The sequence below is a fragment of the Chionomys nivalis genome, chromosome 9 (genome assembly GCF_950005125.1).
Source record: "Chionomys nivalis chromosome 9, mChiNiv1.1, whole genome shotgun sequence".
Lineage (NCBI taxonomy): Eukaryota > Metazoa > Chordata > Mammalia > Rodentia > Cricetidae > Chionomys > Chionomys nivalis.
In genome coordinates this window covers 20549563-20669466 of record NC_080094.1, presented here as the reverse complement: position 1 = coordinate 20669466, position 119904 = coordinate 20549563, and the positions used below count along the sequence as shown (strand labels likewise).

At 50.8% G+C, this 119904-nt stretch overlaps 1 protein-coding gene and 1 long non-coding RNA gene across 9 annotated transcripts; both read left to right on the top strand.

Annotated features, from left to right (window-relative positions):
* The first annotated feature begins 26123 nt into the window (after positions 1–26123).
* On the top strand, positions 26124–72333 carry Src (SRC proto-oncogene, non-receptor tyrosine kinase). Of its 8 annotated transcripts, XM_057780583.1 has the most exons (17): positions 26124–26430; positions 42431–42507; positions 43679–43780; positions 57581–57737; positions 58685–58942; positions 60213–60312; positions 60523–60540; positions 62609–62641; positions 63415–63513; positions 63601–63704; positions 64990–65139; positions 66164–66319; positions 67693–67872; positions 68772–68848; positions 69636–69789; positions 69879–70010; positions 70252–72333. In XM_057780583.1, the coding sequence occupies exons 5-17, from the start codon at positions 58693–58695 to the stop codon at positions 70458–70460; spliced, it is 1662 nt and encodes a 553-aa protein (XP_057636566.1). In that variant the 5' UTR covers positions 26124–26430; positions 42431–42507; positions 43679–43780; positions 57581–57737; positions 58685–58692; the 3' UTR covers positions 70461–72333. The 8 variants fall into 8 exon arrangements, with proteins under 8 accessions (XP_057636566.1, XP_057636568.1, XP_057636565.1 ...); XM_057780585.1 differs by lacking the exon at positions 43679–43780 and having other exon boundaries at positions 42436–42507; XM_057780582.1 differs by lacking the exon at positions 43679–43780.
* A 15378-nt stretch (positions 72334–87711) lies between these two features.
* LOC130881037 (uncharacterized) lies at positions 87712–104876 on the top strand. The gene is made up of 3 exons (XR_009057695.1): positions 87712–87837; positions 101277–101343; positions 104751–104876. It is a non-coding gene; the product is annotated as an uncharacterized LOC130881037 (long non-coding RNA).
* Positions 104877–119904: the final 15028 nt, after the last annotated feature.

Genomic DNA, 119904 nt, shown 5'->3' with positions numbered 1-119904 from the left:
AGTCATGCACCACAATGCCCAACTTTTTGTTGTTAAAATGAGATATATGCTATTGTTTACATTACCCCAGCACCACACACACACACATACACACACACACACACACACACACACACACACACACACATAGGGTCTCCATGTGCGGCACTGGCTGTCCTGGAACTCATTCAGTATAGATCAGACTGGCCTCAGACTCACAGAGATCTGCCTGCCTCTGACTTCTGAGTGTTGGAATTAAAGATGTTTGCCACCTTGCCTAGCCTGTTTTTAACTTTCTGAGCCTTTTTAAATGTTTAACTTACACTCCTGATGACGGACACCAGGGTTCTAACTCTTCCATGTCCTTGCCAACACTTATCTTTCTCTTGAGCCATTCTATCAAGTGCAAGGTGACAGCTCCTGGTCTTGTTTGTACTTCCCCAAGGATGGGAGTGAGGACTTTCAACATGCCAGTTTGCCATGTGGAGACCATCTTAGGACACGTGTCTGTCTGTTCAGGTCTTTTGGCTGTTATTAGGTCAGGCAAATTGGCTTTTTTGCTACCAGATTGCATGCATGCTATTTTAGACATTAGCCCTTTATTAAACGTGACTTGCAACTCTTCCCTTCTGTAGGGTGACTTTTTGTCTTGTTTCCTTTCTCATGAATCTTTACTTCGATGAGGTTGCACCTGTTTAATTTGTCTTTGGTCTTTGCACAAGGTGCTTTTAGTGTCATTTCCAAAAAGGAAGAGAGAAGGAAAAGCAGGTGTGGCAGTGCACATCTTTAACTCAGGAACTGGAGGCAGGCAAAGAAATCTCTGTGAATGTGGGGCCAGCCTGGTCTAACACAGAGAGGTCTAGGCCACCCGAAGCTACATAATGAGACCCTGTATCAACAAACCCCCTCTTCCTCGAAGTGTCCCTTTGTCAGGCCGTATGTTTCAATCTACTTTCATGGGCTTGAAAGACGGACTTAGTGACTGGAGTTCAGTTCCCAACACCATGTCAGACAACTGTCAACTCCAGCTGCAGGGAATCCTTTGGCCCCTGCGGGCCCCCCCACAGACACACGTGCATAGACCCCCACAGACACACATGCATACATGTAACTAAAACGAATCTGCTTGAGATCAGGTTTGCATATCATGTAAGATGAGGGGCCAGTTCACTGCTTTGCGTGTTGCTGTCTCGGCGCCATGGACTGAAGAGAGACTCACTTCTCTGCTGTGCATTTTGGTCTCTTGTTGAAGATTAATCGACAACATGTGCTTGGGTTTATTTCTGGGCTCACATTCTGTTCCCCGCTCATGTGCTTGTTTTAATACCAGTATCATCCCATTCTGCTTATTATAACCTTGTAGGACAGTTTGAAATGGGGTGCATCTGGCTCCATTTGAGCATCTGGCTTCGTTTGCGCATCTGGCTTTGTTCTTTCCGAAGACACTTCAGACTATCCAAGGTCCTTGGCACCATATGAATTTTAGGGTAATTTTTTTTCTATTTCTGTGAAAAAAATGAATTCTGGAAGGAATTACACTAAATCTCTAGGTCACATAGGCTAGTATGTGACATTTTAACAGTATTGCTAGTTCTTCCAGTCCATGAACATGGGAAATCTCTCTTCAAGGCTTGAAGGGTCCTGTGACTTGCACGTGGCTTGTCTCCTAAGGTCTCCTGTAGTAGAAGCCTGGCACACAGTGTGGTGGTATGGGATGTGACAGAAACCCCCTTCAACACATGGGCTTAATGGGAGCTTGCTCTGGCCTTGGGGGGAGTCACCCTCTTATGATGCCCCCCATAATGTTGTTCGCATGAACTGTCATGAGAACTAGTTAGGAAAATGTGAGTCACCTCCCTGAAGCCTTTTCAGCCCCATTTCCCTTTAAATACGATACCCCAAAGATATCTATGTTCTAATCCCCAAGCCTGGGTGTGTGTGTGGGGTGGGGGGAGATGCAGGTATAATCAAATGAAGGATTGGAGCAGGGAGAATTATTCTAGAAGATCCAAGTGGCCCGGTTTTATCAGAGGAGCCTTTATAAGAAAAAGAGGGAGAAAGGAAGTTGAAGTCAGAGAGTGTGTGACCCAGAAGCGGAAGTTGGAGCCATGAGCAAGGAATGCGGGCAGACTGTGGAAGTCATAAGATGCGGTAGAGAATTCCCGGCACCCCATAGAGGAAGTTCCTTCATGGTGACAGCCAGCATCTTCATTTTCATCCAGAGGGAACCATTTTGGACCTGTAATCTTTTTTTTTTTTTTTTTTTTTTTTTTTTGGTTTTTTCGAGACAGGGTTTCTCTGTGGCTTTGGAGCCTGTCCTGGAACTAGCTCTGTAGACCAGGCTGGTCTCGAACTCACAGAGATCCGCCTGCCTCTGCCTCCCAAGTGCTGGGATTAAAGGCCTGCGCCACCACCGCCCGGCTGGACCTGTAATCTTAAGGACTAGGAAACACTAGATTTTGGTTGCTTGTTGCCTAAAGGAAGTGAGGTGTGTTCCTTTCTTAATATTAATTGTCAGCCTGACAGGATCTAGAGCAGTGTTTCTCAACCTGTGGGCTGTGACCCCTTTGGTGATCAAATGACCCTTCCACAGGCACCACGTAGCAGATATCCTACAGTTCAGATACTCAGATTATGATTCATAACAGTAGCAAAATTACAGTTATGGAGTAACAATGAAAATAATTGTATGGTTGAGGTCAGCACAATGTGAGGAACTGTATTAAAGGGTCACGGTGTTAGGAAGGTTGAGAACCATTGCTCGAGAGTCACCTGGGAGATGTGTTTCTGGGCAATGTCCTGGATTGCAGTGAGTGAGGAGGGAACACCCGCCCACTGTGGGTGGCACCATTCCCTGCTGGGGTTTGATTGGCAGCATTTAGTCATCCTTCTCTGCTTCCTGATTCTGGATGTGACATGAACAGAGGCTTCAAGCTTCCTCTGCCATGATACCTCCATCGCGATGGGCCGTACCTTTGAACGTGAGAGCCAAAATAAACTGTCCTTTCCTTGAGACGTTAGGCAGAGGCAGGGGCTATAAACAGTATGTACCAGGTTGTACACTTTAAGATGCTTAATTCTGGGCCAGGCGGTGGTGTCTCAAAAAACCAAAAAAAAAAAAAAAAAAAAATGCTTAATTTTATGGTTTATGGTATGTGAATTTGACCTTAATAAAGGTAAGAAGTGAAAAATAATAAATAAATAAATAAATAAATAAATAAATAAATAAATAAATAAAACCTCAAACCAGGCATGGTTTGGTGTCCCAGGACTCCATCTCAGCACCTTGGAGATGGAGGCAGGAACAAAAGCCCAAGGCCATCCTTGGCCACACAGTGAGTCCAAGACCTGCCTGGGCTTTTCTGAGCTTTTCTTCTCCCCCAGCAGAAGCGCTCCTGGAGAATTCCAGAAGGGAAGAGAACAGCAGCATGGCAAGAGTTGGGACCAGGGTCTTGGAACCTCAGCTCAATTACAGGCACCTCCATGTCCTTATCTGATATAGGTGGGTCTTCTATCTATCTGTTGATTTCATTGGTTAATAAAGAAATTGCTCTTGCCTGGACTGCTGCATAAACTGGACACAAAGAACCCTCAGAAAGAGGACTGCTGAACTTGCCTAAAGGTGAGATGGTCTTTCGGGGTTCCTGATTCATGAAAGAGTCTGCGAGACATTCTGCAGGACACAGCAGAAAGTGACTGAGCTGCCTTTGAAATTTCCTGCTTCCAAACAAAAAATTTACAGAGCATAGTAAAGACTTTATAAGTGAGGGCAGTAAAAAAGACTGGAAAATCAGGAACAATATTATTCTAAAAGTGGTCCATCCTCAGACCAGCATGATCTTGGCTGCCATGGAAGTCGCACATGGAGATGATCTGGGCTGATGTCATGCTTGCTCTTGTTTTTACAGATCACTGAATACTCTAGTAGATTTTGCCATCAGTTTTTCCTTTCCTCATCCATTCAATGATCAAATCATGGAGGGTAAAAATAGCAAGGAAGTGCCTGCCGTGTATGCATGTTTAATAATAAAACTGAAAGTCAGGCGGTGGTGGCGCACGCCTTTAATCCCAGCACTTGGGAGGCAGAGGAAAGTGGATCTCAGTGAGTTCGAGGCCAACCTTGTAGCACAATTAAGAAAAACTCCAAGACAGATATTGGGGTCACTTGCTCTTACCTCCACCTCAGTCTGAAATGGCGATCCTGCCTCCAGGAATCTCAGAATGGGACTGAGACTGAGAACTGTCTCCTCCTGTCTTTAGTGTTTCTATTTCAGTTTTCAAGTCCTGAATGGTTTCTTTTATATGTTTCGTTTCTTTTTCTTGGTTTTCTTTAAGTGATTTGCTGATATCTTCCAATTTTTTTGTTTTTCTTTTCCTCAATTTCTTTAAGGGAATTTCTCATTTCATCTTTAAAAATTTCAAACATTCTCTTGAAGTTATTTTTAGGTCATTTTCTTCTGGTTCATCCATATTTGGTTGTTCAGGTCTTGCTGTTGTAGGGTCTTTAGGTTTTACTGGTGTTGTGTTGCTCTTTGAGGTATAGCGTGTGATCTTACCTTTTCTATTCATCTTTTCCTCTAATAGGTGTGGTTGGGGCTGTCTGAAATTTTATTTTATTTTATTTTATTTTATTTATTTTTTTGGTTTTTCGAGACAGGGTTTCTCTGTGGCTTTGGAGCCTGTCCTGGAACTAGCTCTGTAGACCAGGCTGGTCTCGAACTCACAGAGATCCACCTGCCTCTGCCTCCCGAGTGCTGGGATTAAAGGCGTGCGCCACCATCGCCCGGCCTGAAATTTTATTGAATAATCTTCTAGGTGCCAGTGAATCCAAAGCTCAGATGGTTGTTCCTTGTGGTACAGTCAGTGCCACAGTTCTAGTTACCCTGTTGGTTACTCCTGTTCCTGGAGATAGCTCAGTGCTCCTGGACTCTGCTCTGCTCCCTTGCAGTTTGTCTCAGGTCTACTTTGGCCTAGGACACTGGCTTTGATCTGCTTCTGTAAATCCTGGTCTGGATCCCCTCCTGCAGAAGTCCTTGGCTTGGAGTTGAACCTGTTCCAGTGGAGATCGCTGCTGACTCTGGATCTGGTTGCTGGCTCAATCCTGATCCACCAGTGTCCTGGGACTGGATTGGCTCCTGGTTTCTGCTCCCGGTGGAGATTGTTTGTTCTCTGTCCTAGGTAGCTGGTTCTGTCCCACTCCGGTTCTGGTGGAGATTGCTGACTCTGAGTCAGATCGCTAGCTCAATCCTGGTCCACCAGTGTCCCGGGATTGGGTTGGCTTCTGGGACTCTCCTCCTGTTTTATATTTCTCTCTAGGGCTGAGATTAAAGGCATGTACCACTGGGATTAATAGACATGTAAGGCTGACCAGTAGGGCTGTTTTACTCTCTGATCTTCAGGCAAGCTTTATTTATTAAAGTACAAATGAAATATTATTACACAGCCTGGTCTACAAAGAGAGTATCAGGACAGTTAGGACTGTTACACAGAAAAACCCTGTCTCAAAAAACCAAGAGAGAGAGAGAGAGAGAGAGAGAGAGAGAGAGAGAGAGAGAGAGAGAGAGAGAGATAGAGAGAGAGAGAGAGAGAGAGTCTCAAAAACTAAAGTGGAGGCCGGCCGGTGGTGGCGCACGCCTTTAATCCCAGCACTTGGGAGGCAGAGGCAGGTGGATCTCTGGGAGTTCGAGGCCTACAAGAGCTAGTTCCGGGACAGGCACCAAAGCTACAGAGAAACCCTGTCTCGAAAAACCAAAAAAAATAAAATAAAATAAAATAAAACCAAGTAAAACAACTAGAAATAACCCCGGTGTCACCAATAACAGAATTGGCAAAGTGTGCCAGGCATGGTGGCACACATCTATGTCATCTCGGTACTCAGGAAGCTGAGGTAGAATCGTAAGTTTCAGGCCAGCCTGGCAATACATAGTGAGACCTTGTCTCCTCGTCCCATCACCCGTTCCCCAAAAGAGAAGAAGAAAATTTCCTGAAAGAGGTAAAATGTGGTATATTTAAAACCAGTGTTAAAGTATCTAAATAAATCTAAAAAGTATTTTGGTGAATGTAGCAGGCCAAGCAGACCCATGCAACACACACTTTCTGTTTCTCGTCCAATGGGATAAGAAAAAAGACAGATACGCTGCATGCCTCTGGGAGAAGGACTGAGTACAAAGGCTTTCTGGAGGGAACCGGATGTTCTAGGGTGCATAAGCCTGGCAGCCTAACCTCTATTCTGGGAACCCACAGAGGAAGGGAGAACCAACTCGACAGAGTTGTCCTGTGCCTGTCAGTGTGTGCCGTGGCATGCATGAGCTTGCGTTCACACACACGCATCCTGCGCTTACACAGCAGTAGTGAATCCACTTTTAAGGTTCTCTGTGTTGATATGCTGTCACCAGAATGGACTGAATGCCAAGAAAGAGCTGGCCTCCCCACTCCATGTAAACTGCACTAAACAAACCTCCATCCAGAGGGCCGGATTATCAAGTCAAACGCTTTGCTGTCTGCCTCCTCCACAGATCTCTTCAGCTGGTTTGCTTGCTTCTGCCTCACAGATGAGGAAACGGAGGCTCAGTTTACATTAAGGAACTTGCCTTGAGGAACTTGCTAGAACAGTGAGATCAGAGCTCAGGTGGAGGTGACTTCATGACTCTGGGCCGCCCTGTCTCCTCCCTGAGGGTTTACTGTGTTGGCAGCTGACTGGAGACAAGTTCATCAGCCCCTGAAGTCATCGGTGTCAGGATTGTGCCGGGAGTCTGCCTAGTTTGGGGTAGGGAGCTGAAAGTGTAACTTTGTCTATTTTTGATGAAACTCAAGATCTCTTGTATGCTAGACAAGCACTCTTTTCTGAGTTATAGACCTAGTCCTAAATTTTCTATTATTTATTTATTTATTTAGAGTGTATGGGTGCTGTGGGATAATTCTCTTGTACACTGTAAAGATTTGTCACTTGTATTAGTTTAATAAAATGCTGATTGGCCAGTAGCCAGGTGGGAAGATCAGACTAGGAGAATTCTGGGAAGAGGAAAGGCAGAGAGATGCTGTCACCAGCCTGATGCAGAGAAAGCAAGATGAGAATGCCTTACTGAGAAAAGGTACCAAGCCAAATGGCTAGACATAGACAAGAATTATGGGTTAAGTTGTGAGAGCTAGTTAATAATAAGCCTGAGAAGAAACCCTGTCTCGAAAAACCAAAAAAATAATAATAATAATAATAATAATAAGCCTGAGAAAACAGGCCAAATAGCTTATAATTAATATAAGCCTCTGTGTGTTTCTTTGAGACTGAACAACTGCAGGACCAGGAGGGACAGAAATTTCTTTTTTTTTTGTTTTTGTTTTTGTTTTTCGAGACAGGGTTTCTCTGTGGTTTGGGAGCCTGTCCTGGAACTAGCTCTTGTAGACCAGGCTGGTCTCGAACTCACAGAGATCCGCCTGCCTCTGCCTCCGAGTGCTGGGATTAAAGGCATGCGCCACCACCGCCCGGCTCAGGGACAGAAATTTCTGTAACAGTATGGGTGTTTTGCCTATATATATGCATGTGTACCAAACACAGAGATGCAGTTCCCTTAAAGGCCAGAAGAGGGCGTAAGATCCCCCTGGCACAGATGGCTGTGTATTTTAGATGCTGGGAATCAAACCTTGGTCCTCTGGAAGAACAGCCAGTGCTCTTGACCCCTGAGTCATCTCTCCAGCCCTTTTGCTACCTTTTTGAGATAGCGTCTCATTCTGTAGCCTAGAATGGCTCTGAGCTCATGAAGTGAGCTATCTCTTGAGTGCAAGGATTATTGGGATAAACCATCACATCTGGTTCCCAAAAGTATACGTTTTAATTTTTGTATGTAGCTGAAGATGACCTTGAACGTTCTGCTCCTCTTGCCTCTGCCACCCGCATTCATTGATCAGCCGTGGCAGCCCATCCTTTTTAAAGGAGAAGGCATGGAGAGCCCATAAACTTGAGCATCATTGCCCTATAGTTCAAAATCAGCTCCTATAGTTCAAAATCAGCTCTTTACAGCTGTCTCAGTTTGTTTGCTGACCTTGAGCCCATCAATCTGCCTGCTGGGCCTGACCTTGTATGCCACCACACCTGGTTCTCCATCTGCTTTTAAAAGGCTGTGAAGCCTGGTTGTCTGTGAAGCCTGGACACTGTGAAGCCTGGTTGTATGTGAAGCCTGGAGCTGTGAAGCCTGGTTGTCTGTGAAGCCTGGAGCTGTGAAGCCTGGTTGTATGTGAAGCCTGGAGCTGTGAAGCCTGGTTGTCTGTGAAGTCATCAACCTCCCAGCTATTGCATGTTGTCCATCTTACCTGAGAGACCCACCCGAGACTTACCACCTCCCTTCTTGTCAATGCGGAGCAAACAGTGTCCAACTCCAACGGTGAGCAAGCTGTTTCATGTTAGAGGAACACACACAATAGCTGAATTCTGACTGGATTAGCTCCCTGAACAACTAAAGCAGTCACTCTATAGTTTTGTGGTCGAGGGTAGCCTGGAACCCTCCCTCTTCCTGCCTCAGTTCCTCCACGTGTTGGGATTCTAGGCATGTACCACCATGAAGGACTTCTAAACTATTTGGGTTTTTGTTTTGTTTGTTTAGTTTTTTTCTGCGAGTGGTGGTGGTTTTTTCCTTTCTTTCTTTTTTCTTTTTTTGAGATAGGGTTTCTTTCTTTCTTTCTTTCTTTCTTTCTTTCTTTTTTTCTTTCTTTTTTTTTTTGTACCTGGAGGGACAGCCGTGGGTGCTGGGAACCAAACTGTTATATTTTTGGTTGTGAGCCTTTAACAGCTGAGCCATCCCTCCAGGCCGACAGGGTTTCTCTGTGTAGCTTTGGAACCTGTCCCAGAACTTGCTCTGTAGACCAGCCCTGCACCTGCCTCCCGAATGCCAGGATTAAAGGCGTGCACCACGATCGTCCGGCCTCTATTTGGTTTTAGTGCGCACAGTGGCTCACCTGTCTCAGTGGCCGTGGCCATGCTCAGCCATCCCTGTTTAAAGAGCAGTGTCAACTCCTAGTGTTGTTGGACAACACTCCTGTGCTTTGAGAGGACTCAGATGAAACCTCGGTTCTCTCAGAAAGCTGGTCTCTTGGGGGGGGGGGAACTATACACATGTCCAGTGTCCGCAGCTGCTGTCCACCACGGAGAGGCACCATCTGGGAATCCCCTTCTGCCCTTAGAAGTCCCAGGATGGGTTTCATGATCTGTGTTTTCCCAGGAACTGGCAAAGGATACTGCGAGTGAGTCATTCTTTTCTTGGCAAGCTTTACTCCAAAAGCTTGGGGTGCGGGGTGCGACAAGATGACCAATAACCTCTTGAGGGCCTCCCTGCCCCCACGGGCTGGAGCCTGTGAATTCCTGGAACCGAGCAGTGGCTGAAATTCTGGAGAGTGTTGGTGCTAGCACAGTTCTGAATGATGACCTCATGGATATTGCCTTAGTGGGAAAGGGCCATTTAACCAGGGGCCATGCCTTACAAACCCTTTGCTGGAGGGAGGTCTAATGTCCTTTTGTCTTTCTGCCACTCAGGGACCTTGAGACTTTGTACTGTAGTAACTCACTCTGCTTCCCCAGTCAGAGGATGATGGAAGCCATCTTAGCAAAGGAGAGAGGAGTTTGAGCACCCAGGACTGTCCAGCCACACACCAAAGCCCTTTCTCTGCCCAGACCTTGTTCTGACACTGAAGACTCCCAGTTTTCAGGGCCGGGAGGTCACAGTAGACTATGGCAGGGCTGGAGAGATGGCTCAGTGGTTAAGAGTTCATAGTCCTCCTGCAGAGAACCTGAGTTCTCTTCCTGGTACCACATCGGGTAGCTCACAACTGCCTATAAATCCAGCTCTAGGGGGTTCCATGCCTTGGGCATCGGCACTCACATGCACACACCCACACATAGACACATAATTTAAAATAAATCTTTTGGGTCAGGTTTGCCAGTGCACGCCTTTAATCTCAGCACCTGGGAGGCAGAGGCAGGGGGATCTCCATGAGTTCGAGGCCAGCCTGGTTTACATAATGAGTTCCAGGACAGCCAGAGCTATGTAGTAAGACCCTGTCTCAGTAAACAGAACAAAGCATCAGCAACGACAAGAGCAGCAGACTGTGGTGAGCCTGCTGACATTATGATTGAGAGGTCTCATGGAAAGCCTAGCTCCTTCTGGAGAGGAGGGCATGCTTCAGGGAAGTGGAGGGCTCGTATCCTGGCAGCAGTTACAGGAAGTGATGGTCACATCGAATAAGATCTTGGTCAAGCCACTTTCCAGTTGTGCTGGGTAGATTCTTGTCAGCTTCACACAGACTGAAGTTATCTGAGAGTATGAAACCTCAGCTGAGGAAATACCTCCCAGAGATGAACCTGTAGGCAGGCCTGTGGGCTGTTTTTCTGATTGATAAAGGATGTGGGTGGGCCCCGGCCCCACCCCCACCCACTGTAGGTGGTGTTACCCGTGGATAGATGGTCTTGAAGTATATAAGAAAATGAAATGACAAGCTGGAAAGATGGCTCTGCGGGTAAGAGTACTGACTATTCTTCCAAAGGACCAGAGTTCAATTCCCAGCACCCACATGACAGCTCACAACTGTCTATAACTCCAAGCTCTGACACCTCACAGACATACATGTAGGCAAAACACCAATGCACATAAAATAAAAAAATAAATTATTCTTTAAAAAGAAAGAAAATTAACCGAACAAGCCAATAAACCTGAGGTGGGGTCGTAATGCTGTTAACTGGTGAGCAGGAAGGCGACAGTGTAGTGGCCAGGAGACCCTGCTATTCTGGTACCTGTGCCTTTGGCTTTCCTCATCTCCAGTGCTCAAGGACACCAGGGCTCTTCCACAGAGACTCTGGGCCCTGATCAAGTCCTCCTTTGTTCCCAGAGAGCCTAGTACCTAGAAGGATGAAGCGCACTTATTCTCTCCACGTTTTGCAGCATCTCTCCAGCATCCCTAGGTCCTGCCAGTCTCGTGGACACTTGCTGGATGTATCTTTCCTGCCTTGGTCTTCCGGGAGACTGTTCCTGGGAGTCCCAGGCACTTTTTAACAGGTTCCTCCAGAGGCCAGTGAGACAGGAGAGCTCCCTGGATGTGTCTGGCTTTCTCACACTGCGCCCCTTTCTGAGCCTCGTTCCTCCGTAGTGGAATGGAGGTAACAGCAGCACCTTTCTCTAAAGGTAAATACCCACGAAGCGCTTGGCACCTGGTGCAGTGTGTTCAGTATTAATTGTTCTCAGCATCCCCGTGGGCAGCTAGAAAGTTTGACCTTTAGAATCGACTGATTCTTCTCTTACATGAAGAGGAAGTTCCTAACACTCCCACCTCCCCTCCCCCAGCAATCAGCAGCTTCCCCCACTCACTCTGAAGCCTGGGGATCAGTCTCCATCACTCTCTCTGACCGCCCACACTCCTGATCCACCAGCAAGCACCCGCGGTGCTTCCTCCGTGTAGACTCCAATCACTTGCTCTCCTGTCACCTCCTCTGCCCCTGATGAGCCACTGTCACCCACTCCTGAATGACTCCCCACCGTATGTATCTGCTGGCCCCCCTGCCTCTCTCCGCCCCTCTATCTGGCTGCCAATTGGGACCTTCCAGAAACAGACCCTGGCACATTGGGCCACAGACCACCTCTTCAGCTCCTTCCCCAGGTATTCCACACTTCGTCCCTTTCCACAGTTGAGGCCCTCAGTTCTGCTAAGGGCTCCAGGTTCACCTCTCACTGTTCTCCAGGGGATCCGCTCAAATCCACCTGTGCATGGCCTCTGCCTGAAGGCCTCTCCTCGGCTCATCAAACGGGCCCTTCTCAGCCTTCAAGCTTTCCAGAATTGCTCTCTTTTGTGTGTTCCCCCTGACCTCCTGTCGGCTGAGCACTCCCCCTCATCCCCACCCACCATCTCAAACACCAAGTTGTGACCTCCCCAGCCTTGTGTTTAACCAGTGTGCCCCCAGGCTGAACCCTGAATCTGCTCCCAAGGCCTTGGCCAGAGCTGGAAGTGCTTCAGCCATGCTGAGTTTCTGCTGTCTGGCAGACAGAGGGGCCAGGCTAGTAAGTACAGCAGCTGACCCTGGTCCTAGGTGGAGTTGCCCAGGCTAGCCCTCTCCTGCTGTCCTCTGGAGGCAAGATTCCTCCCTGTTGAGAGAGGGAGCTCCACAAGGTTTGAGGAGCTGGTTGAATCAAACAGCCCTGCCCTAAGGCCCAGCAGGTGCAGCTGCCTCAGCTTCATGGGGAGGCTGGGGTGAGCTAGCTCAAGGGCCAGGCAGTTAATTTAACTATTGGATGGTTAAATAATGTCTACTTGTTGAAGCTGCAATGGGAAGTTCAGCACAGACCACAATATGGCTCAAATATGGGGCGTGGAGAGGACCCTCCCTGCTGGTTCGGGGCACCCCCAACTCAGGCAACTGGACAGAAGTTTATGTCGGACCTGTGGTCCTACTTGGTTGTAGAAAGATCTGGGCTTAGTCCAGCCTCCTCAGGAATTCCCTCCCTGAGGCTCCTCCCTGAGCTGGCAGGGGCTGTGGAGAAGGTGAGGCATGATACAGGGTGTGACCCAGGATAGAGTAAGCTGGCTGAGTTCCCACTCTGGGAGCCAGAGCTGATAATATAGCCTCAGGCCAGGGCTGAGCTTGCCTGGCACGGCTCCTGCCATCCAGAGGAATCTAGGGTCAGATTCTTGTTCCAACAAGTCAGATGTGGTCTGAGCAGTCTGGGGCCCTAAGCTAACCGGGGCCCAACCTCTACCCTGTACTCCTGGCAAGCCGGGATAACACATAGGTCATCATTACTCATTCCTCGAGAGACAGGGATGGGGTCCATAGGGCTGGGATCCAGAGAGAGCTCAGAAGTGATCAGGAGCTAACCAGGGAGTAGAGGCCAGTGGAGAGGAAGCAGGGGGAAGCTCAAAGGTGAGGGAACAAGCTGACCAGGCCCCGTGTGGCATCTTAAATGTGGGCTTGTTTGATGCCATACAGGGACCCACTGGAGAAAATGGGCTTTGGGAGGGGACCTGGGGTGGTGTCTGGTTGAGTGTTCTGAAAGAGACCAGGGTGGCTGAAGAAGCAGAGGGCATCTTAAGCATGCCAAACCCGGGCTCCAGAAACGATGGGGTAGTCTTTCCTTCCTGGGACCAGTGTGAGGGAAAGGGTTGGAGGCTGACTGCACAGCGGTCTGTCCTGCGGAGCTTCAAAGGGGCAGTACCCCTGAGCGAGGGTGAGGTGTGAGAAGTGAAATCTGGGGCCCGGAAAGACAACCCAGCAGTTAAGAACACTCGCTGCCCTCAAATAAAACCCAGGTTTGGTTCCTAGCACCCACATGGTAGCTCACAGGCGTCCATAACTCCAATCCCAGGGCTCCTACATGATGCTCCCTTCTGGCTTCCCGAGGCACCGGGCACACACGTGGTACACCGACATACATGCAAACGAAACACACGCATCAAATAAATAAATCTAAAATTTTCCTTAAAATGAAATCTGAAGGTTCATTTTCAAAGGTACCTTGGACCAGCTCAGATCAAGCTATAAATGAACAGAAAACACTAGACCCTGCTAATGCCTGCTTATCCAGCTGCCCACCCCCACCTAAATTCTAGGACGCCCTCCCCTGCCCGGCCCCAAACTAGAACTAGACTTAATGTTTGCTTGCAAGGTCATGCATCTGATGAGCTTTAAAATCAACCCACGCACAGATTCTATTGAGAAAAAGACAACCGGGAGCTATGGAGGGGGAGACTGGACCTTGAGGACTCTGGATTGTGCCCCTGCCCATTCAATAGGAGAAAAGCGAGGAAGGGTCATAGGTCAGGGTTTATAACCCGTTCTCTGCATTCAGTCTGCAGCTTGCCTGCTGTTCTAAAGTCATAAAATAAGCTGTCTCCTCCTCTCTCTACTCTGAGACTAATGCTCTTATTATGAAGTGAGGATCACAGACTCTAGGGGCTGATTCTTCTTGAAGTGGAACCCTCTCTTCTGCTCCTTCTTCCTGGTTTCTCTTCTAGCATACTCTTCGCTTTTCTCTCCTTCTGGGACCATCTAAAACTACTAATCCCTGCCCTCCCTCTGGAGAAGGGGACTGAGATCCCATGAATCCACCGTGCAGGAGCTTCCCCAGGCCAACATTAGTCCCAACCCCCCAACCTGGGAACGTCAAGGATTCCACTACTCAGAACAGGGTCCTTCCCAGGGGGCTCATGGACAATGCCAGGGTGTCCAGGGACACACAGGGAAGGGGTTGAACGTCGCAGAAGAAAACTGAGTGCTCTTCAAACATTTCCTCTCCTCAGCAGGTGGAACCAGACCTGGAGCAAAATGAAGGGGTTGGGAGAAGCTGAGTTTGCCATATCAACCCTAACTTGGGGCTATGGAGCTATGAGCAGGTCATGTGCTTGAACATGCTGACCAATTGGGCCCAGATAATTTTTAATTTTTCTTCCTTCCTTCCTTCCTTCCTTCCTTCCTTCCTTCCTTCCTTCCTTCCTTCCTTCCTTCCTTTCTTCATTCATTCAGAAAGGGTCTCACTATGTAGACCAGCCTGCCACCACACTGGTAACAACTTTCTTCTTTTTCTTCTTCTTCTTCCTCCTCCTTCTCCTTCTTCCTCCTCCTCTTTCTCTTCTTCTTCCTCCTCTTCTTTCTTCCACCTTCCCCCTCCTCATTATTATGTGCAATTCTGGGGTTGCATTTAGGACCCTGCTCATACTAGACAAATGTTCTACCACTAAGCCATATCCTTGGGCCCCTAGCTGAAGCTTAACAAATAACATTCTTTTCTATGGCACACAAGTTCACTGTATAAAACTTAAATTTTATTGACTTATTTATTTTTTGTTTATTTATTTATTTTTATGTGCATTGGAGTTTTTGTCATGGGTCCTCTGAAACTGGAGTCACAGACATGTGGGTGTTAGGAATCGAACTCGGGTCCTCTGGAAGAGCAATCAGTGCTCTTAACCCTTGAGCCATCTCCCCAGCCCCTAGAAAACTAAAAAAAAAAAGAGCTTCACTTCTTCAAACAATCATGTCCTGTCTTTTAGTAAGGTGTTGGGGGCACAGCCTGTAACCCCAGAACTTGTAGGTAGAGTTGAGAGATCAGTAGTTCAAGGCTATCCTTGACCACATAATGAGTTTGAGACCAGCCTGGGATACACGAGACCCTGTCTCAAAGAAACAAATTCCAACACAGAGAGAAGCAGCAAAGGGGAGAATTATCAAGCTCCTCTCAGATGACTGCTCTGCCCCCAGACAGCAACTGAGGATATTGTATTTGTCCCTTCTATTTTCTCCATGCCCACAGTTTGAAAAATACATAAATGGGGTTATGTCATCAAGACTACAATATTTTAAATCCAGGTGTCATAGATTATGCCTTTTATCCCAGGACTCAGCGGCTTGGGAGATTGTCATGAGTTCTAGGCTAGCCTGAGGAACATGAGGCCCTGACTCAATCATCACCACAAAGGCCAGCAAGTTGGCTCAGTGGGTAGATGCACTTGCCACAAGCCCAACAACCTGGGCTCGGTAGTACAAGAAAACTGACACTATAAGGTGTCTTCTGTTTTGTTTTTTTTTTTGAATCAGAGTCTCTCTGTGTACCCCTGACTGGTCTGGGACTTCTTATGTGGACCAGGCTGGGCTCAAACTCACAGCGATCTGTCTGTCTCTGCTTCCAGAGTGCTGGGATTAAAGGTGTGCACCACCACGTTCTGTCAGCAAGCTCTCCTCTGAACTCCACACATGCATACACACAGACACACACCCACAAGTGGGCACGCGCGCGTGCACGCACACACACACACACTCACAGAAAGTAAATAAATGCAATAAATAATAATAAATAAAATAACAACTACTTATCCTCCACAAGCGAGAAGCAAGGTCAAGCAGGATTAACCCAGTCTCCAAAGCTGCTTTTAAACACACTGTTCATCCTCCTGCTGGCCCCCACTTCGGGGACCCCATATCAGAGCCTTGTGTGAGCCCCTTTATGGGTCTTCATGGAAGAACTTTGTTGAGATGGGGTTAAACTGGGGTGAGCTGGGATGGGGTTAAGCTGGGGTGAGTTAGAGTAGGGAAGAATGGTCTTCCTTACCTGGTCCACCAGTTACTGGATTAGTCATTGGTCACCCTGACTTTGGTCACCTGATTTAAGGAAGTATTGGCCAGGTGTGTCCACTGTCCAGTTAGCTGCCCTCCCTGTTCCTTTGCTCACTGTCCCCGTTGGTACACACAAGGAGCAGGACTTTGCTGCTCTCCCTCAAGGAGGACATGTAGCATTTTTCTGTTGAGCACTCAGGCAGACAGACTGCATTCCATCTCCTGGGGGAAAGTAAAATCTACAGAGGTGCAGACAGACCTGAGGGAGGGCTATCCTGGGCGGCGGGGAGTGGCGGCTAGTCCTTCAGGTGTGAAAGGCTCCCGGCAGGAGTCCTCTGCCGTGTTTGAGCCCGGATTAGGGACGCCTGACTCCAGCAGGCCTCACCCATCCGTCACCAGCCACCGTCTCCAGTAAGTTACCGCTCTGAGTCTCTTTCTCCTCTGTCCCAGGGAAAGACAGTTATCTCCACTTCCCTAGCGAAGAACAAAGGACTGTTCTGAGGCTACGCTCAGGCGCTATCAGTGAGGGCATTGTCTTTGTAATTATCCCCCAACCCCCACCCGGAATCCCCCATCCCGCTCCTCCACTGCACCCCCCCATCCCGAGGGCTCCTTTGCGCAGCAGGTTTCTAAACTGCTCTCACTGGAGGAAAATCTCTGCTCTTGTTGCAGACTTCCGGCCCTCTGCCCTCCAGTCAGGCCCCTGGGGGGTGGGGAGGGATCAAGGGCCTGACTTCTTTCAAGTTTCTTCACAGACAAGCTAGAGGAAGGAGGCCTGGGCTGGAGGTCCCCACCCTTCTGCTCTAGGTGGCCTTGGGAAGCTGTCTGACCCTCTCTGGGCCAGAAGGGAGCGAGTCGATGAGCAGCTGAGTTTATTGGCACTTGGCCTTCTTGAGGGACTGATGGGACTGGATATCTCCCTACTTTCCCACAAGCAAATTTAATCTTTTCCCCCTCCAGTGCTGGGGACCCTCCTGCATGCTATACGAGCATGCTTCCACTGAGTTGTATCCCCGGTCATTTGCTGCTTTTAATTCTGAGACAGGATGTCACTAAGCTGCCCCGGCTGGTGTTATCATCGTAGTCCAGGCAGAGACTGACTTCTGAGTCTTGGGCCTCAGTTTCCTTGAGTAGTAGATTGACAGATGAGACTCCCGTCTGCTCTTGATTCCATGCTCGCTCTCCTCTCTTCCCTGGTCAGTGGGTAGGTGGAGGAATGACCACACTTCCGGGTAGCTGGCCTCTGAAGAGATAGCACTCATGCCTCTGCCTATTTTCTGACTCACAGAAGGTTGAGCTGTCCAAGACACTTGACCTCATTCCTACAACACAGATCCGTGGTCGTGCTCACAGAAGTGCACGCATTCACACACAGCTCACTGTATTCTGGCCTAGAGTTGACCTCATTCCTACAACACAGATCCATGGTCGTGCTCACAGATGTGCACGCATTCACACACAGCTCACCTGTGTTCTGGTCCTCCGGGCCTGCCATCGGCATAAGGTCCTCTCTGCCCCCCTTCTACATTTCTCTACTCCTCTGCTCACCATCCTCTATGGGTTCCTGCTTCTATTGGGAGGAAAGCTAAGAGCCCCTTAGGCTTGCTGATCTTGGCTTCTCTTTGGGCCCCAGGAGAGGTCCTGGGAGCCTTGGTACTCACCCGAGGCTCACCTTAGCCAAACCCTTACCACAGCTAGCACACCCCTGTTCTGCGCCCCACTAGCACCGTCCCACTAACAGTTCCAGCTACGAGAGTGTGTGCAGCCTCAGTCCCCCACGCAGCCCCCTGCCCACAGAGTTACCGGATCCTACCGTCACCTGGTTACCAGCTGCACCTCCACACAAACTGGGCTGGCCCCACCACACCCCTTTAGTCCTCTGTGCTTGCCCTGCCCCTTGCTTTGGCCTCTTCCAACTCACACAGCAGCCTGGCTTATTCACCTCGGTGTCCTCAGCCCCAGGCCGGGACCTTGGTATCTACAAGAAGCTCAGTGAGTCCCAGTGGAAGACGGGGGGATGCAGGGGGATCTCTGGAGCAGAGATCAGGCCGTGCAGAGCCCCGGTGGGAGTGAAGCAGCAGAAAGCAGACTTGACATACAGGCAAGGGGGCCTGACTAACTGACAGAGGCCAATCAGGACAGCTGTATAAACTGTAAAGTTCTGAACCAAGCGAGGAAAGGTCAACCTCATCTAACAGCCTCTGGGTAGAGCCTGGAGCCTCCTCCACCCTACCCTCGGTTTCCAGTCTGGTGGCTCTAAGTAGGGGACTCACAGAGGCTATGCAGGGTATGGTGGGACTGGGCTGGAATTCGCCCGAAGACTGTGATGGGTCTGTTTTCTTAGTCATTGCTCAGAGGGAGATCTGGGCTCTGAGGATCAGACACCATAGACTAGGGCCACCAGGACTCCTAGTGAGGATGGGAATTGTCCCTGATCTCAGGACATAGGACAGCCTTGATCCATGGGCCCACTACCACAGGTGAAGGGCCAGGCCTCTACAGCACCTCCATCCTGTAGCCCATCCCTAGGCTTTTACCTCTGTAGGGGACGGGGTCTAGACACAGCACTGTGTGCAGCCACTGCTTTAGAGACTAATATGTAGCCGGGTGGTGGTGGTGCAAGCATTTAATACCAGCACTCAGGAGGCAGAGGCACGTGGATCTCTGTGAATTTGAGGCCAGCCTGGTCGACAGAGTTCCGGGACAGGCTCCAAAGATACAGAGAGAAACCCTGTCTCGAAGAAAAAATACAAACAACAACAACAACAAAAAAAAAATCAAACAACAAACAAAAATGACCAGACAACCCCCACACACAAAAAACAAAGCCCAATGTATATCGTGTACATACACGTGGAACCGGTTGTGTGAGGGTGGTGTACTGTGTGTGCACATGTGGATCCATGTGTGGGGGGTGGTGTACTGTGTGTGCACATGTGGAACTGCGTGTGTATTGGTGTACTGTGTGTGCACATGTGGAATGAAGGGACAAAACCAACTCCATCTTGTGCTAGGCCCCATGGTAGACACCAACAAAGCAGGAAGTCCCATAGTCTGTAGCCAATCAGAGAGTCACCAGGAGAGATTCTGGATCTCCTACAAGCATTATGGGGGCCCACGAAGTTGGCAATAACACGCTGCCCCGACACCAAAAAGGCTGCGGAACAATACAACTGGGAAACAACCTGGCCAATAACACAGCAAAAGAGGTGGCTTTGGTTCCAAGGGCTATGGTGACTTTAACTGACCCAGGAGCCAGGGCCTGCCACAAATCCTCAAGTCCACACCTGAAGATCTAGCCTGGACACACACTCTCCCTATGGTCCAGCGAATGGAGGAATGGTGGAAAACTGCCGACGGGCGAGTCGTCCTGCTCCATACGAGATACTTAAGAAAATACACCGTTCCTCACACCTGGGGACATGTAGAATGCAGGACCTGTCGCAAAGGCCTCAGGTCAAAATTCAAGATGGTAAGCAGACTGTTGAACAGATAGTGGCACAATGCCAGGCATGCCAGCTGAGAAATGCGGTGAGCACCCCCTCCAACCCAGGGGCCCACCAGCGGGGAACTCCACCACGTATGTCCTGCGAAGTAGACTTTACTGAAATCAAATCTGGAAAATTGGGATACAAATATCTCTTCGTGTTTATAAATATTTTTTCGGGATGGGTTGAAGCGTTCCCCACTAAGTATGAAGCAGCCATGGTGGTGGCAAAGAAGCTGATTGAAGAAATCCTGCCTAGGAGGGCTGGAGAGATGGCTCAGAGGTTAAGAGCATTGCTTGCTCATCCAAAGGTCCTGAGTTCAATTCCCAGCAACCACATGGTGGCTCACAACCATCTGTAATGAGGTCTGGTGCCCTCTTCTGTCCTGAAGTCATACACACAGACAGAATATTGTATACATTTTTTATATATATATATATATATATATATATATATTTTTTTTTTTTTTTTTTTTTTTAAAGTCCTGCTTAGGCATGGGTTCCCAGACAATGGCCCTGCCTTCATCTCTCAGGTAAGGACTCGCCGCTGCACTGGGGACTGATTGGAACCTTCATTGTGCATAGAGACCCCAGAGCTCAGGGCAGGTAGAAAGGATGAGTAGGACCCTAAAAGAAACCTTAACTAAATTGGCCTTGGAGATCGGTGCTGACTGGGTAAATCTTTTTCCCTTTGCCCTTCTTAGAGTCAGAAATACCCCCTATCAAATGGGTCTGACTCCTTTTGAAATTATGTATGGGCATCCTTCCCCCGTGATTCCCAGCTTACAAACTGACTTGATTGCTGACTTAGATGATCAGGACTTGTTCAATGCCATCCAGCGGCTCCAAGCGTTCATAAAACCATATGGCCTACGCTTAGGGCGATTTATAAAGCTGTCTCTGCTCTAACCCCTCACCGATTCAGGCCCGGAGACTGGGTTTTTATCTGGAAGCATCACCCAAAATCACTGGAGCCGAGATGGAAGGGGCCCTACATGGTTGTCCTGACAACACCAACCGCCGTCAAGGTGGATGACATCCTCTCTTGGGTTCATTATTCACATACCTGCCCCACGGATCCCTTCGCCCTACAAGAGGATTATCTCAGTGAGCCCTGGGAGACATCCAAACACCCCACCAACCCCTAAAGGTCTGGCTCAGGCTTGGCTCCTGATCCTGTTGATGTTGATACTGGTTCCCCCTGCTCCTGCTAAAGAAGTCAACCCTCACGTACCCTTTAAACTGACTTGGGTCCTTGAGGATGGAGAGTCATAGGAAACTCTGTACCAGACTACCGTGTGGCCCCATTGAACACCTGGTGGCCTGATCTATATTTCTGCTTTCGTTACCTGAACCACGTCTACAGAGCAACAGGCCAGGTGGAGGCCAGGAGGTATGGTTCTTACGTGTGCCCAGCTAACATCAGGAATAGGAAACAGTATGGAGGCCTGGAATCCTCTTTCTGTAAAAGCTGGGACTGTGTCACCTCTAATGATGGGGAATGGAGATGGGCTGTAAGCAGACCAGACTTAGTCACTTCTAAATATGTAATCTGGTATGGCACCCCCTTCCTCAACCTGACAAGGACAGGTGACCTAGACCAGATAAAAATTACTTTACTGATCAGGGAAAACAGGACACACGATGGTCATCAGGCCTACACTGGAGTATAATATACTATAGATGTGGGGGACATGCCCTGTCCACCTTTGTAATTTGACTTAAGATAGAGCCGATAAAACCAGCAATAATAGGCTCCAATAAGGCACTGGACCCAAATCCTACTCCCGCACCCACAGAGACCAGTGCCCCAGCACTAGCTCTAACCACACTTTCACCTAAAACACGGGCCCCAGATGCTTTAGCTATCACCAAGCCTTCAGTGCCAGAACAGCATCCCCTCCTGGCTTCTGACCAAGACTTATGTGGTTCTAAACTCCTCACGGCCGACCCTAATCAACTCTTGTTGGCTCTGTTATGGCGCAGCTCCCCCTTATTATGAGGGAATTGCTGTCCAGGGCCTTATTCAAGAAGAAGCTAAGTTTGATGAATGTCGCTGGCGTTCACCACTCTCTAACCCTGGAAGAAGTAACAGGACAGGGGCTTTGCATAGGTAAAGTTCCCGCTGCCAAGGCTTTTCTTTGCAATTCACCTTATCCTCCACAGCTGCTGCAGAGCACCCAATTCCCCAAAATGATACCTGGTGGGCATGCTCCTCGGGGTTAACTCCTTGTGCACATACTTCAGGTCTAAAGGAGTCTAATGGATACTGTGTCCTTATCAGACTGGTACCCGGCTCCTTTATCACGACTACCAAGGTTTCCTGGATAGAATGGAGCAGGATGCTGGTCTAACCAGAATAAACAGGGAGCCCGTAGCACCCTTACACTCAGTATCCTCTTGAGGGCAAGCCTCGCAGGGCTGGGGACAGGAACTACCTCTCTTCTGTCCCAAAGTGAATATTACTCTGCTTTGAGAGAAGCTATAGATGTTGACACAGAACGCCTAGAGACCTCAGCCTCCCACTTGCAGGACTCCCTCTCCTCCCTGGCTGAAACAGAAGGGGACTGGACCTAATCCTTTTACAACAGGGAGGATTGCGTGCAGCTCTGGGAGAAGAATGCTGTTTCTGTATAGACCATTCAGGATGTGTAAGGGATACCATGGCCAAGGTGCGGGACTTACAAAGAGAAAGAGAGAAAGGAAAGCCAACCGAGGATGGTTTGAATCCTGGTTTAATAGTTCTCCCTGGTTGATTACTCTCATCTCCACTCTGACAGGACCCCTGGTAATTTTGCTGATACTGCTGACTTTCGGACCATGTACACTCAATAGGCTAGTCCAATTTATGAAGGAAATATTGGGGACCATCCAACTTACAGTGCAGTGCTCTCAGAACTATAGACCCCTCAGGACAAAAGATACCTATGAACTAACTATAAGAGACCCAGGATTGGGTCGATCTACAAGAAAAGGGGGGAATGAAGGGACAAAACCAACTCCATTTTGTGCTAGGCCCCAAGGTGGATATCAGCAGAGAGGAAAATCCCCTAGACTGGAGTCAATCAGAGAGTCACCTGTACCCCTTATTCCCATAACTGTAGATTTGTGGGGTGTTTTTGTTTTTATAAACCCTGCTTGAGAACAGTGGGGCACCTTCTCTGGCCCCCACTGCATAGGTGTGTGAAACGAGGTCCCTACCACAGTTTGTACTGCACAATTAAACCTTGCTTTTGCATTTCGGTGAATCTGTGTCTCTGGTGGTCTAGGGGTCTCCGCAACTTGGGTGCAATAGAACCACGTGTGTGTGTGGTGTACTGTGTGTGCACACGTGGAACCGCGCGTGTGGTGGTGGTGTACTGTGTGTGCACACGTGGAACCACGTGTGTGTGGTGTACTGTGTGTGCACATGTGGAACCGCGCGTGTGGTGGTGGTGTACTGTGTGTGCACACGTGGAACCACGTGTGTGGTGTACTGTGTGCACACGTGGAACCGCATGTGTGGTGGTGGTGTACTGTGTGTGCACACGTGGAACCACGAGTGTGTGTGGTGTACTGTGTGTGCACACGTGGAACCGCGCGTGTGGTGGTGGTGTACTGTGTGTGCACATGTGGAAGCACGTGTGTGGTGGTGGTGTACTGTGTGTGCATATGTGGAACCGTGTGTGTATGTGGTGTACTGTGTGTGCACATGTGAAACCACATGTGTGTGGGTGGTGTACATCGTGCGCACACGTGGAATGGCGTGTGTGTGTGTGTGTGTGTGTGTAGTGTACTGTGTGCACATGTGGAAGCCAGGACAGGATGTCCAGTGTCTTTTTCCTTTGCTCTTCACCTTATTCCCTTAGGCAGGGCCTGACACTGAACACGAATCTCGCTTTTTGGGCTGGATCAGCTGACTAGGGAGCTCTCAGGATTCACCTGTCCCCGCCCTCCACCGCTGGGGTTTTCTGCACATGTGCCGGGCCTGGCTGAAGATTCAGACTCAGATCCCCGTGCTCGTACACTGGACAAGTGCTCTGACCCACTGACTCATCCTCCACGGCTGGGTGTGCAGTCCTTTTTGGACAATGTCTACACAAGCAGAGTCTGCCAGAGCTTGGCAAGATGGCTTCTGCCTGGGTCTCGGCTCCTGGGAGGATGAGACAGGAGGGCTGTTAAAAGTCTGAGTGAGGCCAGTGTGGCCTACAGAGAGAGACGGATCTGGGGGTGGGGGAGCGCCCACCATGTGTTAGCGATTGGTACTGGAAGGCAGCCCCTGTAGACGTTCCAAGCTTGGCCCCGTACATTTGATAACAATGATGTGCAGGCTCGAAGCAGTAAGTTGCCGTTTCATTAATACAAAGCAAAATAATGCCCACAATCATCTGTCTGCCAGGCCAACCAGCAACCAACCCTCCCACCATATTCTGCAAAGTTGTGGCATGGCCACTCTTGTGACTGACGAGTAAACTGAGGCCCACAGAAGGAAGCCCACAGCCAGTGACAGAAAGAGTTGCTTCTTGTACTGTTAGAGTCTGTGGATACCATGTCAGCGTGTTTTCCAAAGCCAGCTGGCCAGTGACCACTCGATGCTGGGCATAGACCAGGCCATGGTTCCTGCCCTCAGGATGGGAACAGACACACCCAGAATGGGCTTGGGTTGTGCCTCTGTCAAGGGCGTGTCTTCAAGCACGTCCTGGAGGACATGGCCCTTACCCAGGATCTTGAAGGCCTGGGAGGGTGGGGAGGCTGGTGATAGGGGTGGGCATTCCGGGTGGGGGTTACAGACTGAGCAAAGGCTTGGCAGGGATAGTTAAAAATAAAGAGCACTCTGAAAGCTCAACAATGAAACCATTGTGCTGGCCATTGTTTCTGAGAACCTCCAAGCTAGAGGTTGCTCCAGGTGTGGGCTGCAGAGCCAACACCGGTCTCCCTGTCTTCCTGGTCACGTTCAAACCCACCTCGCCTCTCTGTACCCTCATCCCAGCCTTCTGGGGCTGTGTTATCCTTCTCCAGTTTGCAGGATTTTTGCATTCTGAGCTCAGAAAGATAGCATGCTCTAGGCCATTTATAGATTTGCAAAGTGGTGGCGTTGAGGCCTCAACCCAAGCCTGCGGGTCCGAAGTTTGTGCTTTGGAGCTTTATCGTCTCAGCCCTAGAAACGCCCAGAACTTTCTGGGGGAACTTCTGGCAATGGTTTTAGTGATATGCTGGCAAATATTTAACAACCAACTCTCTGGAAGAAAAAGAAACTAAGGCATGGTTTGTCAAATTTCTCTACTTCCGAGTAGAACATACTTCCTTGGAGGCCGATGCCAGGTGACCAATCTGACATCACTAATTGTGATACTGGGAAGGACAACAGTCGCTAGGTTCTTGCAAGCCGCTGAGAACCAGCTTCAGCACCTCACCGGAGAGTATCCACCCTTCCCCCAGCCCACTGTGGCCAGTAAAGGCCCTTAGACAAGACTTGGGCAGGGAAAAGGGCGGAGAAACCTGCTCCTCCAGCTAGTGCTTGCCGAGGGGAGTCCTGGGAAACAGCCGTTAATCTTTAAGCAAGCCTTGCAAACGGGAGTGGCTAGTTTGCCTGTTGTTCCTGAGGAACCCTGAGTAGTCCCATGCCCTCTTCAGGCCTAGGTGGGCTACCCTGGCGGCGCAGCAGCGCAGCCTCCGGTTCTTTGGTCTCGTCCACTCCCGCTTCTTGACGGGAGGGGGCTGGAACAGGAAGCTGATGGACGGAAGGAGCCCTGAGGCACCTGGCCTAGATGTGAACTCAGATCAGCCTGACTCAAAGTTTTGCTTCTTCCTGGGCCTCCTGGGAGACAGATTGTACCCTGAGGCTGGAGCAACTTACCTTCATTCTAGAAGGTTGGGAACCTGCCCTTCATAGGGATTTCTGTTAGGAGAAGCCCAGGCCTGGTGCCACATCACCTGGTTGGGTCTCAGTTGCCCATCTGGGAGACAGAAGCACTTTCAAGCAAAGAGGATAGCTAGTCAGACCCATCCTAGGGGGAAAAGGAAAGGTGGACCCTCTCAATGCGCCTTTAGAACCTGGGCAGGGACTGTGGAGTGTGTGTGTGTGTGGGGGGGTGGTGGTGGTGGTGTTCGAGACCAACCTGAAGCCATTACCCCCCCCAGCACCCCCGTCCCATTTTCCTTCTCTACTTCCTGTCCAGTTGGTCCTGCTGTCCTTAGTGGCTGGCTACCTGCACACTGTCCCCCAGATGTACATGGTCTCCCGATGCACTAGAAATGAATTTAGGCTTGGCCTGATGCTTGCAGTTCTGTCCTACTGAGGCAGAGGCTGGAGGTGGTCACAAGTTCAAGGCCAAGCTGGGTCACGTAACGAGCCCCTGTTTCGCCTCTTGATACATTGGAATAATGCTGCCTCTTCTCCTTACTCCGTCCGTCTGGTCCCGGTCTCCAGTTAAAGACACTCAGGTCAAGGCTGGTGTAGCCAGTGCCTCAGTTTTCGTGTCTGGAAGGTAGTGCTAGCCATCGGTGCGTAGCTCAGGTAGCTAGGGTGGAACCCTAACGTGCTCCCCAGGCGGCCGAGCTGGGCGCGTGGCGTGGAGGGCGCTCCCGCCGACGGAGCTGCGGGGAGGGGGCTGGGTGCGGGAGGCGCGGGCCCGGCTCGCGCAGCAGGTCCCACGGGTCGCCGGCGGGGCCCGGGTCCGCGCTTCCTCCTTTCTCCGGCTCGCCGCGGCCGCGGCCCCTCCTCCCGCGCGCTCCCTCCCCCTCGCCGCTGCCGCCGCCGCCGCCTCCTCCCTTTCTCTAGGTCTGTCTTTCCCGGCCCGGAATCTACCCGGCCGCCCCGCCGGAGCGGCCAGGCCGCCGCCCGCCAGCGCCGCGCGCCCCGCTGGGGTCCGCCCGGGCGCGTCCGGAGCCCGCGGCCGCCGCGCAGGTGAGCGCCCCCGCCCCGCCGGCCCCGCGCCCCGCTGTGGGCTCCCGCCCTGCCCACTCCCCGCCGCGGCCCGCGACCTGCCCGCCGCGGCCTTTTGTTGGGATGCGCGGGGAAGCCGGGAGGGGCGCGGGGGGCACCGGCGCGTGGGGACCCTCGGTCGTGGAGTCCCCGGCCCGGCTAGGCCACATCTGAAAACCCGGCCGATGGGCGCCGCCCGCGATCGCGGCTGGCGGGGCCCAACGCCCCCGGCCCGGAGTGGGTGGTGGGGGTGGGGTGGGCGCTGGGGACTGGACGCCTTGCCGGTCACACGACCCAAGGAGGTCTCGGGGCCTCTGTTAGGGCCTGGTGCTCTGGCCTGGAAGAGACTGGGCCACTCTGCCCTCGGGGGCCCCCAGCCCCCAGCCTCGCCCCTGCTTAGGCCCAGCGACCGGCAGGCTCAGAAGTTGGCCAAAGTTTTGGGGTTTCATTACTACCGCTAGGTCCACTTGCCCCCCCCCCCCCCGGGCAGGTACTGGAGGTGAGTTTGTGTACCCTGCTAGGACCACCACTTGTCATGCTGTGTGTCTTGGGGACAACTACCTTCGCTCTCTGAGCCAAGGCCCTCCTTGGTGATGGGTGGTCCTAGCCAGGCTGAAGGGTGGAGTGCACAGAGGGGACTCACCCCTGGGTAACCCTTAAACCTCTAGGGTATTCAGAGGATGGAAAGTGGACAGAGGCGTGTGAGGCTTATGGGGTCCTGAACAAGGTCTTCCCAGCCCCACAAACTGCCCAATAAAGGCAATGGTGATGGGTTCACCTGGGTGGAGGTCGGGTTCAGTTTCCAAGGTGGGCATGGGGGCAGGACGCGCGTGGGGGTTGGGAGGCTCTTTCCTGACTTGTGACTCCAGGTATCTAAGTTTCTTGTTTTTCTGCATGATCTGAGCCGGGCTGCCCCTTGGACCCGTCCCATCAGCGACAGGGTCCTTAGGTGACTATTCCCTGCACTTCCGGAGCTAAGGCGTGGGGGTGGGGGTGCGTGTCAATAAATGATCTGGAGCCTACACGAGATGGCTGGGGTGCTTGTGACAGCCACCAGCTGAAGAGGGTAACCCTGCCTCAAAGGGTGCCCTAGAGCCCCTTCAGAAAGGAACAGCGGAACATCCTCCAGCCGCTCAAAGCTGGGTGAACATAGTCCGCTTTGGGTTCTCTTTGGCCTCAGCCCTGTCAGGGAGGAATGGTCAGGTGGGATGTGAGGGAGCTCAGTGGTAGAGCACAAGTTACATGCCCAAGGCCCTGGTGCTCGTCGCGGCACCACAGGACGGCGGGATAGATCAGATGGAGCCGTGATGACCAACCAGAGCTGCTGAAGTCCACTGAACTCCTGGGGCTAGCCCAGTCGGCAGCTGGAACCGGAGCCTAGACGGCAGAGGAGCTGGCTGGCTGCCCTTTAACCTGCAGTTGACAGTGAAGGCTGGGGGGGAGGTCAGGCACAAAGCACTGTTGGAAAAAGCTTCTCCCATATCACCCCCACCTGGCGGAGTCATAAGGCCCTACTGGAGACGGGGTGTGTCCCGGTGAGGCGGCCTTTCCACAAGGGGAAGTGACTTATAGCATGTCACCTCTCTCAGCTGGTTCCACACTGAGAGTGAGTGCCAGGAGCACCACTATCTCATGCTCCTCCTTGTCCTTTCAGCCTTAGGGCTGGCTACCCTATCTCTCCCACCCCATCCTCTTCTGTTCCCGGTTGTGTTCCTTTCTCCCAGCCCTCCACCAGTCTGGGTCCTCTAAGCTCCAGGATCTAGGGAGGACTCAGTTAAATGATTTTTGTCCCTGCTATCCATCTGGTCCTCGACGGTCTCTGATTGTACATTGAGCACTTACTATGCGCTAGGGCCGGTGAGCTTTGTTGAGCAGCTTTGTGGTTGGAGGACCAGACGGCTTCCTGGAGGAGGGAGGGGCTTGAGCTGGAGGAAGCAGTGGCCAGCTGGCCTAGAGTGCAAGTGGGCCAGCCTTCTTCCTCTCTGCGCAGAAGGTCATCTGCCTGGAGACTTACTGGAAAACTGTGAACAGGTCCTTGGCTCCTAGAAACTGGAGTATGGAGGACAAGCCAAGTGACCAGATAAATGAGTATCTATAATGGCTGTGATAAGGCCAAGGTCTGGGGAACAGAGGGATCTTGAAGGAAGAGTGTAGGAGGTACCTGGGCATGAAGCTAGGGACAGGTGTGTGCAGAGCCCTGAGGTGTTGGGGGGTGGGGTTGTATACCTGTTGTGGAGAAACAAGGGGAGAGCTCTGAGAGAGGACGGGCCAACAGGGCCTGTTATCAGTAGGGCTGGTCTCTGTGAGGGGCCCCTCGAAGCCTTGAGAAGGATCTTGACCTCCATTTTTACACAGGGAGTTGTGCGAAGCAGCTTAAGCTGGAAGCCAAGGCACAGAGCTAGTGGAATAGGTGTGGAGGCTGGCCTCCAGGATTCTGTGGGGGCCCGATCAGGTCTTAAGAAGCTGGGGCTTTGAAGGTACAATAGGAGTTCATTCTACCCACGAAGTCAGAGGCGGTCAGACCCAGGGATCAGGAAGCACAGTACAGTGTGGGGGGAAGCTTGGGAGAGAGCTGCAGGGCAGGGATAGTCAGCCAGGAAACTGGAGATCATGTGTGTTCGTCTGATAGGCCTGAGTTCAAGTTCTGGCTGCTGACTGTCCCATTTGCTGTGTGTCTTTGGGTCCTTCACTGTGTCTTCCTGAGACTTGGTTTCTTCACAGAAAATGAGGCCAACCATCTCTCCCTTTCCAGTTAGGGTTAAGAGAAGGTTCTGTGCCTGGCAATTAGTAAACACCTAGAAAAATGGGACCCGTGGGCTGTGTGTGGCATTGGGAAGTCCATTGGTATCTCCGGGCTCAGTCTGGCCATCCGTGTGGCCATGGCCTTGAGTGGGATGATGGCAATGGGTCTGAAGGTCGGTCCCAGTTTGGGCAGAGCTTGTCTAGAGGAGGATGTTGATAGGAAAAGACAGCAGTGCTGGGTGACCGTGAGCCCGCACTCTCTGAGCCAGAAAGCCGAGCTGGGGGTTATGCCCCTGAGATGGTCTAGTCTAGCTTTCTGGATGTACACTGTTAAGACCAAGAGAGCAAAGGCCACTTGCCTAGGGTTTCCCAGGTGACAGCCTGGGATGGGCTGTAGGATTCTGAATCCACATTCAGCACTGGTGCTGCTGGAGTCTCGGAACTCTGTAGAGGCCCCCTGTGAGCTACAGCCTGTCCCTCCTTGGTCCTCCTGTCCCCTCCGTGGTCCTCCTGTCCCTCTGTGGTCCTCCTGTCCCTTCTTGGTCCTCCTGTCCCCCCCGTGGTCCTCCTGTCCCCCCCGTGGTCCTTCAGACTTCACAGCCTTTTGTGCCTCCTATGTACATTAACTTCCTCGGGGGGGGCGGGGACCTCTCTGACTTTCTGGGGAGAAACCATCACCTTTGAGGGGGTCTCAGTTTCTTTATCCATAAAGTAGGGCTGATTCATGGCTCCCTGGATGTCCCAAGAGGATGGGCATGGAGTACCTAACGCGTTCAGGGCAGGTTAGAGACAGACATGGGCTAAAATCTTACCTCCTAGTAGCTGGTCCCAGTCCTGTGACTTAAGGCTGAAACTGTATAATGGGCTTGCAGCTGACAGGGACAAGGAGAGGCTGGGATCCCACAGACCCTCCCTGGAGCCGGCTCTGCCTCAGGAGACCTGTTGCTCAAGGCCTCGTTCTACTGGTAAGCCCAGAGTCAAATCACAGCCTCTTTGCTAAAGTAAGTGTAAGTAGCTTAATCTACTGATGTTTAGTGTATGTTCTATATATTTTCTCTTCTCTGGCTCAGACACGAAGCCCTGACTCCTGTTCCACAAGCCGAAGTGCTGTGCTGAGAAGCATTCTGATGTCCAATTTTGGCTTCATGGGAAGCAGTGCTGTGATAAATTAGTAATGTCTGCTCTGGGCAGAAGCTTAGCAAGCATGGTCTGTGTGCTATGAGTTTGTCATTCCTGATCTATCCAGACCACTGGGGGAGGGGTGGAGTGTAAAGGAGAAAGACCCAGGGCAAGTTAACCAAGATAGGAAGAAAATGCTAATGTCTTTTTTTTTTTTTTTTGATGTATGTCTGTCCTCGCTAGCCAGCCTGCTCATGACCTCAACACTGTCAGATGGCCTGACTAGAGAGAGGGCTAGGCATTTAGGGAGAATCCCAGAACAGGAAGCCAGAACCCCCATCTCTCCGACTCATTGCTGTGGGACTTGGGACGAGTGACTTCCCCTAGGACTACTCAAAGGATTTCTAGAAAGGAGAAGTGAGAAGAAATTAGAAGATTGTGGTGTTTCTCTTCCTGTTCTGCCCTCAGTGTCTTCCCGTGTTTGAGAACCCGAGACAGGGTTCTAGCTGGAGTTGAGTGGGGCAGGGGGTGTCTGCCAACTATTGGTGATGGTGGACATGGATGCTTAGGCGTCCTTGGGCCTGCTGGACTGTGCACTGTCAAATTTGACACTGGGGGTTGGAAACAGGGCTGGGGTGGCACAAGAGGCATGGCCGTCTTGCTGGAGTCTGATAGTGTCCCTCAGGTCACTCTGTCCACTTGTGGCCTCCACTTGACTTTATCTGATATCAGTATCCACGCACTACGTTCTCTAGAGCTGGAGCACAGCAGGGTGACCCACTATCTCTGTTCCTTATCCTGGAGTGGGTGGAACTTTATTCCTATTATGAGCAGGGGCTCTGAGAAGCAAAGGACAAGTGAGATGTGAGCGTGGACTTCTGGTGTCTCGGTGATTGTGGATGTCTGATTTCTGCTGGGTGTCCCCAGTGTGGCTGACATCTTTCTTAGGCAGATTATGGGTTCAGTGACTTCCTGGGCATTGAATTGTGGCTGGTGAGTATTGGATAGGCCAGGTACTTGATCTTTTGGCAGTAGTGAGGCCTAGGGAGGCAGTCGACTCTAGGTTTGAATCCTGGCATAGTGGCCTGCTTGTTATATCTGCTTGTGGGAAAAATGACTGCTCTGTGCCTCAGTTTCACCAATCTGTGTAGCTCTAGTATAGCTATGAGAAGGTGGCCCGACTGTAAGGCATGCTAGTGTTTGTCCAGTCTTTGGGCACAGGGCCCACTCAAGGTGTTTTGAGGCTGTGAGGGAAGTTGATTCTGTGGTGAGGCAGAAGGGCAAATTGCTCTGGGAGCCCTCAGGGTTGGCACCGGCCACCTTGGACTCTGGTTGTCCTGCCCTGTACATCTAGACGGGATTGCATTGATTGGAACCTGCCAGCTCCATCTAGCTACTCTGAGGCAACCTCCCACCTCTTCCTGCCGCTCCTAGGATCTGATCATATATCTGTCCCATGACCTCTAGTGCCCAAGATTCCCCTGACTTGTGGGCCCTCCCTAGGAGGTATCTGCCATCTGGCCAGCGGGTTCTTCGCATGCTGGTCCACATGGCCTGGGTACAGCTGCACTTTCCTTGTGGTGGCAAGCAGAGGCTCAGAGAAGGGTCCGAGCTCTGCAGAGCTCCTGGAGATGTTGCCTGTGGGGACAGAGTTCCTTCCTCAGCCTGAGCCTCCCTTCTTCCATGTGTCTCTGTTGTGGTTTACCCTGCAGGTGCTTTGAGCCACTGGCTGGTTTCATACTTACTACATAGTTGGGTGTCCATGTCTTTGCCTGTATAGTTCCTCCACTCCTGTGAAGGTCCCCTATTCTTTTATTGGGCAGGTGTGTGTGTGTGTGTGAGAGAGAGAGAGAGACAGAGACAGAGAGAGTCTTGCTATATGGCCCAGGCTGTCTTGGAACTCATTTTTTTTTTTTTTTAAATATTTATTTATTATGTATACAATATTCTGTCTGTGTGCATATCTACAGGCCAGAAGAGGGCACCAGACCTCTTTACAGATGGTTGTGAGCCACCATGTGGTTGCCGGGAATTGAACTCAGGACCTTTGGAAGAGCAGGCAATGCTCTTAACCTCTGAGCCATCTCTCCAGCCCCTTGGAACTCATTTTGTAGCCCAAACTGGCATCAGTAATCCTCCTGCCTCAGTTTTCTGAGGGTTGGAATTATAGGATCCAGCATACACTGGGCTAGGCCTCCGGTAGCTGACATATCTCTGGCTCCCCCCTGAGCCTCCTCTACCCTTTCTCCTGTTGTCTTTTAAGGCTCCAGCTCTGTCCGTAGGTGGCAAGTCCTGACTCAAGGCTGGTTTTCTCTCCCTCTAAGGAAATGTGTGGTAATTACCACTCCCAACAGTATAGCACTTTACAGTTTGTATGTAGTTACCTGTGCGCCCCAGCAGAACTGTGAGGGAGATAGAACCCAGTGAGCACCTTCATTTGACAGATGAGGAAATTGTCCTCAGCTTGGGCAGCTAGGATACCCCCTTGTTTCTGAGTCTTGAGTCTTCCTTTCCTGTGAGTTCCTAAGTGGATCAGAGAGGTAAAGTGACTTCCCTGCGGTCACATAGCATTGAAAGGGTAATGCTGGGAGGTTCCTTCTAAGTATTCAGTGGCCAGGCTGTGCCCTGTGGACTTTGTTCTGAGCTGTACCTAGTCCCCAAGGGAGGCTGAAGCCAGCCCTGTTCCACCTGCCTCTGCTGGGGGACCAGGAAAATAGCTTCTTCCTTCCTTGTCCTTGTCTGCGTCAGGAGGCAGCAGCTTTTCCTCTTGGCTCGGCTGGAAGATCACAAGCTCCTTCTCTTTAAATGTCTTACAGCTTTAAGAAGTTTTGCCTCAATGGTCGAGGTCGAGGAGCAGGAAGGGAAAATTGTTACAGACAGAGGATGGTGTGATCAAAGGCTTGCAGGTGGGGCAGCCTGGGATCTGGGGAGGGTGTTTATAAATTGAGTGGGTCCCCACTGCAAGATCTGCCTCCTGCTCCCCACCCCCACCCCTCCAGGTGTTCTAAAAGCCCGGAACCAGATGAGATGAGCCACCGTTCTATTTGGGGACAATTCTGCTGTTCCCATTTCTATCCTGTGCCCTAGTTTTAGAAGCAATGTGGGTTTGGTTACCAGTTGGCCACTTGCAGGCAGCTCCCCCTCCACCCACTCTGCCCACACCTTAGATCCATGGGCATCATGGCCAGAACAGGCCTTGCCTGCCTTTGGGGCTGTCTGGATAGGCCTTGGTTAGCAACTGATGATGTCTGAGCCAGTGATGGGGTGCACACCTGGTGGGGGAGGGGGCACAGGAGGCTGCTCCCGGGCTTTGAGAGGAGATGCTCTTTAGAAGACAGGACAACATGGTCAGTGTTGGGGATTGATCTGGGACTCTCTGGAAGCAATGCTCTGGGGAGCTAAGTACAGACCCCGATGATTGCCTCTGCCGTGAGCTCGGTACCACAGAAATGATGGCAGCCTGACAATGCCAGGAGGGCTTCCCGAAAGTGACACCCAGGACTTAAAGGGTGAGCAAGAGGTGATGAGAGAAAGAGAAGAGTGAGGGCATGCTAGACAGAGGGAACCCGGCAGCTAAAGTGTGTATGTGTAGTGTAGCATGTGTATATCCGTGAGCGTGTGTGTGTGTGTGTGTGTGTGTGTGCGTGTGTGTAGCCTGGGGCTGTGGTCATGTATAGGTACTAAGAACGGGCCCTCGTCCATCTGGTGCACTCAGACTTTGTTGTCTTGAGTGATGGGAGCAGGGCAGACATAGGTGGCGGAGGGCAGAGGAAGATGAAGTGGGGCTGGGGTTCAAAACAGGGATCAAAGCCCTGGGTGGAGGACAGAGGCCAGCCTGAGAGGAAGCCTGATGGAGGCTGATGGTGCAGTGTGCGACTCCTGGATCTGGTGCCCTCTGTAGACACTCCAAGCACACAGTGAAGTGTTTACACACAGCTTGTGAGGTGGGAGGCCCCCGGGGACATGGATGTGCCCAGTTCTGTGGGTCATGCTAGGCTCACAGTGTGGTCTTGCTGCAGTGGCACAGGGAACCCTGCTGAGTGGTTCTGTCTGGGAATAGTAAGACCCTGGGTTGGGGGTGGGGGGCAGGGAGGACTGCCACAGTCCCCTCTCACAGCATCTCTTGGTCACACTGCCCTTCAGGAAATAGGGGGACCCAGTGGTGGGTTCCACAGGCACCTGGGGTGGGCTCTGATCCAGGTCCCAGGCTTTATCCTTTTGGGTGAGCCTCTCAAGGCACAGTCCACCCTCTCTTGAGCTCCCCATGGTCTGAGAACTATCTACTGTGGGACCCAACAGGCCTGGCTTTGAAGCCTCATTTTGATTCCAGCTGAGAGAGCTTAGTTAAGTGATTTTGCCTTCCTGAGCCTCAGTTTCTCCCCCAACAGAAACGGAGGCTCTCCTTTGGAGGGCTGCATCCAGTGTTGTAGAGTGCTGGGAGAACCTGGCTCAGAGCCGAGGCCTTGCTGAGCTGCCAAGGGGCAGTTTCCGGACGCCCTAGGCTTTCAGTTCCAAGGACAAAGCCCCTTTGTGGGGAGACAGATGGAGCCTGGGATCCCCCTCCCTTGGAAGCAGGGCTGTCTGCTCCTCCTCTGCACTCCGTCCCCTGGGAGAAGGAGCTTTCTGAGGCCAAGAGTGGGAACCCGGTGGGTTGCACATCCTGGCCGTTCTGGCTGGGGAGCCCAGTGTCTTTTCCCTGTCCTGCCCATTTCTCAGGTCAGGCATCCCTGGCAAATCCCGAGCCTACTGTGGGCGCCCTGTGCGTCTGTCCTCCCATCCACTCTCATCCTCCAGTTCACCCATTCATCTTCCCATTAGCCCATCTTCCTTCTTCCCTCTACCCCAGGAACCTTCCTCTTGCTGGGCCTATGCTTTGGGCCACATTGTCCTGAAGGAGTCCAACTCTTCCAGCTCGGTGCTAGGTTTTGTTTGTTTGTTTTGAGACAGGGTTTCTCTGTGTAGCCTTGACTGTCCTGGAACTTGCTCTATAGACCAGGCTGGCCTCAACCTCACAGAGATCCGCCTGTCTCTGCCTCTCAAGTGCTGGGATTAAAGGCGTGCGTCACCACCACATGGCACTGTGTGCAGGTTTTAATACAACACCACCAAACAGCCGTCTGTGAGGGAGTAGACATGGCCCTGCCATCATTTAGAGATTGCTGTCATCAGAGAGAAGAGTTGGGCCAGGAAAGAGAAATGGAGGGCCTTAGGCAGGGTTGCGGGACCCTTATGTCCCCTGAAAAGATCTCTTTTGAACCGAGGCTGGAGTTGGCTGGGGTGCTGCTACTGAAGTGCCTATTGGAGTAGGTGACAAGGGTTCTGAAGACGCAGAGAGAGTGAGGGAGTGAGGCGTGTATGCATGGGGGGGTGTGTGTGGAGTAAACTCAGGGCAAAGAGAGCGGCCTGGGCAAGGGCCCTGTGGCAGGAACACGCTGTTTCCAGGGAAGGGGGAGCTATTGGCCTGTACACTAGAGGGAAATGGGGGGAAGGGTAGGGCTGGTGTGGGGACCAGTGGATTTCTGAGGCCCCTGAAAAGACTTGGTCTTTCCTTTAGGGTAGAGCCTTGGTAAGGTCAGGGCTGAAGGATTTAGATCCGCGTTTCGCAGATGCTTTCTGCCCCAGTGGTGGTGCACGAGAGAAGGAACAAAAGTGTTGGGAGCTGGGGCTGACAAGGTTTGGAACTGGTGGGCAGGGCTGGGTTTGGACTGTTAAGGCCTAGGGAACCTATGGCTTTAGAGAATACAGACCCAGGTCCTCAATTCCCCGCCAGTGATCTTAAAGTATACCCGTTTCTTGTCTTGGGAAGTGGAGATGGCTCAGTCTCCCTCTAGGCTGGGGAGAGCTTGACTCCGTCCTGCTGTGTGTACTGAGTCTCAGTTTCCTCTTTTGTTAAAGTCTCTCCCTCGGTCACTGCAGGAGTCTGGGGCATGAGGGCCTGCGCATCCACAGCTGGACTTCGGAGCAAGGTGGTCTCTTAGATATCTCAGCACCTTGGGTTGACGGTTCCTGGAATCAGAGTCCAAGGCCTCTTCCCACAGGGGGAAGCAGCCCAGAAGGGCACCACGGTTCACAGAAGGCCTCCTAGCCTGGCGGAGCAGGTCAGCGTTCTGAGCTGGGTCACTTAGCTGCCTGCCTCCAGGGCCCAGCTCACCCTGTCCTGTGCAGGCTCCGCTCACTTCCAGGCCTTGGCCTCCTTCATCCTAGAAGCTGGATTTCCAGCTTCTTAAGATTGCAACATAGTGTTGTCATCTCTATCTCGTGCACCAGGGACTCTAGAGTAACAAAAGTGAAACAAATGGGGCAGATCTTGTCTCAGGCAAGTTACAACTTTGTGTTAGGTTGCATTCCTAGCTGGTCTGGGGTTGCTGTGGCCTCAAGGCTGCAGGGTGGACACTTTGGATTTCCAGGCTTAGGACACAGCCTAGTGGGCACAGGTCGGGGACTGAAGTCCAGAAGAGAGTAGCAGGGACTACTCGTTCTGCACCAGGTTTGCTGTGTGAGCTTCATTTTCCACTTGCTTAGCTTATATCTTCCCAGGCTGCAGGTCCAGGGTCCAAAAGCACCCCCTCCACCTTTGCCAGGACCAGCTGGAGCCTGCAGGCACTCTGCCCAGTGGCACTGGCGGAGCCGGTTTGAGGCTTGACAGCCCCTAGCATGCTTGTACTGAGAATGCAGGACCAGACATGTTCTGACTGCTGTGGCCCTTGGATCTGCCTGCTTCCCCGCCCCCATGCACCCTCTCTCACTCCTGCTCACTCCTTACTCACTTGGCAGACACCCTCCCCCACCTCCCATCCAGTTCCTGGCCCAGGCCTGTGCTGGGTGGGGCCCGGGACTGGAGTTGCTTTATATTTTACATTGCCTGTGTAAGTTGGGTGATCAGAGTCTCTGCTGGGAGCTCGTGCAGTGCAGGATGCGGGGAGACCTGGGGATGGGGCTCAGCTTCTGGAATGAATAGACCTATGGTTTAGGCTGCCTCTTCTTCCTGGGAGGTTCTAGGTGGGGCCCATCCATATCCCTAACTACCCAGCCACCCACTTGTCCATCTACTGTCTATCCACTCATCTACCCTCCACCCTGTCCATCCATCTGTCCATCTGTCCACCTACCTAGCCATCTTCACCCATCCATCTACCAATCCATCCTTCTTCCTATCTGTCCATGTATCCACCTACCATCCGTCCATGCATCGTGCATCCATCCATTTATGCATCCATCCAAATATCCAGCTACCATCCGTGCATCCATCCATCCACCCACCCATGCATGCATCCATCGTCCGTCCATCCATGCATCCATCCACGCATCCATCATCGGGCCATGTACACTGAGCACTTCTTTGCCCTGGACAGTGTTCTGGAGGCTGGAGACACGTTAGAGAAGCAGCTGGACACAATTCCTGCCTTTGTGGGTTGTCGACCCTCAGGGTGGCCAGAAAAGCAGCAAACAAGGGAACAGTGTACATAGTCTGCTAGAGGGAACCCAGTGCTGTGGGCTCCACACATACGCCAGGGAGCGGATCTGGGTCGGCAGCCAGGATGGTGCCCACACTGAAAGACTGGCTGGCACTGGGAGCTCTCAGGGAGGGAATGCCAGTGCAAAAGCCCTGAGACAGGGGCATGCTTGGAGTGTTAGAGCAACAACAAGAGTCTGAGGAACAGGGTGGGAGAGGGGAGAATGGGGGAGGAAGAAGGCAGGAAGACCTGGGGGATGGAGTCGGGTGCCCAGGGTCGGGTGGGGCTGCGGTACCTGCTGGTGAGGAGCAGACGGTTGACTTTTGTAGTTCCTGGGTACTGAGCACTGGAGTACTCAGGCATTGTTCACTGTTTAGTGTAGCATCTTCTGTCTGTATCGAGGAGCCATAGCAGAGCACTTGGCCCCTAGTCCTTCCTGGCTCTCCCTCTTGTCATTGCGCGAGTCCATCTCCAGTGTCCCACGTCGAGTGTATTTCTGCACAACTACGGATCTGTAATCTGCCCAAAGCCCACCATTTCTTTATACCAGCGGCCCCCACTTCCCCCTGGTACAGTTTGCTGGTGAGGTTGATGTGGGTCATATGGACAGCCTCCCTGCTGTGCTGAGTGGCCACACAACCCCAGGGTCTAGCGCTCAGTAGGTTCCCTACACAGTAGCCGTGGCTCTGATGGGCCATCGATACGCAGAGCATGCTTGCTGGGCGCTGGGTCCTGTTCTCAGGACTTCACAGACAGGAACTTACTTTATTCTTGTGGCAGTTCTTTAAAGTAGGGTGTTTGTGTCCTCTAATTATATAGGAGAGGAAACAGGCACAGAGAGGTCGAGAAACTGTGCCAAGGTCACACAGTAAGGAAGGACTGGAGCTGGGTTTTGAACCAAGGTGGTTCTGTTCTTAATCCTCACGTTGAGGAAAGGCTCTGTTAGCCCAGATAAAGAGGGGTTCCTCTTTTCTTTTCAGCTGGGTAAGGATAGGTGAGGTTGGGGGATTGGCCACTGAGGAGGGAGCAGCCTGTGCAGAGGCCCAGCGCTGGAGACTCATTTAGGGGTGAAGCGGTGGGAGGGGGTGGAGGGAGATGGAACAAGCGGTGGTCCCAGCAGGCAGGGGAGTGTTGGGACCATCTTGCTGACCACTGCCCCCACTCATGTTCATGGAAAGGGAAAGGAGCTGGCACCCGTGGACTAGGGTAGGGGTGGAGCTTAGGATTGCTTGTGCAGTGGGGCCTGGCCACTTGGTGTTCCTGCCTACCCATGTCCCCAAGGGAAATGCCACCTGGGTGTGGGCGGGGAGGAGGGGGCACTGTGTTCCCAGAGTTGAGAAGCAACCAGAGCTGTTGGCAGGGAACAGCGGGCACCGTGGGCAGGGGCCGGCTGGCAGTCCCCCTCAGGACCCATCCGCTTGCCACCAGTGGGGTGGGGTCGCCCAGATGACCTTGGAGAGACTGGGAAAAGACTGTCACCTCAGTGTCCCACCAAGATCACTCCCTCATTCTGAGCTTGTCAGAGATTCTGTGCCCAGACACCGCCTGAGGCCCAGAGGAAGTGTGGCCTGCCTGGGGTCACACAGTGATGGGGACCTCCCTGAGCTCATTAATCAGTCATCTTGGGGTGTCCCATAGGCCTTATGCCAGCAGCTCCTCCACTGAGTTGGGACAGCTCCAACCACCCCTACCTGTCTTCCGTGCCTGTCTTCCCTGCCTCTTTCCGGGACAGCATGGGAAGTAAGTGTTTTCTGGACCCTGACTTTGGATGTAAAACCACACGGCTGCGGGCTGCCGAGATCTCATTCTGGGTGCTGTTCACTTTTACAGGAGGGTCTGTCTCTGCCCCACTGCTCCTGTCTTGCCTAGGAGTCTGCATTGGAGCCGTCCATTTGCTGGGTTCCAGGCCAACCCAACCCAGCTGCGTGCTCTTCTCTTGGAGCCTCTTGCAGCCCCTGAGGGCAGCCTGCTGTAGGAAAAAACCTGAGGACTTGTCACAGGAGTCACAAGCTGTCACAGGATGGGACCTTAGACTCACCTGTTTCTCCTCATCTGTAAGATGAACATGGGAGGCCTTCTTGTTTCCTCTCTCTCTCTCTCTCTCTCTCTCTCTCTCTCTCTCTCTCTCTCTCTCTCGGTTTTTTGATACTGGATTTCTCTGTGTAACAGCCCTAGCTATTCTGGAACTAGCTCTTGTAGACCATCCTGATTCTGTCTACCGAGTGCTGGGATTGAAGGCATGCACCACCATCGCCCAGTTTTTTTTTTTTGTGTGTGTGTGTGTATCTTTTTAAATTTTTATTTATTCATATTTTAATGATGAGTGCTCTGCATGTATACCTGAATGCCAGAAGAGGGAGTCAGATCCTATTATGGAAGGTTGTGAGCCACCATGTGGTTGCTGGGAATTGAACTCGGGACCTCTGGTACAGCAGCCAGTGCTCGCAACCCGAGTCTTTTTTTGATCCTAGTGTCTTTCTTTGACTCTAGCAGAGTGAAGCAGATCTCAGTGAGTTCAAGGCTAGCCTGATCTACAGAGTGAGTTCAAGGCTAGCCTGATCTACAGAGTGAGTTCAAGGCTAGCCTGATCTACAGAGTGAGTTCAAGGCTAGCCTGATCTACAGAGTCAGGCTAGACAAGGCTACACAGAGAAACCTGCCTCAGGAAAAAAAAAAAAAAGGCACATAGGACTTGTATGGTAGGCACACTTATGGTGGGCTTACGCCTTTAATTCCAGTACTTGGGAGGGAAGCAGAGGCAGGTGGATCTCTGAGTTCAAGGTCAGTTAGATCTACAGACTGAATTCTAGGCTAGCCAGTGCTATGTAGCATGACTTTTATCTCAAGAAAACTCATGAAAGGTGCTGGGGATGTCACTGGTAGAATTGTGGAATGCTTACTCAAGACCCTGGGTTCGGTCCCCACCACCGTGTAAACTGAAATTGGGAGGTGAACGGAGGAAGTTGGAACTTCAAGTCGTAGTGAGTTTGAGGCCAGCCTGGGCTGCATGAGGCCCTGTGAGGGTCAAGTCTCAGTCTTTGCTACTCTCGGGCGGATTTCCTTAGCCCTTTTTTCTTTCCACATGATCAAGCCTCCTGTGGAAGGCTACCCAGGCAGTTCCCACAGTCGTACTAAAGAGAGAGTCAGGGAGCAGGTACCCGCCGCAGGGAGTGCCCCCCAAGAGTGATGCCACAGGGAGTGCCCCCCAAGAGTGATGCCACAGGGAGTGCCCCCCAGAGTGATGCCACAGGGAGGGCATCACTCCTCTGAGATGGGTGATGCCCTCCCAGGTCCTCTGCTCCACCACAGGTGACCACTGCTAGGAGTTGTCTGAATGTCAGCTGGGGGCCCATCCTTTGGCCCCACAAGCTCCCGTGCTACCCCTCTCTGGCTAGAAGGTTAGAGGGGAGGCTGTGGCAGCTTGGCTCCTGGGTAGTGTGTAACCCACCCTTCCTTCCTCTTTCTGTCTGGTCTCTGTTCCCCTTTGGAAAAATGAGCTGGCCCGTGATCTTGGGCTCTTGGGAAGAGGACTGGACCATAGCTGGGACCTCAGATGGTGGCCCAGGCACCTGACTTAGCTTCTTTGAGTATTTCCTGGTAACTCTGCAGACAGACAAGGCTGGCTGGCTGTCCCTGTGGCCAGGGCATGGGAGAACTGGGGAGCTGGCAATGAGGGTCAGAGGAAGGTTCCTTGCCAACAGCCTGTGGGCTAGGGTGCAGCCCCCATGAATGACATCTTAGGAGGACTAAGGACTTGTCTAGGATACCCCAAACCATGATGCTCCCCTGACCTGACTGAGTAGGTGCCTGTGGGGACCCCTGCACTGCCTAATCTGTCTGCCACCCGCTACTCATTCCTACATGGCAGGCACACCTACTTTCCCGGTGCTCAGCGGTGCTCTGGTATTCCTGGCCTTGCTGAGAACAGCCTAAGGGAGAATGGGCAATGGTAGATGCAGGCCCTGTGGTGCCTTCACCATGGGATGTCCCTGTGGGTCCCAGACAATCCATGCTTGCTTCCTAATGCTGTCTCTTAGCTGCTGGGTGACCTTAGGGAAACAGCTGAGCCTCTCTGTACTCCAGTTTTCTCATCTACAGAAAGGAGCTGACCACACAGGGTGGGGCGGGACATCCTGGATCCATGTGTGGAGTGTTGTCCCTAGGAGTCACCGTCCTCTGAGAGCCCTCAATTTAGATAGATTATGGGGTTTGTCCTCTGGACTAGGGGGAGAGGAGGGAGGGCTGAGAGTGCTGGGTGACTTTGAACAGTTAATCCCTCTCCTGGTCTGTGGGATGGGGGCCAGGTGAGGCTCTGCCGGCCACAGCGCCCTCTGTGGTTATTCCTGTGTGTGTCCCATCCCTTGGCTGCAGCCAGTCCAGCTGGTATGTAGCAGGTTCTCAGCCTGGTGACCTTCAAGGATGGGTAATGGAAAGACTGCTTTTGCCTGAGGCCCCGCTCTATTGGGGGGACCCTGCTCTTCCCTGCAGCCCTTCAGGGGGTGCCTCTGCAGGAAGCCTGTCTGCTCTCTGCAGCTCTCACATGCACACCCACTCTAAGGCTCTGGGTGACTAGGACAGTCACCTGGTGTCCATGGTAACATTGATCACTGTCAGAGACTGTGGCTTACCACAGCCATGTGGAAGTCACTGACGAACTTCCTTCTGCAGGACAGAATACGGAGGCTGAAGGCACTGAGTGGCCTGTGCCACCATGACAGACTGAGCCAGGATCTGATTGGAGGCAGGTAAGCTGGGTGTGTGTCAGTTTCTGGCTGTGGGAGGGGTTGTGTATCTTATGTAGTCTAGGCTAGCCCCCAAATAGCTGAGTAGCCCAGCTCACTATAAAGCACAGGCTCATCTCCAACTGACTGTGTAACCCAGGCTGACTTACTATTTATGGTGGCCTAGGCTGCCCTTCGACTCACTGTGTAGCCGGGGCTGGTCTTGAACTCATGATCTGACTCTGCAGCTGTAATTTGGGTAGTGTTAACAGTAGCTGTGTGTCCTACCCTCCCTAGTTCCCCTCTCTCTTACCAAACTGGAGATGTTACTGGATTTGAGATGAACTTACAGAAGTATCCAGTTTGCCAGTCTGTTGCTTGAACACTGTTTTCCAGAATAGCTTAAAAAAATCACAATGTTAGAAGATAATTTCCCGTGGCATTAATCCATCTGAGTGGTCCATCGCATGGTCTCATCAGAGTTGTTTGGCTCTGTTCACTTAACGTAATATTTTTAAGATCTACTTAGTTAGGGCATCATGTATCCAGCTGTGCCAAGACTTTTTCTTATCAAATAATATTTCATTGTGTGGATAAGTCCTTATGTCTGTCTGCCTGTCTGTGCCCTCTGTCTCCCTGTGTGGGTGTGTGGGTATATATGCACACATGAACACACTCGGAGGCTGAAGTTTGACATTTTCCTCAATCACTTGTCCATCCTATTTTTTGAGGTAGTGTCTGTCACTGAACCTGCACCTCACTGTCTCAGCTAGACAAGATCGGGAAGTCCCCGGGATCTGCCTGTCACTGCCTCCATCCCTGGGGTCACCGGCACGTGCTGCCATGGCTGGCTTTATATAGTGCTGGGCATCTGAACTCAGCCCCAGCCTTGCACGGCAGGCACTTTGCCCACTGAGCCATCTTCCCAAACCCTACATGGATCTATTTCTAACACATTAAAATGTTTCTGAGGGCTAGTGAAATGGCTCCATGGGTAAAAGTGCTTGTCACCAAGGCTGACAACCTGAGTGTGATCCCTGGAGCCCACATTTAGAAGTGACCTCCACATGCACACAGTGTCAGGAGTGTCCCTCCCCCAAACACACACACACACACACACACACACACACACACACACACACTGTAGGGGTTGGAGAGATGGCTCAGCAGTTATGAGCACTGGCTTCTCTTCCAGAAGACCTAGGTTCAATTCCTAGCACCCATATGATGGCTCACAACCATCTGAAACTCCAGTATCGGGAGATCCAACGCCCTCTTCTGCCCTCTTGAGTGCAAGGTATGTGCAGGGTGTACAGACATACATGCATGCAAAATACATAAAATAATAAATCTCAAAAAATGAATTGTAATAAAAATATCTTTAAATTTACATAAAAATTGTATGTGTTTATAGATAATATGTAATTGATTGATTGATTCTGTGCTGAGACCCCTGCTAGGCAACTGCTCCACCCTGAGCCACAGCATGTGTGTGTGTGTGAGAGAGAGAGAGAGAGAGAGCTTTATAATGGTCAGACCCGAGTGATCCTGTCTGTCTTAATCTCTCAGTGTCTCTGGGTGAGAACATTCAGAATCAGTTCTTGCAGCTTCTGAAATGTGCAGTTCATTGTTACCTGTTGGCACCCAGTGCTCGGGGACAGGAACACAGGGACCTTAGTCCTAGAACATTCTGCACACTGATCCATCTTTCCCCATCCCCTTTCCTCTTCAGCCTCTGGCAAACACTGTTCTATCCCAGCTTCTATGATATCAACATTTCTTTTAAAAAGATTTATTTATTTTATGCATATAGATGCTTTGTCTGCGTGTATATATCTGTACAGCAGAAGAAGGCGGCAAAGGGTCCCATAGGACTACAGTTATAGACAGTTGTGAGCTGCAATGTGAGTACTGGGAATTGAACCCAGAAACTCTGGAATAGCAGTGCTCTTAACCGCTGAGCCATTTCTCCAGCCCACCATGTCAACATTTGGGAAAGTGTTTCTTTTTACTTTAAATATGTGTATATGTGTGTGTATGTGCATGTGAGTGCTGGTTCCTGAGGTGGCCAGAAGAGGGCGTCATTCCTCTGGAGCTGGAGTTGAAGATGGTCGTGAACCACCATATGGGTGCTGGGAACTGAACTCCAGGCCTCTGCAAGAGCAGCAAGTATTTTTAACTGCTGCCTCTCCAGCTCCTAATGGTAACTTTTTGAGGCTCTACATTGTGAGTGAGGTCAGGTGGAACTTCTGGTGCCTGGCATATTTCACTTTCCACATGTCCTCCACTTCTCTCCGTGTTGATTCAAATGACAGCTTCCTCCTTTCTTTATTCATTAGTTGGTAGAAACTGAACTGTTTCTTGGCTGTTATGAACTCTGCTGTGATGGATGTGGAAGTTACCATGTCTCTCTAATGTACAGTTTTATTTTGAAACTGGTGGGCAGTTTTGTTGGGATTTGAGAGACAACAGGATAGGCAGGCTGAAGCCCTCGGGTGCCAGGAGGAGGGAGATGGATAAGAATAAGGGAAAACTGTGCTTCCTGAGTTGGAGGCCAGGAATCCAGGTGGGCTCTGTGATGGACATCGGCCAGCCAGCTGCATGGAGTTAGGAAACTCTTCAGATGAAGCAAGGATGCCCAACAGTGCCCGAGTACCAAACCAAGGGAGATGGAAAGAGGAGAAAGACAAACTTCGACTTTCCAAGTGGAGCTCGGGCAGTGGGCGGGCATAGCCATGGGCTCCAAGCCTAGTGTCTCTCTTCCCGTTGTACCCAGCAGGTGTACACTCTAATCACGTCTGCATCTGATGGGCATTGGGTGGTTTCAGTGTGAGGCCACAGTGAATGTTGCCCTGTGTGCAGTGGGGTGTGGGGTCTTGTGTGCTTGTATCTTGTAATTGCTGCTGATGTGTACTTGGGAGTGTACTTCCTGGGTGGCGTGGTTGGTCTATCGAACCTTTTAAAGGAAGGCCATGCTGTTTTTCCAAGGGCTGCATCGCTTGATGCCCCACAACAAGAGAGGAAGGTCCAAGCGCCCCATGTCTTGACAGTGCCTGGTGCTGGCTGCCTTTCTGATGACAGACGTCCTGTGGGCGGGACACAGTGTCTCACGTGACTGACTTGCCTTTTCTTGTGGGTGCTGGCAATGTGCTTCTGTATGTTGGCTGCAGGCTGGTTCTTGGGAGAAATGTCTGTTTGTGTCCTTTGAACGTTTTAAACTGGATTGTGGTTGTTGTCCAGTTGTAGTGCTGGGTTCACACCTAGGCCCCCCACTCACACCAGGCAATTGCTGTAGTGCTGGGGTTCACACCTAGGTCTCCCAACTCATGCCAGGTAAGCACTCTGCCACTTAACCCTCAGTCTAGGAGTTTTTCTTTTTTAGACTTTCGTGTGTGTGTGTGTGTGTGTGTGTGAGAGAGAGAGAGAGAGTGCATGAGCACAGGTGCCCTCCAGGCCAGAAGAGGTTGTCAGTTCCCTAGAACTGGGGTATCAGTGGTTCTGAGCTACCTGATATGGGAACTGAACTCTGGTCCTCAGTAAGAACAGCAAGTGATCTTAACCACTGACCCATCTCTCCAGCCTTAGAATTTTTTTGTTTCATTTTGTTTTTCAAGACAGGGTTTCTCTGTGTGACATCCCTAGCTGTTCTGGAACCTCCTCTGTAGACCAGGCTGGCTTTGAACTCACAGAGATGCTTCTGCCTCTGCCTCCAGAGTGCTGGGATTAAAGATGTGTGCCACCACCGCCCAGCCAGAATTTATTTTTTAAACCTTTCTTTCTTTCTTTCTTTCTTTCTTTCTTTCTTTCTTTCTTTCTTTCTTTCTTCTTCTTTCTTTCTTTCTTTCTTTCTTTCTTTCTTTCTTTCTTTTTCTTTCTTCCTTTTCTTGCTCCCTTCCTTCCTTCCTTCCTTCCTTCCTTCCTTCCTTCCTTCCTTCCTTCCTTCCCCTTCTTTCTCTCTCTCTCTCTCTCTCTCTCTCTCTCTCTCTCTCTCTCTCTCTTTCTTTCGTGTGTGTTGCCCAAGTGTCAAGGCACATATGTGGTAGTCAGAGGACAGTTTTGGAGAGTTGTTTTGCTCTTTCTACCATGTGAGTCTTGGAAGTTGAACTCAGATCTTTGGACTTTACCCCTCTGAGCCATCTTGCTGGTCTAGGTTTCTTTATATCTTATAGATATAAATCCTTGTTACCTGATTAGGGAATATCTTCTTGTTTTGGGTTGTTTTTTTTTTTCTTTTGGACAGGGGTCATCTTAGCTGCTTTTCCTGCGGCTCAGACAAAGCACTCTGTCAGGAGCAACGTGAGGGAGACAGGGCTCTGGTTTGTCACCCAGGAGCACAGTCCATCCTGGCAGGGTCAAGGTGCGGGAGCTTGACCCGCTGATACAGTTCATCCACGGTCGGGAGGCAGAGGGGTGAATGCAGGCTGCTGCCCAGCTGAGTCCAGGACCACAGCCAGGGAATTACCACCCACAGTGGGCATGTCTCCCATCGACTTTCCCACCATCCTGTCTTCCTAGTGAGTCTAAATTCTGCCTAGTTAACACTTAACACTAGCCATAACTTGTTGTGCTATGTAGCCCAGGCTAGCCTCTGATTCACGGTTTTTCTGCCTCAGCCTCCCACATGCTGGGCTTCCAGTCCTGCTGTTCCTCTCCTGGCTCCTCTCTTTGCTTTGTTCAGACCATCAAGATTTTACGTGGCGCTCGTGCGGAGCTCAGAGAACAGCTATGGGGAGCCAGTTCTCTGCTGCTTGTGTTGTGTTCTGGGGATGGAACTGAGTTCATCAGGCTTATGAAGCAATTACCTTATCTGCTGAGCCATCTTGTCAGCCCTGAAGCTGTGTTTCTGGTGCTATGTTCTGTCAGGTTGTACAGCTGGCTGTGGGGGCTGCAATCCACGCTGTAGTGATGCCCTCAGGTCTATAATGTGTTTTGAAATAAGAGGTGCAGCTCCAAACTGTTTTCCATTTTGGGATGGCTTTGACAATTCTGGGGGTCTCGACTTTCCAGATATATATTTAAGTCAGGTTATCAGGTTTTGTAGAGAAGTTGGCTGGGACTCTGGCAGGACTGTGCCACCTCAGTTGATCGGGTGAGAGTATTGCCATCTTTTTTTGGTTTTTCGAGACAGGGTTTTTCTGTGTAGCCCTGGCTGTCCTGGAACTCCCTCTGTAGTCCAGACTGGCCTCAGACTCACAGAGTTCACCTTCCTCTGTTTCCCGAGTGCTGGGATTAAAGGGTGTGTGCCACCACCACCCCAGCATGGAGTATTGCTATCTTATGTGTGTGTGTGCAAGTGTGTACAGGTGCACATGCATGTATATGTGATGGGATGAGGCTCCTTAGGTGTCATTCCTCAGGTGCCATCTACTTTGCTGGTTGAGACAGGTTCTTTCACTGACTTTTGGCCTCTCCATAGGCTAGGCTGCTGCAAGCGAGCCCCAACTGCTTCACATAGCTGGGCTTCCAGGCCGTGGGCGCTGGGGCTCAAACTCAGGTCTTCATGGTTGTATGGCAGGTGTTGCTGACAGCACCCCCCTCCGCACACATTATTTGCTCTCTGACGTGTGCACAAGGTAGCTTTCCTTTAATAAGCTCTTTAATTTCTTGGAGCAAGTTCCTAACTCTCGGGAGCTTAGGTCTTACCTCTCTTTTGTTGATCTTGTTCTAGATTCTTCCTTCTCTTTCTTTGTTTTGTTTTTTATTTTTAATTTTCAATTTTTAATTTTTTTTTTTTTTTATTTTTCGAGACAGGGTTTCTCTGTGTAACAGTCCTAGCTACCCTGGAACTCGCTTTGTAGACCAGACTGGCTTCGAACTCACAGGGATCTGCCTGCCTCTGCCTCTGCCTGCCTCCCAAGTGCTGAGATTAAAGGCATGTGCCACCACTGTCTGGCTAGATTCTTTCTTATTATGGGGTATTCTTTTCTTACTTTCATTTTGGTTTATTAGTTGTTAATGTCTAGAAGTGCAGTTTCTGAATTTGTGTGGCTGCGGCTGGAACCCAAGGCCACGTGCATGCCTGGTGAGCACCGCACCTTTCAGCCACTCTCCAAGCTCAATTAAAAAGGGGTTTTAAAATTTTTCTTTTGTGTGTGCACATGTGTGTAAGTGGAGGTCAGAGGACAGCTTTGGGAGTTGGTTCTCCTTCCTCCATGGAGACGCCATCAGAATGTGTGGCGGGGCTCGGCAGCAGGCACCTTCCCCCACGGAGCCGTCCATCTCACTGGCCCTGTTTTTACATGGAGATTCCGTAATGTGCAGCCTTATTGAACTCACTCACTAGTTCTGAGACTTTAGTAGAATCCTTAGAGTTTCTCTCTATGAGATCATGATGGCCCAGCATGGCGGTGCATGCCTGTAATCCCAGAAATCCCAGAATTTAGGAGATGGTGGCAGGATCATCAGTTCAGAGCTAGCCTTGGCACTCGAAGCCATCCTGGGCTACCTGAGACTGTCTCAAAAGAAAACCAACAAGCAAACCAACGGTGTCATCTGCAAGCTGAGGTAATTTGCCGCCTTCCTTCTTAGCTTGAGTGCTTTGTATGATGCTCTCCTCCTCAGCTGCCCTGGCTGGAGCCCTAAGTACAGTTTCAACCAGACGCGCGTCTGGGGACGTCTGGGCTTTCCTGTCCGTCTGTCACCATGAACACCACGTGAGCTGTGGCTTTTCTAGATGTCCTCTGTCAGGTGAGATAGTTCCCCAGCTGTCCTCCCCCAGCTTCCTTGTCTCTCCCTCTCCCTCATCCTCTTCTCCCCCCTCCCCGCCCCGTGCTATTTGATAGACTCTCACAGTGCCCAGAATAGCCTCAAAACTTGTGATCTTTCTGCCTCTGCTTTCTGGATGTTGGAATCTCAGGTGTGACCCAGTGTTTTGTGTGTGTGATTTGTGGTGAAAGGGTGTGGGGTTACATCAGACGTCTTGTCCGTGTGTTTATATCACCACACGCTGAGGTCATCATGTGGGTTTCTTCTGTAGAGTGGTGTGTTATTCACTGGTCTTTAGAAGTGAAACCTAACGTGCACCCTGGGATAAAGGGATGCTTGGCCTGGTTCAGTCTCTTCCCTATGCAGTTTGCTGGTTGTTTGTGGACAGCTTTACCTCTGGATTCTGAGATGTTAGTCTGCTGTTTGCTTATGGTATCTTTGTGGAGTTCCAGTGTCGGGGTCATGGAGTGAGCTGGAGATGTGCCCTGATGGAGAACTGACCATAACTCTCTCTGAGTATCTGGTCCAATCCACCTGTGAAGCCTCCCAGTTATTCGGCAAAGCTCAAGGGAATTTATCAATGAAGCTATCTGCCCCCCCTCTTTTTTCTTTTGAGACAGTGGTTAGTAATGGTGCTACTCTTCCAGAGGATCTGAATTTGATTTCTAGTACCCACATTGGGAGGCGTATGACCGACCACCTGCAACTCCACTTTCAGGGGATCTGACGCCCTCTTTTGGCTTCCATGGGTGGCATGCACACATGCAGGCACAGACATACACAAATAAAAAATTTACTGGTTTGGGGCCATCAAGGTGGCTCAGCAGATAAGGACGCTTGCCGCCAGGTCTGACGACCTGAGTTCAAACCCCGGGACCCACGTGGTAGGAGAGATTTGACTTCTACAGGCTGTCCTCCTATGGTGAACCCGATGCCTGAGTCTCCTCTGCCCTTCGAACAAGTTTTTATCGTGTAGTCCAGGCTACCCTCAAGCTCAGGGCCCTCATGCTTCAGCCTCCAGAGTGCAGGGATTACAGGTAGGCGTCACCACATCCTGCTCATTTTATTTCATTAAGGGTTTTGATAATCTGCTTTCTTCCCAACCTGGGTATTTTGAGTCTTTTTTTTTTCTTTCTAGTTCAGTGGCTTTTGCTGACCTTTTCAAAAGCACTAACCCGCTTTTGCTGGTTCTTCCCTGTTTCCTGCTCTATCATTTCCACGCCAGGCTTTATTATTTCTTTCACTTGCTCACCCAAGTTTGGTTTGTTTGGACAGTGGCGGGTCAGTGTATTGATTGGAGACCTCCCTTTTGGGGCAGAGACATTTACCCTGCAAAGGTCTCTATTTACTGCACTGAGACTCTTGCTGTTCTGTGCAATCACTTTCTTTTCTAAGTATTTTCTAATTATTTTTGTGTTTTCTTCCTCAGTAGTTTTCACCTATGAGGCCCCCCTGTCTCTTTCTGTTTTCGATTCGTTTTGCTCCACCATGACTGGAAACACGCTCTGTATGATTTTGTTTCTTTTAAATTTATTGAGCCTTGTTTCATGGCATAGCATATGGTCTGACTTGGAGAATGCACTATGCCTACTGGAGGAGCGTGTGGGTTCTGCTGTTGCTGGTGGCTGGTGTGGTTCGGCGTGTGCTTGTCTGTTGAGTCTTGTGGTATATTTAAGGCTCCCTCAGTTTGCTTTTCCTGTGAACTGTCTGTGGTTATTTTTTCAGCTTGTGTGAACTCTTTATATATTAAGAAAACGCTCTTGTCCATCATACAAGCTGCAAATGTTTTTCCTAGTTTAAATGTTTAAATTTGTTTATCAAGCCAGGCAGACTTTTTTTTTCTTTTTCTTTTCTTCTTTTTTTTTTTTTTCTTGGTTTTTTTAAGGCAGGATTTTTTCTGTAGTCTTGGCTGTCCTAGAACTCATTCTGTAGACCAGGCTGGCTTCCAACTCCAATTCACAGAGATTCTCCGGTCTCTGCCTCCCAAGTGCTGGGGTTAAAGGTGTTTGCTGTCCATCACCAGGCCCAGCCTTTTTTATTTTTTTTTCACTAGACAGGGTCTCTTTATAGCTTGAACTTACCATCTTCCTGCCTCTTGAGTGCTGGGTTCTCAAGTGTGTGTGCCTCTACATTTTAAGTTTTTATGTGGACTGCTTTATCTTCTTTTTCTAAAGAAACTTAAGTCTTCCCATGCCTTTAATCTCAGCTCTCAGGAGTCAGAGACAGGAGGATCTCTGTGAGTTCAAGGCCAACCTGGTCTATGTGGTAAGTTCAGCCAGGACTATGTAGGAAGACCTGTCTCAAAACAAAAACACAAAAGCGAACACAACAACCAAAAACTTGATTCACACACATATACACAAAAAAAAAAAGAAAAAGAAAAAGAAAAAAGAAAGAAAGAAAAGAAAAAGAAATCAGGCCTTGAAAGATAGTTAAAAGCACTGGCTGTGCTTACGGAGGACCTGGGATTGGTTTCCAGCACCCACATGGTGGCTCACAGTTGCCTGTATCCCAGTTCCCAGGGACCCAATGTCCTTTTCTGGCCTCTTTGGGCACAAGGCACAACAAGGTGCACATATGCTCATGAAAGCAAATACTGTATACAGAAAATAAAAATGTATTTTATACATTCCATTAGGGTCTTTTTGTTTGTTTGTTTGTTTTGGATTTTCGAGACAGAGTTTCTCTGTAGCTTTTTGGTTCCTGTCCTGGAACTAGCTCTTCTAGACCAGGCTGGCCTCGAACTCACAGAGATCCGCCTGCCTCTGCCTCCCGAGTGCTGGGATTAAAGGCGTGCGCCACCACCGCCCGGCTCCATTAGGGTCTTTTTGGAACTCACTGTGTGACCAAGTTGGCCTTGAAGCCACAGAGATCCGCCTGCTTTGGCCTTCTGTGTAGTGAGATTAAAGGCAGGGTTACAGGTGAGCTCTCTGGGAGTGTAGGTGCTGGGAACTGAGTGGGGCCTCTGCAAGGCAGTGCAGACTTTTTTTTTTTTTGGATTTTTCGAGACAGGGTTTCTCCGTAGCTTTTGGTTCCTGTCCTGGAACTAGCTCTTGTAGACCAGGCTGGCCTCGAACTCACAGATATCCGCCTGCCTCTGCCTCCCTTTAATCCCTGCCTCTGCTGGGATTAAAGGCGTGCGCCACCACTGCCCGGCTTAGTACACACTTTTAACCCCTGATCCAGGTCTCTAGAATGTCGTCTCTTGTTCTCTCTGGCCTCCGTACTGTCTATAGACTGGGACTCTCTGATCCCTTTCCTGGTCCGTCCCTTGCTGCTTGGTGAGGCTTTTGAGTGTTGTCACCACTCAAAAGGGGTCAGAGGTCAGAGGTCAGGACAGGTCTTCCACAGAAATGATGTCATCAGCAGATACTGGTCAGTCACTTCACGCCTGTAGAGCCACTACCCTGTATCCTTCCTACAACAAGCTCGATTAAGCAGGAACAATCATGCCATTTCAATTTTGGAGGGGTAAAACGAGTCTTGTCTAGTTTGTGTGCATAGGAAAAGGGGAGCTGGCACCTGTCCCTGGCATTGTAGCCCCAGGCCTGTGATCACTCTTTGACTCCTGTGGTATCTCGGGAGATGGCGGCCATCCACACATGGTGGGCAGGGTCCAGGGGCATGGTTGGCACCTTGTCTTTCCTCTGTTGCCTTGGGCCAGGCTCTGGCTTCTCTGAACCTTGGTCTCATCTTTGATGGGTGCAGCCATGTTCTACTTCACTATGTTGTAGGGACAGTTGGGGATCCCTTGTGAGCACCCAGCTTTGTGTTTGGCATTCAAGGCCCCTCCAACCCTCTTGCGCTGGTCCTCTGTTCTCTGTAAGGAGAGTGTTTATCAGAGACCGATTCTGCCCTGTCACAGGAACTGTTAGCTCCAAATGTTAGGCTTATTATCAGCCCTGTCTGTCTGTCTGTTTGTATTGTGGTGCTAGTGATGGAACTGGGGGCTCATGCGTGTAGGTGAGCATCCTCCACTGAATTGCACCCCAGCCCATGCCCTTTTGAAAGGTGGAAAACTGGGAGGGCACCATGGCTTGTGGGGAAGGTTCAGTTAGATGCAAAGCCACGCCCCCTGTTATGCCTGGCCTCCCTCACCCTGAGAAGAGGAAACAGGGCTTCAGAGGAGAAGGACTATCATGAGCCTCCCTGAGAAGGAGTGTGAAGTCCTGGGGAGTGGGAGGCTGGGAAGTGAGTACCATACCCAAAGCAGATCAGTGGACCCTGGACTAGCCACTTAGGCCTCAGCATAGGGGGATTGTGGGGAACTCTCAAAGGTTCTTAAGTTCTCAGTGGTCCTGGACTGCTTGCCTAGTGAGCACAAGACCTGGGGTTCCATCCCCAGCACTCAGATACTTATAATTTCCAGATGGCACCTAACACAGCATCTAAAGTAAAAAGGGGATTTTCCTCTTCCTCCTTGTCTTTTTTGGTTTTTCGTTTTTTTCAAGACAGGGTTTCTCTGTAGGTGGGCCTCGAACTCACAGAGATCCATCTGCCTATCTCTGCTTCCCAAGTGCTGGGATTAAAGGTGTGTGCCACCACCACCTGGCTCTTTTCTTCCTTCTTCTTCTTCTTCTTCTTCTTCTTCTTCTTCTTCTTCTTCTTCTTCTTCTTCTTCTTCTTCTTCTTCTTCTTCTTCCTCCTCCTCCTCCTCCTCCTCCTCCTCCTCCTCCTCCTCCTCCTCCTCCTCCTCTTCCTCCTTCTTTGTGCATTGGTGTTTTGCTTTCATGAATGTCGTGTGAGTGTCAGATCCCTGGAACCGGAGTTACAGACAGGTATAAGCTGCCATGTGGGTGCTGGGAATTAAACCCAAGTCCTCTAGAAGAACAACCAGTGCTCTTAGCCACTGAGCCATCTCTCCAGACCCCAGTTGTTTCTTTAGAACACCTGATAAACACCCAGTTCTTACTCATTTTCTGTGGATCTCATTAGGCCTGTGTGGTTTGCTGAGATCTTTAGAGTGGGCATGAGGGGACACCATGATTGTGTCTGAGGATGGCAGGGCCCTGGCTTGAGGGATGGAGCTGGGTTGGGACAGGTTATATATTGGAGGGAGATTTTGGAGTTTCCTCAGGGTTCCATGCTGCAGCAACCAGACAAGGCTCGCCTAGAGCACCACTTGCAAGTATCTGGTGACAGGCTGAGCTGCATGTGTGGGGCAGGCTTAGGGAGATGCTGGGCTAGCGGGCCTAGGGCCACTGGTACTGGGATGTGTCTTGAAATTAATCAGGAGCCTGTGGTCAGGCATGTGACTCACAGGAAAGGGCCACCTTCCTCTTGGGACCTCAACTTTCCAGCTCACATCCTGCCCTGTTTCCCTGCGGCCCTCCAGGACCTATCTCTGCTTCATAGCCTTCAAGTGGAGGAAGAGATGGGGCTCCCTCAAATGGGTGACTCATGGTGACTGGGCAGATGTCACCCCCTACTCCAGGGAGCCCGAGGTCTGGGTCTGAGTTCCAAGAGAGGCACCCTACAAAAGGAGCCTCAACTCCACCCTGTATGCACGCCCCCCCCCAAATACTGCTGAAGGCTCTGTTGGTGTACTCCCCACCTACTGGAGAGAGAGATCCTGCGGGGGCCCTGAGCTCCTGCAAGACCACTCAAGCAGCCCTTTTCCCTGCTTGTCCTATGGATCTCACTGCTGTAACCCTTGTCTTTTCACTCTTGCTGTGTGACTTCTGCAACTTCTTCAGCTTCTCTGTGCCTGGGCCTCTTCATCAGTGAACTAAGGATGCTGTTACTGCTCACATCCTAGATGCTCATGAGGACCCAGTGTTTACCAAGAGCTTAGAGCGGGCCCAGCTTGTGGAGGGTTTGGACACCAACCCAGTGTTCTTTGGTCTCTAACGTGACCCTCTCAGTGACTAAGCAGGGTGCAACTTTGTAAGACTGTGCTCAGTCAAATGTTTCCAGAGTAGCTGGTAGTGGCCTGTCTGTCTTGGGTGCTGCTCTGAGAGGGAGCCTGGAGCCCAAGGAGCTTGGTGTCCATTGCCCCTCATAGACAGAAATTCCAAGTCCACTCGAACTGGTTACCATGTTTAGAGGCCGGTACAGGCCCTCTGTGTTGAATTCCGGGCGCTTCTCTCATCAATTCACAGCGGTCTGTGCTGCGACCTATGTGCAGAAGTTGCGCACGGCCGCCTGCAGCAGCGGCCCACAGGGCTCTTTTCAGACATCTCCATGCACGTGCAGCAGCAGAGGGTTTCAGGATGAGTTGGTGTGAAGCAGAGTTGAGTTTATTTAGGAAAGAATTTGGGGGTTGGGGAGGCTAAAGAGATGGCTCAGCAGTTAAGAGCATTTATTGCTCTTCCAGAGGACCTGGGTTCAATTCCCAGCACCCACATGGCAGCTCACAACTGTCTGTAACTCCATTTCTAGCGCTAAAATAAAAATAAATTAAAAAAAAAAGAGGAGAGGGAGTGGGAACTTAGATTGATATGTATAATGAAAAAAAGATAGTTTGTTTTGTTTTCTTTTTTAAAAAAATAAATTAAAAAAGAAAAAAGAAAATGGCAGGTTTATCTGGAAGTTAAGAAAGGTCACACTCAAAGGTCATGTAGTCTTGGGCCTTAACTGTGGTTCGTTGCTACTTTGGTATTTATTTCTTATTGTGTGTGTATGATATAAGTGACTGTGGGCACATACATGCCACAGCAAGCATGTGGAGGTTAGAAGACAACTTTTGGGGGTCCCTCCTCACTGGTTCCGTGGCTGAAGCTCTGGTTGCCCGGCTCCACAGCGGCCTTCACTGACTGAATCATATCCCTGGCCCTACTTTAGGTAGCTATTTTGGTTTTGGTTTCTGAGACAAGATCTCTCTGTGTAGCTCTGGCTATCCTGGAACTCACTCTGCAGACCAGGCTGGCCTCGAACTCACAGTGATCCACCTGCTTCCGTCTCCCAAGTGCTTGGGACTAAAGGTGTGTGCCCCCACCACCTGGTTACTTTGGGTTCTTATTGGAAATACGTCTACAAAGAAGGGAAGTTATCTCTCTTGGCAGCCTGCACTGCAAACTCCAGTTGTGCTGGAGTTATTGACTCTTGGCTGAAGAGACTTGGACTCCAGTTTGTGTGAGGGTTTCCTTTCCTTTCCCACAGTCCCTCGGTTTCCCTGTCTGTTCACCCTCGGATTCAGAGGGCACTGAGTGTTGCTGGCTCTTCTGCCCCAGCCCACTACTCCTGGGCTGGCTCCCAACCTTGCTGCCTCCTCAGCTACCTGGGTTTATATAACCGCATTAACCACACACAACTCCTACTTCACACACCAGCCAGCATTGCAACCTGTGGCCCAGGTCCCCTTGGGTTTGCCTTAAAGGGCCCCCCTTTACTTTTCTGTATACTGGGAGATATGTGCTTCCCTTGGTTAGTGTAAAGTCTCAAGAGCAGGGCCTATACCCATGTTCTACCTCCTCAAAAGATGGGACATGCATCTTCCAGGGCCTGGTTTTCCCCCTCCCTTCAGACACATCTGCCAAGAGACAATCTTGATCCCCTCCAATGATGTGGGACACACTGTGCAGTGTTGTGTGCATTCCAAAGAAAGCTCTCGCTCTCAGACAATTTTTTATATGTAGTAAATAGATTTTGTTTTAAAATCTGTTTTGTAATTTGTATTTTCTCTCAAAGTCCTTCTGGGACAGTTAGCCAAGGACCTGGTGTCCAGGAACTGTACAACTGTCCAGGGGTTGAGTGGGCCAACTGGGCTGGCTTCTAGCAAGCCAGGCTGTAGGGAAACCCATTGGTCAGAAGACTCCTCAGAACACTGAGTCTGTGGGTGCTGGTGGGCACAGGCCCGGAGGGAATGGGTTGCCATGGAAACAGGCCTTCTCTGGCTGCCCATTGCTGGCCTGGCCCTCGGGAGTCTCTGGTGATTCCTTGAGCCTTTTAGACAGGTCTCCCCACATTCTCCGAGTCTGCCAGTCAGCCTGAGCCACACCCCCAGTGTGCAGCCCCATAGCTCTGAGAATAAAGGACTGCTGTACTGGGGTCCCAGTGGGCAGGAGCCGCAGAGCTGGGCTTGGTACCGAGGAGACTTGTTCCGCTGCTGTTCTTGAGGAGATCTGGCCTGATGCTGAGGCCTTCTGCTCCCAGGGGTTCCACCCCTCCCCACCCCCGGTGGCACATCCGGAACGCACGCCAGTGACCCGGTGTGCAGGGTAGACCCTGCTCATGCCATAGCCCTGTCACATAAAGGGAAGACACCCAGTGTAGACTAGACAGCTGAGACCAGAATCGAGGGGTCGGCTTCTGAGCCTTCCCGCCTGCAGTCATCTCCCTTTCTCTCATTCCCAGAATGTTTGGAAGGGCCACAGGGTATTTTGGCAAGGGGAGGCTTCTAACGGTCCTCAGAATGAGAGCTCTAACAGTTTCCATGCTCACATCCCCACAGAGGCTCTGCAGATGTGGACACTGGGGCCCAGAGAAGGGGAGCGACTCGCCTAGGGACGCACAGCAGGAGAGGCGGACCCCAGACGCCCCAGCTGGTGTTTGTGCCAAGCCCCCAGGCTGTTCCCCCGATCCACTGGGGTAGCCTTGCTGCCCACCAGGTGAGTGGAGATGAGAGAGGGGAACCCCCAGCCCAGCCTCCCGGGTTGGGCACGGATGTGGAGGAGCACAGCAGGGCATTGGATGCCATGGAACCTTCAACATGGTTCCCTCTGGGGGCTTCATCTTTGAGCTCAAATTTCTCTTACCACTCATCATTCATTTGGCTCTTTATTGTACCTCACTCTGTGCACACCAGTGAACAGTTGTAGGAATTAAAGGAAGAGGGTTGCATGTATGTAGCCAAGGGGGGTACAGTAGTCAGGGGGCTTGTGAAAGGATTTGGGGGCCCCTTCCTAAAAGAGGTGACTTGAAACATTTTTATTGCACTTTATTTATTTATTCTGTGTGCTTATGGGTGTGTGTGTGCGCGCGCGCGTGAGCCATGGCATGTGTGAAGGTCAGAAATCAGAGAACAACTTCCACCTTCCTTTCCATGATGTGGGTCCTAGGGATTGAACTGTGGTCAGCAGGGTTTGCGGCAGGTGCCTTTGCTTGCTGAGCCATCTCCCCAACCCAGGAAGTGACCTTTGAGCTGAGAATTGACGCCTTCCCTTCGTCAAACCACATACTGTAGGTACTGCTGCTGCGATCACCACATTTAGCGCCTCCCGCCCCGGCCAGTGATAGACAACTGGTCAGACTTAACCAAGCCCCTCCTGTCTGCTGGGGACACAGATACGACTCAGGGTCCTTGCGCAGAAAGACTGAAACTGACTTTGGGTAGCAGTGGTCAGCGCTTTGGACTGGCTTGCCTTCTATCCCTAGCTCGGTCCTAAGGTGCCAATAACACGCCCATTTTACAAGTGAAGGAACTGTGAGGCCAGCTCTCCCAGTCGGGCTTTTTCCTTCTCAGGACCTCAGTTTCCCCATTTGCCGAGTGGATGGGGTGGGTCCTTGTCTGCCCCCAGAGGCTCCCCTCTACCTCGAGGTCTTCTGTCGTCCCCAGCCAGGACCATGGGCAGCAACAAGAGCAAGCCCAAAGACGCCAGCCAGAGGCGCCGAAGCCTGGAGCCCGCTGAGAACGTGCACGGGGCTGGGGGCGCCTTCCCCGCTTCGCAGACACCGAGCAAGCCAGCCTCCGCCGACGGCCATCGAGGGCCCAGCGCCACCTTCGTGACTCCCGGGGCGGCCGAGCCCAAGCTCTTCGGAGGCTTCAATTCCTCGGACACTGTCACCTCCCCGCAGAGGGCGGGTCCTCTGGCAGGTCGGCTCTCCCCCTCCCCCCTTGCTGTGTGTCCCTAGGCTAAGCGCACCCTCTCTGGGCTCTGGGGACTTGGTTTACCGGGGGCTGCGAGTGGGGAAGAACTCGTAAACTGGAAAGCGGGGTTCCTGCCGCTTTGGGGACTGCCGGGTTCATAGCATAACGGGTTCCGAAGGAGAGGACTGTAGGGAACCGTGTGGTCCGAAGGGAAGAACCGCCCTGGACCGCCTAGCTGCCGCCTCCCATCCAGCCTTTGTTCCCTACTCCGCTGTGCGGTGGCCCGAGTGCGCCCCTGCGCCCTCTGTTGGCGCTGAGAGGTGTCGCAGCTCTGACACTGAGGAGCTGAGCTGGGTGACTCATGCGCCTGCCAGATGAGTGCAGGGCTACACACCCACTCGTGCAAATCCTACGCATAAACCGAGCCACACGCACGGCTGCACACCCACACGGGCACATCCCACGCTCAAACACAGCCACACGCACGGCTGCACACCCACACACGCAAGCACCTCTCATGGCCAGACCCAGCCATCTTATGTGCGCCCACATTGAGTGGCGATACCATGGAAATGCTCGCAATGTTCCCTGTGCTGGAGACACAACTAGGCCGGACACCGGCAATACAGCACACACAGATGCAGGTGTGCTTACACCTCACACACTCCGATGCTGCTATGCACCTGCAGTCATTGTTTGCACACGGGATGCAGACCGGCTAGGGTGCCCGGCCCCACAGCTCACCTCAGGCGACCCTTGGACAGGCTGCCGACTTCTGCCTGACGCAGCCACACTACCCATTCGTTCATTTGAGAAGCATTTTGGAGCCCTAGGCAACGGAGGGTGGGCCGCAAGAGTCCGTGGAGCAGCTGTGGGTGAGGGGAGACCCCAGGGGAAGGGCCCTGCAGCTTGGCCCAGATACCCGGAACTTCCTGGTACACTCGCACAGAGGCAGGGTTCCCACTGTGTGCTGGGGTCTGAGCAGAGCAAGGGTGTCTGTTCCCCGGGACTTCTGCCTGTGTCGGCTAGACACACTAGACAGAGAACGCCTAGCCTACAACCCCGTAGGGAGGCGCAGGCCCCAGCTCCTTCCCTCCCTCCCTCCCTCCCTCCCTCCCTCCCTCCCTCCCTCCCTCCCTCCCTCCCTCCCTCCCTCCCTCCCTCCCTCCCTCCCTCCCTCCCAGGGACGCAGTGGGCACTTCTCAGAGTTAGGCAGGCGCTGAGGAAGGCAGTCTCTCAACCTCAGAGCTCTGATACCTCGCACCCCTCTCTGCAGGTGGGGTGACCACCTTTGTGGCCCTCTATGACTATGAGTCACGGACAGAGACTGACCTGTCCTTCAAGAAAGGAGAGCGGCTGCAGATTGTCAACAACACGTGAGTGGCACTGCCCGGAATGCACTGGGGGCGTGGACCCGTCTATACCCAGAGCTGCCGGCAGAGGGCGATGCAGAGCCCGCAGGGCTGCTTCTGCCCTTGGTGGGTGGTGGCCCTCCCTAGACCCTGACCGCTGTCCTCCCTTGTCCTGGGCCCTGCCTTCGCACCTCAGCTTCTCCCTCTCTCTGCTTCTCTCTCGCTGGCCCTTAGGAGGAAGGTGGATGTCAGGTGTGTACTGAGGCCAGAGGGGGATGCTTCGCTGAGGCTGGGGGCTGCTCTCTGCATGTGCTTCTCCCACTACCCCTGCGTGTAGTCTCCAGCTTCCTCCCTGTCCCTGTCCCTTCAGCTTATCCTGTATCCCACCCGCTTAAGCCAACCCTTCCATCTTCTCCCCACACCTTCCTGTTAGCTCACCTCCTCCCTTTTCGGGTTTGCAATTCCACGTTGAGTGCCAACTGTATACAAGACCCAGTGCGTTCTGGAGGCCAGGGAGGGAGGCAGTGTGGTAGGGAGTGGGCTACTCCAGGCCAGGCCAGGGGCGGGTAGAAGTAGGCTGGGGTCCCCAAAAGATGGCCCTAGGAGAGCGGCTGCCGGTCTGAGGAAGGACAGTGAGCTACGGCAGGTGAGCAACATCTCTGGGAGGGGGCAGCCGGTGGTTGGAGGTGTGTGCTGGGCTGTGGGGAACTCTCCTTGGAGCAGGTAAGGTTTGGAGAATTTGATTTGGTAGGTTCTGGAGGGTAGAGGAATCCCTCTCCGAGAGTCACACAGGCCTGGCCAAGGAGGCCAGCTTCCCACATCCCCGACGTGCCTCTCTGCTCATGCCTCCTGATCCTTGTGTGTGCATGCTGTTCCGTTTGCCTGAACTATGCCTTCTCCTGTATCCACCTGGTCAACTCCTGTTCATCCCTCAAGATCCAGGGTGGGACTACCCTCTGTGGGGCAAAGCGAGCAGGTGCCACGAGCTGCGCCAGTCATTCTTGCCCTTACCCCTTCACTTGTTATCTCTGACCCTGGGGGCAGCAGTCATAGGGTAGGGGCTGGCTCCATTTTACAGACAAGGAAACTGAGGCTCAGAGTTGTGAAGGCCCTTGTCCAAGGTCACATGGCTACTGAGTAGCAAGCCCAGGATGGAACCTGGACATTTGCTCTCCTTTTCCTAGACTGCCGTCCTGTCCCCTTGCTTCTGGGGTCTCAGCCTCTGTGGATTCAGGTTGCTGCGCTTGGCTGTGAACATCAGAGGCCCCTTGATCTCAGCCTCTCTCTGCCATTGACTATGCTGTGTGGCTTTGTTCAAATCATGGCTCTCTCTGTGCCTCATTTTCCCCATTGGGGAGATGGATGCTTTGGATTGAAAGATTTTAGAGCACTTCGGACCTGAGTCTGTAGCTTTGGGCAAATCTTCTTCTACTCCATGCCTCAGTTTTCCCAACTCTATAAAGAAAACACTGGTCTCTCTTGCCAGAGTGACTGCAGTTTTCTCCTCTCTTAAATGTAGTTTGCTCAACTGGGGGTGGAAGTCTTGCCTTCTTCCTTGTAGGATGACCTTGGGGGTCAAATAAGACAGGAAACTGTGCGTACCCCAAGAGGGAGAGGAGGTTTGGGCCACAGTGCAGGGTGAGCTTGCACCCTGCCTGTGTGTCTGCCCTGCAGGGCTCCATCTAGAAAGGACTCCTCTGGCCCAGCACCAGCGGAGCCAGGGCTGATGCTCACCTGGCCTCTGTAAAGCTGTGTGAAGAGATGCTCAGACATCCGGTGTGTTCCAGCTGGGGCCTTTCTGTCTCTGGGCCCGGGTGGGGTTGCTGTGTATCTTCTCAGGGTCAAGGCAGGGGCCAAGGACAACACCAGATGACTTACTTGACACCCACCTTGCCAGCCCCCAAGCCTTGCATGGAGATGAGCTGGAGAGCCATTGAGCCTCATGGTATCCGCAGGGAGGCCCCTTCCACGGGACCAGGACCTGGCTTGGCTGTGTGACCTTGCACAGAGCCCTTTGCTTCTCCAGCCTCAGTCTTTCCATCTGTACAGGGGGTTTGGGAAGGGCTGGACCCTATCTCCTAAGCCCTATCCCCTGATCTTCCCTCAAACCTCCAGCCTTTGCCCTGTCCCCTTTGGTTGCTTTGGATGTGAGGCCTCTGGCTGCCCCTTGCCCCATTCCCAGTGTCCCCAGCACTGCCTGGCTCTCGCTCTCTCCCTCGGGCCCCCTGCCACAGCCTCTCACCACCCCCATCTCTACCTCTTCTCTCCGGTTGGGCTCTCGCTTGCTCCTCCCTCCTCTGTCTCTGGACCCCTGCTCCAGCCAGACCTGGTTCACATTCAGATGGCTGCAAAGGTACTTCCGCCCCTCCCCCTCCCACCCAAGCCCAGAGCCCGAACCCTGCCGGGAGTCCTCCTCCCTCCTCCCTCTTCCTCTTTCCTTCCCCTCTTCCTGGGGCAGTTAGTGTAGAGGGCCCTGGGCACTGGGGCTCTGCCACCTCATTCTCCATGACTCGCTGTGTGACTTTGGGCACGGCCCAGTTCTCTCTGGTTTCTCTTTCCCCCTGAACAGGGGTAGGCTGCAGGAGGAGGCCTGTCGTTTCAGTTAAGGACCTTTAGGAGTGAGCTATGACTTGGGGCAGGGGCAGGGGCAGGTAGTGCTTGTTTGAAGGGATAAGCCTGAGCTGTTGCTGAGCCCCAGAAAGGCCAGCCTTGTCTCCACTGTGTGTCAGGGCTCTCAGGGCTTGGGGAGACATCGAAGGTCTAATCTGGCATCCATCTCATGTAAACTCTGCTTACCCCTTCTCCTCCCCCAGGCAGGGAGCTTCCTCCCTCCCTCTCTCCCAAGGCAGCCCTTGGCACCTGCAGGCCGCTATGCACTCTGGACAGTGCCTCTGGGCTCAGTCCTTGGGCTGACAGGGCTCAGTCCTGCTGAGGTTTGGGGTGGTGTCCTTCTGTGTCAGTGCAACAGGGAGGTGTGAGTTCCAGGCCAGCTCGTGCTGGCTCGCTGTGGACACAGGCTGGTCCAGCTTCCCTTGCTGCCGAGCCTGGCCATGCAGGTGGGAAGGTCAAGGTTGCTGACCCTGCTTCCCTGATGATGTCATTCCTTGCTCCCTCCCACCTGCTCAGAGAGGGAGACTGGTGGCTGGCACACTCGCTGAGCACGGGACAGACCGGTTACATCCCCAGCAACTACGTGGCGCCCTCCGACTCCATCCAGGCCGAGGAGTGAGTATGTTATCTGGCTGCTGCCACTGCCACCACTAGCAGCGTCCCTCCTAGCCAACCAACACAAATTTGTCCCTCCCGCCCCAGGTGGTACTTTGGCAAGATCACCAGACGGGAGTCGGAGCGGCTACTGCTCAGCGCTGAGAACCCAAGAGGGACCTTCCTTGTGAGGGAGAGCGAGACCACAAAAGGTATGCCGGAGCTTTGAGGGTATTGTTTGAACTGGGTATTGGAGGGTGAATAGGAGTTTGGCACATGGGATGGAGAGGAAGAGCCCTTCGGTGGGGATGATAGCAGGAATTAAATATGGTGCTTGGGGAAGATGAGTAATCCAGAGGTGGTCATGGCACCCAAAAGCTTTCTGCTTTGTTTCTCACACGGGGAGTGGGCACAGGCAGTGAGGAGCTCTGAGTGCACACAACCACACTTGTTCCGGGATGGGCACAGATGCAGGGGGCCCCTCTGTTCCCCTTCCCCTTTCCCAGGGGCCTTTCCTGGCCTCACCCTTCCCCCACAGTCTGTCTCTGCTCAGTCCTGCCCCTTCTCCTAGCACATCACCATGACAACCAAGCCAGACTCTTTCCTGTGGGCCTGGGGCTCAGCAGGAGATAGAAAAGTGTGTGTGCCCCAGTGTGTGCTGGTGCACTGTTGGGTTGGGGTTGACCAGCGCTGCCTGGGAGTGAGATGTGGCCTGGTATTGGTTCCTGGGGCCCGGGGGGGGGGGGTGGGCATGGGCCAGTGTGAGCATGTGGTCACTGGGCATAGGGGTGCTACTGTGTGTATATGAGGTCCCACTTGGCCGTGGACTAAAGCCAGTGCCTCCTGTGTGGACACGATGTGGGCCACCTGCAGAAACCATGTCTTCCCAGTGTTGCTTTGAGACAGACAAGGATGGGTCCCAGGTACAGGCCCACCTGGCTCACTCACAGGTTACCAGAGGATCATCATATCTCCCTGCCAATGCCCGGTGGGGCTCCAGGGGCCTCAGCAGTGGGTGATGGGGAGGCAGGCCTTCCGTCAGATCCCTGGAGCCTGGGCTCCACCTCTGGGCTCCCTGTCTTCTCTGATGCTACCCTAAATGTCCCTGGCTCTATTTAACAAAGCTAAGAACCCAAGGCTGCCTGGGGCCATTCCCAGACCCCAGCCAGCATTTACAGTGTGCTTGCTGAGGTCACGTGACTCTTCACAGTAGTCTCATTGTGTAGAGGGGGAAACTGAGGCCTAGAGAGGACAAGCAGTGGCTTTTCAGGGTCACACAATTGGGAGCACACTAGAGATTCAGAGATCCTACTAGGGCTAAGAGTTTGGGGGGTGGTCCTGCCTTGGGGATTTTGTGCCTTGCCTGGCTGTGCCCACATGGCTGCTCTAGAACCTAATCCTCATCATACTGAAAAAGGATGGGGACTGAACTCACTTCCCCAAGTAAGGGGCACATCAGCAGGGTGCCAGGGATGTCTCCTCCCTGTCTGTCCACAGGTGCCTACTGCCTCTCTGTATCTGACTTCGACAATGCCAAGGGCCTCAACGTGAAACACTACAAGATCCGCAAACTGGACAGCGGCGGTTTCTATATCACCTCCCGCACCCAGTTCAACAGCCTGCAGCAGTTAGTGGCTTACTACTCCAGTGAGTGCCCCTGGCTGTGTGGGAACCCACCAGCTGCCACCCCAGGAGGGGCGTGGGATACCTTAGGGTGCCTCTTTTCCATCTCCTCCCTCCCTCTTCCTGCCCAGCCCCCTCCTCTCCTTCTGCAGCTGGTTGGTGAGGAGGGGTCTGCCTTGAGCAGGCTAGAAGGGAGGGGTGGAGGGGCTGGTGGTGATTGTTTCTGCAGCCCTAAGACTGGTCTGAACCAGTTCCTGGGAGAGGAGGAGGGGGAGGCCTCTTTGATAGAGAACAGCAGGGGCCTGGAGGTGGGGTGCAGGTGTGCAGTGATAGGGCTGGTGTGCCCTTCTTGCCTGGCATCTGCGGGCATAAGCTACTAGAACTGTCCCCTCAGCTTGAGCCTCTGGCCTCTCTAGGACCAGCTGCCTCTCTGTCCGTCTGTCCATCTGCCTCTGCTCTGGGGCTTATTTGGTTCCTAGGGCGAGGCTCCAAGCCCTGGTGGTTAAATACCCGTCAGTTCCTCCAGCCTCACTTACCCGCCTCCTGGCAGCTTTTCCAACACCACGGTTGATCTTGTCTTGGTCCCTGGCACAGGCTGTGTGTTGTTTGGGGTACCACCCTAGTTACCCCTCAAGACAGGCCAGGAACCTCTTCGTCTGGAATGCCTTCCAGGGTTCCCAAAGGATTCCCAAAGCTTCACTCCCCCCTCCCAAACTATCCTCTGTCACATCTGTGGTCCTGAGAGGTGACCAAGGGAGCTTGATAGATGACTGGGGCAGGGGTGGTATCCATGGCCTCCGTAGGATAGGCTCCCATACCTGTCCCTCCTGGTCCTCTGGCACCCTCCAGTCTGATGGATGAGTGAATGAGTGCGTTGGGCAGGGACTTTCGTGTTGTGGGCCTGTGGGGAGTGGAGTGCACAGGCGTGTGTCTACCTATCATCCCCAGAGCTGGTGTGTACATGGTGTGTAGAGCTGTGCTCTCGGGACAGGGAAGCCAGCCTGCTGTGGGACCCTGCCTGAGCCCCATTCCCTGCCTCCATTTTCAGAACATGCCGATGGCCTGTGCCACCGCCTCACTACCGTGTGCCCCACGTCCAAGCCGCAGACCCAGGGCCTGGCCAAGGATGCCTGGGAGATCCCCCGGGAGTCCCTGCGTCTGGAGGTCAAGTTGGGCCAGGGCTGCTTCGGAGAGGTGTGGATGGGTAAGGAACACACACCCCTGTCCTCACCCCATCCAGACAGCTCAAGGACCTTGGGTCCCCCTCTCTTTAATCGTCTCTGCTGAGCAGCTAGTCTCCGTTTTTATTGTATTATTGTAATTAACCGTACAGAGTATCACGTTTCCTGCGACACTTTTAAACCCACATGTAACATACTTACTTGCTCATGCCCCTTTACCCCAGCTGTGACCCAGCTGGGGTCAGCACTGAGATGGGCACACCCGACTCTTTATAGCCCATGCATGTAAAGACTAGGGGAATCGTGTACCCAGAGCTGCTGTGGCCTAGGCACCACTTGCCCTCCAGGGCCGGTGAGTGTCTGGTCAGGTCTCACACCAAGCCTCAGCCTCCTGATGTTAAGCTTCAAGAGGCATCTGCATATTAGCTTGGCACAGAAAGAGAAAGTGCTTTGGGGAAGGATTTGTGGGAAGTCAGTGTCCCGATTCCATTTCCCGTCTAACCCAGGAGCCACTGGGAGTCCCCTGTGATAGTTAGCCACAGACATCCCAGGTCCCTCTGCCGCTAGCTGCTCTCTGGCCACCAGGAGTAGAGGGGGACTGGTTGGGGCTGCAGTGGCTGTACCATTTCACTTTCTCCCTTCTGAGGGTGTAGAGGGGTTGGGGCCAGATGGGGGAAGGAAGTCCTGGGCTATGAAGAGAAAGAGCGGGGTAGGGGGGAGCAGCCAGCTTCTAAGCTCAGAACTACAGGAGGGTTTAGGCAGAACCTGGGTGAGCCACGGCCTTGGCCCTTCTCACTACGATTCTTGGCAAGTGTGTAGTGGGGATCTGAGAGGGCCTCCCACCTCTCTCTGGGGTTCTGCACAGACCAGGAATCACCGTCATCAGATCCCCGAGTGACCTGACTCAAGAAGAGCTAGGAGCTGACCTGTGCCACCTCGAATCCAGTCCTATGACAAGGAGGACCCCAGGCTGGACTGTCAGTTCCCTTGCTTGTGTGGTGCCAACCCTGCAGAACTCTCGTTCTGGTGTCCCCAGTGGCTCCCTCTCGTGTCCCATGTTCTGATTGCTGATGCCTGAAGCACTGACGGTGCCCACCGGGCAGAACCATGGTCACCACCCGCCAGGCTGCTGTCCTGCTTTCTGGCAACATTCCTGATCAATCAGTGTCTAGTAGCGGTTACGGTCTGTTAGCAGGTTCCAGACACTCTTGTCACAGCCCTGGGAGGAGTCTCCATTCCTCGAGTCCATTTTATAAGTTGGAATACAGTCTCAGTAAGGTCCCTGGCCTTGGCTGAGCCCATTCCATAAATTGAGATAGGCACCCATGTAGGCTGGCCTGGCCCCATGCAACAGAATGGTGGCTCCTACTGAGGTCACTATGTCCCTCTCCCACAGGCACCTGGAACGGCACAACGAGGGTTGCTATCAAAACCCTGAAGCCAGGCACCATGTCTCCAGAGGCCTTCCTGCAGGAGGCCCAAGTCATGAAGAAACTGAGGCACGAGAAACTGGTGCAGCTGTATGCCGTGGTGTCGGAGGAACCCATTTACATCGTGACGGAGTACATGAACAAGGGTAAGGCCTGTGCCTGGGATCCATTCGGGTGCCTGGGCAGGGCAGGGCACAAGGGAACGTCCTACCCTGAGCCAACCCTTGATGAGTTACCCGAGGGACTGCCTTAATAATACCTTTTCTTAAGGATTATCCCTTTGTCCTTTACCGCCGTCAAGATCCCTGTTGTTGCTGGGTGGTGTGGTGGCTTGCACCTGTAATCCCAGTGCCCAGGGGGTTGAAGCAGGAGCATCTTGAGTTTGAGGCTAGGCTGGCTACATATCAAGACTGTCTCAGTAAACAGCAATGTGGGGTTGGGGATGTAGCTCAGTTGGTAGAGTACTTGCCCAGCACACACAAGGTTTGGCCGTAAGTTTGACCCTCAGCACTGCGCCGATTAGATGTCATATACCTATAGTCCCAGCACTGAGGGGGTAGAAGGAGGAAGATCAAGAGTTCAAGGTCAGCCTCTATTGCATAGTGAGTTGGGCTACTTGAGACCCTGTCTCAAAACAAATATATATCTATATATCTATATCTATGTCTATATATCACCCACATCACCCCAAAGTTCCCTGCTGCTCTTAGTGATAGATGGGACTCTTCAGCTCCAGCCCCCAGGTAGCCACCGGCTGGCAGACTGGCAGACTTGGTCCAGATAAACATAATGTCTGTTGGGCTTTATACGTGGTCTTTTGCATCTAACACTCCCCCCCCCAACACACACACACACACACACACACACACACACACACACACACACACACCTTACTACAAGGGCCCAGTAGGATTCTTTGGTCTAGCTCCAAGCACTGAACTGAGGCTTTTTCCCTTACTAGTTGATCAGGTGGCCAGGGTCTGGGAGCCACAGCTTCCTGCACAGGGAAACCCTGGCAAGGCTAGAGCTGGCTTTCTCTCTGCAGGAAGTCTGCTGGACTTTCTCAAGGGGGAAACGGGCAAATATCTGCGGCTACCCCAGCTGGTGGACATGGCTGCTCAGGTAAGTCTCCCTCCCACCTTCCCACACACCTTTAGCCCTCGGGCTCAGAGCGCCCCCTCTAGGAGGCCTGCTGTCCTCATGTCCAAATCTCACCTTGCCACTCTGGAGCTCTTGCTAATGCCTGGGTTGGTAGTTCTGGACTGCACACCATATCTGGGCATCAGAGAGGCACATATGCATAATTAAAAATAAAAATAAAATATTAAAAGTTTAAAATTTATTGTTTGCATTTGATAGATGAGGAAACCAAGGCTCAGAGAGGGGACTTGGGACAACAGGCAGGACCAGGCCTGTGCCTGTGTCCATGGGTCATCGGGGACCTCTTTTTTATATTTCCCTGCTTCCTTGGCAGCATCGCCCTTTGCCTGTCCTCCTCCCCCACTGAGCTCTGGTCTACCTTTTCTTTTTCTTTTTAAAATTTTTATTTATTTATGTATTTTCTTTTAAGTGTGAGTGCACTGTCTGCTCATATGCCCGCATGCCAGAAAAGGGCATCAGATCCCATTATAGATGGTTGTGAGCCACCCTGTGGTTGGTGGGAATTGAACTCAAGGCCTCTGGAAGAGCAGCCAGTGCCTTAACCACTGAGCCATCTGTCCAGCCATGGTCTCCTTTTTCAGACCAGTGGTGTTTATTATAAGCTGAATGAATTCCTTGCTTGAAAAGACATGGGATGGGCAAGGCCTTTGGCCGTCTCTCTATGCCTGGGGAGGACCAGCCTGGGACACCTGCTTACAGCCCTGGGATGGGTGTGGCTTGGTCCCTGAGCCAGACTCTGTCTCTACAGATCGCGTCAGGAATGGCCTATGTGGAGCGGATGAACTATGTGCACCGGGACCTCCGAGCCGCCAATATCCTGGTTGGAGAGAATCTGGTGTGTAAGGTGGCTGACTTTGGTCTCGCCCGGCTCATAGAAGACAACGAATACACAGCCCGGCAAGGTGGGAGCTCCCGGGGGTGCATCCGATGATGTCAGGCCACCAGGTGGAAGTGAGACTGGTGGTGACACCCTGTGCCTTCTTGCCTTCAGGTGCCAAATTCCCCATCAAGTGGACTGCTCCCGAAGCTGCTCTGTACGGCAGATTCACCATCAAGTCAGACGTGTGGTCCTTTGGGATCCTGCTGACCGAGCTCACCACTAAGGGACGGGTGCCCTATCCTGGTGAGGGGGCTACACCTGTTTCCCTGACCTTGGCCCTAGCAGCAAGTCTCACCTCTCTCCCTACCCCCACCCCACCCCACCTCTGGGCTTACTCCTTCTGGGGCTGAATACCAAAAGGGGCTAATCTCCGATCTCAGGCTGACTCTTAGTCTCAGAGACAGGGCTTTATCTACCATAAGCTAAAAGCTGTCTAGGCTGCATCAGTCTCTGGCTCCGTCTCCTCATAGCCCTCTGTTCATAGGAATGGTGAACCGTGAGGTGCTGGACCAGGTGGAGCGGGGCTACCGGATGCCTTGTCCCCCTGAGTGCCCCGAGTCCCTGCACGATCTCATGTGCCAGTGTTGGCGGAAGGAGCCTGAGGAGCGGCCCACCTTCGAGTACCTACAGGCCTTCCTGGAGGATTACTTCACGTCCACCGAGCCTCAGTACCAGCCTGGGGAGAACCTATAGGAACTGTGTGCGCAGGACTGTCGCCCTAGGCTTCTGGGTGTGGCCTCTGATGCACCTGCCTCCTTCACCCTCTCTCTGGGGCTGGGTTGCCTCGGCAATGCCCCTTCTGGAGCATGGAAGGGCTTCAGGGACAGGGGCAGCCTGGAAGGACAGGTTGAGGCTGGTACAGTGACTGTCCCATAGCCTACCCAGGCCCACTCTGTATTCTGTCTGGAGTCAGCCTCCTCACAGGAGACTCACAGGTGAAGATAAGGGCTGAGGTGGTTTCCAGCTTCAGCCCTCTCCACTCACCTGACTCCTCCCCACATTCTTCACCCTGGGTCTGTTTCAAACTGGCCAAAGAGCCTTTCCAAAGAGGAATGAGGCCCATATGTACTTCCTGCCCTGGCCATTCTTGTTGGAGGCTTCTGGGTGGAACATTGGGTCTAGAACCATCTCCCATGGCTCTCAGGCTAGACAGTCCAAGGCCCCACATGCTGGGATATGAGTCAGGGTGAGCTCTCCTTCAGCCCTGTCCTCCACATGGGACCCTTGGCGATCACCAACACATTACCCTCATTTCTCTGTCAGAAAACCTGAATCCAGGAGGGACTGTGACTTGCCCAAGAACACGGGCAGTTCAGGGTTGAGGTGGGTTAGCACCTGGTGCTCCCTCTGTCTTCCTCAGGAACCAATGAGAACTGTCCTCAAAGGCACTGGACAGGCTGGGGCCTGAGAATGGGTTAAAGGTGGCGGAGTTAGGCTGCCATTGAAGCTCATGGTTTGTCGTGGGGGAAGAACGGGGACAAGCATAATGCTGAGTCAGGAATGGGGTGGAGAGTGATGGTGTGGACCAGGCTCAGTGACAGTGTGGGTTGGTTTTGACCTTAAGAGCCAGCCATGAGATGGAGTGAGCTCTCGGGCTGCAGAGGCAATCAAGTGGAAGTAGAAGAGCTAAGAAGCTGGGAGCCCTAGCTGTCTTTTGTCCCAATCATTTCAACACCTGGCCCCATGCTGGTACTCCTTAGCTTGCCTGGAGGGAGGGGAGCTCCTTGGTCAGGGAAGGGAGGGTATGGACCCTCACTGCTGTGTGTCAACACTGGCCCTGCCCTCTCTGGGAGCTGCAGTCTCTCCAGCTGTGGTCATTGTTCAGCCTCTGTATCGATCACAGCTGGGGTCCAGGAGAGCACAGCCCTGCCACAGCAGTCAGCTGACTGCTCGGTCCCTGACTCTTCTGCCCAGCCTTGGGGTGTGTGGTAGCTTCTCTCTGCCTCAGTGTCCCCATCTTTAAGGTGGGTAATTGATGGTTTGTGGCATCTCAGCTGAGGGCCCCTGTGTGTATGTGTGTATGTACATGTGCCTGTGTGTCTTCCCCTGTGCGTGTGTGTATACATGTGTCTTCCCCTGTGTCCATATTTAACATGTAAAAACACCCCTACTCTCTCCCCAGACATGACCATTTCACCCACTGCCCCATCACAGCAATAATGTCCCCACCGCCGGGGCTTCGAGCCAGCCAGGCCCTGCCTACAAGGAAGGAGGCCAAGCTTGGCCTGCCCTGACATTTCCACTTTCTTCCCATTGTCTCTTGCCCAGTTTTCCCATCCACCTGGCAGGTCTGAGCTTGCCACCCATTCTTCCCACCCACTCCAGCTACCCAAGGACCTTTGCATACGGTGGCCTCAACTGTTCTGTTTTCTTTTTCTTTCTTTTTTTTTTTTTAACAATGTTTTGTAGATTTCAGATGACTATGCAGAGGCCTTTGGGACCCCCTCCCCGGCTCTGGGTAGGGCCTGGGGATCCCTCATTCCATGGCCCAGACTTGGAGGGAGGGGGACCCAGAACTGGTTGTACATACTTTGCATACTGTCTGATTAAACACAAACAGACCTCAGTTTGGCCAACCGTTTATTGAACGTCTGCTGTGTGTGGGAGGGTCCTGGATGTGAGGGCATACAGCCCATAGGCTCCTCGATCCCTGCGGCTGAGTGGCTTCCAGGCCTGGAGGTGATGTGATCAGATGGGACAAGCACAGCACATCCCATCTGAGGGTCTGGGGGAAGCACCCAGTTTAGGACAAGGATGCTTGTGAGATATGGGCACCTGGCAGAATGGGGCACATTCCAGGCTGCATGGAGTGTGTTCATGGGTGATCTCAAAGACTGTGTGTATGTCCTGGTGATCTCAAAGACTGACTGTGTGTGTATGTCCTGGTGATCTCAGAGACTGTGTGTGTGTGTGTCTTGGTGATCTTAGAGACTGTGTGTGTGTGTGTCCTGATCTTAAAGACTCTCTGTGTGTGCGTGTGTGTCCCGGTGATCTCAAAGGCTCTGGCTGTGTATCCTGGTGGGGCTGGGTTGAACAGGAGTGAACCCATGCAAACTCTGAGCGGGGAGAAGCCATGCCACCTGCCTTGCCTTGTCCCTGGCCCATCTGGAGACCTGCAGAGACTTCTCCAGAGTAAACCTGGCCTTGCAAGTCTTTGCTAGCTGCTCAGTTCAGACCAGACCACGTCTCAGTTCATGTCCACTTCACAAGCCAGGACCACAGTGGACACCCGAGGCCACCCCGTTCTTCCCATTCCACTCCAGCTGCTGAAAGCCATTTGTAAGGTGGCCTCAACTTTCTGTCCTGTTTTCTTCAAAATGTGTGTCAGGGAGCAAGGTGGGCGTGAATAGGAGCTTACCCACGAATCTTCTGTTCTCAGTGTGCTCATGTGCAGGCATGTGCTCATGTGCAGGCATGCGCGCGCGCACACACACACACACACACTGTGATCTGTGAGTGGAAGTGACCCAGATGAGCCGTGTGCGCAGTAGTAGGTGGAATGAGTTGACATCCACCTCCATGCAATGCTCTCTCTGGCTTTCCCTTTCCACTGTCTCAGTTTCTCCTCCCTCTGCTTCACACTCTGGGCCTGGCCTGGCTCTACTCTGGAAATCTCTTTCCTCTTACTGAAAACGCCTATCCAACCTTCAAAACATGTCAGCGGCCACAGAGCACCCTGCAAGGTCTCCCTGAGCCCTGGAATCTTCAGGGGCTGTCATGGTGGTTCACAGAGTTCCACCCACTGGGCTAGGTGCTGGGGAGCTGGTTGAGATGTCCGCAGACCCGGCTCATGGGGCTAAATCTATGCACAGGAGGGAGGCAGCGGTCACTTCCCTCCCTCTCCCCACCAGGTCCTTCTCTAGTTTCTAGTTCCACACTCCGACCCGTGTTAGGTTTCCTTTCACTGGGGCTCTGCCTGTGAGAGACAGGGACAGGTGCAGACAGCAGAGGGGGCCGTGGTTTTGCCTGGGTCTCCAGCTGCTTCAGCGCATGAGACCCTGGGGTCCTTTCTTTTTCTGGGCTCCTTTTCTGCACATATTTGTCTTCTGGGAAAACATTTCCCTGGGACAAGAATAATGTATGTTCCTACTTGCAGAATAGGATGACTCAGAAAAGCATAAGCAAGGAAAAACCAAACGTCACTTGTACCCCAGACTTGTCTGCTGCTTTTGCTCAGCAGATAGGGCATCTCCCCTGAGGTTGTGGAATGCCTGGGTGCTCACCCTTTTCCTTGTCTCTGTTCCTTGAGCCCCCATTTCCTGGCTCACATCTGATCTTCTGGCCATTGGTTCCTTCACAGAAAAGCTCAGAACAGAGGTCCATCTGGGCTCAGCACTGCCCCAGCCCTGGATGTGTGTGTGTATGTGATGGCTGCTCATGGCTTGCAGGCCAGCCCTCGTGCTCCTGCCTTCCTCTAGGGCATGCCCTGACCTCCCTGCCTTGTGTTGTGAGTGTAGGGTGTGGACTGTGAGGGTGCGCATGGGATTTAGGGTGTGTATGGGTTCTAAGGGAGGGTGTGGTAGGGGTACACATACTGTGTGTGTGGTGTGCGGAGGAGGGATGCTGTGTGGCGTGTGTTTGGTATGTGTTATGTGTGATGTGGGGTGTTATTGGGCTGTATGGGGTGGTTGGGGTTTGGGGTGTACATCCTTTGTGGAGTGTCAGGGAGTTGTGTAGTGTGTGTGTGAGGGGTGTGTTAGTTGTGGATTGCGAGCGTGTGGTGTCTACCCACAGCAACATGGCCTGCTGTTCCCGTGCTGCCCACCAGAGCGTCTCACCTGTCCTCTGCTCCCTCCTTTCCTTAGGGAATTCTCCAAAGCAGACCTGCCTCACACATACATGTGTATACACATGCACACACGCACATGCCTGCAGGCACATGCACATGCATGCACACTGTGTGCCTTTTCTCTCATCTGTTTCTTTTCCTAGTTTTCTCTTGTAGATTCCAAACTGTCATTCTCCAAGAGAGAGAAAGAGACAGAGGCAGACAAAAGTGTGGGAAGGTGCTGCAGAGACCGGATTCGGGTCTGCAGAGCCTCCTGTGCACCCGTGTGTCTGGTACCTCTGGAACTCTGGGAAAAGTCATGGATCCCTGGGGGCCATCTGTCAGTTCAGTGGGTCACTTCTGCCAGTTTTTTAATAATAATTTTTGTTTGCTTGTTTTTTAATATTTATTTATTATTTATTATATTATGTGTATAGCATTCCTTCCACGTGTGCCTGCAAGGCAGAAGGGGGCGCCAGGTCTCATTATAGATGGCTGTAAGCCACCATGTGGTTGCTGGGAATTGAACTCAAGACCTCTGGAAGAGCAGTCAGTGCTCTTAACCTCTTAGCCATCTCTCCAGCCCTTTTTTTTTTTTTTTTTTGAGGCAGGGTTTCTCTGTATATCTCTGGCTGTCCTGGAATTCGCTGTGTAGACCAGCCTGACCTCAAACTCAGAGAGCTGCCTGCCTCTGCCTCCTGAGTGCTGGAATTAAAGGCGTGCACCGTCACCACTGGCCTCTCTAGCTCTTATAGTCTTTGAGCCTTTGGTTTAGGAGTTGTGTTGTAGATGTATCTGTTGGGACCAGGCTCTTGTTCTCTGCATTTTTCTTTTAAAGACACGGTCTCACTATATAGGTCTGACTGACCTCCAACTCACAGAGATTCACCTGCCTCTGCCTCCTCATTGCTGGTATTAAAATCCTGTGTCTGCCAGGAGGTAGTGGTGTACCCTTTTAATCCCAGCACTTGGGAGGCAAGGCAAAAACAGGCAGATTTCTTGAGTTTGAGGCCAGCCTGGTCTACAGAATGAGTTCCAGGATAATCAGGGCTACATAGAGAACCCTGGTGTGGGGGGGAGGAGGAGGAGGGAGAGTCCTGTGTCACCCGTTCCCTTTTTTGTTTGTTTGTTTGTTGCATACCCAGGGTAGGGTGTGTGTGAGAGAGACATCTCTCTGGCTCTGCATTTCTCTGTCCCTGTCTTTTACCCTTGCAGATCTGTCTTTCTCATTCATTCATTCATTCATTCATTCATTTCACAACAAATGCATGGGGCTTTGATGTCTGCTGGTCTGCAGGGGGTGGGCCCAGGGTGGATGGATCCAGGGTGGGTGGATCCAGGGTGGGTGGATCCAGGGTGGGTGGGTGGGCCCATCCCTCACCCACCCCTCACAGCCCTCACAGCCCTCATGCTGTCTCCTACCCTTTAGGCCTGAGTTTCTGCAAAGCTCTTCAATCCCTGCCTCCCCAGCTGGCCCCTTGATGTTGCCTTCCTTCCCTCTCTTTGCTCCAGCTTCGGGGGTCATTGCCATTGGCTTGCCAGGGTGTTTCCTTTTACTCCATGGTTCTTCTGAAAGCACTGACAGTGGAGCAGCTGTGTGTGAGAGGGAGAGGGGCAGACAGAGGCCCTCATCCCTTCTTCCATCCTTTCCCTGCCTCAAGGGAATTACCCAGTCTATATGACTGTGTGCATGCCTGTGTGTGTGCTCGATATGGGTTGGGGGGCTTCACTCACCCATTTCCTGCGGCTTCCAGGTCTCCTTCCATCCTGATTATTTCAGATGTGCTGGCCTCCCTCCGTGCCCCTCCACTTTCCCCTCTGTGTTTATAATCAGCAAGCCCCGAAAGCTGCCTTTAGCTTCCCTCCCTCCTACGTGCTCAGAACACTGGTTCCTCCATTCTCTCTGTCACCCTTGACCACCTTCTGTCTAAATGACAAGATGGGGCAGATGCAGAAAGTCCCTAGGCCTCAGGAGAGTGGCGACGGGCTCTGAGCCTGTCTGGATGGTAGGGTAGGGCTCCAGGGAAGTGAAGGTGGTGTGTGTGTGTGTAGCAGTGTGTTTGAGTGTGTGTGAGCATGTGTCAGTGTGTGTGCGTGTGCATGTGAGCTTGTGTATGTGTGTTAGCATGTATGTATGTGTGAGTGTGTGTCAGTGTTTGTGCATATGAGCTTGTGCATGTATGTTCGTGTTCATGTGTGTGTGTCTGGTCTGGATCCCCTTTCCTTACTCAGCACCACCTTAACTCCCACAGTCCAGGTATGTGATTCCCTGACTTGTATGTGGTATGTGACTTGTATGGGGGTTGCATTTTGTACTGTGGGAGTTCGTAGTGTGTGAAGTAAGGCGTCAGTGGCACATGAGTGTGGCACATAGCATATCTGGTGCGCGTGGTATAGAATGTGTGGTATGTGTCACACAGCGTGCATGCAGCAGGGTTGTGATATGACTGTGGGCATGTATGGTGCATAAAGCAAGGCATGCATATGTGCAGCCTTGGTGGTATGATCCTGGGTCTTTCCTGTACTTGGATCCAGCCGGAATGGTGCTAAGACCCCTTTCATGGCATGGACAGAAATGGCTCCACATTACCTGCCTTCATAGCTTGCCCCTGCCTTCAGCCCTCACTGCTGTTCTCATGAGGCATAGTGGTGAGTGTCTCTCTGTCCTGCTTCCTCCCTGCCTGTCTTTCTTTGTCCCATTCTCTGTCTCCTGTGTCTCTGCCCCAGGTTATAGCTCTGTGTTGCCTGCTCTGGTACTGATGAGTTTCAACAGAGATGTGATTGCATAGTCCCAAGTGCGTGTCCACCAGCGCCCCATATGCTTTTCTGGTGCTCTTTGCAACCCCCACCCCCACCCCCAGCCTCGTTCAAGTCCCCTCAGGTGTGGCCTATGGGGTCAGACTACTGCCTTCCTAGCTTGCAGCCTTCCCTTGGCCTCTCACCAGTTCCACGCCTGGCCTGTCCCTGGAAACATTGTCTGTGCACTGTCCCCTGGACATCTGTCTGGACACACCCTGTGAATGGGATCTCAGCATGTGACTTCAGAGTGACATCTTGAGAATGACTGCTATTTTGAGGGCTCATCCAGTGGGCATGGGCTCACCTCTGTGGGAAACTGGGGTTTCCTGCTTCACCCCTTCCCGAGTTCCATGACTTTTGCTATCTTTATGAGCCGTACTCTGGCCACTCTGGCTGCAATGATCCAGGTCACCCCAGCTGGTTCTGGACCATGACCCTCTGAGGATGTGACTCACGAGCCTCCTTCCTCCAGCTGCCTCTGGTGTACTTCCTTGGTGTTACTGCTTTTCTTCTTTGCCAGCTTCTCTCGCTCCCCTTGGCTGTCCACCTAGCCCTGATCCCTCTGTCACCTTCTCTAGACACTAGCTCCTCCAACACACCCTTGATCTATCTGTCCCTCTTCTGCTTCAGCTCATCCTGTCCCTTGCAGCTCTAGGGCAGATGCAGTTCAGGCCTTAGCCTGGTGGTGGCACACTTTCCACATCTCGCCTTCCTTTGTCACCAGCTGGGATGGGATGGCCACCTGCCCTCAGGGCCTTTGTACCTGTTACCTTCCCTGGCCACAGTGTCCAGCCTGACCTGCCTTAGGCTGCCATCTGGCTGAAAGTCCCCTCCCCACGCCTCTGAGTGGTTTCCAATGCTCTTCTGCATCCCTTGGTTCTCTACACCCATGCAGTCAGCATCTCCCTTCTGCGGTATCCCAAGGGGAGAGCTCCACCCTGCTGTGTGCTGGGGGCATCAGGGTGCCCGTGAATCACTTAGCATTCGAGTGACCGTACCAGGATGGGCTTTCCTCCAGCAAGCGTGGATAAAGCCAGTGGGTGACTTGTCCCCAATGGGGATGTGTCCCAGGCCAGCACTTCTCCCCCTCTGCCCTTTCTCCTGAGTCTAAGTGTTATCTGATGGCTCTGGACACCTTGAGTGAGCATCAGAGATGTATGTGCACACAGGAGCTCCCGCTGCGTACTGGGTCCCTCCGCTCAGTAGGACTGTCTGTCTGTCTGTCCATGTGATCCTTTTACTGTACTGTTTTCTTCTCTGCTCTAGCCCTGGGCTCCTTTCATTCTTTAAGGAGGCAGGATTGGGTAGGCAGGAGTCCCTCTGGCCTTCTCCAGGGGATCTTGTTTTTGTGCTCTGGGAGCCAGACTTTTATTCTCCATTCAATATGTGTGTGTGTGTGAGTGTGTGTGGGGGGAGATAGAGTGTGTTTGTGTGTGTGTGTGAGAGAGGGGGGAGAGTGTGTGTGAGAAAGAAAGTGTGTGTGTGAGAGAGGAGAGAGTGTGAGTGTGTGTGGGAAGTGTGTGAATATGTGTGAGTGTGTGTGTGAGTGGGTGGGGGAGGAGATATAGTGTTTGTGTGTGTGTGAGGGGGGAGAGTGTGTGAGAGAGAAAGAGAGTGTGGGGGGGGAGTGTGTGAATGTGTGTGTGTGAGTGGGTGGGGGAAGAGATAGCGTGTGTTTGTGTGTGTGTGTGAGAGAGAGAGGGGGGAGAGTGTGTGTGTGTGTGTGTGTATGAGAGAGGAGAGAGTGTGTGTGTGGGAAAAGTGTGTGAATGTGTGTGTGTGTCCACGGTGCTCTTCCTTTGCTTCATTCTGTATCTATAGGGTGTCACTTGGGAGGCTGTGGCACTGTGCCCCCCAGCTCTCCGGCCCCCTCCCTCTGCACCTGCATGTCCTCCACTCTTCTCTGCAAGCCCTCCGTGTGCAGGCTGAGCTGTCAGTGCCTCTCCCTTCTCTGTCTTCAGTCTCTCTCAGCGCTCCCCTGCCTTCTCCTCTTGGCCTATCTCCTCCCAGATCACTTTTTCCAGATGTGCCACGTCTGACTGCTTCATGCTCCTCGTTTCCCCTCAGGCTCTGTCTTCTCCTCTTTATCCAGCTCGTGTGTGTGTGTGCGCGCGCGCGTGCGCGCGCACGCGCGCGCATGGGGGGGAGGGGGGAGAGCTATTGTTTCCTTCCACTCCCTCTGCCCGCCCCTGACTGCCAGGCTCCTCCAGGCAGCTCTTACAGTCCTGTCTTCTTGCCACCCTGTGCCCACTGTGGTTCTCTCACTCCTGGGTGCTGCGTACTTCATGCCACATTGCCCCCTTCTCCTGAGCTCCGGACACAGGATCTAGAGCCAGATATGTGCACCAGTCATTCCCTTGGTGGCCAGCCATCCCTCCCACCCCTCAGAAAGTCCCTACATGCCCCCAAGTCGCTCTCAGTCCACTCCCTGCAGCCCCTCCCTGCAGACCACCTGACCTAGCCGGGAAGACCTTTCCTCTTCCTCTGACATCGCCTTTCTCTGCGCTCCTCTGTGGAGCAGCGATGCCCCACTCTAACCACATCGGCCCTAGGATGTGGAAAGAACACAGCTGCCTCCCGGTCCAGCGGATGGGGCGGGTGTAGGTGGGCGGTGCCCTGCTCCCCACCATGCCCTTCCCCCTCCCGGTCCAGCGGATGGGGCGGGTGTAGGTGGGCGGTGCCCTGCTCCCCACCATGCCCTTCCCCCTCCTGGTCCAGTGTGGGGTGGGTGTGGGTGGACGGTGCCCTGCTCCCCACCATGCCCTACCCCTCCCCTCTCCTTCTGTTCCTGCAAGTTTGAGTCCTGTGCTTGGCAAACAGCTCTCCTTCTGCTCCTCCTTCTTTCTGCTTTCCTCAGAGCTTCCTCTGCATCCCGGACCCTGGGGCTCTCTATCCGAGGACCCCTGCCTGCCCTGGCCTCCTGCTCAGGCTAGACTTAATAGCTCAGTTGACTCTGATCTCCAGGGGAACAGGCCGCAGCCTCAACCTAACTCAGAAGCCTGCGTACAACAGGCTGTGGAGAAAGGTGCTGTCTCTTCGGAGTGAGAGCTACATACATGGGCTCCAGAGCTCTAGGCCTGTTGGTTTATTTCTCTCCAAGTCTCCCTCTGCTTAGTCCTCCCACACCTGTGTGCGCTTGTACTTGAGTGTGTGCGCGCATCTGTGTGTGTGTGTGTGTGTGTGTGTAGGGCTCCCCTGTCTCGTCCTTTCTAGCTTCACTTAGCTCCGTTCCATTTTCTTTCCAGACATGTGGTTTTGCCTGATGTGAAAGGAACAAATCTGTTTTTTTATGACTGAACATATAGGAGATACGGAAAGAAAAAATAGGAGTCTCAAATGTCCCTTTTCCCGAGGCTAGGGTCTGTCCACAGCACTCGCTGTCAGGTGTGGGAAGGGGCACGTGTGTCCTCCCCCCACCTGCCTGCTCCTTTGCTTCCTCCCAGGCTCTCTTATTCCAGTCAGAACTCTGTCCCTCTCTGCCTTTGCCACTGTCTCTCCGGTCTGTTATTGAGACTCTCTCCCTGCCCCGTCCACTTCTGCCCTGGGTCCCTCCCCACTCATTTCTTCATTCACTTTTCGAGCCTCACTGAATTTAGCCACCACTCTGGAGTCCTTGCAGGACGTTGGAGTGCCTGCATCCATATGTCCCTTGGTCACTGTCTGCTTGTCTTTCTTCTGCCTCCCTGTCTATGTGACCCTTTTCACTTCAGCTGTGTGTGTTTCCACATATTGTCTCTCTATAGCTGCCTCCCAGGTGCTCTCCCTATCTCCCTGGGGCACTCACAGGTACCTTTGCTTTTCAGAAAGTAGAACACAATCTTTTTCTAAATTGTCGGCCCTGAGTACAAAAAGCTTTGTTACCTTTGTAATAAGAGAAAGCAAACAAACATCCCTGCCCTCACCACCATGAGGATGGACTGAGTCCATTGTAGTATTGTTACTGAGTTGTGAAGGCTGGGGTGGAACAAGTGTGTGACTGTCTGTCCCTCCCCAGCTTCCCTCTCTGTGGTCCCTCTCTCCTCAACCCTTTTTCTCAGTGAATGGCTGACCTGGGGACATTCTCTCCTCAGAACTCAGTCACCCACACCCTTTCTCAGAGCAGGAATCTGATCCCTTTTGGAGGAGGGCTACCTTCTGGACCATTTGTCCTCTCTCTATAGGTGCAGGACAAGCTCTCCCGGTTTTGGAAGCCGTCCCTCTCCTGACTCTGGTCTCCAAGGTTTCTCCCTTCTTGGAAGAGCCTTGGGAGAGGGTTGGCCCTTTGCTTCCATCAGCCTTGTTTACTCCAGCGCTTCCACCAGCCTCTCCCAGACTTCCCACCACGTCATGGTCATCAGTGGCACCCATGTTGCCAGTTTACTCTATTTATAAACTTTTAACATTCATTTATTGTGGGCTGGAGAGATGGCTCAGTGGTTAAGAGCATTGCCTGCTCTTCCAAAGGTCCTGAGTTCAATTCCCGGCAACCACATGGTGGCTCACAACCATCTGTAGTGAGGTCTGGTGCCCTCTTCTGACCTGCACACATCACATACACACAGACAGAATATTGTATACATAATAAATAAATATTTAAAAAAAAAAACATTCATTTATTGTGTGTGGGGGAGGTATAGGTATCAGAGTGCCACAGTGCTTGTATGATCATTGGACAATTTGTAGGGTTTTTTTTCGCCTTTGACCACATGGCTCCTGGGGTCCAACTTGGGTTGGCATCAAGCGACTTTATCTGCTGAGCTATCTCTCTGGCCTTTACCACTTTATTTCGTATTCTATTTTATCTTTTGAGATATATGTCCCAGGCTGAACTTGAACTTGAACTCAGCACCCACCTATCTCGGCCTTCTGAATCCTGGGATCACAACTGTGCACACTTGGCTCCTAATGCATATATGTTATCTTTTATCTGTTTGGGCTCGGAGTAGCATTTCAGGGGGTGGGGAGTATGTGTGTCTACATGTCTCAGCTAAGCCATCTCCCCAGCCCCTTCACAGCCGCACCTCAAAATTGTTCTTAAATCCAAGAGCATCCATGGAGTGTTGGGTACTACTTGTGGCTAGAGGAGAGACAGAGGGTACAAGGACCTGGAGAGCCCTCCCATCACTTCTGCAGACTCACACTCCCTCTTTCCTCTCGATTTCCCTTCTGATTAAAACAAAAAATTAAGGTTTTTTTTTTTTTTTGGTTTTTCGAGACAGGGTTTCTCTGTGGTTTTGGAGCCTGTCCTGGAACTAGCTCTGTAGACCAGGCTGGTCTCGAACTCACAGAGATCCGCCTGCCTCTGCCTCCCAAGTGCTGGGATTAAAGGCGTGTGCCACCACCACCCGGCAAAATTAAGGTTTTTTTTTCCCCGTGTGTGTGTGTGTGTGCGCGCGCTCGCTGTTTTTTGCAACAAGGTGCCCCAATACAGCCCAGGCTGGCTTCTAACTTGATATTTCCCTGCTTTAGCCTTCTGAGAACACAAAAAAGTTTTTAATTATCTATAGGATACAAAAAGAAATTCTCAGGCATAGAATTAAAGCATGGCACAGGGCTGATGTTTCCTCCTATCCTTCCCAAAGGATAGTACACCGACCAGCTCCAGAGACCCACCCACACAGAAGTACCTTCTCACTGGGTGAACGCAGCTGCTTGTGTGTGTGCTGGGTGGGGGGGGGGGTTAAAATAAGTGTGTGTGTGTCATGAGCACAGGTATGCATGCCCACATCTCCAGAAGACAGAGAAGGACATTGTGTTTTGAGACAGGGTCTTTCACTGGTCTTGGAGCTAGGCTCTTATCCACCACTTCCCCAGCCCAGCCAGTGAGTTGTTTTTATCTGGTGTTATCTAGTGTCTCTATGGAGTGTGGTGAGGTCCTGGTGGGGGTCACCCAGCTCCCCTAACTCAGGGCTGCCGTGTCGCTGGTTTGAATTGGCCACAGTGGTGGAAGAGGGCAGAAGACAGACAAAATGGAGCTTTTTTCCTTTTCCCCTTCACCGGGGCAGTTTGTCAACTTGCTGCGGACACAGGACACCTTTTTAAACACCTGCCAGAGCCCTTCCAGAGGAAAGGTGGCCTGGGTTTGCTTTGCCCTCCTGTGCATGTGAACTGAGTGTTTTTCTTTTTCCTTCAGGGTGCAGGAGGTTGCTGCCAACACCTGTGCTCGGACAGGTCTTTCTGCCTCATTCTTCTCGGTTCCAAGGTGCTGTCAAGAACTTGTCCACCGTGTTTCTGTCAGTGGGTCTGTCTGAGCATGAGCTAACCACCTCCCTCACTTCATTCTCTCCTTACCACACACCTCCTCCTCTCCACATTTGACCCCAGAGGTCGCACCTGGTATCTACTTTGGGTGAACGTGTGAGTGGAGCTACCTTGACCTCTCTCTTTACGGTTTTTCTTCGTCCATTTTCCTCCTTCCCTTTCTCATCTTCCATGGGCACGCGCCCGCCTGCCCCCTTGCCTCTGGAGGGTCCCACTCCCCCCCTCAATTTCTTTTGTAACTTCATTATTGATGTTCCACCCTCCTCACCCCTGCAGCTTCTGCCTTCATCTCGCTCAGCTGTGCTCCCTCGTCTTGGCAGAGAATTTATTGGATTTGGCTTGGAATCATTCTTGCATCATCCCTGCTCCGCCCTTATGTGTGTCTGTGTGTGCGGTGCGTGCATGCACTTTCCCCTTTAGCTCCTTCTCTCTCTCTTTCTGGAGTTTGTAGAGTTTTGCAGTTTCCTGTATTCCCCAGCATGCTTGAGTGTGTGCTCATGCCCCTGCCTGTGAGCCCCATCTCTCAGAGCAGGCTTGAGGCTGGGTCCTGCTACAAGAGTGACTCATGACCCTGAACCAGGGTCTGCCTGTCCCCGCACCTCCTGCTCACTTCTCACATTTCCTTCCTTTGCAAGCTCACCTCCTGCTGTCTGTGAGGACCCCTAATCTCTTCTTGTCTCCTGACGCTCTCCACCCACTTTCTCTGGCATACACCACAGATTCAGGGCTCAAATTCATTTCATGGTCTCCGTACCCACGACCAGCATGGTTTCCTCCTCTGCCCATGTTCCTCGAATATGAAGCGGGCTGTGCCCTGGCAAGTCATCGTTCCTCTCTTGTTATGTCCTCTCTTAACCACAGGAGAGACTGGAAAGGAACCCTGAGACCTCAATTCTCTTCCAGCCCAAAACTCAAGCCAACATTGGTAACAGAGCCCAACCCTCCTAGTACCCACTCAGGATCTTGATAAAATCCCCCAGAACCTATTTGGTAGCCAAACTGCACCTACCTTTTGCCTCTTCATCCCCGCTGGCCCATTGGGCCCCAACGGATATTGAGAATTCATCCTTGCCTAATCCACTGTCTCCTCCTGGCTTTTCTCCCATCCGTGGGTATCCCTGCTCCAAATAGTCTTCCTGTTGGCTTCTGAGGCTTCCTCCCTATGAGACAGTGATTGCTGCCTTGTGTTTTTTGTGGGCACAGAGCTGCGTTTGTACACCCATGCCCGTGAACATGAACTAGGGGACAAGAGCTTGTGCACACCGAAGAGGTTCTTCCTCCCTTCCTACAATGGCTTTCACATCTTTACTCTTACCTTCCCAGCCCCTTACTGTAGTGTAACAACAAAGCTGCAGGCACCTCTTTGATTCCTCCAGCTATGTACAATCCTGCCAAAGCAGCCAGGGCTCCTCCCCAGCGCCTAGGGACAGTGCTTTGCTCCTAAGCAGACGCCACCACGCTGTCTGTGTGCTGCCTCCTTCTACAGCTTCACTTCTTGCATCCACACCAGCTTGCATGCTTGCTTGCTTGAATGCTTGCATGCTTGCTCATTTTCTTTCTAAACATTTATTAGTTTATGTGTAAGGGTGTTTGGCCTGCATGTAAGTCTGGGCACCACATGCATGCCTTATGCCCATGGAGGCCAGAAGAAGCTGTCAGATCTCCTGGAACTGAATGACAGATGGTTGTGAGTCACCGTGTGATTGCTGGGAATCAAGTATGGGTCTTCTACAAAAAAGGGGAGCACTGCTCTTAACCACTGACCAGCACCAACACCCCAGTTCTCTAACTCCCCTGTCTGAGAGGTCAGCCTCTGCTGGCTTAACTGGCCTCAGCCGGATCCTCACTGCACCCCAAATTTTGCTTCATGGCTTTCTAGATCAACCCAAGTTCTTCCATGCTTTGAGACTTCTACTCTGTCCCTAGCCACAGGAACCTCTTACATGAGGTGGTGCCGGGGTGTAGGTTATGTCTGTCTCTTGGTCTCCTTGCACTTATTCTTAGTTAGCTCCTGGCCTCGCTAGCTGAAGAGGGACGGTTAGACCACAGGCACACGCTCCTGACAGCCAGGCCCAGGTGTGCGTTTGGGGATCTTTTCTTCCCACCAGACCACAGCATCTCCAGGGCAGGGTCTGTCTGAGTTGTCCCCAGTTCTTAGCACCTGCCAGGGAGGATGGCAGGACAGACAGGGTGTCTGTCTGTGGCTGGCTCCTTTCCCACGCTGTCTCGTATTCCCTTTGGCTTCCTTTTTCATTCTCTTCCTTTGAAGAATTAATTGTTCATTATCTCAGTGCTGGTGTGAACATGTTTGACTTAAAAACAGCTTTGAAACATCATAGGAAAGATTAAAGTCTGCTTTGAACTCCCTCCCAAGTGTGGGCTCGGGACTGATCTTCCTGTAGGATTCACAGTTATTATATTGGTGTGAATTGTTCTGGTAGATGAATAGGTGGATAGACAATGATCGACAGGTAGATAGAAAACAGATATATGCATACATACTAGGAAGGAGGGAAGACGGAAGGAAGAAAGGCAGGCAGGCGGCACAGCTCTCCTGTGTCGGTCTGGCTATTGCCGCTGCAGTCTGAACATGTCTGTCAACAGACCTCTCCATCCAGCAACGCCTCGTGGCCTCAGACTTGTCAGAACTTAAACCCAACTCCCTCTTTTATCCTCTTTCACCAGGGGCAGCCTGGTTAGGCTGACCTCCCCTGTCAGGGAGTATCGGGTCCCCTGCCCTTTTGACGAGGTAACAGCAGCTTCTGTGAATGGCTTCTCTCTATACCTTGCTTGCCTTTGGTCCCTGCCCAGTCTTTGTCATCAGGTGCCTGTCCTGTCTGCCTGCCTGATGCATGTGCACACGCATGCTCCTCCAGGTCTTCACACCTCTCTTTGCCCCCCCTCCCCGTCCATCCTCCCTGCAGATCCAGCCTTTATGTCTACCACAGCCACGCCTGTCTCCCACCCCACCCCTGTCACTATTTCTACTTGCAGCTGGATTTTGTTTTGTTTTCACATTTTAATTGTCATTTGCTGGGGACTAGAAAGTCCTATGCCCCCACTCATCCTGGCATCCATCAATCTGCCTACCTCAAACCATGAGCATTTTCTAGAACCTGGCATCTGGAATGGCCTGCATGTGTGGGCCTGGATGTTTCTTTGGTTTGGATGGCAAGTTTCTCCTGAAATGCTCATGTTTTAATACCTACCTCCAGTTGGCAGAGTCCATCACTGAGAGGAGACTGAACTCTGGGGACTCTGGCTTCATCAGTTGGCTGATGGATTCAAAATTTGGTAGTGTTACTGGGATGTAATGAACTAGGAGGCGGGGCATGTTTGAAGGGCATAGGTCATTGTGGGCGTGTCTTTGAAGGTACCTTGTTCCTGGCCTCTTCTGTTCTCTCTGCTCTCTGGCTGTCTTGGGGCGAGCAGCTTTGCTCTCTGTGTGCTCTTGCTGCCTCAGTGATCTGCACTATCACAGACGCTAGCAGCAGATTAGCCGATCGCGCATGGATTCCCTGGAAACTGTGAGCCAGATAGCTTAAGTTGTTCAAATGATTTCTCGTGGATGAAAAAGTAGCACAAACCCCTCCCCTGTGTGCATGCCAGAGCCTGCCTTATTCCAGCCACACACTATACTGCCCTCCCGAGGAGCCTACTCAACTTTTTTTTTTTGGTTTTTCGAGACAGGGTTTCTCTGTGGTTTTGGAGCCTGTCCTGGAACTAGCTCTTGTAGACCAGGCTGGTCTCGAACTTACAGAGATCCGCCTGCCTCTGCCTCCCGAGTGCTGGGATTAAAGGCGTGAGCCACCACCGCCCGACTTCTACTCAACTTTTTGCTTGTGTATCACTCCTGCTGTGTGTGCACGTGTGTATAGGTATACAAGATATGTTATGTACATGTGTATGTGCATGCAAGGAGTGCTCTGTATGCTATATTTGTGTGTGTATAATGTGCCATCTGTGTTATTCCCCAGAAGGCCCCTGAGCGTAGCTCGCCTGGGGAACTACATTTCCCAGGAGCCCCTAGCATTCCACGCAAAGGCTGCGCAGGCCCAGAACGTGGCGTTTGACGCACGTGCGTGGAGGACCCCTTAAAAGCTGGAACGCCGTCCATTCGTCCTCTTTTCCCCTTCTCTCCCGCACGCTGCAGTAAACCTCGCGCGCCACGTGGGTTTTGTTGTGTCTTGCATCCTCCTTTCGCGTCCAAGAAGAAGAAGACCAAGAAGAAGAAGAACAATCTGTATATTTTGTACATACAAGGTATGTGTGTGTACATGTGTTCTGAAGAGTGTGTACACCTATGTGTGTATGCACACATGTAGAGTGGATGTGCATATGTACATGTAGGGAGTGCCGTGCGTATGCATGTATGCATTCAGGGTGTACATGCATGCATAAGTGTGCACTGGCATGTGTGTGTGTACCTGGCATACATGTCTATATCCATGACATTTCTTTTTTTTTTTTGTTTTGTTTTTTTTTTGTTTTTTTGTTTTTTGGTTTTTTCGAGCTAGGGTTTCTCTGTGGTTTTGGAGCCTGTCCTGGAACTAGCTCTTGGAGACCAGCCTGGTCTCGAACTCACAGAGATCCGCCTGTCTCTGCCTCCCAAGTGCTGGGATTAAAGGCGTGCGCCACCACCGCCCGAAAATCTCATTTTTTTTGAGAGCAAAACTGTGGTTGCCAGGAATCGAACTTCTGACCTTTAGAAGGGCAGCCAGGATTCTTAACCACTGATCTATCTCTCGAGCGCTCCATGACATTTCTGTATGTGTGTGAATATGCAAAATATACATGAGTGCATACAGGGGTTTATGTGAGTATATGTGGAAGGTATGCGTGTGTGCCTGTGCATGTGTGTTCATGCATTTGTACTTGCAGGATTTGTACATGCATGTATACATGCAGCCTCATCTCTCTCTAAACCATGGTTTGGGTTGGCTCCCGCTCCATCATTCTTATGGGCATTTCGTCTTCTGGTCTGTCCCTCCAGCTGCCCAGGGTGAGGCTAGTTCATTTTGGGAGGCTCTGCCTCTCTTCTCCTACCTTTCACACTCCTGGGATGCCCTCATCCTGCCCTCCTCCTGGCGCTGCAGCCTCCCTTCCCTGTCCTGCCAGGTTGGAGCCTTCCACAGGTGCTTCACACACAGAGGGTCAGCTTCTCACATTGAAATGCATTTCTCATTAGCACAGCAGCTGCCGGCTGGAGGTCTCAGCAGGAGCCCGAGCCTCCTGACTCTTCCTGCCTCTGGCCTCCCACAGCCCATCTGTGCTGCCCTCTTTCTATGCCACCTCCAAGGCCTTTCAGCCCCTGCTCCTGACAGGTCGCAGCATCTTGTGCACCTCTTTTGTCCTCAGCATCAGCTCCTACTTCTCTTCATCCTACACTGACCTCCGTTGATCCAGGTCCCCTATGACTTCCTGGTGGCCTCAGACCTTATACAGTTATCTCTCTGTTTCCTCCTGGCTGGGGCTTCTCCACACTGGCTTCCTGGGCAGACAAACTTCACTCAGAACTCATCCTTAACAGCATCCAGTAGAGGATGTGAATGGAGCCAAACCACAGCCCAGGTTTGACTTTGCTTCTGCGGGGAGAGATACTTTAAGTGCACAGCTGATACAGACATTAAAACCCTTTAACATTTTTGCCTCATTGTTTTGCACCCCTTTTGTTTGTTTTAATTTTTTTTCTGTTTTTTAATTTTTTTCTGATGGTTTTGGGTTACATTTGTTTTTCTGCTTGCTTGTTTCTTGGCTTGTCCAGGAACCTTGGGTTGGACCTAAGACACTGCAGACTTATGGCATTTCCTTGTCCCTAGGTTAATACTGGCAAGACAGCAAACTACATGTTAATTGCCTCATCATTTGGAACTTGACGAATAAACTGTTTAAGGGTAGGTCCCCAGCAGCCTTAGTTCATGAGCCGGTTCATTCTCGCACTAGAGCCAGGATATGGGCCCTGGGTGCTCACCAAGAACTAGGTTAAGAGGACATTAAACCCAGGCTGAAATTTCTCAGTCCATGTTCTTAGTGCTCCAGAATTACTGGCCAAGTAAATAAATAAAAAAAAAAAAAAAAAAAAAAAAAGGCTGGGGGCTGGACAGTGATGGTGCATGCCTTTAATCCTGGCATTTGGAAGGCAGAGGCAGGTGTATCTCTGTGAGTTCGAAGCCAGCCTGGTCTACAAGAGCAATTTTCAGGACAGGTCCAAAGCTACAGAGAAGCCCTGTCTTTTAAAACAAAAACCAAAACAAAAATAACTGGGTATCATGGCACGTGCTGGGTATCCCCACACTCAGGAGGCCGAGACAGGAGGATCCCAGTTCAGGACGAGCAGGACCACCCAGTGAGATTATCTCAGAAAAACAATCAACAACAAAAACAAGTGAAGAGCCCAGCCTGGGGGATTTGGTCACCGCCACACAAAGTGGACTAAGGTTCTCTGAATTTCATTCTACTCAAATGCGTCTTCTTTCCCTTTCCGGTGCTGGGCATAGACCCTACTTCTCGGACACACCAGTCAAGTGTCCTACCTCTAAACAACGTCCCAGTCAAAAGCTGAGTCTTAGCCTCAGCACTGGGTCTCTGGGAGAAGCCTAGCATGTTGGAACCATGCAGACCTGGTTTCTCCATGTTGAACAGCTACTAGTTTATCTCTTTTCAGTCCCATTTCACATCTCCAACATTCTGTCTGGAAACCTTGTAACTCCTCGCCCAGCTCATCTCAAGGCCGTTTCTGACTGTTTATGTTGCTGTGAGCAGGTGGGAGTCACAAACTCTGCCACCCACTGCCTCCGTGCCTCCCATCACCCCCATTTCCAGTGTGCTTCTCCCCTTCCGCCCTCACCACTGGCTCCCCGAGGAAAAGTCTTTTGACATTTTCCCAAAGGACTCCTCAGTTCTTTCTCTTTCTCTTCAGTCTTGCTTCTCTCAGCTGTGTGTTCCCGAGGCCATTCTCAAACTTCAGGTTTTCATTACTGTAGCTGTCCACTTCCAAATATCATAATATCATTTATCTGCCGCTGTTCCTTGGCCTGCAGTGTTCTCTCAGAGTGTCCCTCCCAGGGCATGGCTGCTGCTCCCTCCCCACAGAAGTAATAATGCCCAAATTCCATGCTATCAATCCTGTTTTGTCCTGTTGGCAGCGGCGAGTCACGGGGTCCTGGCCACCTTGGGCTCTGCTTCTGGAGGGAGGCTTGCCAAAGAATTTGCAGACATAGTTTAAAACCACCACACTTGCTGTTCAAGGCCCCGCGTGACCCAGACCCCTCACACGTCACCTCTGAAGCTTCCCTGAGAAATCTTGGAGAGCTGATCAAGTCCAATTGGACCTAAACCCGCTCTGGGCTTCCAGGGAGTGGGCTCTGTGCATTTTGGGCTGGAGATCTGGGGAAGGACATTATACTTTCATGGTGTGTGACGGCACAAGGGCCCAGGACTGCCCCGGTGTATTGCAACACTCAGGCCCCTGGTTTCCTCTCCCTGGGAATCAGTTTCTCTGCAAATGACAGGGAGCTGGGTTGCCAGGCAGACTAAACAAGATGGTGGTGGGGTTGAAGCCCAGGAACATCTGGCGTTGGCTGAAGGACGCCTATCACATCGCCGTGCTGACTGATTGGCGCCAGCACAGATTGATTTCCTCCTACTTCAGCTGGTTCCTAAGGGCCGTTCAACCGCCCCTTCCCTGGTCTCCCAGCTTCTTCCCTTCCCATCACCACAGCTGTTCTGATGCCTGTGTCCCTGGGTGGGCAAATGGAGGCTGTTGTGGCCAGTCCCTCCCTCTCGGGCCTCTCCAGTCAGGAGCCAGCACCTTCCTGTGCCTGTCTCCTCCTGGCCTCGCACCCTTTCCCTCCCATTTCTCTTCTCCTTTCCTCCCACAGAAGTGCTTAGCTGCTTCCTTCCGTCCATGGCCGCGTCCTCCTGGGCAAGTTTCTCTAGTAAGCCATCCTGTCTCACTCTCCTGCCACAGTCTCCCCTGTCCCTGAGGCATTCTCAGTGGTCACCAGGCTCCCAGCTCTCCCAGCCACCTTCTTCCTGGGAACTTTCAACGTGGTGCACAGCGAAGTGGGACAGGATTTAGCTGGCCTTCCTGGGACCCCCTGCAAGTTCTTCTAGGCTATGGGGATAAAGTTACCAGTGAGGCCTAATTCCTTCACTCAGCTCAGCCCAACACTGAGGTATTGTTCCCTTCTAATCCCGCTACTCAGCTGGGTCTTGTTATTATCAGTGTGGGTTCTCCAGCTGGCTTCAGACCCCACTCCAGGTTTGGCTTAGGCCTGGCTTTACACACTTGACAACCGCTTTGAGTCACTCTGAGCTCCCAGGGCATTTGAAACCTCCCTGGCCAGTGTTGTCGTCAAGTGTTCCTGTGTCTGAAACCCCTAAACAGCTCTTCTCTGCAAGGTCCCAGGGCTGTCGTCTTCCTTGATTTCTTACCTGTCTCTGGGTCCCTCCGTTCCCACCCCTGTCCTCGACCCTGGTGCTGTAAGCCCTTAGCAGCTTAAATAAGTTGATGGCACTTAAATTCTTGTCACAGAGTCTTCTGCTGGGTCAGGGAACTCAGCTATGATGACTGGTCAGCTTCAAGGAACATGCTTTGAGTCCTGTTGGGATTCTGCCACCCACTGCGTCCTTGAGCCATGACCCTGGTGGGTGCACCAGGCTCTTCCCAGCCCCAGGGGTCCAGGCTTGTCTGCTGTGGTCTTACTTCCTTTGCTGGCCAGTTTTATGTTGACTTAACACAGGCTAGAATCATCTGAAAGGATGGAGCCTCAACTGAGAAATGGCCTCCATTAGATTGAGCTGTAGACAAGCCTGTAGGGCATTTTTAAGTTAATAATTAATGTGGCAGGACCCAGTCCCCATGGGTGGGGACATCCCTGGGCAGGTGGTCCTGAGCAATAGAAAGCAGGCTGTGCAAGCTATGAGGATCAAGCCAGTAAGTAGTGTCCCTCCATGGCCTCCCTGCCTCTAGGTTCCTGCCCTGTTTGAGTTCCTGTCCTGACTTCCTTCATAGACAGTGATGTGGAAGTGTGAGCCAAATAAACCCATTCCTTCCCCAGTTGCTTTAATCATGGTGTTGTATCACAGCGAAAGTCACCCTAGCTAATCCGCTCCCCCTCCAGCCGGGAACCCATCGTTCCTTTCCCCACTCAGCAGCCTCCCAGCGGACCTGACACTCGTGGGCTGAACATTAGAACTTCCAAAGTCTCGCCAGCACTGCTGCAATGTGCAACACTCCCAACCCCACATGACGCTGAGCCGCCCAGACAGGGAGCAAGGGAATGGATGTTCATGATCCAACGCAAAGCGGTCCAGTCTTCCCAAGCTGCTTGGCACACCCGGTGTAGTGAGCCAAACCTGTAGTTCCACCGGCTCCAGAGGCCGAAGAGGAAGATTACAAATCTGAGGCTTGCCCAGGAAACTGAGCAAGACCTTGTTCAAAGTAAAAATGGAAAAAGCTAGGCTTTGGGATGTAACTCGGTATTGAAGTGTGGTCTAACATGCGGAGCTGTTGTCGGAAGCTGCTCGTTTGTTCCCAGCCGCTTAGACCCGAAATAGTTACTCAGAAGATATATTATTTGCGACACTGTTTGGCCCATAGCTTAAGTGTATTGCTAGCTAGCTCTTACATCTAGAATTAACCCATTTCCATTATTTTATATTTTACCATGAGACTCGTGGCTTACCGGCAAGGTTCCGGCTAACAGCTTGCATCTTTCCTCTCAGATGGCTACATGGTGTCTCCCTGACTCTGCCAACTCTCTCTCTATATATATCTTCTAGCCTGGCTATACGCTGTTAAGCCGTTGACCAAAAGCATCTTCTTTATTTATTAACCAATAAAATCAACACATATACAAAATGACTTTCCACACCACAAAGCCCTGCCTGGTTTGGTCCCCAAACCACACTGTCTCTGGTAAGTATCTCTCTTTTGCCCTCTTTTGGCTCACAAATATTTATATTATTATTATTATCATATTATTATTATTATTTCTTTTTGGTTTTTTGAGACAAGGTTTCTCTGTGTGGCCCTGGCTGTCCTGGAACTCGCTCTGCAGACCAGGCTGGTCTCAATCTCAGAGAACCTCCTGCTTCTGCACTCCCATCCCCACCCCAGCACTGGGATTTAAGGTGTGTGTCACCACTGTCCAGCTTATTTCATTATTTTTTAATAATTGTGTCTATGTGCGTCTGTGTTCATAAGTGCGAGTGCCTGTGGAGGTCACAGACATTTGGGTCCCCTAGGGCTGGAGGTCCAGTCACTTTGAGAGTTGCCCTGTGTGGGTGCTGGGAGTGAAACTTGAGTCCTCTGACCTCTTGGCATTTTGAAACAGGGACTTGCTGGCTTAAGCTGATGCTGGACCTCTGACCTTCCTGCCCGTGTCTAGAGTAGTGTGGAATTACAGACTAGCTACTATGCCTCCTTTAAAAAATGTATGTAGCTAGCCAGACCTTGTTATCCACGGTGAAATCTGTGCAGGCTTTTATCTATTTTATTTTATTTAGTGCTGGGGGAATCCAGGGCCAGGGGTTCTACTGCTGACCTGACCCTTAGCTCCATGTTTATAGCTACATTCTGTGGGGTTGTGTAGTTATACGTGTTTGTTAAAATCTGCACAGCAAAAGAGTGAAGGTCATGGCTATGCTATATAAATTATACCCCAGCCAAACCAAGTTAAAAAAGAAAACTCTCTGTAGCATGCAAATTGGTTTAGCAGCTTTGTTAATCCCTACAGAAGCAGCTCCATCTTGAGAATATGCCAAACAGAACTGGATGTATAGGGTCCCCGGGGTGGGTGCATTCAGAGTGTCCATAGCATCCTCACCAGTCACACCCTAGCTCTGGGAACCACCCACACACTCAGCGACAGAAGATGGATAGATAGATGGGCCCACTGATGTATTCACATGAAGGAATCCTATGTGAAACGAGAAATTATAGGGCCTGGGGCCATGGCTCAGTCGATAACGTGCTCGCTGCACAATCATGACGTCCTGCGTTCGATCCCAAGACCCTGTAAAAATCTGGCTGTGGTATCATACACTCGCAATCTCAGCACTGGGGAGGTGAAAGATGGCTCTTGAGGAATAACACCTGGTATTGACCTGTGGACTCCACGTGTATCTACCCCCAGGAATACACACGTGCACACACACACACGCACCCCCCCACACATGCAATCACACACAGGCACACACACATGGCTGAATCTCACAGACATACAACATACATTTCATGAAAGAAGCCACTGAATCAATCACATGAAGTTCAAGAACAAGCAAAGCTGTAGGGTGATAAAGTCTTCTGGGAGGAGGGTGCAATAGAACCTTCTAGAGGGCTGAAATTGTTCTATATATTAGAAATTTCTATACAGCATGCAAACGTGATTAAAGATTCAGCGAGCCACACTGGCCAGGCGTAGCGTGCTCCCAGGTGTTTACCTAATCGGGTACACCCAGCACTTGTCACTGGGAACCACAGGTGGTGGACCAGGGGTGGGAAGAGAGGCAGAATAACATGAGGGTACCTACAAGACTACCCTCATCCATAGATGGAGACCTACAAGACTACCCTCATCCATAGATGGAGACCGCTAAGCCTCTGCAAGGACACCAGGGTCATATTCCACATGAAAGAGAGCTGCTTTAATTAAGTCAGGCTCAACCTAACCCCTGTGATTATCTGATGATAATCCCCGTGTCCGTACCCTCAGCTCCATCTGCTCTCCAACTGTCACATGCTTAATGCTCCCCTCTCCTGCTCCATGAGGACCGGTATCCACTGGACCCACCCCATTCCTGTCGGTTGTTCTCAAATGACCCCCAAGGCCCCCCCCCCCCCCCGCAAGGCCACACTCAGGAGCATCGTTCCTTCCTGACTCCCACCAGACTTGGCAGCTCACAGTCCTCAGTAACCATGCCCACCTTCTGGAAACACCTTCCCTTGGGTGCCACTGGGACCCAGGCCCCAGCTCCTACCTGTCAGCCTCTTGGAGTTTGTCTTCAGGGACACCCTACGCTCCCACCTGTCTCTTGCTGTGGTTCCAGGATGAGAGCATACAGAACAATGGGGCCCTAGGTGGGAACCAGGGCACCCAAAACGGAGAAAAAAAGGAGGGCATGTCTGTCTACTGCAGACTATTAGCGGACAGACATCAAGGAAGCCATCTGCCAGGAGTCACAGAGAGGAGGAATGGGGGGCAGAGAAGCCCTGCCTGAGTCCCCCAGCCCTCACAGCTCTCCCCAGTCTAACACCTGCTTCCACAAAGTGGGATGCTACTGAGATTAAAGGGCATGTCATGAAGGGGGCTCGCAGAGGTTTGGGAGACAGTGTTGTCCTGTGAGAAACCTAGAACCCCTCCCCAGCATAGCCTCCCTCCCTCTTTCCCCAGGTCCAGAAGGTTCAGTAATGTCCCCTTTGACGCTTAGTTGATTTCGGTAATTAGGAAAGACTGAGCCACTCACTTTATGTGAGTGTTTATCGGCAGCTGCCAGGCTTCGTGCACTTTGCCAGGTGCTGAGGCCCTTCAAAGGAGGAAGACGGGGGCTCCAGCTATGGAGTGAGGCAGGACGCTGTGGACGCCAGTTGCTACTGAGCCCCGGAAGACGTTCAGCTCATGTTTCTTGGCAGAGGGAAAATGATTCAATTTTTGCCATTCAATAAAATGCATATTCTCGTCCACTCATTTCCACAGCTGCACAGTGCCCCCCAAGCCTGCTGGTGCCTCTGCTGCCTCCCTCACTTGGTGCCATCCTTCCTTCAAGTGTCAGTATGGCAAGCTTATTTTTTGGTTCTAGGTTCCAGATTTCTACAGCATGAGTTTTATTTTCTGTGCTAGCTGCCTCTGTGAAGGGGACCCAGGGGCAAGAAGGACAGGAGACAGGCTTTTCACCGGGCAGTTTCTTTTGAATTTTGCACCATATAAATCTTATATATTTATTTATCTATTTATTTATTTTTGTTTTTGAGACAGGGTTTCTCTGTAGCTTTGAAGTCTGTCCTGGAACTAGCTCTTGTAAATCAGGCTGGCCTCGAACTCACAGGGATCCACCTGCCTCTATCTCCCGAGTGCTGGGATTAAAGGTGTGTGCCACCACTGCATGGCTTTATCTTTTTATTTTTTTAAATATTGATTTTTAAGATTGTCTATTTAAAAATACCTACCTGGCTGGGTCTGATGATGCACACCTATAATCCTAGCACTTAAGAGACAGAAGAAGACTAATCTCTGAGTTTGAAGCTAGTGTGGTCTATATGGTGAGTTCCAGGATAGCCAGGGCTACATAGTGAGATCCTGTCTCAAAAAACCAAACTACACCACCAGCAGCAATAACAAACTCCTCGGAAGCCTAGTGTCGTGGAGTTTGTGATCCCAGCACTCAGGTGGCAGAAGCAAGCAGGCAATGGTTAAAGACCAGCCTTGGCTACACAGCCAAGACTCTACTTCCTAGTCTGGCAGCTCTCATCCCAGAGTCCAGTTTGTCTCCTTTGGTCAGAGTTCCCTAGTGTCCCCTGGAGCTGCTCTGGAAAAGATCCCCAAAGCCTCCCCATGGGTAAGCCAGCTCCTTGGTTTCCTTGGGCATGGGCCACTGTTATTCAGCCTTTGGGGTGCTCTGTGTCCTGAGCTGGCAGGCCCTCCAGCCCACATCTGTCTGTCCCTCTCCTCCAGCCTCTGGAATCTTGCCCTGTGTTGGCATCTCTAGTGCTGCAGCTCCTAGTGGGCCCTGTGACCTCTGGTGTACAGGCCACACCTGTTTCTGTCCTGCCTGAGGTCTGCACTTATGACGGCGCTTCAGGGTCCAGTCCATCTGTCTCTAGGACACCCCGCTTGTTTATCCCAGGGATGGCACACTGTGTGTCTGGATTGCCTGGCTCAGATCTGTCCTCTGTCACGCTCCTGATGTGGGACAGTTTCTCCTGTACCTGTTTCTGTTTGAAGAGACACTCTCCGGCTTAGCTGGTAAACAGCTTGCCCAGTATGCATCAATCTCTGGGTCCTATTACTGGCACTGCAAAACCTGGGCTCCCTGGCCCGTGCCTGCAACCCCAGCATCCCAGGAAGGCAGGAGGACCAGGAGTTCGAGGTCATCCTTTCTTGGCTACATAATGAGTTCAGTCAGCTATGAGACGTCTTAATTTTTTTTTCTTTTTTGCTGTAAACCAAGCTCTCAGGGCAGAACACATCTGTGAGATGCAAGTGTCCCGGGTCAGCTCCCAGTCTTCCACTTGCAAGCCCTAGCCCATGGCAGGATCTCTCCATTGCCATCCAGTCCATTCGGAGTGCAGGAGCTCAAGGGTTTTATCTGACACATCCCTTCCAGGGCACGCCCCATCACAAACGCTGGCCTACCCTGCTTCTAAACTGTCTCTGTCACCACACCCTGCCTGGTCTGCGGTCTCAGGAACTTGTTCTCATTAGCTCATCAGTGTTCTACTAATTGCCAGATCAGAAGGAAAGATTCGGCCTTCATCGGTTTGGATTTTCTGCTACATTTGGTCCTGCTGATCCCATTCTCCTAGAAATGGTTCACTAGCTCGGTTTCCATGGCAACCTGGTCTGCCTGCTCTGCTCACGTGCCATGTGGTGCTGACATTTCTTTTTCTCTGATGCTGTTGCGAGAGTCTTGGGCTCCTCCAGCCTCTGAAATGGTGGTGTAAAGGCCCTGAGAACGCTGCCTGGGAACTTGTTACCTCTTTATTTCCCTGAGGAGGGTTAGATTTTCAGTGAGCACCTCATATCTCAATTGAGATATCCTGAGAGCCAAGCTATTAGACCTAGGCCCCTGCTGGTCAGTTCTCCCAGGTGTCCACAGGCCTCTCAAAGTCAGCTTCACTCTGTTTCCTTCTCCAAATCCCAGGGAGAGCTCCATAAAACCTAACTCAGAGACTAGGGATGAGCTCAGAGGGCAGCGTGCAAGCATGAAGCCCCGGCTTCAAGTTCCAGCACTGCATGGTAACAATCACCTGTAATGCCAGCTCTTGGCAGGTTGAGGCAAGAAGACCAGAAGGTCAGAAGCTCAGGGTCATTCTTGGCTACGTAGTATATTTGAAGCCAGCCTGAGTCACAGGAGACCCTGAATAAAACAAGGTAAAACAACTCATAACGGCGCACGCCTTTAATCCCAGCACTTGGGAGGCAGAGGCAGGCGGATCTCTGTGAGTTCGAGACCAGCCTGGTCTACAAGAGCTAGTTCCAGGACAGGCTCCAAAACCACAGAGAAACCCTGTCTCGAAAAACCAAAAAAAAAAAAAAAAACAAAACAAACCCCCCCCCCAAAAAAAACAACAACTCATAACTCAGTCTTGCCCACTCAAAAGTCTTCTCTGGTTTGGCATTGCCTACAAGGTTAGATTCAAGTTCTTTAACTGTGAGGGGCTGTGACACATGGATGTTTTCAGCTGCCCTTCCCATTGTGTCCCATCTCATCTGAAACTCCGGGGACTCCTAACAGGCTGTAACACCTGCCGCTAGGTTCCTGCTCTGTGCCCTGGTCCCCTCGGTCGGAGAGCCTTCTGGTCTCTCTAAGTCCCCATTTTTTGAGACAGCAACTCAAGTAGCAGCTTCTCTAGGAAACCTCTTTCTGACAGCTCACCCCCATTTCTGAGTCCCCAGAATGAGGTGACACTCCCCACCTGTCTTCTGGCACATTCGAAGTGGTAGATCCATTCTTCCTAGGACAGTTCTGATGGCAAGCAACAGACACAGGGATTCACTGGCTCAAGGAGAGCAGAATTCTTTCAAGCTTCTGGAAAACTGGAGAAGTGAGAGATGGAGAATGTGTACTACTTAGTCATGGCAACATAGAAACCATTTTATCATATGTGTGTGCTGAGGTCTAGCTTACACGCAAATAAATCAACACACAAAATGTACTATCAGATGGATTTTGACACCTGTATACCCTTATCACAAACCAAGAAAATGGCCATACCCATCAACTCCTGGGATTCCTTAAGTCCTTTGTGACTCCTCACACTCCATCCTGCCTACCCCTCTCCCTCCGTTCCCCAGGCAACTGCTGATCCTGCCGCTACAAACCATCTGTAGGATTCTACAGTTTTAGGCAGAAGGACCCATAGCCCATTTACTATAGTTTCATTTGGCTTCTTTCCTCTGTCATTATTTGAGGTTCTCCATGTTGTGTGAGTAGCTTATCCACATTCACTGATGGCTGGCCGTCCATTGTGATGGCTTACCCATTCTCCCAGGGCTGGATGTGTGGGAAGTTTCTAGTTTGGGGCTTTTACAGATAAAACTTCTCTGAATGGTCATGGGCCAGTCTTTGTAGTGGCCCGTACTTTCAGGTCTCTGGTTAATTCCCAGAAGAATGACTGGACCATACCGTAAATGTGATCTTAAGCGGCCGGCCTCTTTTCCAAAGTGTCTGTGCCATTTCGTACTCCTACCCTGCAAACCGTGAGAGTGCCAGTCGCCCATGTTCCCACCCACACTTGACAAAGTCACTGCTTTTAATTTTGGACATTCTAATATGTGCACCACCAGTGGTTTTCTCTTCTTTCCTGTGTGTTAGTACATGTACGTGCCATGTGTGTGGAGGTCAGAGGAGGCTGTTAGGTGCCCTATCCTCTGTCGTATTACTGCACACTGAACCAGGATCTCTCATTGAACCTGGAATTAGGTGGGTCGATAGTAAGCGTCAACAAGCTTCCTGTTTCTGCCCCCATCGTGCTGAGTCTATAAGAGCACATGATCATGCCCAGCTTTAACACAGGCATCAGGGATTCTCATGTTTGAGCAAGCGGCCAGGTGCTCTTACCTGCTGAGTCAACTTCCTAGCCTGCCTCTTGTGATTTTAACTTGAGTTTCTCTGCTGCCAAATGGTGTTGAGGCTTTCTCATGTTTGTTTCCATCTGTATATCTTTTTTTAAAAAAATATTTATTTATTATGTATACAATATTCTGTCTATGTGTATGCCTGCAGGCCAGAAGAAGGCACCAGACCCCATTACAGATGGTTGTAAGCCACCATGTGGTTTCTGGGAATTGAACTCAGGACCTTTGGAAGAGCAGGCAATGCTCTTAACCTCTGAGCCATCTCTCCAGCCCCTGTATATCTTTTTTTAAAAAAAAAAAATAAAATATTTATTTATTATGTATACAACATTCCTTCCATGTATGCTTGCAGGCCAGAAGAGGGCAGCAGACCTCATTACAGATGGCTGTGAGCCACCATGTGGTTGCTGGGAATTGAACTCAGGACCTCTGGAAGAGCAGTCAGTGCTCTTAACCTCTGAGCCATCTCTCCAGCCCCCCATCTGTGTATCTTGAAGGACATGTCTGTTCAAATCTTTTGTTTATTTTTTGTATTTGTGCTTTTTTTTTTTTTTTTTTTTAAATTTGAGTTTTGAGGGGGCTGGAGAGATGGTTCAGAGGTTAAGAGCATTGTCTGCTCTTCCAAAGGTCCTGAGTTCAATTCCCAGCACCCACATGGTGGCTCACAACCATCTGTAGAGGGGTCTGGTGCCCTCTTCTGGCCTGCAGGCATACACACAGATAGAATATTGTATACATAATAAATAAATAAATATTTAAAAAAAAAATTTGAGTTTTGAGACTTCAAACAAGTCTTTCATTAGATATATTATTTGTAAATATTTCCTTCCAGTCTGTGGTTGGTCTTTTTATTCTGTTAGTGGCTCTCTCCAAGTGCTTAAGTTTTTATATCTTCTGCAGTGCTGAGGATCAAACCCAGGGCCTTGGGCACGGCGAGAGAGTGCTCTACCACTGAGCCAACAACAGCGTAAGTTTCTTGATTCTTATGATCTGCTATATCTATTCTTTTATATTTTCATTTAATTTATTTATGTATTGTGTGTGCGTGCATGCATGCACAAAGGCATGCCACTATGGACATCTTGCGGGGGTCTGGTCTCTCCTCCCACCGACCCATCTCAGCCCTGTTAGTTTGTCCTTTAGGGCTTCTGCTTTTATCACTGTGTCCTCTCAAGGTGAATTTAAGAACTGTTTGCCTAACTCTGGGAGGTATACATTTTCTCGTACGTTCTGTTCGCCACAGTTTCTGGTTTTCTCCATTTTATGTTCTGCTTTTATTTTTGTGGCTGAGTTATTGGGCTTTGGTATTGCCAAGAAGAGAGACCTCACTAACATGGTCATCTATGTGAAAAGTAAAAGCCCGAACCTTCCCTGGCTCCTCCTTGATTTTGGATTAAAATCCCAGGCTCCCTACAAAAGGCCTGTGACAGAGTCCTGGCCCAGCAGACCACCCTTTCCTCTCTGGCGTCTTCTCAAGCACTGTACTCTGCACACACTGACCAAACATCTTCTTTTCTGTAAACTCAGGGGCACAGCAACCCTTCTTCTGGACCAGAGAGCCAGGCTGAAGCAAGACTCGGCTGCCCTCTGGTCCATAGATTATGGTTTTGACTTGGGGACTGCAGCCAGGACCCACTGGGCACCTCCCATTTCTAGCCCTGCGCTCTCACACCGCCTGGCACCCGGGCCTCACTCTGCACTTTTGCAAGGTTTTTTTTTTTGGATGTAATTTTTGTTTCCACAGTGGAAATTATAGCCTGTATACAATTTCACTCTGGCTTCTCTGTTGCTATTCACTTTTTAAAAAAAATATATATTGTAAGAATTTTCTAGAGTTTTTTTAAAAAAATACAATTAATCCATGAAGAATAGTCCAGAGCTTTTTGTAAAAAAAAAAAAACAATTAGTCTTTAAAGAATCGTCCACGTGAGTGAATCTAAAACAATCTGCTTAGCATGTTCCTGATAGTTGGTTATTTTGGTTCTTTCTATTTTTTATTATAAACAAGGCCACACTTCTCTTTGTACATAAATCTTTTGTCAATCTGAGATTATTCCCCTCAGATGAGGCGCCATGAGTGTAATTACTGGGTCAAAGGCGGAAGTAATTTACATTCCCATCACCAGAACTGAGTGTTTCCTCACAGCCTAGCCAGCATGGGGTATTCTCATTAAAATTTCCCTCTTCACTCAGTGACGGGCAGTGTTATCTTGCTGCTGTTTTAATTTACTTTTTAAAAAATAATTAGACATTGGAAAATAGGTTCAACCTATGAGCTGTAAGAAATTAATCTTCTGTTAATGAGTGTTCCTACCCGTTTACATTTATCCAGCAGTGACTTGAATTTTTAAAACTCAATTTGTGTGGGCTCTTAAACACCGAGGATATCAGCCTCTGCATGGGGCTGCAACATTATTTTCAATTTTCCTACAATTAAATGTAGAAATTTCAAACCCTCTCTCTCTTTTCTTTGCACTTGCTTTGTTTACTGTGAAGCCTAGGAGTCCCATCCAGAGAATTCCGGGAGAGCTCTTTACTCAAGTGTGCTTTTTTTTGTTTTGTTTTGCTTTTTAATTGAAATCTTTAATCCAACTGGACTTGATGCTAATATATGACATAAAACAAAGAAGAACGTGGATTTGCTTTCTCAAACAACGTCCCTCACACCCTCTCTTCACTGCTGAGGGTGGGGTGCCCCTACTACACTGTGCAGAGCGTGCAATGATTTTTCTCTCTTTGGACTCTGATTTTTCATGTCCTTTTCCTCACTCTCTACCCTCTGTGTGAGCTTCTGGGCACACTGCTCTGTAGACTTGGCACCTCCGTCTTCTGCCCTGCCTGGGCTGAGGCACTTGGGTGGGCTTTTGTGAGTTCCAGGCACAGAAAGCAGTTGTTAGGAGTAATGTCTAAACCATGGCCTGGGAAAAGAAAGCCACGGCTCTCCAGGACTGGCTCTGGGGCTTGAAAAAGCAAAGGTTCGTGAGTCCCCAAAGCTTTAAGATGGGAATCAAAGCTAAACCAAGTGGCAGAGTCTATGTGGAGAGAACAGACTGGGAATAATTCACAATGCCGTATCCTGCGCCCCAGGGAGGGGTAGGTAAGACCTGGTAGGAGCAGGGCATCCAAAGGATTCTTCTAGAACCTGATACTGCTTGATCCTCCACCCTCAGAAAAGGCCCATCCCTTGTCTTCTAAGTTCCAAGGAGAGATCCCCCAAGCAGAATCCTCAAATCTAACCTGGTGCTTATAGGAAAGGCAGAATGGGAGCCCCAGCATAACCTGTGGGGATCATGGACACCCGAGGGTTGATGGAAGCAGACTGGAGTCCCCCTCTGTCTGCACAGTGCTGCACACCAGTCTCTAATCACGAGTCTGCTCAATGGGCTTGGGGTTCATCTGCCTGGAGAATTAGAGATGGTGATACCCTGGCACCGGTCATTGGCTACAAACCCTGGGTCCACAGTGGAGCCCCGTGTCTCACTGGGGCCCTTGCCCTTGGTGACCAAGCCACCAGACACACCCTATCCTTCCCAACCCCTTTCCCCCGGCCACACTTAGTTTGCATACATGGTGTTTGTGTATTCCACCGGTTGCAAGCTTTTAGGCTAAGAATTATTGACCTTACATTTCAGGCATTTTATTTAAAATCAGAACATACTTCTTTGGCAACCACCCACCAGCTGTCCCAGGCTGTCTCATTCAAACACAAACAGGATGGAGATTCCTGCTAAAGGGAAGACACAGTTAAGTCACAAAGGGCCCATGTACATTCCCTGGAAGGAAGCAGGGCACAGGTTTCTCTATAAAAAAACACATATGGACTTCTATCTGGAAGATAGCTCCTTCCCCAGCGGCCTCCTCCCTTGGAAGGCCTCATTTAGCTAATGGCACTTCGCTCTGCAGTGAATTGGGTCTCACAGGTATCTTCCTCTGGGAAAATTGGTATGCAGATATTCTTCTCGATCCCATCGTCCTCTCTGGCCTTCTCCCACACTGAGTGGTCCCTTGGTCACCCTCATTTCTGACTCTTCTTCAGGTCCTCTGAAACCCTGCAAACTGGCCCCAAAGCCCAAGTCTAGGGCCACCAATCAGCCTTGGTGTCCCCTGGCCTCCTGGCATGGCCTCTTTGTCCTTCTGGAAGCACTCTCCCTGCTGGGCTCCTGAGACCTTCCTGGCAGAGACCTCTGTTCCCCCCTTGACTCTCTCCCCCCTCCAAATTCAGCCCCTGCTGGTCTGTCTGGGAAGGCCTGAGCCTCTGTCCTCATGAATTCTGTTTCTGTGTGTTCATGCATGTATGTGCATGTGTGTATGGAGGACAGAGTTTGATATCAAGTGTCTCCCTCAATCACTCTTTATCTTATTTTCTGGACACAGGGTCTGTCCCTGAACCTGGAACTCAGCAGGATGCTCCAGTCTTTTGTCTTCCCAGAGTTGGATTTGCCTGGCTTTTTATGTGGGTCCTGGGTATTCAAGCTTGGGTCTTCACGCTGGAGTGGCAAGCACATCACCAACTGAGCCAATTCCCCAGCTTTCTATCTTCCATCTTCCCTCCCTCCCTCCCTCCCTCCCTCCCTCCCTCCCTCCCTCCCTCCCTCCCTCCCTCCCTCCCAGACAAAGTTTCTCTGTATAACAGCTCTGGCTGTCCTGGAACTCACTCTGTAGACCAGGTTGGCCTTGAACTCAAAGAGATCCACCTGCGTGCTGGGATTAAAGGTGTACACCATCATCGCCTGGCCTTTATAATTTTTTATTATTTATTTATTTATTTTTGGTATAGAGTCTCTCCATGTACTTCTGGCTGTCCAGACACCATCATCGCCTGGCCCTCTTAATTTTTTATTATTATTTATTTATTTATTTATTTATTTATTTATTTATTTTTGGTATAGAGTCTCTCCATGTACTTCTGGCTGTCCAGAAACTCAGAGATCCACCTGCCTTTGCCTCTTGAGTGCTAGAATTCAAGGCATGTACCGCCATGCCAGGCATACACTTCATTTCCTAATGTCACTCGACCTACCTCACCACCTTCCCTGAAGCCTTCTGTCTCCATCTGAGACCTCCTCCCTAGTCCCAAGGCCTCTCAAACTCAAGGTATTCAACAGACAACTCTTTGTCCCCAGCCTACCCCTTCCTCGAATTCTCCCTTCATATGGAAATACAGCACTGACCAGTGGATGCCAGGGGACTTTCTCTGGGGTCACTGCTCCTTCCCTGTCTACTCCAAAGCTCTGACCTCCCACAGGTGCCCCATCTCTCAGTTCTTTTCTGTTCCTCCACCTGTGTTCAGTCCAGGTGTTATCATTCCTCTGGGTGACAGACAAGAGGCTGTCCCCTCGAAGACCTCCCCATTGCCCTTCTGTGCCCACCATGAGGGAGGACCGCAACACACGGATCAGGACATGTCCTCGTGCCTAAACATCCATTCATGCTCTGGGACAAAGTGCCAAACCTTCCAAACTGGATGACCTCCATTGCCCTGAGTCCTGCTTGATCCTGTCATCTGTCAGCTCTCAGGGAAGCCTCAGCAAATCCTTTGCCCTGTTCAGGATCACCATTTAGTCTGCAGGCTTGACAAGGGTCTGTTTCCCCATCTGGACTAGAAGTTCTGTGAGGTCAGACTGTTTCCTCTCCACGGTCTCCCTCTTAGCCTACTGGAGAGGCTCAAAGATCGTGTATAGAATTGAGTTGAAAACTCTCTCTCTTGGAACTTAGACAACAAAAAGGACCCTAAGAGAGACATACATGGAGCTAAAGAGGGAGAAAAAGACAAGGTCTCCTGAGAAATTTGAAAGCATGGGGCCATGGGAGAGGGTAAAAGGGTAGATGAGAGGAAGGGAAGGGAGCAGAGAAAAATGTATAGTGCAATAAAAACAATAAAAAAATAATTGATAAAAAGAGAAAACTCTCTCTTGGATTCACAAGTTGCTTTCCATCTCTAAGACAACCCTGCTCTAAACTTTTCTAATTATCTGAACTTAATTATCTAAACCTCTGCACCAGGCCATCCTTGCCTCTGTCATCCTCAGGCAGTGTGGTCAGGTTTCTGCCCCATCACACCCCGAAACCACTCTCCCTGCGGGCTCTGATAACCCCTACTTACCACCTCCAGGGGGTGTTTTTCCATCCCTGTCTTATTGGAATTCTCTGCAGGGTTTGATATTGTTGATCACTCTCCTTCTCAGCAGCTCTTGCTCTCTTGGTTTCCATGACAACCCCCTCTCCTTGTTTTTAAACCATCTCTATGACTTTTCCTCCCCACTCTCATTAATCAGAGTTTCTGACTCAACCACCCCTGAAATGTTAGGGTCCTGAGGATTCAATATTGCGAAGCTGTTGACTCACCCCAAATTAATGAACAAACTTGATGCCTTCCTAATAAAAACATGACTTTTTAAAAAAATATTTATTTATTTATTATGTATACAATATTCTGTCTGTGTGTATACCTGCTGGCCAGAAGAGGGCACCAGACCCCATTACAGATGGTTGTGAGCCACCATGCGGTTGCTGGGAATTGAACTCAGGACCTTTGGTAGAGCAGGCAATGCTCTTAACCTCTGAGCCATCTCTCCAGCCCCATGACTTTTTTTTTAAATGGTATTTAATACATTGATTCTTAAAACCATATGGTAGAGGAAATGGTCAAAAGCAGCTAAGATAATGTTAAGAGAAAAACAGTGTTGGGAACACAGTAGGAGGAAAAGGTCTGGAGTTGCCCTACTAGGCGAGAGATGACACGGGACTGTGGAGATGGGGCTGAGGCGGGTGGGGAGGGAGGGAGGGAGAAAGAGAGGACTGAAGACTTTAGTGTCAGTCAGGCCGAGGAATATTTGCTAGAGATGGGGAAGGCCCTTTCACACAGTGGGTACTGGAATCTAGGAGCTCACAGGATCTCAAAGACGCTCATTCCTTAGTTCTTTGCTACCTGCCTCAGGCTGGACTGTTTTTTTCCTACCCCTGAGTCCCCACACTCCACCCCACCCCCTCAAAACTTGCCTATGTGAGGACCACCTCCTTAAGGTGACCCATTATTTTCTTCTGAATTGTCCTGTTGTTCAGGTTCTCTTTCTCCTTGGGTCGAAGGCAGCCCAGGCTGGTCTCAAATTCTCCAGTCAAGGTTGGCCTTGAACTTCTTTCTGCTCCTCCTGTGTATCTTCCTTGAGTGCTGGGGTCACAGGTGTGTGCCACGACACTTGAGTTTTCCTGCTGTGCAAGAACCGCACGCACTTGGATGGTGGATGTGTTCTGAAGTGTTCATTCTATCACCCTTGCACTCTTCTGTGTTTTTAAAATAAGCTGCCATAAAAGCATTGATACTTGAACATGGCACAAAGTTTGAAGACTACGCGAAGCTTGGAGAGTTTTGAAAGTCTCGACTAACAGTTCCAGCACCCGCTGTCAGGTTCTAGGGAACACATCCAAGCAGCATCTCTTTTCATACATTCATTTATGCCGAATGCTTTTATTATATATCTATATAGTCCTGCACCATAGTTTTACATTGATTATATACTAGACATTTTTCCCTGTGTTAGTCAACAGTCATTGTAATTATTGAGTTTAATGACTGCTTATAATCCAGCTAATGAATGGAACATAATTTGATTAACTGCTCCCCTGAAGCTGGAGCTTTTGACAGCTTTCTCCCCCCACCACCACTTCCTTCTGCTTCTCTTTCTTTCTCTGTCTCTGTCTCTCGGTACAAGGCACATTTTTTTTTTTTTTTTGCACACATCTTAGAACACGGCTTTCGATCATTTTTCTTGGGATGAATTTCAAGCAAATGGAGCTCAGAGTCCAACAGTCCAGATCTTCACGTCTGAGCAAATGGAGCTCAGAGTTCGACAGTCCGGATCTTCACACCTGAGAAAATGGAGCTCAGAGTCCGACAATCTGGATCTTCACGTCTGAGCAAATGGCCTCCTCACTTCACAGTCTGGCTAGCTGTGAGAGAGGTCCGAGGCCACAGCTGCTCCTCAGATGGCCCCAGAGCGCCACCTCTAATCTTCATTTATACTCATTTTGTTAAGTGTAAACTCAACACTTGCAACCGAATTTGCCCTTTGAACTTCATCTTTCATAAATAGACTCAACACTTCTCACTGTGCTAACATTTCGTTATGAAAATCCTTTCTGCCTCTGAATGTTTTATTTATGAGAATTTCTGACACACATTCCCTCAATTATATTTCTATTTCCCAGTGCAGCTCTCTCTATGGCGGCTGTGACAGTTACACTGCCTCCCCGCACCACAGTTCGGAACATGAGCCATTTCCACTCTGGGTAGTTATTAATGTGCTTTTTTTTTGTTTTTGCATTTAAACTACCTGATATTGATTTAGGTACCTGGTATAAAGGGAGATGAAGATTGTAGGTATTTTGTTTCCCAAATAGAGAAAACAACCACACAGTTTCACTTAGTGATGAGCTCAGCAATTTGTGGAATGCCTGCACAATCATCAGTGTTAGACTCTGGGATTGGCTCTGAACTTCCTAGTCCATTCTGTGGAGATGGATTTCTCCCTTCAAGACTTTCAGCGGCCTCCAGGAAGAGAGCAAATGGACTTCTCCAGCCTTTGAGCACCATGTCTACGCCAGCATAGACATACCTAGGTTATTCCTCCTTGGTTTTGGGAAACCATGTCCTGCACAGAGCAGTGAGCCTGGTCCCTCCGGGGTGGTGAATCATGATTGATAATGCCCACCTTATTTGATAGTGATTGGTTTATGAGTAACAGGTGATGCAGCTCAGTGGGTCAGAAGACTTGCTGCTCACCTAGAGGATCTGGGTTCAGTTCCCAGCACCACATCTGGTGGCTCACAACTGCCTTTGACTGTGTGCATGCACACATACACACGTCTTTTTAATGAAATTTAGAAAGTAACTCTGGGGCCGGGCGGTGGTGGCGCACGCCTTTAATCCCAGTACTTGGGAGGCAGAGGCAGGCGGATCTCTGTGAATTCGAGACCAGCCTGGTCTACAAGAGCTAGTTCCAGGACAGGCTCCAAAACCACAGAGAAACCCTGTCTCGAAAAACAAAACAAAACAAAACAAAAAAAAAAGAAAGTAACTCTGGGAGCTGGAGAGATGGTTCAGCAGTTAAGAACACTGTTTTCTCTTTCAGAGGACCTAGGTTCAATCCCAATGCCCACATAGCAGCTCACAACTGTCAGAGATATACCCTGCAGGCAAAACCTCAATGCACATGAAAAAAAATAAAGTGTTTGCATGTGTGTGTCTCTGTCTTCTGTGAGACATCTTTTACTGCCTTTGAAGAGGAATAAGGAAATGGATATAATGCCTGGAGTCACAGCAGCCATGCTGTGATCATGGGGTCAGGGATCCACATTCTGAGGTTTAGTGAAATAAAAGACCAACAGTACATAGGTCCTTAATGACATTAAAGCTGCCCCAGGGGTCCTCATTGTGTGATAATAAATCTATTATTGTTTCAGTATCTCTGAGTTCAGTCTTCTGTCTCACATCTTCCTGGAGAGTGTCTTGGGTGTGCTAGTTTTCTTCTGGTTTCTGGAAGGTGTCACATTCTTACCAGAGTCCCTCTAGCTATTATTTCATGAGTCCTCCTCATGCCCAGTTAGTGTCCAGTCCACTCCAGGTTTCCTGGTTATACCTATCAGAGTATGAAATGATGCTTTTATGTGCCCCTCGACACCTGCCTCCCACTTGGCCCGGTTGCTCCACAGTCAGTGAGCAGGTGACAGTGCACTCTACATCCTCCTATTGTACTGGTCAGGGAGCTTAGACCACAGGCCCCTGACTCAGTCCCCCAACGTCCTGGGGGAAGGAAAGTCACTGTACTCCAATGGCTTGACCTGAAACACACTAAAAGGTGCAATCATCCGCCAGGCGGTGGTGGTGCACACTTTTAATCCCAGCACTCGGGAGGCAGAGGTAGGCGGATCTCTGTGAGTTCGAGGCCAGCCTGGTCTACAAGAGCTAGTTCCAGGACAAGCATCAAAAGCTACAGAGAAACCTTGTCAAGGAAAAAAAAAAAAGGAACCATCCAAAAGCAGGATGGAGCCAAGGGTTCCAGAGATGACAGTGTGCCCAGCATGAGTACAGGAGACCGATAATACACTTTCCAGCCTGAAAAGGTCAGAGATGGGTGTGGCCTTTTAGAGAAAGATGGGGACTTTAAGAAAGCTACCTCACCATGACCATAAACCAGACACACAGCCATCTCACAACCACAGGGAAGAAAGCCAGGCATCCTGCTCTGCTCTCGCTGTGTTCTCCCCTGGGACACAGCTGGAAGCCAGAGGGCAAGGAGGAGCCTGGTGGCCTTAAGGTCAGCTATCTAGGGCACAGCAAGACTGCAGGACACAGTGCAGCTTCGGGGCTAGGATTAGCCCAAACAGGCACAACGGCTGTCTGCCTACACTTTAGCACACCCGTTTTCTTTTAAAAAGAAAGTCTCAGCCACAGGGCAGATTATGAGTGTAGTGAGCTTCAATACTCCTAATCAGGGCCAGAAAGGGCACCGAAGAACCCCACTGTCCTTCCTGCCTCCCATGAGCCATTGCCCATCTGCAATCAGACCTTCTCACTTCATTTCAGCCTGGTTCAGGGATGGATGCCAGATGACTTCCAGATCCTGTCATCCTCTCCCTCCCTGCGGGCACTTTCTTTCAATCCTAGGGGCATTCCTGTTTTTAGAAAGCCTGATCACTCACATTTTTCTCACTACCACCCGATTCCTCTACCCATGTACTCCTTTGTCTCTGAAAAGCCAGCTTTTAGCCCTTTACCCCCAAAACAGTTCTTGTCACAATAGCCCCTTGATTGCCGAATTCAAAGGACTGTGTTTGCTTCTTATTTTTCTGAGATCCAGGCACATAGCTGTGTTGATTACTTTCTCCTTGAAACCCTTCACTACCTTGGTTGCCATAGCAACCCCCTCTCCTAGTTGTTCCTCAAATCACTCAGGCCCTTCCTCTTCTTTGTTGTCTGTACACACCTCCATCAGTTCCTGAAGTGTTTCTCACTCTGATTTCCCCACTAGCTGCTTTTCTACCCTCTCCCTGGTGAGTCCACTCATTCCTCAGATCCTCTCCTTTCAACCTTCATCCCTTGGTTGGTCCTTTCTAGAACCCAGGTGGGACACCATGCCTGCTGACTACCTAGATGTACCTCGGTCCTAGCTCTGCCTGACACTGAGCCCAGTGATGCCTTCTTTCAACTGACTCATGTTCTGGACCCCAGCTCCAACACCCTTCACTGTCCACCAATGATCCCACTGAGCGGAGAATCACTATCGGTCCCACCCTCTTAACACAATATTCACCAGTTGGGGTACACTGCTGACTTTATTCTCTGAATTGGTCCTCTTACCTAGAGACTGTTATCTTCAACAATGGTGTTGCCATCTGCCACCCAGTGATCTTCCAAAATCAGACTTGTCACAATGGTGTGAAACCCTTCACGGGCCCACTGACTGGAGGATAGTGACCAGATGTCTTCACATGGCGCTGTGAGGCTCTGCAGAGTCTGGGCTTTGCCCTTTCAATCCCATCATTGCCATGAAAGGAGAAGCAGAAAGCCTGAGGAAGAGGGCTGGCCAGGAGGGACACGAGAGGAAAACATCCAGATCCTCACCCAGTGAGCGGCTCCCCTCCTCAAGGCTGCCCCACCCCAGCTCTAAAACTTCTTGTGTTAGAAAAGGTGCTTTTGACAAAACATAACATCACAAATCTAAGAGCAGCTAACAGCAAGAGCATTTACTCAAGCGTGAGCTGTCCAGAAGGCAGTGGCTACAGGTACAGTCAGCAGTCTTGTCTCCTGCTGACCACAGGATGGCTGTCGGAGTTCCACCCAGCAGCACCTAGACAGAAAGGGAAGGGAGAGGCCAGGAAAGCAGCCAACATATTCACTCTGGCAAGGGAGTGAAGCGGGGCCCTGAAGCCGCCCTTCTAAGTCCCATGGATTGAAACGGCTCACAGAAGGTCGCAAAATTGCCCGTTATACACTTTTCCTATCTGTAAGACCTCCATGTCCCACAAGACAGACTATGCTTTGTGGCCTTTGGAAGCGACTCCCTGCCAGTTCCATGCCCACATATGGTTTACAGTTTGATTCTGGCTATCTCTGACTCATACGGAATCTATTTGCCCTCGTTCCACCATGTGTCCACAGCTGCTCGGTCTTCCTTCCCCCACTGCCACATTAAGAGAGGTGGCATTACTGACCCCTCATTCCACCATGTGTCCACAGCTGCTCAGTCTTCCTTGCAATGCTCCCCTCCCCAACTGCCACATTAGGAGACGTGGCAATACTGACATTCTACAGACTTAATAATGTTCGATGTAAAAACTGAGTATCGATGACAAAATCCTGTATTTCCTAAGGGTGTGTAATACGTATTTACAGGTTTTTAGAAAGGTCTCGAAAGGTACATACTAAGCCCATCACAGTGGCTGCCGCTGGGGAAGAGCAGGTAGCCAGAAGGGACTCAGGCTCCAGCAGTGGTGCTCTGGAGTACGCATTCATGTTTCGCTTGTGCCATTAAACTTTAATTTGAAAAATTCCCATTCATTTTCATCCAATTACGCTGGCTCTGTGCTCGGCTGTGCTTGTGTGTTTGTGCCCAGGGAGGAAGAACGTTTGCTTTGTGTATCTGTGAATGAAGTGCAGGGATTAGAAAGCAGATTAAAAAGAAATTTAGCAAACAAAAGCCAAACAAAATGGGGGGGGGGCAGTGAACATTCATTCATAACAATAAGGGAAACCAAAGAAATAAGCCCAAAAGGGAAGCCACAAGTTTCTCAGGGGAAAGCTGGGTGTGTGGGAGACATGATGGACAAATACAGTTCTGCCTCATTCCTGCAGTGAATGGCAAAGCATTGTACTGATGTTAGCTTCCCCCAAGTTCATCTCTGAATTCACAGTATTTGACAAACAGCTTTTAAAATTCGTGTGGAGGTGTGAGGTAAGACAGCTGCAAGGAGCCACGGTGAAATGTGGCATTTTACTTTAAAGATATCAAAAAGTGGAAAAAAGCAATGGCAAATTAAAGTCTGGTGCTAACAGAAATAAACAGATTAGTTAAAAATAAGTAAATGAATGAATAAATAAATAGATAAATAAGCTACCTAACACTGGGGCCTCAGTCTAGAGGAAGCATCTCTTCAGAGTGGCAGAGAAAGGATGAACGAGCCGACCTGTTCTATTATGTTCCGATAATTGGCTGTACGTTTTGAGAAAGGTTAGATGCTGTCTCAATTCAATCACAGAAATACATTCCAGATGCAAGAAAGACTCAGGAACAAAAACTGTGAAACCATTAAAAAAAATAAAGGTTCCATTTAAACCAAACATGATATATATTCAAAAAGGAATAAAGGAATAAAGGAGATTGAGGAAATACATTAGATCAAATTGGTAACTTCTGTCTAACACAGGATTCTACAAAGCACAGAGAGCCAGACAAAATATTTGTCTAAAAAGCACAAAAGCTTACTATCCTGATTACATCAGAACATTCTACAGGTCAATGAAGAGCCTAATGTAAAAACAGGCAGCTCAGAGCTACAGGAATAATACAAATGCCCAATGTACACATGAAAACCTCACTGGCAAACAGAAAAATACAAATTTAAAAATGGATTTAACTTTTTCACTCATCCGATTGGCAAACACTGATAACTGTTCAGTCTGGGGATTAAAGTTAGCCTCTGGTTAGATGCTTGCACGGCACAGAAGCCATGGCGAGCAGTGGGGAAGTCTGCTAAAATGGAGACTGTACAGACCCCGCATCCTCCCTCTGCATCACTGCCAAGAGAAGGTTGCTCAGAACAGAACAGAAACAAAGAACCACCTGGAGATGGAGACTGGGAGAACTGAGGGGAAGGGTACTCCACTGTGATAAAGGACAAGACCTTTTGGAATCAGCATGGCTGTGTAGTAAAGATGCTAAGGTGAGTCAGGATGCAGCCTCTGGCAAGCTCTCTGCACAGTGGACTCCTTTAAAGCACCTGCATAGATTTCACGCACGCCCCAGAATCAGATACACAGAACTGGAGGGGATGGGATACGGGACTTAGGTAACGGTGGCAGCAGCTGGGTTCAGGTAATTCCACCTCTAAAAGGGAGAATGTGTTCATGCTCTGCTTGCTTAATTGAAGTGCACTTTGGAAAGATTCTAATTTGTTTTCAGCTAATTATGCCAGCTCTGTGTTCAGCAGTGCTGCTGTGTTTGTGCCCAGGGAGGAAGAAGGTTTACTCTGTGTGTCTGTGGAGCGAGTTCACCATTAGTGAGAGGCTGAGAAGGAGGACATGGGTCAAGCGCACAGGAGCACAGTGGCCCTGCCATCCAGAGCTGCTGGAAATCCCTGGAAAAAGACTGAGGAGTAAATCCATCAAGAGACAAAAGGCAAGCTGACCCAAAGAATGCAGCCGTCGTCTGCAGAGGGGGAGATGCCCTGGGCTGGGAGGGTGACACGAACAAAGGGCAGAGGCTGGTTTCCTATGGATTCAGTGTAACTTCAACACAATTTCCTAGCAAACATTCTCCTGAAAACTGATACATTTTAAAATTCACACAGTGGGACCAATGTGTAAGGATGACGGAAGCAGTTCTGCGTAACAGAGAGGGTGAGAACAAGTCTGGGAGCAGACAGGCAGAGGACCAGGAATGGCCTTACACAGTGCCCCAGGCCAGCAGGGTGGTACCAGGCAAAGAAAGCAGGCTTAGGTGACACCACCTACATTCCACAAAGTAGTAGGGCGGTGACACTGGACAATAAGATTTGTGCATACAGAATTTATTCTTCATACATGACATAAATATACATTTACAAACTATATATATATGTATATGCTTATGTTTATATAAACTATAAATGCCAGAGAATATAGTAAAAATGCCTTGAAATTAATATAAAGAATGCCTCTTTGTCTTTTTTTGTTCTTGTTGTTTTAAGATTTTATTTATTTATTATGTATACAGTATTCTCAGTATTCTGTCTGAATGTATGTCTGCAGACCAGAAGAGGGCACCAGATCTCATTACAGATGGTTATGAGCCACCATGTGGTTGCTGGGAATTAAACTCAGGACCTTTGGAAAAGCAGGCAGTGCTCTTAACCACTGAGCCATCTCTCCAGCCCCTGTTGTTGTTTTTTTTGATAGAATTTCACTGTGTAGCCTTGGCTGTCCTAGAACTTACTCTGTAGACCAGGCTAGTCTTGAACGCTCAGAGATCAGCCTGCCTCTGCCTCCTGAGTGCTGGGGTTAAAGGCGTGCACCATCAATGCCCTACTAAAGAAGGCTTCTTAAGATTGCCAAAAGAAGGTGTAAAAGTAAAAACCTACATATGACTATCAAAATCTTAAATTTTTCTAAAAGCAATTCAACTAAATGACAAAAGAATCACAACATAAGCCGGGAGGTGGTGGTGCACGCCTGTAATCCCAGCACTCGGGAGGCAGAGGCAAGAGGATCTCTGTAAATTTGAGGCCAGCCTGTTCTACAGAGCGAGTTCCAAAGCTACACAGAAAAACCCTGTTTTGGCAAAAAAAAAAAAAAAAAAAAAAAAAGGATCACAATGTAGAAAAACATCTGTAACAACAAAGCATTAGTGTATAAAATGCTTGAAACAGATAAATAACCAGAAACCACTGAAAGATAAAAATATCTTTAAAAAGAGAAAGTAAAGAAGTGGGCAGGATGCGGTATCATACCTATAATCCCAGTACTTGGGGACTGAGGTTGGAGGACCCTGAGTTTGAGGCTAGGATAGGGTACATAGTGAGACCCTGTCTCAAATCATGGAAGGGGGGGGAAGGGAAGAGAGAAGGAAAGGAAGAAAGAGAGAGGCAGGCAGGCAGGCAAAGGAGGAGGAAGGGCTTGGGCGCACAGTCCAGACGGAAAACTAGGAATGGAGGTAAACAAAAGCTTTGGCTGTGGCATGACACAGGCACACTAACCTGGGACAGTATGTTTACCCATGCACCATTCCATTGGTGAAATGTTCAGCTGGAGATGCTCTGGCAGGAGAATGAAGACTTTGGAGAAGACGGAAGCTGTTTTGATCTGAATTCAGGACGTGTCTTCCCTGTGGTCCAACAGTTTCGGGTACCTCAGAGTGTGCCATGACCCCCACCAAAGGCATTTTCACAGTTAGTCAATAGGAAACAACTGAAATAGAAGGTGACAGGCCTGTCTGCGGCTGTGTGCGGCCAGCTGAGCGGAGCACTGGAGTGAACGGAGATGCAGAGAGCCACTCGAGGCGAATCCTGTGGGGCACACAGTTCAGGAGCACTTCCAGTGTGGACACCACCTGCCTATGAAGACAGACGAAACAAAAGGACAGAGGCATGTTGGAAAGGGCACAGGCAAACACTGGACAAATAGGGATACTAATATCAGCTTCCTCCCCTGCATGTCCAAGGACCTGAGGCAGAGGCCAAGGGTCAAGCAGGGATGTCCCATCTGTAATGTGGACTGTATTGAAAAGAAAATGTATTCATGTTTTACTTGTATAATTGAAATTTAATTCCAACATTCAAATTCATTCTTTGCCAATTAGCTCAGATTTCCATGTGTGCTGTGCTCTCCTTTGTCTGTCCGGGGACAAAGCACGCTCACTTGGTGTGTGTCTCTGAATGCGGCATAGTGATTAGCAAACTGATTAAAACTTGGAAAGTAAAATGAAAAACTAGGCAAGTTTTTCCATTCACGAAAGCAACAAAAACTAATAAGGTGTTCAGGAGCCAAGCCATTAAGAAATGTGGAGGACGCCTGAATTTGCAGGGCCAGCTTTTATCAGAGGGCATTAAAAGCAAAGCAAAACCAAACAAGAGAGACTGGCCATGGAAGATGGCGCCACTGTCGCAGATGGGAGAAGCTGATGGCATCCTAATGATGCCATTCTCCCTCCAATGCAGTCTTGCTTAATAAGATTTCTTCCCCATGGAACTTTGACAAGTTAATTATAAGATAGATAAGTAAACAAGCAATGTAACAAGGTAATTTTTTTAAAAGAATAGAGGACAGGGTAAGGGTACTTACCACATCAGGTATTAAGACACTATTCAAAGTTTTGCTTATTAAAATACAGCCTTGGCTCAGAAAAACACACAGAGATCAGCAGCATGAAGAGACTAGTCACAGGGGCCACGAGGAACATCGGGCAGGGCCGTGAGGAGAGCTGCTCTGAGTGGAGCTCACAAGCTTGCTGTCGGTTGGATTCCATCTCTGTCACATCACACAAACTGTGCCTCAGATGGAGCAAACACAAAGACACAACAATGATACTGCAGAGTTTGGTGCAAATACAGAAATGTCTGCCACTGGGGAGGATCCTGTCTCTAGACCATACCAGAGGAGTAAGATAGGACCCTGATGGGTCACTTTCAGAGGGGACAGGGCTCCAGGAAAACAAGCTTTCTATCTACTGCTTGGGTCTGCCGGCCTGAACCTCCAGGCTATTCTGTTTTCTTTTCTCTCCTCTGTTTCTGTCTCTCTTAGACCGGTTCTGCCATACTGGCTGGGAATGTAAAGCATGTCTTGTCCCTCCTACAGAGTTGGCACGATAAGGTGTGTCCTCTCTGGATCTTGTGAGAGAGAGGAAGTTCATGTGAGATGGTGAGTGTGAACCTAGAGATCGCAAGGATGAGCGAGGCAGACCTGACTTTTTCTCCACCCAAAGGTCTGCCTCCCCAGATTTAACCGCTCCATTCCCCTTTCTTGTGCTGTAACAGTCATACCTTTTGGTTGAAGCAAGAATACATGTTGATTTTCAGAATTCCAGTCTAAGGCAGAAGACACTGGCTTGGCACCTAAAGAGTTCAGTCTATTGCACACAAAATATTAAGATATGATCCCAGCTATGAAACAGGATCAAACTGGTGCTAATTAGACATGTAGGCAGGATATATGGCAGATGAAAATGTTCCCAAAAGAACATGGGATCGTATTACTCTCTAAAAGGTAAATAATTGAGTTTCGCCCACATTTGGTCATACACACATTATTGTCCAAACTAATTTATTTTCCTCTGCACTTCATCCCAGGCCCTTTGGAAGCTTATTTCAAATATATTTCAAATAATTGTCTCTGTCCCTAATTGTTCAATTACTCTGGCTCCACAGCCCAGAATAGCCATGTATCAGCATTGCTCTTTCCTTCACGATTAAGATAAAAAAAAAGGCTAGGGTTCTGTTTGCTCCTTTCTCTCCGCAGCTCCTTCCTGTCTGTCTGCCTCTGGGTGCTTGCTTCTGTTTTTCCTGGGGTTAGCCTCTGGCACAGGGTTATCCTTGACCCAAAATACTTTCTGCTGGATTCCCCATCTTGGTATGAAGCATGATCCTGCCAGACCATCCATCAGTATGGGGCACTGTACACGGATGAGCATGACTCATTCTTTCTCCTCTACTGTTCCAGAAACCGTACTGACTGCCCGTTTGCCCTCAAAGAACCCATCGTGTTAGGCACACTGCCAGAAACACAGCAGAGGGACACTGGAGGGTGTGGCTGTATACACTGGCTAGTGAACAATGCGCTCATCCTTCCTAGCTTCACCTTCTACATCCCCATCTCTCACATCTCCAAGTTTTCCTTCTTGATTCCTTAAAGGACTTAGTGACAGTCCACCCCCTTGCATGTCAACATCATCCCCCTTTATGTTCCTACAACTCCCCATAGATGCTCTTTTAAGTCCAGTACAAGTCAGCTAATCCTGAAGTCCAACAGGGAAAATCCTGTCTTGATCCGATTGGAATTCGCTGCCACATTTGACAATGTTGATTACTTTTTCCTCGAAACTCTTTACTACTTTGGTTGCCATAGCAACCCCCTCTCCTAGTTGTGTGTTGCATCTCTCAGATCCTTCTCTTTCTGCCACCTGGATCAGCTCCTTGAATGTTTCTTTTTTTCTTTTTTTTTGGTTTTTCGAGACAGGGGTTCTCTATAGCTTTAGAGCCTGCCTGGAACTCCCTTTGTAGACCAGGCTGGCCTCGAACTCACAGAGATCCGCCTGCCTCTGCCTCCCGAGTGCTGGATTAAAGGCGTGCGCCACCACCGCCCGGCTCCTTGAATGTTTCTAACTCCTTGTCTTGGTCTAGGCTCTCTGCCATCTTCTCCACATGCTCCCTAGAAAGTCATCTTCTTAGGGTCCTCATTACAGAGTGGCACTAACTCCAGGCCAGCTGTGTCTTTCTTCAGCCTTCAACCTAGGATTCAGGTGTCTGCCAGACCCACTGTTGTGTTCCCAACACCCTGGCCATATGAGCCACTTTCCAATGTCTCTTGACTGTCTTACAATACTGTGTTCCCCAACCCGTGAGGGCTGCACTCAAGACACGAGGGCCACTCCAGGACTGACCTTCTAAGTGTGTATACATGCGTATGCAAATGTGTGCCAGCGTGCACGTGTGAGTGCAGGAGCCTGAGGAGGTCAGAAGACCCAGCATGGCATGGGTACGAGGAACCAAACTTGGGGACTCTGCAAGAGCAGTATGAGCTCTTAACCATGGAACCACCTCTCCAGCCCCAGCCTGACTGCCT

Coding starts and splice junctions, on each gene's coding strand:
- Src (XM_057780586.1), top strand. CDS start 58,693: ATGGGCAGCAACAAGAGCAAGCCCAAAGACGCCAGCCAGAGGCGCCGA. Junction 58,943..60,212: donor GAGGGCGGGTCCTCTGGCAG/GTCGGCTCTCCC, acceptor CCCTCTCTGCAG/GTGGGGTGACCACCTTTGTG. Junction 67,873..68,771: donor GACGGAGTACATGAACAAGG/GTAAGGCCTGTG, acceptor TTCTCTCTGCAG/GAAGTCTGCTGGACTTTCTC.